This window comes from Phragmites australis, chromosome 7 (genome assembly GCF_958298935.1).
Source record: "Phragmites australis chromosome 7, lpPhrAust1.1, whole genome shotgun sequence".
In the NCBI taxonomy this organism is placed as follows: Eukaryota; Viridiplantae; Streptophyta; class Magnoliopsida; order Poales; family Poaceae; genus Phragmites; species Phragmites australis.
This window is the reverse complement of record NC_084927.1, coordinates 36,185,017-36,306,912: the sequence shown is the minus strand read 5'-3', so window position 1 is coordinate 36,306,912 and position 121,896 is coordinate 36,185,017. Positions and strand designations below refer to the sequence as shown.

The following is a 121,896-nucleotide window of genomic DNA, read 5'->3' as shown; positions in this document are numbered from 1 at the left end:
TTCTCAAAGCGTGACTCATCGTATTGCTTATACCTTAAGCAAGCGCTTCGATGTCGACGCGTGTACTCTGTCATGTGATCCTGATAGCCGGTAAGCTTCTCTCGCTCCCGATCCCTCAGGTCACATTGTCACTTGCACTGGCATCCCTTTCGTTTAACTTTGTCAACATGTCATTTTCATCTATCTTTCATGCTTTGCTTGATCTCCACGTTTATCGCTAGGATTACCCTTGACTATGTCTGACCTCTTTGATTGTCCGGCACCAAACACCCGCTTCACCCCGATCACCCACCGTCGACCGTCAAATTGCATCTATCACTTGCACACAATGAGACAAACAAACACATCTTCAACTCCATCTACAGTTAGTTTCATAATCAAATGCTCAATTGAAACCTAAACTCAAATCAATTCAGAGCACAATCTAATTAAAATCCAAATGCTGAAAATACCGTTCAAACTCCACAAATGCACGAACACTTCACAAATCCCAATTAACTTCAAAAACTGCAGACTATCTATAGAAAAGAGTGGACCTTTCGCATATCTACGGACTATCCGAAAAGAAATACGGACACTCAGCATTCTGGAAGCAATTCAAGGGAAACAAGCTCAAGCAATCCGAAATTTGATAAACCAAATCGACACCCTTATCAATTACTCATTACATATAAACCAAGCATATTTCAACTTGTTTATCATATTCATAGTTTCAACTTAAGAATTTTTGAAGCCAGTGATATCTAGGTTCAAAATTTGTTGAAGCTATAACTCTATCAAACATACCTTAAATTTGAAAATTCCAAAGAAACCCATAAGATGAGCGAATGGACAAGGGGTTGCTCACTGGCTCTCTGGCTTGATGCTACTGCATTTCCAGATTAGTCGACTATACTTTTTTACATAGAATCTAAACTTCTGAACAGCGACAAAGATGATAACATCACAAGCTTGGTATCTTCTTATGATAACGAAGCTAAGCCGGCCTTTAAACTAAATTAAATCTCGATAAACAGTGACATGAAATCCACTATGTAAATTAAACTGCTAGTCAAGCCCAAACGCCAACTCATTTCTGCTGCATTTTATATACGTATAGTTGTTACTTGAAAGGCACATTGGGCATAAATTGTAACTTTTGAGCAAAAATATAACATGATAAGCTCTATTTTAAAAAAAATTGGTCAGACTTTACTAATATTTTCTATCCACATTTCGATTTTGAAAATGTTTTCAAACACCCCAAAAAGACAAAAGGAAGAGTTTCACTGACGTCACGGGCCCACCCTCGCGTCCGTCCTCTTCCGCGCGCGGCCTGCCGCTGTTGTCGTCTTCGATTCACCCCTCCCCGTCGCTGCCCGCCCCCAACTCCCCGTCGCCGTCTCCGGAGCCTCTCGCCCTTTCGCTTTCGCCTTCCATTTTCCAATCACCAACCACCACCTCACTCCCCTTAGTTAATCCCGTCGTTTCGTCATGCCGCCCCGAGAGTCCCACTCGCCACTCCAAACCCTTTCCCCCCGCCTCGCCTCCCCACCCCGCCGTCACGATGCCGTCCCCATCTCCCCGCGTCCTCCCGCTCCTCCTGGTCGTAGTGATTGCCTGCGCGGCGTCGGAGGTCAGGTGTTCCGATGGGCGGTTCCCGCACCTCGAGCGCCTCCGCGAGCTCCACCGCCGGGGGAGCTCGCCACCGACCGAGCAGGAGGCCGCCGCGCGCGGGCTTCTCGAGCGCCTCCTCCCCTCACACTCTGCCAGCTTCGAGTTCAGGATCATCTCCAAGGTACGCGTGCTCCGCTACTCGGGGATTGTATGGTGCTTGCAGTTGTTGATTTTATTTATTTTTAGATAATCGAAATAACAGTTATTGAATGTGGTCAGGTGTTGCATAAGTAGAGTTTCCGCGAGACATGAATGCAGTGAGAAGTCGTCTAGAATCGGAAGCCAACGAAGTGTGTCACAATGCCATCATAGAGTAGTCGATCGATGTAGGAAGTAGTTTGTTTGGACTTCTGATCGTGTAAACATGTGGCAGCTACGTTTATAGATTATCTAAATCCATTTTAGGCTGGTTAATTTTGCAATTGGCATTTGGTGTTTTTTAGCTGTCAAAGTCGAGGCCTACCCACAAAACTTATGTCAACCGTTCATCCTTTTGGCAATGACCTGTTGATTTTTTATTCTAGCCAAATAGTAAGTTCATAATAGGTTTATTTTCTGACCCCCTGTTACTTACTGACGAGGATTCACAATCTCTTCCACTGCATTGATAGGAGCAATGTGGCAGGAAGGCATGCTTTATCATTAACAACCACCCGTTGTTTGATGGAGAAGGGAGTCCAGAAATATTGTATGTTTTCCCCTTTCTATTTTATCACTCATTGCAAATTATGTCTTCAGCTTGTTCGGCTTGGTCATTACATTTTTCCCCTAGCTGCAAGAGGACTGTCTCTTTTTTTGTGCAAGAGGACTGTATGCATGCATTGGCTTTATTTATTTGTTGTTGCTCACCGAAATTCGTTATTAGGTGAACCATGTTGTAAATATGTATATGAATATATGCAAACAATGAATTTATAACCGGATTTTCTTTTAGCTATCTGTGAGTCTATTACATTTACTCAGGAGCATATGTGACATGCACCAAACAGTGACTTAGTCAACTGCCACGTCTTGCAGTACTCTCTTGTGTTTCTTTATCAGCACTCTTCTGATTTTTGGATATTAGTGTATCCAAAATGCTGTTTATTACATAATTTTGGACCACAGCAGATTCTGCTAGAATCATGTGCTGATTCTGGCTTGCTTGTGCGAGTGGCTTATTCTTGGGCCTGCTGTGCTGTGCAGTGGTAAGTGGTAACATGCCATTCTGCTATATTAGTGGAGGCTTACAAAGTTTTACATGACACATCAAAACATTCTGGTTTTCATAAGTAATGCTTCTCAACAACGTGTGTGAGCATGCATGAGTTTTTGCATACTGAAATCAGATGACGCTTAACAACTTCGTACATTTGACATGACTTGTGGTCAGGATACTTGGAACAAGTGGGGTGGAAATTTCTGCTGGTTTTCATTGGTATTTGAAACACTATTGTGCAGCACATATATCTTGGTATAAAACTGGCGGTTCACAGTTATCATCCATTCCGCATTCTGGGTCACTACCTCGTGTTCCTGCTGGTGGTGTATCAATTCGAAGACCTGTTGACTGGAGCTACTACCAGAATGCAGTTACATCCAGTTGTAAGCTGATTACTTACTTCATGTAACTTTAGTAGTGCTTTCTTGTTTGCTGTTGGATAAGCATGTTTTCTATAGCTACACACACAAAAACACTCAAAGCATTTTTTGTGCTTAGAAATTCTAAAGCAGTGTAATTGAAGGAACTTTTTGAACCCCATGATGTGATACCTTGTTAAACTTGTGACTTCCCGCTACATTGTTGGAGATGCTCTGTGTACATTGTATTTCCTTTCTCTGTTAATACCATACACATTTTCAGGTCCTATTTGAGAATATCCAAGTCAGGAACAGTGTTGCCTTTCCTTCTCCCAAAACATTGCTCTGGTTTATTTCAGTTGTTGCCCCTGTGCACTTGTGTTGGCAATTTGGCATGAGTACTTTACTGATTGTATCTCCTTACCTCTTGTTTTGGTTTCTTGTTTAGTGCCATTTGGTTGCATATTTTGGGCTCTTGTGGTGCTGAACTTTTAGTTGTTTAATCTAGTATTGATGACATCAGTTTATCTCATATTAACTCAAAGCATATTTCTCTGTTTAAAGATTACTTTTCTTAAACTTTAGATTCTTTTGCTTGGTGGGATTGGGAACGTTGGGAGAAGGAAATTGACTGGATGGCTCTTCAAGGAATCAATTTGCCTCTTGCTTTCACTGGGCAAGAGGCTATATGGCAGAGGGTTTTTCAGGTATGTCCACTTTTTTTTAAGCGTTCTGTGCCCTGGATAAATTAAACTACGTGCTTTTTGTTAAGTCGTTGCAATAATGCACAAACGCACCCCTTAGATAGAGATTTTAGTGGATATGTTGATGCATAACAGTAAAAGTTAGTTTGTTTAATAGTGCTTATCGAGATGTAGGTAGTAAAGTAATATAGATAAGCAAGCAGAGAAGCACATCTTCACATTTCCAAGTGTGGTACCATGTTGCGATGTTTGCGTTAACAGAATGATTTAGGGTCAATAATTTTTCTTTTTGGTGGGGGGATGACTGGACTCCTTATAGAATAGATGTAACCTCCCTGGTTCCTCCTGTAGGCCCTGTCATATGTTGGTGCTCTTTTACTTAAGGCAAAATTAGACTCTGATAATTGCTTTACTCTTCTTATTATGTTGCAAATGGTTTTCTAGTAACTTATGCTTTATCCCTTAAATTCTTGAAGAGGTACAACATTAGTAAATCAGATTTGGATGATTTCTTTGGTGGGCCAGCCTTTCTTGCATGGTCTCGAATGGCTAATATGCATGGGTAAGTTACACTTGTGTTTTGTAGTTGGACCCTTGCATTTAAATATTTGATGTTATATTACTCTTAAATATTTGATGTTATATCACTCTTAGTTGATCAGATATTCTGTTGCAATAATAATGTTACACACTGTAAATTACTTTCATCTATTCCATAACTCCACAGCACGTTACAGTATAACTTAAATTTCAGATAGTTACTGGGATTACTTTGCTATAAAAGATAGAGCTGCAACTTGGACTGTTTGCATCTAGATATAAAATATGTTAGACTAAGACAGATATGGAGATCTGACTAATATGTGGAGATATGTGGAAGATATGCCTTAACTCCGCAGAACAGGATAGTATAACTTAAATTTCAGATTGTTACTGGGATTTCTTTGCTATAAAAGATAGAGCTGCAACTTGGACTGTTTGCATCTAGATATAAGATATGTTAGACTAAGACATATAGGGAGATCTGATTAATATGTGAAGATATGTGGAAGCTCAAGAATCTTTGCTTTGGGTTGTTCCCCTTTTGAGTCCTATGTTCTGATGTTTATCTCCAATCAAGTTTGTCTTAGCTGCCATCGCGACAGTGGTCTTATCTAGTTACTGCTGTGATTTAGTTTTGTCTTGGATACAGTTTTTTTATTGAACTCTTTTATTCTGAAAATATGCCAGAATATATTACTTAATTTTCAGTTTTGTTAGTTGGTGGAAACAGTTAGAGGTAGCAGGATGGATTTCTACAGCCCTTTTGCCTAAAAATAGCAATATAGGCTAGCGCGTCATGTCTGCTGATATTAATTAGATTGATAATTTACAATATGGATGCTGTTCTGTCAAATCATTGTTTATGCAATTGTATCTTGAGGGAACACATAATGATGAAATGACTTCTCAGATGGGGTGGGCCTCTTCCTCAGACTTGGCTTGATGATCAGCTAGCTCTTCAGAAGAAAATCCTTTCTAGGATGTCTGCTTTTGGCATGTTCCCAGGTGACACTTCAGTTCTAGCATTTCTGGATTTGTTTTGCAGTTACATGCACAAATCTTTACGGAAGGTTATTTGGAATACTCAATATTATGCAATCTCATGCAACTATATTCTTGTTGGTTTGCATTTCTGCCCGTTTCATGCAGAACAGGAGTTCTACATGATTCGGTCAATGTAAATGTTTAATTTACTCAGTTTGTTTTTTAATTATTTAACCGCTGCCCCCTTCACTTTTTTAGTTTTCTACCACCCTTGCAGTTCTTCCAGCCTTTTCTGGTAACATCCCAGCTGCATTAAAGTCAAAATTTCCTTCAGCTAAAGTCACTCACCTTGGAAACTGGTAAGGATGATTTTCTATATTCTAAACAAACTTTGCTACATATAATTTCGCCACAATGAAATACCTGAATATAAAATATGGAATCATGGTTGCAGTTCTGGGTTCATATCTCACTGCTGAGCTCCTTGCAGTTCTATGCCTCCACCATTGTTGTCTTTCAGTGATGCACCTTCCATTGGTCTTTGTGCATATCTTTAAAATCTTGGTGTTTTAGGCTGCTACAGTTGATCTGACTGGATCAGTCACTCTACATACCTGTAGTTTTTGACACCAGCTATGATTGGACTTCAGATTTGTAACAAGCTTATGTCCTTTTTTATTGCTCACATACATTATTCATTAATGAAACTGAATATTAAGATCCTAACTTACACCAGCCATTTTTGCCAACACTATTTGTCAACTAAGGCAAACAAATTTGTCAGATTTTCTTTCCGACATTCTTTTTTCGTTAGTGTCTAAGTTATATGTGCTTATTTAGTTCTCTTCTGTGATGTTAAGGTTTACCGTTGACAGCAATCCAAGGTGGTGTTGCACATATCTTCTTGATGCATCCGATCCTTTATTTGTAGAAATTGGGAAGTTGTTTATAGAAGAACAAATCAGAGGTAGGATCTCTTGTTTTAGTCAAACCGCATGATATTTTCATATCAGACCTGGAATAAAATGTTTGTTCTGAAACTAAATTTCTTGACTAAAAAAATCACAGCAGATAATCTAAGTTTGATAAATTATTTGTCCAGTTGTAAGTTGTTTAAGAACACTAACAGATTATTCATGTTTACGATGCGAGTATGAATTTATCATGCAATTAGAGAGGAAAAAACATATGTCCCTTTACCTGGTCTTCACAGTTCACCCATTGTCAAATAAAATGTTCTATTAGTTAGTGCCTCAGTGAGTTTTTTTTTTGTGTCATAACAAAACAGAAGTATAATAAAAGGTTTGCCTCACGATCCCCTGGTAGAACTTTTGCCTCTGGTGAACGGCATACTGTTGTAGCATTCACCGAGTGCATGGATAATGCCTGCCACTTAAGCAATACCGGATCTTTAAGTACTTTTGTGCTTTCTGACTGCATCTTTGGTGGATCTTGCAATTTGTGGAGATACATTTATTAAATCATGAATTAGAAGACATTGAGAACAGAAGAAACCAAGTAGGTCAAATGCCTTAATTTGGAGGGGATGTAGAAGAAAGATTGAGGTATTATTTATTTTTCTCGTTTGCCTTTTTGCTCCTAGAGCAATATCTTAGTTTTGAAGTCACATGAAACCTTGTCAGCACACTTCAAAGAAAGGAAAAACATACTACCACAGGGTGAATTACACGGTATTAATCAACATATGATTGACTGATGGCTAACTTTTATCTTGTCGCCTTCCTGTTTTGTATGGAATATTTTTTACACTTATCATAAGAAAAATGTAATCATTGATATATATTGAGTTTTCTTGTTCTTTGCAGAGTATGGTAGGACAAGTCACATATACAACTGGTATGATTTTTTATCATTTGCCTCATTGGAAGTTCCTGTTTGATGAACTCATCACTCATTTATTGATATCTTCAACCCGCGTAGTGATACTTTTGATGAGAACACCCCTCCGATAAATGATCCAAACTATATCTCTTCGTTGGGTGCTGCAACATTCAGGGGTATGCAAAGCGGTGACAATGATGCTACTTGGTTAATGCAAGTAAGTTCCTTATGTGTTAGTATTTTTCTTATTATTTACAAAGGTTTTTTTTGTCAAAGCAGTTATTTGGTATTTAGGCCATGGATGTCTTGGTTGGCGTATTCAACTTCTTCCTTTTGGAATGTCTTCAGATGCATAATTCTCTTTTCCTGTTGCCGAATTTTTTCTTGCTGTATGGACTTGGATATTTGGATATGCAATTCATTCTTGCATGTATTACCCTGCAGGGTTGGTTGTTTACATATGATCCTTTCTGGGAGCCCCCACAAATGAAGGTGAAACTGAATTGCCTAGTTTGATAAGATATGAACTGATGTTAGTGTTATTAACTCTTTGTTCATCTTGGTTCCTCATTTCTTCCAAATTGTCATTGGACTACTGAGATGAAAGTTCATGTAACCTGGATTTTAAATGATAAAAATATTTGACATTGCATATTGTGTAACTAGCAGTTACTCCAGAAAGTTAGGATGTTTGATATAATTATAACGAATACCGCAATGATGTGAAGTGATCCCATTCTTTTGTTACAGCACAACCCTTTTGTATCCAATACCATATTATCATTTTTGAACAGTGATGTTATCTGTAAGGTTGCCTTAGTGCTAGTTAAGACGTCCATGAATGCAGTTGGTAGCAAAATATGTTTGGGTTATACCCAGAAGCACAATTGATGTACTGTTGCCAAACCGTATCACGAACACTGTGGTTTCTGAATTCTAATCATTAAGCCATCCTTTTATACGCAATTTCTGCAAGCTTTCTGCTGAAAAAGGAATAAGTATTGTGAACTAAAGGTTGTTACTAGCTACTACATCATTATTATGCAGCTTTTACATAACAAGATTTCTATTTGTTGAACTTCAAATTTTCTGTGGTGGCTAGGCACTACTGCATTCTGTTCCAGTTGGTCGAATGATTGTTCTTGATCTATATGCTGAAGTGAAACCAGTTTGGATTAATTCTGATCAATTCTACGGTGTCCCCTACATCTGGAAAGTTCTCTTTTTTCTTCATGTCAACACACCATCTATTGTTTTCCCCTTTTCTCCATAAATGGAAATAGTGTGATCCTTTTTTTCAGGTGCATGCTTCACAATTTTGCTGCAGATTTTGAAATGTATGGTGTTTTGGATGCGGTGGCTTCTGGGCCTATTGATGCTCAACTAAGTGATAACTCCACTATGGTATGCAAAGTTAGCTTAACCAGTTGTTTCCGCTACTGAGCTAGCTTATAGAAATATTGTGGACGCCACTGACCTTTTAGTTATTACTTATTAACGACTTCTGTTTGAAGGTTGGAGTTGGTATGTCTATGGAAGGTATCGAGCAAAATCCTATTGTTTATGACCTTATGTCAGAAATGGCTTTTCATCACAGACGAGTGGATCTTCAGGTGAAATTAAAACAGAGCTCTATGTGCAATAGAGACAATCTTCTATTTTTGTAATAAGGCAGTTTCTGAATCATTTGATGCATTGTAAATACATCTCTGTGTGGTGTATGCTTTGGAATTAACCAGTTTGTCAGATTAGCTTGTTTTGTGTTTGCTTCGTTGCAAATGTGTCATGCTACTTGTGCAGTTCTTATTCAAGTTTCTCTGGAAGTTCAGGTAATGAATGCAACCAGTTTTTGGCTTGATCAGATATTCATCATTTCCAGGTGTGGGTTGAGACATATCCAACACGAAGATATGGAAAATCAGTTAAGGGATTGCAAGATGCTTGGTGGATTTTATACCAAACTCTATATAACTGCACAGATGGTAAAAATGTAAGTTGTGATTTTCTAAAGAATGCCATGTTTAGTCATCAGCCGTGTGTCCATTGTTCATCCAACATTAGAGAAGCATATACAAGGAATAGAAGGTTGTGTGTAGTAGCAAAAGTGCAAAACCATAAATATCTGATAGGCTATGCTACTGGCTGGTGCTTTTGTGTTTATTTACCACTACATCTTACTCCATATAATATAAGATCTTTGCTAGATAAAATGTTCTTTTTCCATACAGCTCTCATCAATGTTCTTTCTCCTTTTTGTAATTTTTGCCATATGCCAAATGCTAATTGAAATAAACATCAATTTACGCCCACTTTATCTATGCTTTGATTGTGTTCTTTCTGCTACTCATAAAGTTTATTTTGGTAATAGGACAAAAATCGGGACGTGATAGTGGCATTCCCAGATGTTGAACCTTTTGTTATTCAAACACCAGGGTCGTATACTAGTACTAGAAAAACATATTCTGCATGGTCATCAACGAATTACATTGTGGAGGATGCTTCCAGTGATGTATATGAACAGCCTCATCTATGGTATGATACCAGTGTCGTTATACATGCCCTAGAGCTTTTTCTTCAATATGGAGGTGAAGTATCTGACAGCAACACTTTCAGGTGAGAACACAGGCGCTCCAATTGTGTAATCCATACCACAAAATTATTGTTATTCTGGTTCATCTTTCAATGATAGGAAATTGTAGCTCTTGTTGCTACTAGCTGTATACCTGTTTTGCGGCTTTTGTCAATCAATCTTCAGTATGCTCAGATTTCTAGTAATGTTAGTTTGATTTTGTTCTGCCTTACGAGATGGGAGAGAAAAATGTAATTTGCAAGCTCAAAAAGTGCTCTTTTATTTGATAAACTTAGTGCTAATGCTGCGCTATTCTCGGAATGACAGAAGTTAAAAAGCTTCCAAAGCTCTGTTTTGTCTTGTTACCTTGTGCCATTCTACAACTCTTTGATGGTGTAACATTTCCTTTTTTTTTTTCCTTCTAGAATTACCATTTGCCTGAATTCTTACTGCAGAATTCAAACCAATACATATTTATATCACGATCATGATCCTTATTTTTGTTTTTTCAGCTAATCAAATTTGAATAGACAATAAAATACAATCTGCATAGGATATTGAGGCTTAGTTTACTGCACTATTATTTTTATAAATGAGGAAAGTCCCATACATGTTTGCAGCATAATTTCTTGGCATTAGGTAAGTCAATAAAATGTTATGTCGCATTAACAGGTATGACCTTGTGGATTTAACTCGTCAAGTTCTGGCCAAATATGCCAATGATGTCTTTGTAATGATCATCAAAAGCTACAAGTCAAACAGCATGAACCAAGTGACCACCCTGTGCCAGCACTTTCTTGACCTTGTGAATGACCTTGATACGCTGCTAGCCTCTCATGAGGGATTTCTGCTTGGGCCTTGGTTGGAAAATGCCAAGGGCCTTGCACGAGACCGAGAACAAGAGATACAGGTAATGGGCTAATGGCTTTTCTTTTGACGTTCTTCAACAAATCATGATATAGCATCTTTCCTTATGTATCCTAAATTCCATTAGTTGCTTCGCCGATGAAAGTAAGGATAGTTCCATTCCTGCCGTCCTGCTTGACCCATCATGGTCTTAGACCATTATGAGCACTAGGCCCATAACTTGTGTAACTACTCACAGGCAGCCAGTCTCACAGATTATACATGCGCTATGATCATGATCTTGTGATACTATGCTAACTTAGATAACAAGTACCCCTACTTAGTATTGCAAAGCTCGTGTATTATTCCTTGGATTGCTGACACACAACTGCTTTGAAATCGTTGCAGTATGAATGGAATGCTAGAACACAAATTACAATGTGGTTTGACAACACTGAAACAAAAGCAAGTTTATTGCGCGACTACGGTGAGGCACATGCTACATAGCCACATACTGATTTCTTTTGTTGTCATGGATTTCTTTCTAATCTAACAAACCTTGTTGCAGCAAACAAGTACTGGAGCGGCCTGCTGCGGGGCTACTATGGACCAAGGGCTGCCATCTACTTCAAGCACCTGCTATTGAGCATGGACAAGAACGAGCCTTTTGCACTGGAGGACTGGAGGAGGGAATGGATTAGCCTCACCAACAACTGGCAGAGCGATAGGAAGCTGTTTCCCACCACGCCCACAGGAGATGCTCTAAACATCTCACGGTCGCTTTACATGAAGTACCTGCGCAGTCCTAATCTTCTTGAGCTCGAAGTTACGGGCTCCTCTGGGAAGTCTGCAAGCTTATGAGCTCCTGGTTGTGCGTGCGGTGGTGAACTAGTGATAATGGATCCTGATGCACTCGAGTTCGGATTAGCAGCATTTCCCATGTATTTTCTGCAACCGTTAGCATCCACTCTAGCTATGTGGTGGGATCTACCACTCCATTATTCTAAAGTAAATAAATACCGATGGAACACCTAATTTGGCAGAATAGAAATGCTTGTTTGAATGCCCACCACAGCTCCGCCTAAATTTTTCGAATCTTACCAGAGCCCCAAGATAGGAAACTACTCCGTCGCAAGATGGTGGCCGACGTTGCCACGCCGTGGATTCCGCTCTCAAGAACCCACGCTCGCAAGATGATGGTATTTTGCAACTTAAGTGATATTTGTGATGTTTTCTAAATTTATTAGAAAAAAATAGGTGGATACTATTGCAAAGATGTTTATACTAAAAAATACCATCTACTGGGATCATATGTTAGAGACATCGATGATATTTTACAACTTAAGTGATCTTTGCAGTGATTTTTGTGATGTTATTTTCCAAATTCACCCCAAAACAAAAGGACAAATTTTGTTGTAAGACATTGTTACTTCGTGGTTTTAGCTGTGGCACTGGAAAAAAGTGATGTTTGTTGTAGTACAGTAGTGTGTTAGCCTTTCTGTCTCGTTTCCTTTTCTTTTTTTCATATCTCTTTCTACCTTTTACCTCCTTGTTTCTAGAAGGGAGCCGGGGAGGAGGATGGTGCAAGCAGCAAGTCAATTTGGAGGCTGGCGACGGTGCAGGTGGGGAGGCGATTTTTAGGCCGGTGATTGTACGGGCGACGATGCATGGTCACCTGAGGTGACTGCTAGGCTACCGTGGCAATGCTAGATGAATAGGATGGCATGAGTATCAGAGTGTGAAAGTAGGCACTAGCATAAGTGTTGAGTCCTTGTGTTGTATCAACGTGTTAGTAATAAAGAGTTGAGCTACTTTTTTGTGCAAGAGTTGGTCTATCTAAGTCATCAACTTAGTAGGTATTAAGGCTACCTCGATTCCCAATAGTTAGTATCAAAGCAAATAGTTCTAGACAGTCAACAGTGGAGGAGCTTGTGGTAAGTGTTGGGCACTTACATTGGTCGATGTGGACTTCAGAAGCGCAAGGTGTTTACATTGCTCGGTGTGGCACTGAGAGGCGCGTAGGGGTCACAGCCTGGGGTTATGACGAACGCTAGTTTGGACCAAGCGTAATTGACATTAAATGTCAATAGAGATGGAAGATCTCATGAGCTCAAGCAATGGCTTGAGGAGGCTCAATAGCCCCAACTATGGGTATTGGCAAGGTCAGGACTTATGGGAGGTTGTTACGGGCATTGAGACAACAACTTTGGACAACACAAAAGTCTTGTGGAAATAGTGCATCAAGACATGCAAGGCTATGTTTGTGCTGAAGACGATAATTGATGAGGATCTAGTGTAGCATATTAGAGATGCGGAGACACCAAAGGCGGCTTGGGAGACAATTGTGAAGCTGTTCTCGAAGAAGAATAAGGAGCAACTCCAATTTCTAGAAAATGAGCTTGTAGATCATTGTCACGAGAAAGAAGACGATAATCATCCATAACCTAAGACCCTAGTACAATGAGTTTATGGCCTCAATGAGAGAGGATGGCTGGTTGTACCATAAGAGATGAAAGGTGGTGCTCAAAGGAGAGCAGCTATTTAGGAGGGCTCAAAGAAGAAGGCCCAAAATGGTAGGGCGCAAAAAAATTCAAAGGGAGCGACAAACAATAGTCAAATCAAGTATGTATTGAAGATGAATGCTGAAAAAGTGCAATGCATACTTTGGAAACTTCTAAAGAAATTGTGAGCATATATGAGTCATGTTGCCATTTTTCATGGCAAAATAAGGAAAATTATAGAGCTAGATATTATTACATAATAGAAAACATTTAGTATCTAGATAATAATGTGGAAGAATGTGGGATGTGACTTTTGGTAAAATTTCAATGCTCATGAATAAGTATAAACAGAGGTGGCCTCCCTACCACTATGCCATAAGGGCCAAGTAGCCACAAGAACATATAGGAGCCATGGCATGGCATATGTACCTACAATGAAGAGTGATATGCATGGCATAGGTACTTACAATGAAGAATGATATGCATGGCATGAGTATTAGAGTGTAGGAGTAGCCATTGAGAAAAGGGTTGAGTACTTGTGTTGTATCAACATGTTAATAATAAAGAGTTGAGCTACCTTGTTGCCCAAGAGTTGGTATCCCTGGTCCTCATCTTAGTGGATATTAGGGTCACCTCGATTCCTAACACTGTCTAATGATGAATGGGTGCACATTGTCATTCCAAGAGAAGAGACGGTGACCATTCTCATCACATGGCTCCATATCTTGTAGATTTACCTTCGCCATAGCAAGATCATCACCCAAGAAGATGAAATTACAAACTTCACTTGCATTGTTTGCAACATGAATGCTTGCTTCATCTCTAAATTCTACTGATCTGACCCCACCATTGAATCTTGGATGTTCAAGCCAACCTTTACCTACTGCTTCATCTGCAATATACAATCTTGATCCTAGGGAAAAGATGTACTCTCGAGGTGTAGAAACCACCTGACGTCTTGTCATACGGTAAAAGGTCCAAACTCCTCCGTTTGCGATCGAGAAGATTGTAGAGGAAAAGATCATCACCATATTGTGCCATCCCCATGGCGAGAGCCCCTGAAGAGTTGCCCCCACATGACGTGAGCGGGGGTGGCGACCACACTTGAATGGCTTCAAGAGTCGCATTGTTTCACAAAATGACCCAAAAGGACATGCGATGATCACCGTACACCATGCTTGCTCATGACAGATGAACCATGGTTCACCCATAGCTAGGAGAGTCGTCATCCACGCTCTGCATATGTTTTGCGCATTACATACATCTTCCGGTGACAAGCGCCCACACATCGCAACAAGCTCCATGAGCTCCTTTGGCAAGTTGGACTAATCCATGGCCCTCTCATCTTCTTGATCTTGACACAATAGTGTGCCGACCAGAGTTGTCGAGTATGTTGAGGGTGACTGTCGGTGTATTTAGAACCAGGGGTCCCTAAGTCCCGAGGCCAGGCCGGCCATCCACCACATATCACCACCCTGCAAGGTAGGTAGAAGCGAAGTCCCGGGAGAAGGTGCTCGGGGCCGCCGCTTCTGGTTCCCGAGCACCCTAGTTCCCCGATGATCCGCAGAGCCCAAATACCAAGAAGGAAGTGCTCGGGAGAGAGTGCTCGGGGCTGCACGTGGCAGCCCCCGAGGACTCGGTGCCCCGAAGGTCCCACCGAAGTGCTCGGGAGAGAGTGCTCGGGGCTGCACGTGGCAGCCCCCGAGGACTCGGTTCCCCGAAGGTTCGCGCAAGATCATTCAACGACCCGAAGGGTCCCGTCGTCAGGGTGTCATCCAGTCAAAGGCCCAATGCCGCATTTAATAGGCACGCGCGGTCTGACATCCTGACATCTTGACATTCTCAGCTGCCCACGCCCCAGTGTCAGACCCTGCCATGCACGGGCAGGGGGCCGTGGGTCCATTAAATGCACGGGTCCCGTCCCGTTTCATCCAGGTGCCTCGGGATAACGTTGCCAGAATCGAAGCGCTCCGCCTGCCACCCTGCCCTGGCAGAAGAACAAGACAGGGTGGGCGCACTGGGCACCTCTGAGGCTGCCCGGTGGGCCCCTTTTAGGGCGCCCCGAGGCTTCCGCAGCGGCTGGTGGTCGAATGCGCGCCGCCTTTCTCCACCGCCCCTGTCACTTCGCCAAGATGAAATGATTACGCCCTTCTCCGTGGCACCTTGGCATTCGCGTCCCCTCTTTCCCATTCAGGATATGTTGATGTCGGCGCGCCTATAAAAGGAAATGATGGAGAACACTAAAAAGGGAGAGCAAAAAAAGAGCCCCGACCACAAGACGGCCAAGAGACCAGACAACCAACAATCTCCGACGAACCAGGCCAAAGATAGATCGACAGACACTCGAACCAGCTCAAGTTAAGCTAGAACAGAAGAGCCTCAAGCTCTTTGTAAACAGTTCTCCCCTTAGAACCAGATATCTCCTTGAAGAATCCCCTTCAAGGATAAATATAGCGCTCATACAGGAGTAGGGTGTTACGCCTCCGTGCGGCCCGAACCTGTCTAAAACCCGGCGTACCCACTTTTCCTTGCATTAGGGTGATCGTCTCCCACCAGCCATCGCATTTATTTCCGTTCCCGATTTTTTCCCACATAAGCTTTTCCAGGATCATCCCCCCGGCCGAATCTCTAAAAAGGGGGTCTCTCGGGATCCCTGCGACAGGAGTTCACTCTCCGACAGCTGGCGCGCCAGGTAGGGGGGAATATCCCTGGATTGTTTGTTTCACTTTTTTCTCCACAGGAAAAGATGGCCGGTGGGCACCGTCTCCAGCGTTCCGACTCCACTTCCAGTAACAGAACGCTGCCCCACGAAGAAAGCCCCGTCGCTGCTGCGTGCCCGCGGCAGCCGCCATCCACGCGTGCGGTTTTTCCCGCCCAAGGGGATCAAGGCGCTGGGCCCATCAGCGCCGCCACCGCTGCCGACGTACTTTCCAACCCCCAGCAGGTGGTCGGGACCCCGGCCGCCAGGTCTGCCTCTGGACCACGTCGGGTGCCGCCTAGGCGCAGGCTCGCTTTCAGTGAGGCCAGCCCAGGGAGCGCGTTGCTTGCGGCACAAGCTCTCCTCAGACACCCGCCCATTCAGGCCACACCAAACACTCCGGAAGGCCGGTGGATGCAAGATGTCGTCGCTTTGGTCGGCACCGCTCGTCGCCAGGTGCAGGCCGGGAGTCCTCACGCCACTTCTCAGCACGGTGCCGCCAGAGCCGGCTCCTCAGCGGGCAACACCCGCACGGGCCGAGGGGTCTCCAGGCGGAGTGCCGTCCCCCTGGCCATGTCCGGAGCCCGGGACCTTCGTTTGCACCTTGACGAGCGGAGGGGCCACGAAGATGCCCGAGTCACTCTCGAACGACAGCGGGAGACCCGGCAGGGGGTTGGGGCAGAGGACCAGGCTTCCTCTCTCCCGGCCCATGACCACCGGGGATCCCCGGCTCGCCGCTTCTCGCCACCTAGAACCCCCGCCCGTGCTGCGGGGTACGGCACCGGTTGCCGTGCCTTCACCACCGAGCTCCGCCGGGTGAGGTGGCCTTCCAAGTTCCGCCCCGAGCTGCCGGAGAAGTACGACGGGTCCATCGACCCCGTCGAGTTCCTCCAGATCTACACGACGGCCGTCCAAGCTGCCGGAGGCAGCGAAAAGGTGATGGTAAACTATTTTCATGTTGCCTTGAGGGGTTCCGCCCGCTCTTGGCTTATGAACTTACCCCCAGGATCCATCAGCTCCTGGGATGACCTGTGCCACCAATTCGTGGCCAACTTTCAGGGCACGTTCGCACGTCCCGGTTTGGAGTGCGACCTCCACGCCGTCCAACAGCAGGAAGGGGAGACGCTACGGCGATTTATACAGCGTTTTAGCCAGGTTCGCAACCCTATTCCGTGAGTGGCCCCCCATGCTGTTATTGTTGCTTTCCGGCAGGGCGTCCGTGATGAGCGGATGCTCGAGAAGCTAGGTACGCACGAGATCGAGACCCCTGCGGAACTTTTCGCACTGGCCGATAAGTGCGCCAAGGCTGCGGAGGCCAGGGCGTGGCATGCTCCTCGCCCCGCTCCCGATCCGCCAAGTTCTTCCCGCTTTGATAAGCGGGAAAAGAAAAAGAGAAGGAAGCGCGAGGCAGCTCCCGTCGAGCTAGCCCAAGTCCCCGCTCACAGGGTACCGCAAGAGCCCGATCACCGGCAAGAGCGTCAGCCGGGTGTCGATCGGCGCCCCGTCAAGGCCCCCGCTCGGGCTCCTCCTCGGGCCTCTGTGCCCGCGAGGGCCCCGGCACCGGCTAGGGCGCCAGCTCCAGCAAGAGCTCCGGCCCCTGGCCGAGCTCCTATTCCAGCAAGGGCCCCCGCTCCCGCGGGGCCCGAGCCAGGTAAATGGTGTCCCATACACCTGACCAGATGGCACGACCTCACGGAGTGTCGTACGGTCAAAGGACTCGTGGAGCAGCGCCAGAGGGAGCGCGACGAGTCCCGCGGAGGAGGCGATACCGAGGTCGTCCCCAACAACGCCGAGCTCGGCTTCCAGGAGCCCGAGCATGCGGTCGCCTTCATCGACGGGGGCGCTTACACACCCTGCTCACGCCGTGGCATCAAGGTCATGCGGCGCGAAGTGTGCTCGGCAACCCCGAGCAAGGAGGCCACAAGACCCCTGAGGTGGTCGGATGCTCCGATCACGTTCAGCATGGCTGATCACCCCGTCAGTACTGCAGCCGTGGGACGGCTACCTCTGGTAATATCTCCCACTATCTGCAATGTTAAGGTCGGCAGAGTGCTGATCGACGGTGGTGCCGGCCTCAACCTCCTTTCCAAAGAGGCTTTTGAGAAGCTGCAAGTATCTTCCCGACGCCTAAAGCCGTCCCTCCCCTTCTGTGGAGTAACTCCCGGGCACTCCCTGCCCCTCGGGCAGGTTGAGTTGCCTGTCACATTCGGGAGCCGGGACAACTTCCGCACGGAGTGTGTCCTCTTCGATGTTGCGGAGCTCCCTCTCCCCTACAACGCCATCCTCGGGCGCCCGGCGCTCGCCAAGTTTATGATGGCCGTGCATTATGCATACCTTACGGTTAAGATGCCCGGCCCCGCAGGCTCTATCTCCGTGATCGCCGACTCCGGCGGCGCTGTCTCCTGCGCCGAACAATCATACATGGCTCTGGTCTCAGCGCAGGCCGAGGTTGATGGCTCTTCAGGGGGCCCGGGACCCTCTTCATCTAGACCCCGACTCGCCGCCGACACCTCTGTTCCAACGAAGGAGGTCGAGGTGGGCGAAGATGCTACCCAGGTTGTCCGTATCAGCAGCAACCTGGGCAGCAAATAGGAAAGCGCGCTCGTCGCCTTCCTCCGGGCTAACGTGGACGTGTTTGCCTGGCAACCGTCCGACATGCCCGGGATCCCTAGGGAGGTGATCGAGCATCACTTGGCTGTGCGTCCGGACGCCCGCCCGGTGAAGCAGAAGGTCCGGCGGCAGGCGCCAGAGCGCCAGGAGTTTATCCGCGAGCAGGTCCGCAAGCTCCTCGACGCCGGATTCATCAGAGAAGTCCTCCACCCCGACTGGCTAGCAAACCCAGTCATCGTCCCGAAGGCCAACGGCAAGCTTCGCATGTGCGTGGACTACACCGACCTTAACAAGGCTTGTCCTAAAGATCCCTTCCCCTTACCTCGCATTGATCAAATCGTAGATTCAACTGCGGGATGTGATCTTTTGTGCTTCCTAGATGCAAACTCTGGGTATCACCAGATTCGCATGGCCGTAGGGGACGAGGAAAAAACTGCTTTTACTACCCCGGTGGGGACTTATTGCTACATGTCAATGCCTTTCGGCCTGCGCAACGCTGGATCATCCTTCCAGCGCGCCATTCGTATCACTCTTAACTCGCAGGTTGGCCGCAACATCGAGGCTTACATCGACGATCTCGTGGTCAAAACCCGAGATCGCGCCACCCTGCTCAAGGACCTTGCCGAGACTTTCAATAGTCTCCGCTCTACCCGTCTCAAGCTCAACCCGGAGAAATGTGTCTTCGGGGTGCCGGCGGGCAAGCTCCTTGGTTTCTTGGTCTCTGGCCGAGGAATCGAGGTCAATCCGGAGAAGATCCGGGCCATCGAGCAGATGCGACCCCCGGTTCGACTCAAGGAGGTCCAGCGCCTCGCCGGCTGCATGGCCGCCCTCGGGCGCTTCATCTCTAAGCTCGGGGAGCGAGGGCTCCCCCTCTTCAAGCTTTTGAAGAAATCCGGTCGTTTTGACTGGACGTCGGAAGCCGAGCAGGCCTTCCACGACTTAAAAAGGTACCTTACCTCGCCACCCGTTTTGGTGGCTCCCTCCCAAGGTGAGCCCCTACTACTTTATGTTTCGGCCACTCCTCAGGTCGTGAGCATAGTGCTGGTGGTGGAGCGTGACGAATGTTCGGGGCCGGGTGCTGGGTCCCAGCTCCCAGAGGCCCCCGACCGTTCACTTATCCTCGCGGCTCCCCCTGGGCAAGGGGTCGAGCCCGAACACACTGCTCTTCCTAGCCAAGGAATCGAGCCCGAGTGCCCAGCTAGCCCCGACCATACCACCGACCCTGGGGGCTGTGGCAGCCCCCCGGGTGGGGCCACCATCCGGGCCCGCCGGGTACAGCGACCGGTGTACTTCGTCAGCGAGGTCCTCCGGGAGGCCAAGACAAGGTATCCCCAGGCGCAGAAGCTACTCTATGCCGTGCTCGTCGCCTCCCGGAAGCTGCGCCACTACTTCCAGGCGCACAAGATCTCGGTGGTTACCACTTATCCACTGGGACCCATTCTCCGGAACCGGGAGGGCACCGGGCGCATTGTCAAATGGGCGGTTGAGTTGGCGGAGTTCGACCTACACTTCGTCTGTCGCCAGGCAATCAAAAGCCAGGCACTCTCCGACTTCTTGGCAGAATGGACGCCCGTCCCCTGCGTCATCCCAGAAGAGATCTCTGCCTATCCTGGGCACGACGCGCCCGGGTACTGGGTTATGCACTTCGATGGCTCCCTCTCGCTGAAAGGCGCAGGGGCCGGAGTGGTTCTCACCTCCCCAACAGGTGAAGAGCTCCGGTACGTCGTACAGTTGCAGTTCCGCGCATCCAACAACATGGCGGAGTATGAAGGTCTCATCGCTGGCCTCCGGGCTGCGGTGGGGCTCGGGATTCGTCGCCTCCTGGTCAAAGGGGACTCCCAGCTGGTCGTCAACCAGGTTTCCAAGGAGTACCAGTGCACGGATCCTCAAATGGCAGCGTACGTGGATGCAGTCAGAAAGCTCGAGAGACGCTTCGACGGCCTCGAATTGCGGCATATCCCTCGCCGCGACAATGCTCCGGCCGACGAGCTCTCTCGCCTGGCCTCCTCACGTGCGCGTGCCCCTGCCGGAGTCTTTGAAGAAAGACTCGCACGGCCTTCCGTCCTGCCTGCCGAATAGGATGAAGGGGAAACCTCGAACTCAATTCAGGGGACCCCGGCGGTACCCTCAGTGGGAAGCCCCGTCAAGGCGCCGCCGTCCGGCGAGTGCGCTGCGCTCGCCGAATGTCCTCAAGATGCCTCGTGGATGTCTGACATCCGAGGGTACTTGAAAGAAAAGTTCCTACCTGGGGATGAGGCGTCTGCCGAAAGGGTTGCTCGGCAGTCCAAACGCTATGCCATAGTAGATGGGGATCTCTACCGACGTAGCGCAGGAGGTGTCCTCCTGAAATGCATCTCTCGGGCAGAAGGCGGCGATCTTCTCGCTGAGGTCCACGAGGGCGAGTGCGGTGGCCATTCATCGTTCCGCACGCTGGTCGGGAAAGCCTTCCGGCAAGGTTTCTACTGGCCTACAGCTCTCCAGGATGCTTCCGAGCTGGTTCGGCGCTGCAGGGCATGCCAGTTCCATGCAAAGCAGATTCACCAGCCAGCTCAGGCTCTCCATACCATTCCCCTGTCATGGCCTTTCGCGGTCTGGGGTTTGGACATTCTGGGTCCGTTCCCCCGAGCAGTCGGGGGCTATGCATACCTATATGTCGCTATCGACAAATTCACTAAGTGGCCGGAGGCGGTCCCAGTCGTCAAGGTGACCAAAAACACGGCGCTCCAGTTTATCCGCTGCATCACCAGCCGCTTCGGTGTTCCCAATCGAATCATCACCGACAACGGCACCCAGTTCACTAGTGCCTTGTTCGGGGACTATTGCGAAGATCTCGGCATCAAGCTTTGCTTCGCTTCCGTCGCTCATCCCCGGAGTAACGGGCAGGTCGAGCGCGCCAATGCGGAGATACTGAAGGGCCTCAAAACCCGGACCTATACCGTACTCGCTAAGCACGGAAAGGGATGGGTAGACGAGCTGCCAGCCGTGCTATGGGCCAATCGGACTACGCCAAGCCGCGCCACCGGGGAGACTCCGTTCTTCCTCGTCTACGGCGCCGAAGCAGTCCTCCCCTCCGAGCTCACTCTGGGCTCCCCTCGAGTGCATGCATACTCTGAGGGTGAGCAGGAGCATCAAAGGCGCGACGACGTGGATTACCTGGAAGAGCGCCGACGGCTTGCTGCTGTCCGAGCGGCTCGGTACCAGCAGAGTCTGCGGCGTTATCATCTGCGCCATGTCCGGGCCCGGTCTCTCGAGGTGGGGGACCTAGTTCTCCGACGCATCCAGTCGCGCGAAGGAATGAATAAGTTGTCCCCTGTATGGGAAGGTCCCTTCACCGTGATCGCGGTCCCCCGGGCAGGTTCTTTCAGGTTGGCGACGGAAGAAGGACATCCACTCCCGAATCCGTGGAACATTGAGCATCTTCGACGCTTCTACCCGTAGATTGTCGTGTTCGCGGTTCAGGTTAGTAAGGCCGGGGGCTTCTCCCTGCCCGAGCAGTATGAAGGCTTCGCCCCGTGGGGTAAGTCGCTGTCGCCCAACCTTGTAAATATTGTACATTAAGTTTTTCAATAAGCAATCGCTATGTCAAAATACTTTTTCTGGATTCCGTATGTTTAATCTGTCTGGTGAGGAGCTCGGTTGTGCGAGAAAAAGTTCGCTCTCTTTTTTTTTTTTCCGGCTGACAAAAGAATCCCGATCGGTATGCATACGAGCAGTCGCCGCTGACTTACGTCCGCCATGGTAGGCTGTGGTGCTCGGTGCCATGACAGGCTCCCGGGCACTACCGAGTTTCGGGGTGCTCCGGGTAATCCCATCGCTCGAGCTGCTCGAGTAGTCCGGAGCTCGGGCCCCCGGAGCGAGCTGTCGGTGCTCGGTGCTCGGTCTGGTCTGTCATACCCGGGCGCCACCAAACCATAGGACCTCTGGGTTATGCCTCTGCCCGCTCTTGTCCGCCGGTTTGGGTGTTCGAGAGGTCTCGGGTCGAAAACGAGAGCAGTCTATAACAAGTACCGCACTGGCAGAGCGCACCAAACAAAGAAATCCTATTTTTTTCTCTTAAGTCACAGGCTGGCGATCGCAAGCAGCTCTGCCGCGAGGGCTTTAATGCCCCGGCCTTTGGTCGGCCCCAAGGGTCCTCGGGTGGTCCTACCACTTAGGCTCGGGTGGTCGAGATCACCCGACCCTAGGGGCCTCGTATGCCTCTGGGCACTCGGGCACTCCGTTGAAAGAATCGAGTCCCCGGGCACCCGAGCTCAGAAGCACATCCCTCCTGGATTGATGAGCTGGAAGGCCGACAGCTGTCCGGTGAGTGGTTATATTCAGACAAGTCTGCTTTAAGTAAATTTATGTCCTCGAGTCACTCTCGGGGGCTCTCGCAGTTTAATCTGTTCGGCGAGGTGGCCTCCTCGCACGCAAAACCCTGCCGCGTGACTATTTTTTCCCAGAACGACAGAACGGTTTGCAGAAAAGAGTAGCGTGCTCGCGATAACGTCTGACCGAAGCCCTTCGTGGTGGTCGTGGTGTTCGGTCCACTTTTAAGGACCCCGAGCACTACCGAGTCCTCGGGTGCCCTGGGTAATCCTATCGCTCGAGCTACTCGGGTAGTCCGGAGCTCAGGTCTCGGGGGCGGGCTGTCAGTGCTCGGCCTGGCCCATTTAAAGCCCGGGCACCACCGGACCGCGAGGGCTCTTGGTCACATTCTCGCCCGCACGCGTCTCCCTTCTACTAACTGAGTGGTCGCAAAGTGGAAAAGTGTTCATCAGGCACGGCGTGTTCCGCGCGGGATCAATCCATCTCCCGGACAAGGAAGTCTCTGTCTTTGTTCTTAACTTAGGCAATACGGATTCGTGAGAGCTTGAAGGCCGACTGTGCCAGTAGCAGCGATCAAAGACAACTTCATCCTCGGGGACGGGAAGGTCGGGAACGGCCCGACTGAGTACTCCCCGGGACTTCGAAGTAAAACATCGGAAGAAGCATCGAACACATAGAGAAACTGGAGTTGCGAGCCCAGGAAAAAACAGCCATTTAATATTCACAGGATACTCCCAAGGCATTTTCTAAGGGTTCACTCCTACATCTACAAACAAAAGGAAAGAGGCTACAAAAGATCTAGTCGGCGGCAGAAGCGTCGGATGAATCCTCTGAGTCATCCCCGGGGGCTGGCGGCGGCGGCACCTCTCGCCTGAAGCCGGCCGCCACCTCAGCGGCGGTGCTCCGGACCGCTGCCCGGGCGACCTCCCCCTCAGCCTCGACCACTCCCTCCCGTGCCGGCTCCAGTGGGAAGTTCGGGTCCCTGCTTCGGTAGCAGGCCAGGACGTGCTCGGCCACGGCACGTGCCAAGCCACGTCCCTCCCGGGCGGCAAGTTCCTGGACTGCCCAGGGCAGGGTCTCGAGGCGCTCGCAGACCTGCTGCAGCCCCAACACTTGTCGTGCGGGGCCGTCACCCTTCTTGTCGTCGACAAGCCGTCCAAGACCACCCTTCTCCACGGCCCGTCGCATCCGCCGGAGTATGTCCTCCAGCATATGCTCGAGGTTGACCCGCGAGACAAAGGCAGTCTCGATTTTCTCCTTGGCGGCCCGCAGCTGTGCCTCGAGTCCCTGGTCCCCGGCCGGACCGGGAGCACCGCCAGCCACGGTGGGGACGGCAGCCTGCTTCATCTTGGCCACCATCTCGGACAAGGCGCGTTCGCGCTCGGCCAGTTCCGCCTCGTGCTTCGCATTCTCCTCCGCCCTGGTAGCCGCGGCGACCGTCGCAGCAGCAGCTTCGCCCTCTCGGCGACTCAGCTCGCCTTCTCGGCAACTTAACTCATTCTCCCGCCGGGCCAACACATCCTCCTGCTGGGCCACCGAATCCTCCCGGGCACCAAGATCCGACGCCGATAGCTCGTTATCCACTTCCCGGACGGAGACGTCCTCCTCCCAGCGCTTGATTTCTTCTCTGATCTTCTGGAGATCGTCTTCCCAGCGCTGGAGATCGGCGCGCGTCTTCTCGGCCGCATCCTCCCGGCGGGCCAGCTCGGCTTGCCGCTCCTCCGCGGCCTGCTCCCGGGCTGCGACAGCCACCTCCCTCTCCTGCGCCTGCCCCATCCTGGCAAGGGCCTCGGCAGCTTGCTGCCTCGACGCCTCGGCCAAGCGGGCGGCGTCTTCCTGTTCCCGCGCGGCCTCTGCCCGCGCGGTCTTCAGAGTTTCTCGTTCCCGCACGGCTTCTGCGCGGATGTCTTCTAGGAGTTTCTGCTCCCGCGCGGCTGCCGCCCGGGCCTCCTCCTGGGCGCCCGCCAGCTGCGCCTTCTCCAGTGCCAGGCGGGCTCACTCGGCTTCGAGCTCCCCCTCCTTGGCCTTCACCACTGCCCCCAGCTGCCCGACTGCTACTTGGACGCCTTTCATGGCGGCCAGGAAGGGATCGGCAGGCTGGCCGGGCACTGGGGGGGCCCAGGCTTCTCCGCAGGATGCCTCCAGGGGGGCCGAGCTCTCCGCCGGGCTTTGCGCCGCCATCCGCCCCGGGCTCTGCCTGACCGGGGTAGGCTCCGCCGGAGCCAAGGTTTCGGACAGCGGCCGCATTCCCGCATCGGCCGCCCTGTCCGCCGGCCCCGGCAGAACGTCCACCTCCACCATTATCCGCCCCGGGCTCTCCGCGCCCGGGGTAGGTTCCGCCGGCGCCCTTCTCTCAGCCGCCGCCTCCGCCTCTCTCCCAGGGGCCGCCACGTCAATTGGCATCTCCGCCGTTCCTATGCCGGCCTCCGCCGTTGCAGCGGGCAGGCTCGGCTCTGGCCCCGGCGCCTGCTCTCTCTCCGTCACAGCAGTGCCTGCAGCCGGCCTACGGGAGACAAGTGAAAGTTGTCAAAACTCAGTTCGGGCCGGAAATGCCCATGGAAAAGCAAGCAAGAAGACTCACCGATACCGCCATTTGGCCGCTGGGAGCCTGATGTCCGGGTCCGGCGCTGTCGGTGTTGACTCCTCCCGCCGCCTCTTCCGTTGGGGGCTCGGCTGAGCCGCTGCGCGGGGTACGGGCGCCGTCGTGCGGGCCACGGGTGCCGCCGCACGGGTCTCGGTCTCCGCCGTGCGGGTCGCGGGCGCCGATGCGGGCCCCATCCGCACCAGGCGCGGCTCCAGCACCAGAAATGCCGCCGCTGCCGTCGGCGACGGCGGAGAATCCGGCACTAGGATCAAGGCCCGGGGACGCTTTCCCCGATCTCCCGGCGCCAACTCCGCAACAACTTCAGCGGCGCCCTCCTCTCTGGTACGACGGCTGCCGCTTGCGGCGACCCCTTCACCAGCCTGCGCCGAGCTACCAGCGACCTCATCGCCAAGTAGTTCCTCCAGCCCGGGGAGTTCGGAGGCCTCAGGACTCCGGCTTCTTGGCCGGTCCACGGGCCCCTGGGCATCGAACTCCGGCAGCCCCGCCATAATGGCCACCCGGCTGGGGTTGGCACAGAGCGCCATCTCCGGCCACGGGAGTTCCGCCCGGCTCATATCCTCCGTTTCGGTGATCACCCTTGTCATCCCCCGCAGTTCCGCCACCCCCAGATCCCAGCTCGCGCCAATTTGGGTCCTGGTGATGTCCTCCGGCCCGGTGTAGAACCAGCTCGGCCGGGCCCGTTCTCGCAGAGGCGCCAACCGACGACGCAGAAAATCCGCCACCACCATGACTGAGGTCAGCCCGCCCTCGCGCAGTTCCAGAATGCGCTCCAGCACCGGCTTCAGTCTCGCATCTTCTGGTGGCGGTGCCTCCCACGTTGATCGCCGAGGTTCCGCCGCCTTCTCTGGCAATTCGAGGCGCTCGTGGGGGTCGATGTCGACGAAGAACCAGTCCCGTCGCCATTCCTCCCATTTGCTGCGCATCACCTGGGGAATGTAATGGTCCCCCAGGCCTTCCCGGAGCCGAAGGTTGCAGCACCCCGCGACGTCCACCGTGGAGTGCCCCCTCTTCTTCCCCACCGGCCGAAGGACGAAGAAGTGGCGAAGCAGCGTCGCCGACAGCATCACCCCCACGAACATTTCGCAGAGATGTGCGAAGACCGCCAACGCCACGACGGAATTGGGGCTTAGATGCACCAGTTGAATGCCGTACGTCTCCAACACTTGCAGAAAGAAGGCGGAGAACGGCGGCACCAACCCCGCTGCCACGAAGGAGGTGAAGAGGACGGTCCGCCCAGGGACGGTCGTCGCCGGCATCAGAGTCGCCGGCCTCACCGCCACAGCACCCTCCTGACCCTCCGGCACCAGCAGCTTCCTAATCTTATCCGCCGCTTCCTCGTTCCTCAGACGAGACTCCGGCAAGATGCTGTCCGAAGTTTTGTCCCGTCGTCCTCCTCCAACCCTCGTCATCTCGGCAAAATGGGGGATGTTTTTTGGTGGTGAAAAGAGAGAGAAGGGAGAATGCTCCGGTCGCCTGGGAGTTTCCTGAGGGCTTCGGAGCACGAAGAAGGCAAGTGCAAGAGAGCGTAAAAAGGGGAACGGACCGATCCGTTCCCCCTTTTATATCTCAAAATTCGAAAACTGCCGCCCGAACGGTTCGCTCGGCGAAGCGTCGCCTCGATCGGCGCAACTGTCAGGCGAATCTCCCGCCGATCGCGCGATGTCAGCGATTGCCAGGCGTATTTTCCTCGATCTGCACGGCAACCGCGCGTGCCGCCCGTATGGTTATCATACCCTTCGGAAGTTGTGTGGACACGCGTCCACTCATTTTCCCGTTGGAACATACTTGAGGTCTAGGTCCGCAAGGGCCACCCCTCGAAAGCTTGCCACATGGCGTCCGCGCCAGCCTTGGCCTCGGTCGCGACGAAGGGCCCATTCGCAGTCACCGTCCCATCGGCTACCAACGGGCCCGGGGGCTACTGTCGGTGTATTTAGAACCAGGGGTCCCTAAGTCCCGAGGCCAGGCCGGCCATCCACCACATATCACCACCCTGCAAGGTAGGTAGAAGCGAAGTCCCGGGAGAAGGTGCTCGGGGCCGCCGCTTCTGGTTCCCGAGCACCCTAGTTCCCCGATGATCCGCAGAGCCCAAATACCAAGAAGGAAGTGCTCGGGAGAGCCCCCGAGGACTCGGTTCCCCGAAGGTTCGCGCAAGATCATTCAACGACCCGAAGGGTCCCGTCGTCAGGGTGTCATCCAGTCAAAGGCCCAATGCCGCATTTAATAGGCACGCGTGGTCTGACATCCTGACATCCTGACATTCTCAGCTGCCCACGCCCCAGTGTCAGACCCTGCCATGCACGGGCAGGGGGCCGTGGGTCCATTAAATGCACGGGTCCCGTCCCGTTTCATCCAGGTGCCTCGGGATAACGTTGCCAGAATCGAAGCGCTCCGCCTGCCACCCTGCCCTGGCAGAAGAACAAGACAGGGTGGGCGCACTGGGCACCTCTGAGGCTGCCCGGTGGGCCCCTTTTAGGGCGCCCCGAGGCTTCCGCAGCGGCTGGTGGTCGAATGCGCGCCGCCTTTCTCCACCGCCCCTGTCACTTCGCCAAGATGAAATGATTACGCCCTTCTCCGTGGCACCTTGGCATTCGCGTCCCCTCTTTCCCATTCAGGATATGTTGATGTCGGCGCGCCTATAAAAGGAAAGGATGGAGAACACTAAAAAGGGAGAGCAAAAAAAGAGCCCCCGACCACAAGACGGCCAAGAGACCAGACAACCAACAATCTCCGGCGAACCAGGCCAAAGATAGATCGACAGACACTCGAACCAGCTCAAGTTAAGCTAGAACAGAAGAGCCTCAAGCTCTTTGTAAACAGTTCTCCCCTTAGAACCAGATATCTCCTTGAAGAATCCCCTTCAAGGATAAATATAGCGCTCATACAGGAGTAGGGTGTTACGCCTCCGTGCGGCCCGAACCTGTCTAAAACCCGGCGTACCCACTTTTCCTTGCATTAGGGTGATCGTCTCCCACCAGCCATCGTATTTATTTCCATTCCCGATTTTTTCCCACATAAGCTTTTCCAGGATCATCCCCCCGGCCGAATCTCTAAAAAGGGGGTCTCTCGGGATCCCTGCGACAGGAGTTCACTCTCCGACAGTGGTGCAAGCTTAGCTTTCCATTTATAGGGCGTGGAGCTGGCAAATGGTTACGACACCGACAAATAACAGTGCGAGCAACCTCTGTGCAGCAAACTAAGATCTGTTAATTTATTTTACTTACTTTTCTTTTGCTATGAGGGGGACTGAAAATTGGAATGGAAATTGGTGGTACTATGAGTATGATGGTCTTAGAAACAACACGCATCTTAACTGCTTAACGCACCATGCAATTGCTCGTGATTTGATCTCAGGAGAAAGTGGTAACTCGTGTCGAGTCTAGAACTTAAACTCTGGTAGTCAGAATCCCAATCAATTAAATAATTAAACTACATTATTATTATTTTGCCCTGAGAAGGTGACGGAGCTTGACCAAAGGGTTAAGGTGGCTGATCTTGGCGAGCACTCGCTCTTTCTAGGGCGGTTCCCGGGGATCAAGAGGAGTCATGTGCTTGTAATATGACCAAAACTATTGGATTGCCATGTTCGATCTGTCAAAGAAGTTCCTTACCCGGAGGAGCAAAGACGAGCAGGATTTCAGTTCAAGAACTGTAAAACAGTGCAACAACTGAATTCAAGCTATACGGCGTCGAACACCGAAAGTTATACCAGACATATTTTCTAGTAGATACGATAATTTTCTTATGAGCTGATGGAAACACTAATAAAGGTGCAGTACTCGCTTTCTAATTCCCAATATCACATGTCAGCATGCAACCAAGCAAACAGACATGCTGTCACATGGAAAAAGACAGATTAACATCGCGTTAATGTTCGGCGTAAAGCAGCAAAGTATTTACAAGCTAGCTCATTATTAATAAACACCGCGTTCGAAAAGAAGACATTATCTGAATACTGCACCAAATTCAGGAGCACCAATACAAAAGTACCCCGAAAATACTTATTCCAACGAGACCATGGTTGCAGATCCAGATTAAACAGCTAGCAACATCAAAATTGCAGACCATGGTTGCAACTTCAAACACACATTCGCGCCTAGAGCTTGAGGAAAACAAACTCTTCGATGGCTGGAATCTCCCCAATCTTTGTCAGTGTGCTCTTCCTTGGTTCCTCATCAACACCAATCGCCATGACAGCATGCTTGCGAGGAGCAATTCTACCGACACTCATGAAACTGACATTAACATTCTCCTCGCCCAAGACACTTCCTACTGATCCAATCATACCAGGTTGATCGACCTGCCTGCAAAGGATCAGGCTTCCTTCCAAGCTCACATCCACCTGAAATGCTCCAACCTTCGTTAGATGAGGGACACCATCCTTCACCTTTCCCTCCACAGTGATCTCTCCACCCTGGGATATCGCACTGGGAAATTTGGACTCAACATTGGCGATCTGAACTTGTATGTATTCAATAGGCGTCTCAGGTGAGCCATCCAACAAGATTCTCTCCTCAGTGATGCGAACTCCCCTCTGCTTTGCGGTGAAGTCGGCATTCACTAGATTGACAAAAACACTGGAGATTGGTTCAATCAACCCCTTGGTGATCATTGCACGGAGCAGTCTAGTGTCAAGATCATCAGGAGCCCGTGCAGACGCATAGGTCACCTTCACAGACTTGATACCACCACCACCAGCCACTAGTTGCACAGCCAGGCGCCCAAGCTTTTCTGCAAGCACAACAAAAGGTGCAAGCTCTGACAGCACCTGCATGAAACATAAGATGTAGCGTATCAAATTTCAGGAGGAATTAGTAGGATTAAGCAGAGAACAGAAGATCCATACCTCAGCAGGAACCATTGGCGCGTTGACTGCGGATGCTGCAAGTTCCCCTTTCAGAGCTCCAATGACAGCTTCAGCTATTTCAATAGCCACTCCTTCCTATGAAACTTGAGATGTTCAGCAATTTGACAGCTAGGATACAACCTGGATGGACATTTCTGAGCTAATTCACCATACCTGTGCTTCCACTGTGCTGGCACCAAGGTGTGGTGTTACAGTAACATTCTCGTGCAGCACCAACTTGTCGTCAGGTGCTGGGGGCTCTTTAGTGAACACATCAAGAGCAGCCTAGTACATGACATTAAAAAATATAAACATGATTCTGGGAAAACAGTTTAGAAATATTTCACTAAATTTCATTAGAGTATGAAATGGGACGAGGATGTAAATGAAGATAACTAAACAAACCTGTGCAACTATTCCTGAATCAAGAGCCCTGACTAGAGCTTCTTCATCAATTACACCACCACGTGCAACATTTATAATCCGAACTCCCTTCTTCATCTTAGAGAATGCTTCATCGTTGAGCATCTTGTTTGTTGCAGGGGTAAGAGGCATGTGCAATGAGATAAAGTCTGCAGTTGTCATAGCCTCTTCCATGCTAACTAGCTCAACTCCAATTGCGCGAGCCCGATCAGCAGAAGCATATGGATCATGTGCAATGACATGCATTCCTAAACCCTTAACACGGCGTGCAACTTCTGACCCGACCTTTCCAAATCCAAGAATGGCAAGAGTTTTTCCAACTAGAGATACACCAACATACTTGTTGCGCTGCCATTTACCTATACAAGATTCAAGTCAGCAAATGAGCTTGACAAACAGTATTGCTGGATAAACATCAGGCACTGTACTTTCCCAAGCAATTCACAAAAACAGAATATATATATATATATATATATATATATATTTATTTCTGAAGTGAAAAGTAACAATTACAACTTCAGCAATGTGTTGCCTAAACCCTGAACATAGTACTGTTGCTACTATTAATTAATAGACACATATAATTGAAAGTGAAAAAATGGGTATCATCAAATCATCTCTGTACTAGTTCAACAGATAACCTTCTCTGTGCATCTGACTTGAAACACATAACTAAAATACTGGGATTTATAGTTATTCTAAAAGCCTCATGTCCACTTTGTCCAATAAGAAACATACTTAATATGCCTGCACGATACTAGCTAGTGAAGACTGAGGAGTCTAGCGTCCATGCGAGATTCGTTAATTCTATAGGTCACAGATTTCAAGATAATGACAGAATCATGTCGATAGAGGCATCATTTTGAGAGTCGACGGTGCACTCACCAGCCTTGAGGGAGGCGTCAGCCTGCGCGACGTTCCTGGCCATGGCGGTGAGCAGCGCGACGCCATGCTCTGCGGCGGCGACGGTGTTCGCCGTGGGCGCGTTCACGACGAGGCACCCGTGCTCGGTGGCGGCGGCGAGGTCGACGTTGTCGATCCCGACGCCCGCGCGTCCCACCACGCGGAGCCTCCCTCCGGAGGCCTCGAACACGTCGCGCCCGACCTTGGTGCCCGAGCGCACGATGAGGGCGTCGCAGAGCGAGATCTTGGCGCGGAGCTCCTCGGGGGAGAGGCCGTAGGAGCAGTCAACGTTGGCGAACTCCCGCAGCAGCGCGAGCCCCGCGGCGCCGAGCTTCTCGGCGACGAGGACGGTCGGCTTCCCCGCGCCGGCGCCGGTGGCGGGCGCGTCGGGGGAGGCGGTCGACGCCGCGGGGGCGGCGGCCGCCACCGGGACGGAGAGGCGCGCGCGCTGGGCGTGGGCCCGCGCGCGGAGCGGGAGGCGGAGGACGGAGGGCGCGAGGGCGCGGCGGTGCGCCGGGGTGGGGGACGGGAGGAGGAGGCGGTGGTGGGTGGTGGCGGTGGTCGCGGACGGCGCCGCCATGGCGAGTTGGCTTCTCGGGCTCGAGTCGAGAGGGGTTTGGGGTTTTGGTTTGGAAACGGAGGGTGAGCTGTCGAGTCGTCTTGGTGTGATTTGATTTTAGTGTGGCCAAGTACTAGTAGTAGTGTAGTACTACTTATCAAGGTGAGATTGCGGGGAAATGGTCTTATTGGTGCCTACCTACCTACCTACCTACCTCGACGAGTCCGATTTGGTGACTTGAGCTTTGGGCAAAGGGGCAATTCCGCCTGCATTGTCTGTCCGGATGGGCTTGATCTATAGGTCGATGTCTAGATCTACTTAATTAGTTAAAATTGATTAAATTAAATTAGAGTGGATCTACAAATCGCTTCACAATCACGTCCGTTCAGTATCTCCTTTATATCTAACATGCTATTTGCTCTTATTTTTTCAACTTTGTGTGGTTGCTCTGTTTTTTTACTGAGCGTGCCATTTGCCCTGCTTCGTGCTGCCGTTTGAGCCTCCCGCATTAAATGGATTAAAAAAGAAAAAAAGATGGGAAATGGAGTGAGCAGGGCAAAAGACTGAAATGCCCTCTTGACTGTCTTGAATCCTTCTCTCTGTTCTGTTGCCTCGTTCTTCTCTCCTCGTTCGTTCCTCTCCTCTCCAACCCCAAATCACCGAAGATTTGGAATCGGAAACTTGAATTGCAATGTTGACCATTCCCATGTTTGTGAGCTTTTCTTTTTCTGCTGCCCAAGCAGATCCACATGTTTTTGAGTATTTTGTTCTTTTTTCAACAAGTATACAACTACGTGTAAAGACACAATAATCTTTTGGGCCCTGACTTAACATCGCCAACCATACTTCACAAGATATGGGCAATGTCAGTGCTCAGTTTGAAAGAACAAGGGCAATGGTGCAGAGTTTAAAAAAGCAAGGGCAGATGAGCAATTAGGGATCGAACTTGGGTTGGGTCAAACACGCAAATCACCCTTGGGCAAAATGACAAGTTGTATTTGCATCAGGTAGGCTGCTGGGTTACTCCTTATTAGACGGATCCAGGTTTGAACGGCAGTTGTCAGGGGATTATCACCAGGTGGGGTGGCAAAAAATATCTTTGTCGTTCGACTGTTCTAATTTCTAAATATCACATCTTGTAAAGACACGTTAGGCAGTTATGAGACTTTTGGTTCGTAGTTTTCTTTAAACCGGTGAACGAGTTGCATTTGGTTTAGCCTGTCGGTTACCACTTCAGTCAGGCATTTCACTGGCTGGACTACACAGGTAGTGATTTGAGTTTGAACCGTAATACTCGAAGGACAAGAAGTAGTGAGCACCAGATTGATTCTAGAGATCTGCCGTTTGTGCACGGGTGTGTCACGCTGCCGAGATTCTGCCCTGTCTGCGTACAAAGGACTCGCAATTTGCCAGCCTTCTTTATGGCAAAGCAATGGCAGGTGGTCCCTCTGCAAGATGTCGCCAGTCTAGTCCCTCGGTTCAGTGTTCCCGTGGGCCTACAGTTCAAAAGAAAAGATGTGCCCGTGGGCGTAGCGCGAGGAACACGCGCAGGCGCGGAGGCGCCTCACGGCACGGCAGTGGCCACTGGCCAGTGGACTGACCTGTGCATAGTGATCAGGCGCGGTTGGTGGCAGACTCACAGCGGTGATGGCACTGCGGCAGCTGATGTGGGAGCGGGACTGCCGAAGCAAGTTGCCGAGGCCAAGGCGGACTTGAATTCGTTGCGAGTTGCGAGCGCCGTTGGAAGACGGAAATCCGACGGACTCTGGACTGAATCCAGCAGCGAGTGCTCCTGGTTGAGTGCACATGCTGGCATGCATGGAGAGCTGTACTGAACCAAAAGTATGAAGTGTGCTTGTTGTCTGCATTCGCTCGCCACCGAAGGGATGACGTCACTCTCGACCAACTTGCAGTTAACTTTTCATCTTGGTCCAACAGCAAAACGCTCGCTGAACTGAAGAGATCAAGAGAACACCAAAGTTGAATAGGCACTAGTGAAATTAGGCTTGCAGGTGGGGCGGGGTTCTTCTACGAGCCCACCTAGCCGCCCCGCGGACTCGTCGTTTGTAGCGATGCGGCTCACCGGCCGGCCTGCCAAGCCCACCGACGAGAGCACAAGCCCGCAACGACTCGCAGCTTCGTTTTCTCACCGTCCCTCGCAACCTAGCGCTACCTTCAGTTGATCCTCGTAGCAGCTGCGGCGCCAGCATGAAGGAGCGTTGTCGTCCAGGCGCAACACCCACGAAACTAGGACGATGTTGAGAATGAAAGAGAAGAGACATCCGCTTAGTTTCAGAAGCCATATAACTTTTCACAATATTATTTCCCAGGGCATTACCATCACAATCATCATCCTTATTAGTGAACAACTACTAACCCACCAACACCCATGGCCCTGACTAAGAAGAAATCAACCACATGGCCATCGCAGGATGGCCACAGGCGCCACACGCACTTAGCTCCGCTCACTCCCAGATGCCGACCTCCATGAACCCGTCCTCGGTGGCACATCCCCTGAACATGCCGGTGCAGTTGAACCCGTACGCCACCTCGCCGCCCTTGGACACGGCGATGAGGCCCGCGAACCCCTCGTCCAGGCGCTCCTTGACGCAGTAGTCCACGGCCTCCTGCAGGGCGAGGCCCTTGTACTCCATCACGGCCGCCACGTCCCGCGCCAGCGTGGACCGGATGATGGCCTCGCCCTCGCCCGTGCACGACACCGCGCACACGTCGCACGCGTACGTGCCCGACCCGATCAGCGGCGAGTCGCCGATGCGGCCCGTCATCTTGTTCATCAGCCCGCCCGTGGAGGTAGCCGCGGCGCAGAAGCCGTTGGAGTCCACCACCGCGCAGCCCACCGTCTCCGGCGCGTAGATGCTGATGGGCAGCCCGTTCATCACCATGCCGTTGTGGTTCTCCGCGCCCGCCAGCGCGCTGCAGGTGTCCGTCCCCGTCAACGGAATCCGGTAATCAAACTGCGCGAGGAAAAACCATGATGAGTTCACTGGAGCAGATCAGTAGTTATTTACGAACAAAAGAATAGTCAGGTGACCAGACGAATGAACGAACCAGGATGCTGTTGGCCTCCTTGGCGAGCTTGAGCATGCCGACGTTGTCCTCGGTGATGAAGTAGCTATTGTCCACAGTCTCAAGGCCCTGCAAAAACATCAAGTTTGAAATCAGAATCAGGCTAAGCTAAGGCATTCCAAAAACTGTTTAATCCCCACTAATTAATCCTTGAAACGTTTTAGTTATTTTCTAATGGCGCCGCACCGGCGGCCGCGGCCGTCGATGATGCTGGACTCCATCTGGACGGTGCCGCAGCGGGTGAGCACGCGGAGCAGCAGCCTGAGTTGACGAAGGGGTCGGTCCAGAGGACGAGCTGGGGCCCGGTTGGCTAGCGGCTCCAGATGTGAGCACTGCCACCCAGATTCGATCCATTGTAGCTCTCAGCCGTGTAGCCACATTAAGACTAATACGTCCTCATCATTTACGAAGTCTTGGATGATTTCATCTGTCTTCTTAAGAATGTTATTATCTCTGTGTGTAATCTGTAGATCTAAATATGTACGCATGTGTGAGGGCCAGATGTAAGTTTGTAGGTATGTTCGGACACTATAAGAAGATGGGAGGCAAAAAAGAAGAAGATGGGGTCAGTCCAGTACAGTACAGCAGCACAAGATCTGCAGGATACGGTACGAATGGGATCTTGTTGTTGCGCATGACCTCGTGGACCACGCCAGGGGGACGGATTCGAATTCAAGGGTGGGACGGACAGCGACAAGTGGCCTGGTCCCGGCAGCGCGCGATGCGCCCGCGCCCGCCTGGATTCTGTGGTGCGCCTCGGCGGCTACCCCACACAAACAACACCCGCCATGCACAGGCGATGCACATGATTTCCTAGCAGAAACAGAGGGCCGCACAGGCGAGCAGAGGCTGTGCACAGGAACCATCCCGGGTTCATGAATCCTGACAACTTGACAAGCCGCCACAACTGTTTGACGCCGGGGCACACTTGTTTTAAGTGACAAGAATGTGAGGCCAGAGAAAGAAAGAAAAAGCAAGGAGGCAGCAAAGTGTTATTTTCTACATGGGACGAGGTAGAATTCCTAGACTCTGCTTCGAGTGAGCTGCCTGTTTCTGACTCTTAAAAAAAGGCTTTGGAGAGTTGTAGTGCTCATTATGTATTGGAGTACAAGTTTAAGTTGGAATGGCATGTAAATATCGTAGCAATGCTTCCTACAAATCGTGTAAATCATTGAAAAAAAGGTATGGTTTGGTGGGTGCAAGGCGGCTATTGACATCACGCGCCCATTGTTTTATTGACTTTTTCCCCTATTGTCCTCGACTTTAGAGGGTCTGCTTCGCATGTTCCACTTTACAAAATAGAAAAGTTTTGACATAAAAAATTCACTATGTCCAATTAAAACAAAAGATGCACATGCTTTGTGCAATAGGATTTTTTTTAGAAACGAATAGCACAGAATCGTGCTTTTACCACGTATAATTAAGCAACAAATGACAAACAAATTACGCCACAGGGTCTTTCAACTGACGTGAAAAGAACTCATTTATGGTCCACAGCTTCCTCCAATAACTAGAAATATATTTTTTAATAAAAGAAAAAACATTTATAAAACAAGCGGTAAATGGTAAAACAGAACAACTAAAAAAATACCGTATGCAACTATTAGGTTATGATGAGAAATGTAGCGTAGGGCTGTGTGCATGCAGGCAGACTTATTGCTTACCATGTTGACTTAAACAAACATCTATGTATTTTTCTACGAGACCACGTAATGACGTAAAGCTTGATAAGCATCGTCCACGTATGTCATGTTTACCCAAAATTAGGCATACAGGACGCAGCATGTTCACAAGAAACAAAATCGAACGAAAGGACAGACAAATTCTAAGTATTTTTCATATACCCTTTCCTAAAACCAACAAAAGAAAAGACGCAACTTTTCTACTTCTCATATACAAACTACGGTGAGAGTTATTCAGATCAAAAGCATGAGCCGAGAGTTGCCTTGTTGCAATGGAATCTTGCTGGATTTAGATCGCCAGCGCGCGAAGATTCACCTTTGCACGACACGGTCCTCCGGCCGCAAGACTGTTGCTACTCTGTTACCGTTCTCACTCGAAAAGTTCTAGCTGGACACATGGTTCCAGCCGGCTGTACCGCACCCGCGTCATCACGTGTGGAGAAAGCAGACAATTTTTAATTACCCTTTTCACAAAGATTTCGTGTCCGTTTACTGATCCGTCATTCTCTCACGACGTTCCAACCATTATGACAGGTCCACAGATTTATTTTCCGATTATTACGTTGCCAGATGTTTATTTCGGTAATGGAAACCATGCACAATCATGCAGGGAGAATTAACGAGCATGCGAGATTAATTAGGGAGATGTTAACGACAATTAGTTAGGCGGTTACCTGCTCACGGGCGAACTCCTCGGCGCCGTCGAAGGCGAGGTACGAGTGCGGGGACTTGTCCATGACGAGGCGCGCCAGAGAGACAGGGTTCTTGACGGTGGAGACGCCGGAGACGGCGCCGCACCGGCGGCCGCGGCCGTCCATGATGCTGGCCTCCATCTCGACGGTGCCGCGGCGGGTGAGCGCGGAGCCGCGGCCCGAGTTGAAGAAGGGGTCGGTCTCGAGCTCGCGCACCACGGCCTCGACCACGTCGAGTGCGGGGGAGCCGGCGCGGAGCGCGTCCACGCCGACCTGCAGGCACCGCGCCAGCACGCGCTTCGCCTCCTCCTGGCGGTGCTCCGGCAGGTTCGGGTCCACGCCAGCGCCGCCGTGGATGGCAATGGCCCAGCGAGCCATCTCGAGCTTGCCTAGGTGATTGGTTCTTCTCTGAGTGCCGCTACTTGCAAATTGTTCTCTTCTTCTCAGCTCCCGTGCAATGCGTGCAGTGCGGTTGAGGATGTGGGGATGGAAATGGTCGAAGGGGGGGCGCGGGGTATTTATAGGGGTCGGGAGGGTGGCCTGGGATTCTCCGGACGCGAGAGGGGATTTCGCTGCGCGATTTTGGGAATCTCGAGTCCGGGAGCGGCCGCCGACTGGGCCGCGGGCTGCCTTGTGGTCCGCGCGCGGATTCTCTGCGTTACTATATACAGGGTGGGAAAGCATCGGGATCCACTGCGATTGTATATAACTACAGTAGAGTGCATCACGGCCCTCTGGAGCCGTTGATTTCGGGACTAACCGTCCAGATCTTTGGCTACACTACTCATACAGCAAGTATGCTGCAGTGGGAAGGATGCACAGTAAGTTTGATCACGGTTTCCACAGTGATCTGTACAGTGCTACTGTAGAGAAGTGTAGCCTAATGCACATATTACTGTGACCCTTGCTACAGTTCTCTGCATTAGCCTCCGCGTTGCAGAGGATTATTTTTAATAGGTTGTTTGGAAATAGTTCCACGAATGTAGAATTGAATGCAAATCACCATTTTAACTTTTAAGCAATGCATTTAATAAAGCAAATAATGGAATTAATAAGTAAAATATGCAATTAAGCAAATGTATTATCTATTATATTATTATTGAGTGTTAAAAAAAGCTTTCGTATTTGCTCTCAAGGTCACAAAATAATAATAATCAGAAAAAAGATCTAGATCACTCATTATTATGAATATTTAATGATATAGATTAAACCAAAGTATTCATATCAAATACGATTAATGAATAGCAAAATTCGAAATTAAAAAATAGTAGTTTGATTTTCATACAGGTTGAAAAGCAAAATATCTAATTAAAGAGTCCAAATAAAATAAAATAAATAATAATTGAAATTAGGGTTGGAATTAAAAAAAAGAATCCATATCAAATATAGTATTAAAAATCAAAACATTATAAAAAATCTAAATAAAGAGCATATGTAAAATACAATTAATCAAATGTTATCGTGATAGAATATTACAACGATGCTAGTCATGCTATCAGCGTGGACCAGCTTGCTAGTTAGCATGGTAGGTAGATTTAATATCATAAGTGGGAACATACTACTATATATTTTCTTGTACTTCCCTTCAAGCGTAACTTAAAATTTTCCCTAACTCACATACTGATTTAACATTTCTCTTAAGAGAGAGCTAGTGATATTTGAAGCAAAATATATTAGAAGTCATGATAGCGGCTCAGTGTTTGAGGTCTACCTGTGTTGCACATATGAATTTACCCTATTTCGATTGCTGTCCAAATATAAAACTAGTGAATACTAGGAAATAATTAAAAATGTTGACGTCAAATTATTTTTTACTAAATGGTCAATACAAATTAACTATATCTTCAATCCAATTCTTCACGATATGCTTTTAAAACACAGTACATAAACATCTTACCGAAGTCTACGTTCAAAATTGACTAATGCTAATAAGCCGCTCCAATTGGCACTTGGCAGTCAGTAGCTGCAACAGACCGGAAGCCAGAGCACTCTACCAACCTGTGCGAGCAAAAACTCTTTTGGACATTTGGATTTGGGGGCTTTATCGGCGCAGAAGATCCGGGGTGGTCGTGATTCTGAGGTGATCGAGCTGTTGAAATTGGAATCCAAGCCATACATGCCATCACACATGTTGGAATCTGCACGCACTGAGGTCACGAGCGGCACTGGAATCTTTGCACCCGGCTGTCGTTGTGGACTAAATTATGCGTCAATCTCCTCGGGATGCGGGCAGATTCCTCCGCTTGAATCTCCATTTTAATAAGGATTATGCTTTCTTTTACTAACACTATCCCGTAAACTAGGGCGGCGTTAAATTGGTACTACCATATCTAAACTTTAATCGGTCAGGAATAACTGTCGTATGTAAAATTTAAGCCGAGATCGCTCGAATTACCATACCTCGTCGTATCGTTCAGTACGTACTCATCTGTTGGATTTTTCAGTTTGATGTTAGAAAAAATGGAAAGATATATGTTGTTTATCCCTTGGGATAAATTGGTCCGAGGAAGTATATAGCAACTGGTGAACTAACCCTTGGATGGAACTATTGGATTCTACTATACAGCTATACAAGTATGCAAGCCCAAACAGGACGGATCCCTATTTATTTGCAGTTATTTTATTGAGAGATTCTTGCACTTACGAGAATGAACTTCCGTGATCCGCGTGTAATTTCAGATTCAGTTGTCATTAGGATCAAAATAATGGTGATGGATTCCATGCAAAGTATACTGCTAATTCTGTGCGAGGTTTACAGAATATCGACGGTAGGTTCCTTCAAGATCTGTAACATTCAGAACCTAATGTGAACTTCATCTACAGCTAGATCGGTAAGACCACGTCCAAGGAATTTCCGTCGCGGGTGAAAATCCTGTCGTGAAGTGATTTTTTTTCTCTTCAGCGTTCCAACAGTTTTCCTTCACGATTCCTGTTATGAAGGGATTTTCAGATCATTTTCTTCAGGATAGGATTTTCTCTTATTTTTCTTCGCGATTCAAACTGTTGGAGATGAACGAAAATAAACGGAATGAGAACGGAAAAAGAAATTGAGAAGTGAACGAAATGAAGAAAATATGATTGGGATGATCTAACATTCAAAACCTAATTTTGCCCCTCATTTTCAGCATCTACGATAATTTCAGACCAAAAAATCTCTGACGCACTTGCATCCCTTTCAGCCAATCAAAATTAACCCAGCACGTGGGCCTTTTTTCATCGTTGCAAGTAGCAAGTATAGTGCAGAGAATCAACAAGTTGGAGGCGAAGCACACTTTTGATAAGGCAATCTTTCACTATTTAATTCTTCTTTACAAATAAACTTGATTTTAGTGCAAGTTAGTCAGCAAAAAGCAGCGCCCTCTGAATATATAAAAAGGGTCGTTGAGCGGAACAAACGACCAAAAGGAAACTGCACGATGATGCCCGCTTCCTTTCCTCGAATGACGCAAGGATTAAGTTGGCAAGTTCCATTCGGAGTTGGGGATCAAGTGCTAAAATAGCCGGACATTCACATCAAGGTTAGGCACAAGACGGTTACTAGGGTCTAATTAGTTATACGTACGAGAGTAAGTTGGTCTGATAGATACATATAATTCAGAAGAGTATTTGTTTACACGTATGTATTATTTTAGATTGATTCGATAGATGCAAATGTACGTTTGTATTTTAGCTCAAGAGGGAAGGTGCATTCGTGCTTCTAGCCTAGCTCGATGAATACAGGCTTCAGCATCCGCTCATACAGTCAAATCCATATATTAGTGTCATAAAATCATCTGTATACAAACAACCAATCATAACCATAACTCTTACATTCATTAATACAATCTTAGATCCAGTAAAACAAATAGGAACTCAACTAAAACTATTCATATATATATATAATTAATCAAATAATCTTATTTTCAACGAATATAACTCCATCCAATCAATTCCCTCTCCACCTACCTATACAGTGTGTGTGAGCAAAATCTTTACGGCAACCAACCACACCCGCGTTGCTAGCCATCTGTCTGTCTATCTTTCGATCTCCGATGGAGGTGTCCCTTCGCGAGCGCCACCAAGGTTGCCGCGGTGTGAGTGCGTGGCTGGTCACATCAAAATGCTGCGACCTCGGTGAACCGACACGTGGCGCAGCTACACGAGAGCGAGACCTTGCCGCGACAAGAAGCTGGCGTAGTAGTGCCAGGCACTAACTACAGCTGCATGCTTTTGAATTGGGCGGTTGCTAGTTCATGCATGGCTTTACTATACAGGGTGACATGCCGTAGGCGCCGGCGGCCAGCGGCGGTTGCTGTTGCCAACTGCGAACACAAAGAGCGAGGTGGAGAATTATAGCGCGTCGAATAGAGGACACAGGAAAATCTTTCAAATTGATTTTTATGTGAGCCCTTATAGCGCGATTATCTTATTTTAATTATATAAAACCACTATGATAGTAAATATTATAGAGTTTTCTAGACGTGTCTCATTTTCACATGACAACGATTATGTCATGTAGTGACGTGCAACAACACTTTGTACTATTGTGTAAAAATATCTAGTGATTTTCATATGAGCCCTTATAATGAGTGATTATCCTATTTCCATTTCATAAAGCCACCATGATAGCAAACATTTAAGAGTTTTCTACATGTGTCTTATTTTCATCTGATAACGATTACGATTTGGTTGGACGAAGTTGAATGGAATGGAATTGTCCTGGATGAACAAGATAGTCCTTGATGAGGTGATACGAATATGTTGTTTGGTTATATGTATGAGATAATATATGAATATGTTTGGTTGGATGTATTATATGATATGAGAATGTGTTTAATTACTTAAAGGCTATGCATTATATTCATGTATAACTTAATTATTTTATAGAATTAATAATTATATATTTGTTATTATCAAAAAATTATGCTAATTAGTACCAATCATTATTAATTTCAGATAATCATAACTTAAGTTGCCAATAATTATCATTAAATACCAACAATAATAATTAGTTATGCTAAATAACATCTAATTGTAACTAATATTTAACTATAAATCTTTAATAAACACTTATAGTCATTATTCATCATTAACCACAAGTGATTAATGGAGTTAACAGAACATGTATGGGTCATTTAGTCAATTTTTCTTAATGAGGTGTTACATGATATTGAGATAATATTATCAGAATATATACCACTCAATTTTGAATGAATTGGTACAGTTCAAGCAAACAAACACATGGAACCAAACACTACCTTAGTATTGGAAATGATCTGTATTCCAGAAGCACCACATGTTGTGGCAACCTACAATTAGGGTTGTCTTGTGTCGTGTATTGCTAAATAATCATTTCCCTTTCAATACTACATACGCGGTCTTTAATCCTTGGTACTTCTCCACTACAAATGTTGGGTATTGTTTGTCTCTAAATAGATCAACTATTTGTTTTGAGGTTCTACCTAAAACACATAGTCGGAAAAACATCCGAAAAATCTACATCAAGCCCTGGACCATATGTCCATATTGCTCCGATCAAAAAAAGAAGAGTCCATATTGCTTATCCTGCCAAAATCCCTGTGTGTGGCATGTGTTGCGCCTGCTTGCAAAGAATGCATTACGAGAGTATCCACTTACCTAGTCACAGACAAGAGGGTACCTATCAGCCTACATGCATCTTGGACTCTAACGTTGAAACGAAGCATATAAGGGCTGGGAACGGGGTCGCCTCGTGGGCACGGAGAGATTCGAATCTTGGAATATTTCAGTGCCGTCCACGGACAAAATGCTGCAAAAATGCAAAATACTACTGTCTGCCGTTGTATCTTGTGCATCAACAAAGAGATTCGAGCAGCAGGGTGGGTTGGTTGGTAGTTGGTTGGTGCACGCACGTGAGACGGAGCAGGCAGCTTCCAGGTCGAGGCGCACGAGCCTGTAGACTCGTTTGCTGTCGAGCGTCGAGTGGAGCCGGAGACTGACGTGTGGGCGAGGCGAGTGCGTGGTTGGGGCTCACGTGCGGGGCCGAGACAACTGGCGCCGCCGGACGTACGGACGGACCGCCGCGCGCACAGGCCCGTGCCCCTAGATCAGTCCCCAGAGGGCAGCCCTTGAGCAACTCCAGGAGCCAGAGATTACGACCAAATTAACTGGATCAAACCTTGTTATCCCAGTAGCTTTCAGTACTTACATTGCAGTATTTACCAGCACCATCTGCACCTTTCTGGGTTAAGACATGGCTTGCAAATTGTAGGGATAGAGGTGAAGGGATTCGTAGGTATGCGTGGATTTATTTTAGTTCAGCTTAATTAATTATTGAGGAATTTTAATATAATTAAAATAAATATTTAGTTGATTGAGTTAAACTAAAGTAGTTCCATGCTTCGCTCCACACCCATCCCGAGCAAATTGTATTGCTGCCGAGAAATGGCAGCCAATTAATTTGCGAAATACGGCTAGCTGGTTTTCAATACAATTTTTTTCTTTTTGATTATTGTTGAAAACATAACCTGTGACCAGTGAAGACTACTAAATTTTTTTAAATGGTTTTTGCTAATGATGATATCACTTGTGAAGATATTACGCTACAAAAGTACGCACGCGGCACGAAAGATCATGCTTGGTGGATCCTACTTCACGGGAGGTGAATACTATAAGATCAGGAGATATGCCTTCTGTTCAAAAAAGAAAAAGAAAGAAAGAAAAAGATTAGAGGATGAGACAACAAATACACAGCCGTCTCAGACATGACAAATCTGAGCACAGGGACGGATCTAGGGGCAAAGGGCTCCAACCCTTTTTACTGAGTGTTAGTTCTTGATAATAATTTTGAGTGTATTAATTGATGGATGTATGAATAACGTTTGTGTTGTGTGTATTTGTGATGAACTTAAGAATATAGGGGTTATCCAGGTTCAGATCTTTTAAAAAATGACAATTCTATATCATGTGTATTTTTTTATCAGTATTTATGAACTGATTACAGATGAGTCCTCTTTTGCTAGATCCGTTCTCCTCTTTATATATAGAGAAGGAGAATTTATAAGTGGATCTTTTTCTACTGAAACATACCTAGCTAGATGTACTCTTCTCAGGCCATCATCATGCGGAGCGTGCGCGCCGTACCTTGCATCGGTGGTACTGCAGGGCCTGTCCCATCCTCTTGGACGCATTCACTCTTACCTTACTTCGGCCCCGCCTGTCCCCTCGTTGTGGTGAGCTCATCTGCCAAGCCGTTCCGTCCCACTTTCGTGAGTCCTCCTGCAAACTTGTCCTCTTGCCTGGTCGTTTTGCAAATCTTGTCCCATTCGTCACGTGGTGCTAAGTTGATCTGTAACATCTGCACCGGCCGTGACTTTGTTCGCTGGAGGAGCATCGAAAAGAAAAACACTTGAGTGTATATCAATAAATATGATTAGATAGGTTATGTATGGACGTCCCGCGATTAGCAAGGGGCTGATCGCAGGATCACATTAAATCACATTGAGGCTGGTCGCGCAAACCTCACGCTGGTCTTGGGAGCTAAGGGTTGGTCGCGTGATTAGGCTTGGATTCAGAAAATATCCTCATCAGACAATATATCTCTTGTAAGACCCGTTAGTCAGGATACCCCTTACATAATCTCCGACACCTCTCCTGCTTTGTAGTAGTTGGAAATCCTCTTAGCCTCTCAATATTTTTTTGTCATGGATGGGGAAAGAAGAAAAAAGAAAATGAGAACTAGAGAAAGAGAGAGAAAAAAGAGAGGTGGATGAGCATCTCTACATAACTCATCTGCATCCGCCACTGTCTAAGCAGTATTTAATCTAATCGGATCAAATAAAAATGGAGTGGCTGAGTTGGCTCCACTAAACCTGTGTTTTGAATGGTTGTACATGGTGCATTTCTTTTCTACTCGCTGAGCGAGGACCGTACTGGGTGCACTGAACACTGACTCTCATGCAGTCGTACTAAACTTTTGTTTTGTTTAGATTAGATTAAATAAACATCGTGGCCTATGGTCCTACGAAAAATAACAAACGCGGCTAGATCGCCGGAATTTTGTCTGATTGCTGGACTGGCCAGCAAGACGGCACGAGCTCAACCGATAGCCAACTTCTTGTTCACAAATTTTAAATTTCAATCTATCTTCTGTTGCAAGTACTGCCGACTTGCCGAGACGCAGTCCTTTAATTCATCCACGTCACACTGATCTGTTGCGTAAATTGTCTGTATTACGCCTGATGTCTCGTATACAAAAGATTCACCAACACCAAACAACGAAGTTGGTGATAACTTTGACAGGCCATGTTATGTGGTATTAACTCATGACCGTGTCGTGTAGACTGCATTTTGTACTAGCTGGAGCAATCAGCTACACTCCCTGGGCTGGGAATGGGATCCAGTTCATTTCACTGTCGTCGTCTCCTCCAAAAATGGAGCGGCAAAGCACCAAAGAGCCGCACTTTTCGGTGCATGCATGGCAGTATGGCACATGACGCGCACCGGCAGGGGAGAAGGAGAAGCAGTGGCCGTCCGTTTTCGCTAGGTGGCCGGGCCTAGTCGGCCGTCCGCCGGCGCAAGGGATGTCTTGTAACGGCAGGCAAGATTCTCGCTTTCCGCGTCGGCCGCTGAGCCTGTTGTCGCGCGCGCGATTCCCGAGGAAGGTGCAGTGCCCAGTGCAGGATCCTCCCGGATCCCCTCTTCAGTTTTGCTGGCCAACGCACGCTGGCTTGGCTGTGCACTGTGCCTGGTCCTGGTCCTGGCCCTGGCCCTGGCCCTGCCACTTGCCGTGATGGATCTATTCATCGCTTGCCGTGATGGATCTATTCATCTATTGGACCGCAGGGGTGTATGTATCGCATCCAAATCCTCTGATTCTGTATGGGTAAAGTCACCGTGGAATAATGTTTCGTGAAGAGATAACAGTACCGTCATGTCGAATACTGTAGCAATCCTCTGCAGAAATGAACGGTTGAAATACCGGCAGGTACTGTTCCAATTGTTACTGTAGTACACGATCTGCTTCACCCTGACTTCAATCCGCTCACTAAAACGGTAAATAATCTCTTGGCAACTGCAACGTGTGTCATGAATCTCCTGTCGTGAATGAACAAGAGATCTTTTTCCGGGATCAGTACACGAAAATATTAGTACGTACGAGTTTCGAGACCGTTTGCAGCGTGAGAATCTCAAGCCATAAGAGTTCTTTTTGTACATGAGAAACATAGAGTAGGCCACTGCAAGCCGGTCCTTTTCCACGGCAAAGGAAACGTATTCAACGTCGCACGGTTCAATAGGAAATATCCCGTCATGTTCTTAGACTATAGGTAGTCTCGTTCTTCAGCATTATCACGAAGGAAACGCGCGCGCGCTGCGGCTGTAAACAGGGCAGGATACGTCACGAAAAATAGCATCACGCGATGCAGGCTAGGCTTTCCATAGCTATCGATCGACCCGAGAAAATATGGAAGTAGGGGTTCGGTGTAGCGTTCTGTATTATTCCACGTTTCCTATATCTGAGACGTCCAAAATCTCCTATCATCTGAATACGAAGATTTGTCAGAATTGTAATGTTCTCTTTGAGTTTTAGGATTTTGGAACCGAGGGTTTTTAATAGTTGTCAGCTTTAGAGAAAAGGTCTTACATAGTAGGGCCGACCTGTGATGATGGATGCAGGGATAGAGCGGTAAGACGTTAGGTACACTATCAGATGGACGAGGAGAGATCAAGGTGAGAGGAAGCGCACCGACAGAGCCGATTTAGCGTGGTGGGTGCAGCGACGATGGCTCTAGCAGTGTTGCCCGCTATTGTAGATGCCGAAGGAGGGTGGGAGGTGGGGTGAGCGAGGCCAGTGAAAGCGCGTCGACACAAGACAGTCACAAGAAAGAAGAAATGTCAAAGGATAAAAAAGTATGTTCTGTCCTATGTAAATCATGTGGTTGTGGACATCACTGAAAAGTGATGTGTCTTAACAGTAGCATCACCCTTATTATTCTATCGTCATTTGATTGGCGCTAAACATGCTAGCTCATGCCATTTGACCAGTGACAAAGCAGGAGATAAGGCTAGCTAAATCCGAGATGACATTCCCCCAAGCGTGTTTTGATGACGTGGTGGTAACACACGCTGCGCTGCACGAAACGACCCCGATGAGGTTGGCAGTTTGGCTATGAGATGGCCGGATATGCATACAGGATTAATTGGCTTCTTCAGACTCGATCGCCACGCTAACAATGCCGTCAGATCGCTATCCCAGACCACGTCCTGCTTCCGCTCGTGCGTGCAACGCATCTGACGTGTAGATTATGACCATCTCAATGCGGTTTAGTGGCCATCTGGGCAGGCTCATTCGCGTTAAGAATTGCACGCGTCTGAGCTTAAGCAGGCAGGCAGTCAGGCACGCTAGCTGGTGTTCATACACCTCCCATCTGGTGCTGCCATCTGATCGCGTGATCGTGTCTGTGACATCAGAGATGATCGTAGGCTGGATTTTGGAGTACAGCTCGACCACCTACAGCCGTCCCGTCAGTGCTCTCCAGAACGCTGACTTGTCGATTTCAGCTGGATTTGGATGTGAAGCATCGTCACGGGAAAGGATGTAATCCGGAACGCGAACTCAGGTCGTACTAGATCACCGCATTAAAGGAATATTTTTTGATACTGCATAAAGAAATATTACACTAACAGCCTTCGGAAAAAAAAGGAGAGATTAAACTAACACCCTCTAATTTAGCTGGCCCTATGTAAAAGGACCTTTTTTAAAATTTGCAATTCTAATGCTCTCAAAATTCAAAACACTAATAAAATAGTTATGGAAAATTCTGAAAATAATTATGGTGTAGATGATACTAGCATTTAGCTCTTAAAAAATTTCAGACAAAAATATGATATGTAAAATGAGAAAAAAACAAATTTCAGGGATTTACAAGTAATTATTTGCATTGAATTTTTCTGAATCGCTAGATTATAGTATCCTCTACACCATAAAGTTTTTTTTAAAAAAAAATTACGATCGTTTCGATATTGTTTTAAATTTAAGAGTATTAGAATGCTGTATTTTTATTTTTATGAATTTGCCGCTTCCAACAGGCGACCGGAATATACATATATATTTGTAATCTTTGGTTTAAAAAAATATATAAATAAATAAATTCGTGTAAAATGACCCGAAAAAAGCTTTTACTAATCGAGCTCAAAGACTATTGGGCCCTTGAGCGTTTGTGCTTATGCATGCAAACACTCATTCCAAGTAACGAAAGCCCATGCTCTGAAAGCATTAAATGGGCTTTCTCTGGGCTGAGACCACAAAATATACATCTCCAATTCTGCCGGAAGACCAGACCTGGCCCACCTAATGCACGCGACTGTGTTAGTGTTACTCACTTGGCCCACGCGACCGCCGACCGTAGCAATCACCCGCCGATACTACCTTCTCTTCCCCTGCACCAGCCACCGCTTTTGGTTTCCGTGTAGTCGTCTAATGGCGAAGCGGCTCGCCGGCGCCGAGAAAGAGGTACAAGCACAGCATCAGCAGGCGAAACCGAGCACATTTCTAATTCTGCTTGACGTTTGATTTGCTGCCCTCTCCGTGCCAGGTACTCGTTGAGGTCGTAAGGTTCACTCAGAAGGACGGGTTGAAAGGCTCTGAGGGGGGATGGAAGGATTTCTTGTCTCGGAACGACAGGAAGTTTGGTGCTTCGGTAAGCGACCCCAGGAAGCGAACCAGGGATGTGCTACTTGCCTTCCTGCTAACCTTCTCCTGAGATTTCCAAAAGGTAATATCCTGATCCAGTTAAATAAGCGGCAGTTATGCTTGATTTCATTGGCTGTTAGTTTTTAGCATCTCGGTCCTGGTATTGATAATTTGAAGCTCTCATCTGTTGGTTCCAGTACTTTGGCAAATTGGTGAAGCGTCATAAGGAAAGAAGTGCTATACAGCAGCATATGAAGGATTTTCCTGAGGAGGTTTCTCCCGAGCAGGTAATGTCTATACCAGATCATGATTCTTGGACTTTCTGGGTTAGATTAAATAGAACTGATACCGTGGGTATCAAACATCACTTGGTCAAATGTTGTATTGATGTACATGCAAAATGCAGAAACTTGTTCAACTGACGGCAGAGCACCCAGAGTACAGGAAAAATTATAACTTCCCATCTTACCAAGAGGTACGAGCTTTACTTCTATTAATCAGCAAAGCATGTATTGCATCTCTGTGTTGTCACTTGTCAGACCACTTGGTTTCAGCAACTCGCCAATGTCCTTGGACCTCTACTGTTTGAGTGTAAGGGATGGTTTTGCAGACTTTGCTTCAGCGTCCACATGTACGCTTGATGAATGACACTTCGGACAAGGATGATGTGCTCACTTGAGATAAATAATAGCGAACAGAATCTCCATAAGCAATCCAGTGGTTAAGACTTTGACAATGTGGCGTCCAGCTTGTCTGCGATCATTGCAATCCATGCCTGCAGGGAAGATCAAGTGGATAATGGGTGACTCTGTAATGGGAAATTGAACTTTTACAGATGTGCAATCTACTATCTACAGTCAGCACAGTTCTCAATTTCTCGCCATAATGGAGAAACACTGCAGCATATTCATTTTTCCATTTAATCGAACTACACTCCAGTGTCCAAAGAATGCTCCTGCCAACATTTCAGAATACACTAATCTAAACAAAGCCTGCAGAGGGCATGTGCTTAAGAAAGGATGGAAAGCTGCTAAGATTTGCCTATGGCCAGTGTTAAATGTGTTCCTGTGGGTGACAAAATAGCACTACAAATTGCTTTACTTTTAAGCTAATTGAACTCCGATATTGAATACATGGTGCTTTTTTTTAACTTATAAATCTAAATTGCTGGTTCTACCAAAATATTCGTCTGTGGCACCACAGTCAAATCACAGGACTTGCATATTTTAGGAGAAACGTGAATTCGAGTATTTCACACAGAAACCCAAAATGCCGATATAACATTAAAAAAAATTACATACCTGATCAATATTAGTGAATCCTCTTATAGTGTCGCCACCAACAATTGCAATTCCATTATCACCAATTGGTTGTAATATTAGTGCCTATAGGATATAAAATATGTTAAAAATATTTGGTTCAGAACTTTCAGAAAGTCACTTCATCTGAATGTTGGTTCAAGCTTCTCTGGACATGGAAAGAAGTATTCCCAAATAAAAAGATTGTGGTTTCAGTTTTTCCATTCCAACAGAAAACAGCTATTGTGACATAGAACAAGTACCAATTGTGCGAACATATGCTTTTATGTAATAACTTCTCTTAAATAAAGTGAATCAGAACCTGTGTGTTACCAGGCAAGAACGGCAACTCTGACCTTCCAGGATACAAAGCAAGATTTGCTAGATAAGATTCTGCCAGAAGACTACGGTGAAGTTTCTGAAAACAAATAGAAAAACCTTCCAAGTAACAAGAGATACTCACGCTTCCTGGATTCCATGGCACTTTTGTAAAGAGAGCCTTGGATGAACATTTGTGCATCCACAGTAAGTGCATTACCATCTTCTTGAGTTCCAGCAGCAACCCCAATTTGAAGTATGCAATTACCTCCATACACAACAACCAATGATTTGCAACAAGTAGCAGTTGTGAGGGAATCCCATGTCCTATTTGTAAGAAAAATAAGGAATTGCTAGCTTCATGACTTAAAATATTTGTATAAACAAGTGCATATTATGAAACTGTGGATTCATACAAGTCTGTGGGTATCGGTTAATGGTTACTAGCATAGATTTAGTAAGCTCCAATATATTTCAACTACTACACCATCATAACTGATGAAGTTGTGGTCCTAGGCCGAGTACCACACGATCATCAATTACCCAAAAAGTATTGCTTTCGCGAAAAGACGTATGCAGTTATTCAGAGCCCAAACCTATACGGCAGTTGATTATTATTAGCACATGGATCATCACCTGGTAGTGACGCATCAGGTGATTTTTTCAGAGTTACTCAAAAGCATTGCTTTCACTAAAAGGATGTATGCAATTATTCAGAGTCCAAACTAAAACGGCACTTGAGGTAATAACCTGATAGTGGCGTATCAGGTGAAATTTTCAGAGTTACCCAGAAACAATGCTCTCACTAACAGTAACAGGATCAGATTGAATACAGGGGTAACTCTAAGAGTCTAAGGTAGGCAGCTTGCCTACCTGAACTTTTTATTAAAGCTCAAGGCCGCCAAATTAGTTTGAATACAGGAGAGGGGAATCCTGTGTATCAGTAGAACAGTTACCAAAGTAGTTCATGAAGAGCAGAACTTGACACACCCGGACCTACTCGTTTACATTCGACACCACGAGGAACCACCTAGCATCGAATTTAAAAATGAGGAGTTACTAAACGAAATTAGAACATGGGATTATGGAAAGAGGGATGTATGGTTCAAATCTTAATTCTGACCGGGGAAATGGATTTCGGCCGGATGGATAACCAAACGAGGCCGGCGAGAATGTCAGTCACGGAGAGCGCAAGAGTTAATATGTCAGCCCTCGACTGCGAACTGTTTGGAGGAGAGATGAAAGAAATGATTAGTGCACCAAAATCGCACAATTCGGGGTGTTTGCAAGTGCGACTGTGCGAGGAGAGGAGAAAAAGGAGCAATTTGGAGGCTCCGCAAGTGCAGGCAGACCTGGAGGCGTCGGCGACGGCAGCAATGCTGGAAACGGCGCGGTTGAGGAGGACAGCGACGAGGGAAGCGCCGCCGACGAGGATTGGAAGGCCGCGGACGAGTGTGTCGTTGCTCCGGACCCAGCCCTCCACCCACTCCTGCCGCGGCCGCAGCGCCCTGCTGCACCCGTGCTCCTGCTGGAGAAGAAGACGAGGAACCGAACGGACGAATCCATCACCATGCCGTACACCGTCGGTCTCATCCCAAGGCAAGAGGAGGACCAAAGGGAGGGATGTAAGCACCCACCACGCTTGAAGGCGGTTGAGGCTGTGAGAACGTCCCGAAGGGAAGCCGACGGCAGCCGCGGGGGGCATAGACCGGCCGGAGCGTTGACGACGGGAGTCGAGCTGAGATAAGGCCTCTGCTCAGCTCCATGCCGTCCGCTCAGCGCGGTCGAGTGGCGAGCGCGAAGCAGCGGAGGCCGCGACGGTAGTTGGAGATGAGCCGGAACCGGACGATTTTTTTATTTCTTATATATCAAAAAATTTAAAAATAGGCGTTCCCTTTGAAAAATACTATATTCTATTACTCTCAAAATTCAAAATATTATTGAAATTGTCATGAAAAAATCTAATTTTTTAGTGTATATGATACTATGATCTAATTGTTCAAAAAATTTCAGATAAATATGATGTGTACAATGAAAAACAAAAAAACAAATTTTATTGTAAGAAGTCCGTCAAATTTTTAAAGAATTTTCATAACTATTTTGATAATATTTTAAATTTTGATACTATTAGAATGTTATACTTTATTTTTAAAAAAAATTATCTTTGATATATTTATTTTTTAAAGCCAGATGTGCCATTTTCCAAAACGGACGCATGCTTTTTTTTTTGCAATTTTTCGATTGAAAAAATATATAAAAAAGTTCGAACCGGACGAACTTCCAAGTGGGCCCGGTGAATCGCGGATAGTATCTGCGGCCCATCTTCCACGCAGGCCGAGCGGATCGCGATTATAATCGCGATCCAACTTCCCTTCCAAGTTGGCTGGACGTGTCAAATTTATCTTCCAAATCGCGGAAATTTTCCCAAAAAAATCGCGAACATCTAAACCCACGCGCTCTCAAAGTGGCAGGCAAACTACCGACGCCACCGCCCTCAGCTCTCAGCCATGGAGATGGTATGTGGACCTTCCCCCGCGCCCCACGTGCTCGTCGTCCCCTTCACCGCGCAGGGCCACGCACTGCCACTCCTCGACCTCGCCGCTCTCCTCGCCGCGCGAGGCCTCCGCCTCACCGTCGTCACCACGCCCGCAAACATCCAGCTCCTCTCCCCTCTCCTATCCGCGCACCCCGCCGCCGTCCGCTCCCTCACCCTCCCGTTCCCCTCCCACCCGTCGCTTCCTCAGGGCATCGAGAGCACCAAGGACTGCTGCCCGGGGTACTTTCCCGCCTTCGTCCACGCGCTCGCCGCGCTCCGCGGTCCGATCCTCGCCTGGGCCAGGTCGCAGACCGACCCCGTCGTTGCCGTCATCGCCGACTTCTTCTGCGGATCGGCGTCGCGGGAATCGTTTTCTCGCCCTCCGGCGTCGTCGGTACCGCCGTCCCCCCCCCCCCCCCCCCCCTCGCTCTTTCGCCGCCTGGTGAGGCGACCTGCGGAGAGCGACGACGAGTTTAGCGTCACGTTCCCGGCTATTCCCGGCGAGCCGGCGTATCAATGGAGAGAGATTTCCATGATGTACAGGAACTACATGGAAGGCGGCCTAGAAGAACAGGTCGGCGACTTGGTGAGGCAAAACTTCCTCTGGAACTTGGAGAGCTGGGCGTTCGTGTCCAACACGCTCCGAGCGCTCGAGGGGAGGTACTGGACGCGCCTCTCGAGGACCTGGGGTTCAGGCACGTCTGGGCGGTGGGCCCTGTGGCGCCGGAGACGGACACCGCCGGCGCGCGCGGAAGGGAGGCGGCTGTTGCGGCCGCCAACCTCATCGCGTGGCTGGACGCCTTCCCGGACGGTTCGGTCGTGTATGTGTGCTTCGGGAGCCAGGCGGTGCTGACCCCGGCCGTGGCGGCCGCACTGGCCGATGCGCTGGAGCAGAGCGCCGTGCCGTTCGTGTGGGTCATGGGCGCCGGGAACGGCGGCGTGGTCCCGGAAGGGTTCGAGGCGCGCGCGGCGGCGGCGAGGCGTGGGATGGTGGTGCGCGGGTGGGCGCCGCAGGTGGCCGGGCTGCGGCACGCGGCAGTGGGGTGGTTCATGAGGCACTGCGGGTGGAACTCGGTGCTGGAGGCGGTGGCCGCGGGGGTGCCCATGCTGGCGTGGCCCATGACGGCCGACCAGTTCGTGAACGCGCGGCTGCTCGTGGACGAGGCGCGCGTCGCGGTGCGTGCGTGCGCGGGGGGCGTAGGCGTCGCCCCGGACTCGAGCGAGCTCGCGGCAGTGTTGGCCGACGCGGTCGGGGAGAAGGGGCACAGCCTGAGGGCGCACGCTGAGGAGCTCGCGGCAGAGGCCGCGCGCGCGGTGAAGGAAGGCGGCAGCTCGTACGATGACTTGGAGCGGTTGGTGCAAGAGATTCGGAAGCTTTGTTGAATTCATGCAGCTCGTCAGATTGTACGTATCAAATTGATACAAACTCATAAAAAGCTCATCCTCAGCCTTTGTACAACTAGAATGCACATGCACCCAGCTCAAAGTACATCAACAATATTCCAATTCGGAGAACACATGAATCACCCTATGAAAAGAGGGAAAAAAGAAAACAGGAAAACATTGGTAGTTGATTTGTGATCCGAATCATAAAGCCTCAATCATGTCGAGTAAAGAATTCTCTAATCACCCGCTCTAATAGCGTGCATGCCACTGCTACTATCTTTCAAGACCCGCTCCAATCGCGCGTACGTACTACTGGTTATGTAACAACAACCACATTGCAGGGCAAATAATTGTCTTTCACACATAGTTTTGCTGTATGTTTGCAAAGCTGAACAACTGATGGGCACATGCTTAACTACCAGCTACCACTCATCCTACACCCTACAGAACAGCATAATTAGCTCATTTAGCTGGGCAAGCTATTCCGATCAACAGCAGATGTCTGCTGAACCAAACAGCTTGAACGTTCCAGATGCCTACTGGCTTTGTGAAGTCGTGAAGGAGAAGCCGCCATCTCAGGAAGAGGAGAAACATGCGGTGTCCGATTCCCATACGCCGACGTTTGACCCGACCTACCCGGCTACCTGGACCATGTTCCATGTCATCTACTCATCTGACCGATCATTTCATTAGAAAAATTAACGAGGCAGCAACCCATGTGCCGGCTTTCTAGGGCGAGGAATCTTCAATTCCCCAGCTTTGAGCGTCTTGCGTATCAGCATCGATCAGGGCATTCTAATGACCTAGTTCTGTACCCTTTTCTTTTCCCTGGAACACGTTTTGCAGCTGGAGTTGAGTTGTGAACCATGTGGGAGAATTGCATGAGTCATTTGGTCATCAGGGAGCTGGCACCTAAAAATCTCACTTACCTAGCAGTAAAATTAATTTGTTCTCTTCAGTATGAAGTTTTTGTTAGAATTATAGGGGCGGAGTCTATATAATAATTTTTAATAAATCTTAAAGGGTCATATTACGAATACGCGGCTTATGATGATGTCTATCCTCTATTAGTACCATATTGCTAATGAAGATGAAGGTAGAGGTTTTCTCGCTATATTCAAATTAGTACCATATTTACGTTGCATCCCTCTTAATAGGGTGATATACCTATACTCAAATTCAAATGTAAAATTTATTTGAACCAATTTGAGTCTTTGAATGCTTTTAAGTACCGCTTCTTTCTTTCAAATCTTGAGGGTTGCCAACTTTTATATAATTTTCACTCCATCTATTCTTGATTCTTCATATGATTGATGCGAGTCACTCATAGCTTCCCATGGTCTCACACGGTCTATTGGCGCAAAGCCTTCATTCGCTCTTAACCATCGCATTGGTCCTTTGGCGGCATGCCATTTGCAAGACCCGGTTGCAATGGACCATCCGATGATCAAAGTAAATAGTTCTAAGAGTAATGGCAAGTCCACAAGGCACGTAAAGATATGATTGAAGTCTATCAGAAAATTAAGAAACTTCGAAGTGATAACTTTGGATTATATCCAAATAGCTAATAACCTGGCAGATCCCTTTACAAAGAGACTATCACGGAATGTAATAGCTAATGCATCAAAAGAGATGTGTTTGAGACTCATGTGAGTTATATCATAGCGGTAACCTAACCTATGTGATCGAAGATCTCGTGAATTAGGATCTGAGAAGAATAAGCTATTGGTCTAACCGGAGCAAAGTACTTTTTTTTATCCACTCGAGTAAAGATGCAATGCTCTTAGAGATATATAAGGCAGGTTGGATATTGCCTTAATGTATTCTGTTAGCTTTAAGTAGCGAAGATGCTAACCTACAAGATATTCTTGAAAGAGCACACCTATATGAGTCTGTTGTTGGTCGCAGTCTATGAGACTTGGGTGATCTCTAGTAAACTCATGAAGAGACCATGGAGGACGACTTATATGCTCTAACCGTGTGGTAGCCTACTGGTAGCCAAGTACTAGTTATGATTTTAAGTGAAACTTGTTTGCACAAAATTTACAATTCAAGGCGTAGTCTATTATTCAAGTTGTGAATGAGTATAGCTTGATATTTTAGGTGGATGTTCAACTTAGCAGTCTCAACTGAAACACTGGTATATCAAACAACAGTGGGAAATTAGTAATTCTCTATGAGACTTTGAGATCTTATGAGAGGTTGTTAGAATTACAGGGGCGGAGCCCATATAATAATTCTCAATAAATCTAAAAAGCTCATATTGTGAAGAGGCGGCCCATGATGAGGTCCATCCTCTATTAGTATCATATTGCTAATGAAGGTGGAGGTGAGGAGTTCTCCCTATATATATGCAAGGACCAACATCTCATTGGATGAAAAATAGACTACTAATTGTGAGTACCCCTTAAATTGGGAATACTTTCATTACGTGAGTCTGGATAAGTGTTAGGATTATGCATCTTTCTCTTTCTGTTGCGATGCCGTTGTAGTCTACTCCATCCTGGTGTCGACGTGCACCGGCAATCTGGAGAGCAGGTCTCTAAAATCCTCGCTCTTAAGATCCTGCACCGGGGGAGGATGAATAAGATTTTGGGCAAGCACTCTGCACGACTGCTTAAGTTTTTTTTACCACGGCTCGTCTTTCTAGTTGCTTGGATCGATTGTGCCGTAAACATGGTGCAACTAGCATCTTCAGCAACCTCTACAGCGCAGGATCAGTACATAAAAACCATATTACTCGTACTTTATTTTCTTCTATTCCTAATTTCGAGTATAGTAGATCTAGTTATTTATAGTGTTATATTACATATGTGTAGATTATGCTCTGATGATATAAACATATTAATTTATCAGTTTACGCTCATGAATTATCTATGGATTAAATTAAACCTAAAAGTGTCATATATTCCAATATGTTACATGACTGTAAATGTAAACTGCATTTTATCTGGTACTACTCATGTTACTCCTACTAGTTTTACCACTATTTCATGACCGACAAAATCTATTTTTCAAACTTAATTCTGATTTGCCTCTGCAAGTCAAGCTATTTATTGTGGAATGGTCCAAAACTATGTAACATCAGCTGAATGGAAATGAAATGTCTGTTAGGATAAATGCCCTATTCGTAGATACTATAGGGAGTCGCCATCAAAAACTTCTCTGGAGGCTGGAGCCCTAGGGCCCTGGACCCCAGCGGCAACCAAGGCCTCTGGAGCCTGTGAGCCTCTTTCATGGTTCATCGACTCTCAGAGCTTGGGGGAGCTAATTGACCCTCGACACTCCGGCTCATGACCCCTCTGGATCCCTGGCTTCAGAGCGGTCCTGAAGATCAAAGGTTGGGAGTCCCCTGGAGGCTGGAGGAAGGAGGCGGAGTCCCCAATAAAGATCTGTGGAAGTAGACCCGTCGTCCATGTGATGTCTGCCATAAGATGATCGATATTTAATACCAGCCATGTGGTGGCCACCATGACACACTAGGAGCAAGTGGTAACAGATCTGACACGCTAGACAGTGTGGTGCCGTAATAGAGGACTAAGCTTGCCACTACTTATTGTCACGATTAGAAAATATCCTCTAGATAGGGTTATAATATTTTACATAGGCCTGAGCCATGTTACCCGGCTGGTCCTAGTCCCTACTGCATAGGAAAAACATGTATCTTTATCTTGGTAGGGACATGATTATATACTCACACCCTGAATGACACTATAAATACAAACCTATAGTCATCAGGTCAGGGGACATATTTATACCATCACCGCACTGTACATTCTTTTTCTCTCTACCTTTTCTTTAAGCTTGAGACACTTATGTGAGTGAGCAATCACCACACTTTATTGTGTAAGATATTTTCTTCCTCCAACAATATAAAAAAAAGTAACGTCAACTGAAAGTATAGGTCTCCATTAGCCAAATGTTAGGGGGCATGTTTGTGCATAGCTGGAGGTTTGGCAGGAGCTGCCCATAAGTCAAACAAGTTGGTTATGGTCTCTAAGGGTGTACCACTACTTTATATGATCGGTGTCCTCTAGTGTTATGCAGGTGGATTGTCCAAACAAACACGAACAGAAACAAATTAAGTGTTTGGCGTAATACTGGAGATAAAGTTTGATTTGTCCTATGACTGGACTAAATTTAGATTAGTAGTTAGCTAGCTCTAATTGTGCTATACTTACTGAAACGGTTGGATCGGAAGTTTACACAACTTAAGTTAGTTTTTTAGTCCAGGATATCCTTCTTACTTTTAAATGTTTTTGCTTCAATTGATGGATACTATTTTACAATGTTAGCACCCCCAAAATTACAGTAAGTATATCAGTACATGTGCTTCATGAGAATCTCTACAGCCGGTGGGTCATTGGAGAAAGCCACAGGAAATCTATCAAAATTCAGAAGCACTAATAATACGAGCTGTTTCTTGCAATCAACTGATATTACCATCGCCAATGTCGCTATAGGCTATACTTACAAGCAAAACATATTATCATTATATTCTATTGAGCCCCATCGATATTGCTTGAAAATGTAGCTACCGAAGGTTTCCTATTTTTGGGTAAATCTGATCAATCTATCAGTTTCTATTTTTGGTCCAACCGCATGAAATGGAAACATACCAATATGGAGGATTGAAGCTTAAGCATTGATCATCCCAACCTTTTTCAATAATAAAGCCTATAGCAAAAACATATAGCAAAAGCTAAAGATTATATGATGATTGAACAAGATACCTGAAAATTTGCTAGTTACTCATGGTATGTAGACCCATAAGACAGAAGTCATTTTTTTAACGAACCCAGAAGTCTTTTGTTACCAATGTACTAACATGCACAACTATGCATCTAGACAGATATACATCGCTCCATGTCTTCTTCCCAAGTGTCAATGTAGTCTTCTGCACAATGCACACCGCCACAGTTTCAGACATGTGCCGAGCTGCCGGCTCAATCAGATCATGTGAAGAAGCATAGCACAGAGCAATAGTTAATACTAGTAGTTAGAAACACAACAACAACTCATTTTTTGAGGCAAAGACCGGCAAAAAGGAGGAACAAAGAACACGCTCCCTGCTCGCTGCTTCTCTGTCGGCTCCTACCTGCAGCTGGTATTTTTTACCTGCCTTTGCTTTGCTTATTTGCAGCTCCTTGGATGTCCTCGCAGCAAGTGTAACTGCAGTACTGCACAACAAAGAACTGCATATTTGCACTGCCCATAGCCACCTGAAGCTTTGTTCCCTTGAGCTCAAAGCATTGCGTTCTTCTGGGTTCTGGCTCGGCACGGACGGCTTGTAGTTGTAGCGTAAGCGACAACGCTCCAACTACTACTCCAACCAGTGGCGCCTAAAGAAGGAAAAGGAGATTTGTTAATACTCAAAAGCTGGAAGATCATCAGCAGCAGCAGCGGAGGGAAAGGGAAGAAAGACTCCACCTAATTGCAACCCAAACGTCGCTTTTTGTCGGTTTTGCGTCAGGAAACTAATGATTAATCCCATGAGCTAGCACTGTACATATGGCATCTTCAACAATGAAAAAAAATAGGAAAGGGGAAGAAAAAAAATAGGAAAGGGGAAGAAAAAAAAATAGCGATTCATGCCATTTCTTACACTGAATTATATGCAACTGATGTTTATGTTCACGTTTCACCGAACGGTCAGTAGGTCACACTAAGCAGAACAAATGTTCAGACTTCCACGCTGAAAAGAACTGTTCAAACGTCGAAATTTATATATACTCCATTTCAAAATTATCTTGAGAAAAAAAAATAATGCTCAGTCTGCTGGTCTACTTCTACCATGAATTGTGTCTGGTGCGTCCTAGTAGTTCGGATGCAGTATTCACCGACGAAAGCCTTGGCCGGGCCGGTGAGCGTCACATCAAGCTGCGTAGGTGTTGCAGGGAGAAGGTATCTGAAAGACTGAAACCTGCTTATGTCAGTCATGTGCATTTCACTAGGTGATGCCTGTTCTTGATTCAGCTCTGCCGTTTCTTGTCCAATTGTATTGCAAGGTTATTTGCACTCCATACCCTGATGCAGCTAGAGTGCTAGATCGTCGTCGACTATCAATCAGATCGGACGCGTGTGCAAACAGTCATTGTTTTCAAAAAAAAAAGAAGAAGAAGAAAAACTGTCCTTGATGACTGTGGCGGGGTCAGAAGATCGAGTTTTCGTTTCTTCAAGTAAGCTCGGAGGTCGTTTGCACAGTGGTTTCGCCCATTTTTCAGCTGGTGACATACTGTCCTGCACCGCACCGCCCAATTTCCAGCTGTTTCTTGCAGGAGATTAATCCACTGGACCACTCGTACTAGTTCTGAAATGAATGAAACGGCAATTTTCTGCCCGGTTCCTTTCTCCGGCAAAGAAGATCTGAATCTAGTTTGCAACTTGCTTCTTTCAGTTTCAGACAAGGAATCTGGCAGACAGCCTGGTCCGGGCTTCCAACCAGCATTGAAGCCTGAAACAGTATAAACTATAGCTAACCGGATCCTTGTTGAACTCGAATCGGGATAATTGAAATGAGGAAATTAGCAATGCATGGTAAATGACATGCAGATCGCGGTACAGGTGCCGCATCAGAAATCCAGAATTAGAATGCATGCATCCGCCAACTATACACTGGCATGGGCTTCAGGGCTTGCACGTGAATGCCATCAGCTGTAAAGGCCAAGGCAAGCGATAAGGAAATTCTGTGGCAGTTTAAAAAAGGGTATGCTAGCAGGAACCCAAAAATGTCGGTACCAGTACTAGATTAGTAATACTGACCAGCCAACTCGTTCTGCGAGACTGTAAAATACTACTGTAAACACGTAAAAAAAACAAGGAATGCTCTCGCCGCCTTTCGAGGATGGAGTATGTTTGCGCGCCCGTGTCTGGTGCGTCCTATACTGTCCTTTTGTCTTTTGTGTTACTCTATTGTATAATTCATCGAGATAGAGTCTGACGTACAAAGATGCTAAATTTTATTTTTCTCTTCAATATATAGCACCTTTTCTCTCTCAAGATGACCTCACAACGTACTATAAAAATTCATCCAACAACTCTCCTCTCTTTGCTCTCAATTATTTATTTAATGTTAGCAATTAGTACCTAAACAAACACATTTGTAAGATGTTACTTGCTAGCACCCTATGGTCTACGTAGTCCGCCGCGAAAGATGGTGTGGCTTCAGCCACGGAGCGCAGGACAACAAATAGCAGAGAAGACATCAGCGACTTATTGCAAGCACCGTTCGTTCGCGCGTCGCTCCACAGGAATTCGGTAGCTGCCACCGCATAACGTGCACATTCATCACAGTACCGACGAACGTGCGATTTTCACCCGATCTTAGATCAGCTCGATTTTTCTGCCGCTGCTCCACCAACCAAAGGAAGTAACAGTAAGTCGCCCAACTATCGCAGTAACCAGTTTTAGACTTAAAAAAAGATAATTCTTTATGTGTCACCTAATATTAAGGTCCTGTTTGTTTCAGCTGTAGATTGTGAAAAACAGCTTATAGATTGTGGATGGTAAGAAGCTGGATTGTAAAATCTGGATTGTGAAAAGCTGGATTGTGGATTGTTACAATCTGGTGGAAAACAGATTACTGGATTGTTACAATCTGTGTGCTAGATTGTAACAATCCAGTTTTTCCAACCAGCTGTTTGTTTCAGCTTTTAGATTGTGATCAGAATCCAGCTTTTACAATACAGCTGTTTATTTCAGCTTTTGGATTTTGATCATAATACAGCTTTTATAATCTGAAACAAACAGGACCTAAAAAAATTTAATTTGCTGCTAAAAAATCATAATTCTTTCCATGCCATTATTTTATTATTTAATTTTCTTACGTGTCATTGTGGTCATAAAGAATGTGACGGCAGTGGCATATGAGAGATAAAAAAACTTAGTGACATATAAGCGATCATGTTTTTCAGTAACAAATCCATAATTTCGTTACACACGGGAATTATTTCTCAGAAAAACGTTTGCGAAGCAGGGTATCTTTCTCCGACACGGCGCATTGCCTAAAGTAAATGGCCTTTTCTGGGCCTACCTGTGCGCACTGCCTAACGGCCAAAATATTCCGACCCTTCCTTTTACACAATTCCACCCGCGTCGTGTCCTTTTCCCTCCCTCCCTCCCCGCGCCGCGCGGCTCGCTTCGCTTCTCTCGTCCCCTGCGACGCGGTGCGCTGCCAATTGCCAAATTCTGGGGGATCCACACCTCACCATCCGCCACCAGCCGCTGCCTGCCCCTGCCCCTGCCGCTGCCGCTGCCGCTGCCGCGCGCCTGCATTGCCTGCCTGGTTAGTAGTACTACTAGTAGCAGTAGTATTCGCGACGAGTGAACAGAGCCGCGCTTATATTACCCACCGCCGACTGCTGCTGGTGCCCGGAGCTTAGCGCGTAAGCTGTGAGAGCATCGGAGGCGAACGCGCCTTGCGGGGAGCGGCGGGGTGAGGGGGAGACAGGGGGCTCGCGGGGCGGGAGCGAGATCTTGTTGCGTGCGTCAGGCGGCATGAAGCCCCCGCTGTGGCCGGGGCTAGCGCCCGCGGCGGGGTCTCCCGACGCCGCGCCCGAGCCGGCCAAGCCCTCGCTGCCCGCCGCGTGGCTTCTGCTGCACGCGCTCTTCTGCGCCACCTCCATGGCCGTCGGATTCCGCTTCTCCCGTCTCATCGTCTACCTCCTCTTCCTCCCGACCCCGCCCATCAACCCCGCCGCGCATCTCGTCTCCCTCGTTTCCCCGCCCGTCATGCTCGCCGGCAGTAACGCCACCGCGACGATCACCACCACCACCACCACAACCACCACCACCGTCACCACCACCACCACCGTGGCCGCTGAGATCGGGACCCACGCGCACGTCCACCACGGCCCGGTGTTCGTGGGGCGGCATTCGATCCGCGTCCGCCCATGGCCCCACCCGGACCCCAACGAGCTCCTCAAGGCCCACCGCATCCTCGCCGCCGTCCAGAACGCACAGCGCAGCAGCAGGCACCGCGGCGCCGGGCCGGCGAGACCCGTCATTGCCGTCACCCCGACCACCACCTCGGCGCTCCAGGTCCCCTCCCTGACCTCCCTGGCGCACACGCTCCGCCTCGTCGACGCCCAGCTCATTTGGATCGTCGTCGAACCTGGCCACCGCACCGACGCCGTCGCCGCCGTGCTCTCCCGCTCCAACCTCGACTTCCTCCACATCACCGGCCCCGGTGACTCCACCGCGCAACTGCGAATGCACGCCCTCAGGTACGCATGCTCGAACCATGAGATCTCACCTCTCGCTAATTAATTAACGCGAGTCAGCGCCCCATAATTTAGATCTCTCTGACCATCTCTCCAAATGCGCAGGGAGATTCGGAACAAGCGAATGGACGGCGTCGTGGTGTTCGCCGACGAGAACAGCATCCTCCGGACGGAGCTGTTCGACGAGGCGCAGAAGGTGAATTCCGTGGGCGCGGTGCCCGTCGGCATCCTGGGCGTGGACGACGGGACCAGCGAGTCGTTCCTCCAAGCGCCGTCGTGCGACGCGGCGGGGAAGCTGGTGGGCTACCACGTGTCGGAGGAGACCGTGCTGCCGGCGAACCGGAGCGACATGCTGCTGTCGAGCAGGCTGGAGTGGGCCGGGTTCGTGCTGAACGCGCGGGCGCTATGGGAGGGCGCCATGGAGCGGCCCGAGTGGGTACGCGATCTCGACGCCATCGACGACGCCGACGAGCGCGTCACCAGCCCGCTCTCGCTGGTCACCAACGCCGGCCGCGTCGAGCCACTCGCCAGCTGTGCACAGTCGGCGCTCGTGTGGTCGCTCCGGTCGGACAGTCTACACGAGGTCAAATTCCCACACGAGTAAGTTCGCCGGAGTTCTGCCAGTTACTCTGGAACTTGAATTTTATTACTACCGCTTGCAATTAGACATTACCGCGTGATAATTACCCGCGCTAGTTTTTTTTTCCAACACGGGTAACTTCAGGTGTGAGCGGCAACGTCACGTGTGCAGGGCTCCGTTTGTTTTTCCCTGGATCTATTCTTTATTATGGATAGTAGGTTGTGTCATAATTTAATCATATATTTACAAATCTACTTTCAAAATCTAACCGTTTATTTATAAAATACACAATCCAAAATCTAACATCCAAAAGTAAACAAACCTAACTAAAAGGAACCGCGTCCATAATGGAATGAAGTTTTACAAACAGGGCTTACCCCAACAGAGAATAAAAGAGTTCAGGTAGCAGAACGGAACGATGAGACGGATCAACAACGAAATAAATTACCCGCGCTAGTTGCATGATCAGATCTAAGATTTTGTTTCGTGGTGCGACACGAGGTACGTTTCGTTGCGCAAATTATGGTTGGCGGTGATGGTCGTGGTGTCCCTAATAGGTTTGGTGGTGTGGGGGCGATCCCTTGAAAGCAATTCGTGTAGGCCTTGATCACATGTCGGCAGGGTACTATTAACAGGGACTTTTTTAGAACACTGTCACCGAGTACTATTAGCACTCTCACAGAATACTCTCTGTGTACAGATTGTGATTTGTGACCTGTCTATCTCAGCCTCCGCTACCTGAAAGTGATTGCCGTTTTCATGAAAGAGCTTGTGTCGGTCCCCGTTGCTCGCGTCTTCGTGTCTTTTTATCATAGCAAGGCACTAGCACTGTCTTAGCATTCCCTGAACCCTGCCACTATATTAGGATTCTTTCATTATAAGTGGAACGATGTATCATAAACATGAAACCTTTTTTTTAATGTATATTTTCCTCAAATCATATCATCATCTCCATCTTCGTGGTGTAACTTGTTCAATTTGCTCAAATCATGTCACGAAGACACCTTACTTTCTCCAAAAGCTTCTTTGATTTGCTCCACTTGCTCACCTAATCTAGCTGTCCTATGCGTTGTGTGAAAAAAACTAAGCCAGGTCATTCTAAATATTCATACCTAGCCCTTGATTTAATATATCCTTTCTATCAATGATGAAACTTCTTTAGAGCATCTCTAAGAGATACCTAAAACCCCACTCTTAATATCATCATATAGGGAGCATTCCTAATAAAATTCACTCCTTAAATCTTCTTCATCTCTAACAGACTCTCAATACCCCATTTTCTATATTTCAACAAATTAGAGTCTCTTCCCTCTCTTTTGTCACCAACGGGTGAACCCCAGATGTTATATCTCTCTCCTCTCTCTCCCTTTCTTTTTGTATCGCCATATGGGGACATCTCTTCTCTTCTCTCTGCCACTCGGTAGCCTTCTCTCTCTCTGCCGCCTAGAGCATGTCAAGGGAGGAGGGGAGCTCGACGGCCTCGAGCTCGCCGGTGGGGTCGGAGACGAGGCGCGTGCGACTGGCGGCCCTTCGCGTGCGGGGCGGATGCGGTGGCTCCGATGCGGCTCCCGGTGGCTAGATCCACGATGGCGGTATGAAGGAGCACGAGCGGCGGTGGCGCTTCAGATCTGCGATGGGGCTGATGTGGCGCGCAATTTGCAGGTCGGCGGCGTGGTTGGGGAGGGGCAACTGCAGCTCGGCAGCGGGGCTTCTAGCCAAACGTGGGAACGGGAGGTGGGTTAAGCCGGCGTTGGGATGGCACCAAGCATCGAGGCAGATGGCGTGGGGCCAGGGCACGCGCGTGGGGCCTGAGCGGATAGCGAGTGAGGCGGGTTCACCAGAAGTAGCGAGCGGATGCAGCGATTTGAGGGCTCGATAAAGATACAGAGCCACATAGGGAGTCTGTTGGAGCTGATTTTTTAATTTAATTCCCTACTTTTGGCTATAGGGAGCAGATAGCAACTCTCATGGAGATGCTCTTAGACCCAAGAAGTACTTATTGCTTTCTTGCATTTGCAGAACCTTTTGTGTACTAATTTCGATATGAATTGCGCATGCTTGTCACTTTAGCCTCTGGGTTTTTAAGCTGTTTTGAGGTGCACAAAAGTTCAGGCTGAAGATTTGGAATCTCTGTGAAGACTAAAGAGTGTTGTTGATACCTCGAATTGCCATATGCATGCCTAAAAACTGATTCAAATTTAAATAGGGCAATCTAAAAGCTCACGATTTCAACCTTTCTGCTGTTGTACTATTATTAGAGTTACTACTATTACATCTACCATTATGAATTTGACTGAGTGATATACCCAGCTCTGTTCAATTACCACTGTTTCCCATAAACTAAAGAGTTATTTAATAATGTGACATTTTTTTGTGCAGGTGGAAAATCGATCCTCCTCTGCTGAATACTGGTGCACGGCAACAAACTGTTCAACCAGAAACATCACTGAAGCGAACTACTCTAGCAAGCACTGAACATCAGCACTAGAGGTCATTTTTTTCTGTGGACAATAGAAATCTCCCAAGGTTTGTCAAACGTCTCAACTGATGCGTCTATGCCTCGTCGAGTAGTCAGTGGCAAGCGCTGTCAAGCAACATAAGCCAGCTCAGCTCAGCCCAGCTCATTTCTTTGGACCCTTCTTTGTCTAAACCACTTTGTATCGCCGTGTACAATAGCTAAAAGTTTAATTATCTGTACCGCCCATCACTTCTCAGTAGATAGTATTTTAGGCATATTGTTTTCGTGTAAAATAGATCAGAGCAGAGAGTTGCAAAATTGATGTGGTCTGGGAGTTAAAAACATTGGTTGTACACCTGGATGAAAATAATAACTACCCAGTTTTCACTTTTTCGTTCTGTACACTATGTATGTGCAGAGGTTAAGTTATAGCTCCTCAAGAAGATGTGAAATTTTTATGGCTGCTGGTGGTCAATTGGTCGTGGTGTTCCTAAATTTGAAAATAGGTCGTCGGTTACATTCTATGGCAGCTTGTCTGAAACTGTTTTTAGTTTCTTTTCTCACTGTTGTGGAATGTCACCTAGATATGGGTTGATGTCTATTTCACACAGCCTGAAACGTTCTCTCCATGGAGACTGCCTGAACTTTTATTGCATAGATTACAATTTCTTTGAGGGAAAGCATAGATTACAATTTACATAGGAAATAATTACAGGACGGGGGAGAGAAGGAATTGAGAAAGCCTAAACTAAATCAAACACCTATGGATTCATTCAGAAAGGAGAGCTCCATCTGCAGACTTGCTACACCATATGGGCCCAAATAATCATATTCATGACTGATGGCTCGAACTATATGCTCTAAACAGGTCCCTTTGGTAGCAGTCATAAACTTACTTTCTCGCTATCTGCTGATTTGGGCTCCCCGATAATTGTTTTTCAGATGGAGCCATCTATTATATTATTATTTGAGGGGGAAAATGAGTCATCACGTTCGATCTCAAGGTTACGAAATTACCATATTAATTAAAAAAAATCTAGACAACTCATTATTATGAACATCTAATGATCTAGATTAAACTAAAGAGTCCATATCAATACAATTAATAAATACCTAGATTCGGAAACCAAAGAGTCCATATCAAATACGATTAATAAATACCTAAATTTAGAATTAAAGTTATGAAAAATTAGCAGTTTGATTTCCATACGATTTGGAAAGCAAAATATCTAAATAAAAAGTCCAAATAAAATAAAATTAAGAATAATTAAAATTAGGTTAGAATAGAAAAAATAAGAATCCATATCAAATATAGTCGGGTAAAAAATCAAATACCTAAATAAAGAGTTTATGTAAAATATAATTATTCAATAGCTAAAATTCATAATAAAAAATAAAAAACTCTTACTAAAATAATAGATTAAAAAGCACTGTATAGCTCAAGATCATCACATAAAGCAAGTAGCAGGTAAGGCACAATATACAGACAAGCCAAACCTATTCTAATTTTGGTTGAGCTGCCTACACCTAACACATAATTTTGATAGTTGATCAAAATGTATATGAATTAAACCAATACATATAGACGATTCAGATATAAGTTTGAAACATAAATAATTTTTTTCACTAACATAATTTTTATTTGTTCTTTTAGTTTTATGTGTTTTCTAACCAAATGGCACTAACCTTATAAAAAACTAAAAAGACTAATTTTTAATTAAAAATTATTATGATAAAATATTATAGCAAGACTAGTCATACAATTAGTATGGATCACCTTGCTAGTAAGATTATAACTGATGGCATTTTCCCCAAATGGAACCATGGTAATGCTGATGACCGGGCCATAATCATTTGAGGATGACTTGGGAGTTAGGACCTTTAGTTGAGACTTGTAAGGACCTCAGCTCTCTTTTTTTTAAAAACCTCAACACTAGGTACAAACTATAGTATCATGTCTAAGCGTACATACACCCTATACACTTACACCACACACACGTCTGCTGAAGAGAATCACAAAATCTCTGACTCATAAACGACGGGCATGTGACACTGTCATTATGTTTTACAGGCACTTTAAGGCTGTCTGAAAGAAATCTATTTACGAGGCAAGCCCCGGTGTTAGTCCGCTTGAAGCAGAAACAGATTAATAGGCCGCTGGAAAGTACAACTGGCCAGCCCGGCCCAGATGCTAGATGGCAAACTACAAAACGAATAGATGGGCCAGCTTTTTTTTAGAAAATACACGTCTAGCGCATCCTTAAAGCCCTAAACATCTTGGTCCATATCAACCCGTGCGCTCAAGATGAATTTGACCCATCATGGGCTGTTCGCTGGATGGGCGAGATATGGAATCCAGTTCATCACACTTTTCTTTTTTTCCCGATCATTCCGTCAACGTCTAACAAAATACCAGCAAGCGAAAAAACATGTTAGCATTCTGAGCGTAGTAAATACTAGTAAGTGAACTGAGTATAGCTTAGTTGATTAAAATTATTAAGGTGGAACCGGTTAATCTAGATTCAAGTTCTAAATTTAGCACAGATACTTGAATTCTCTTAGAATAAATTCCGCGATAAATAATATATACACACATATTGGTCTGACCATAAGGAAAAACACTAATAAATGAATTAATAATACAATAAAGTAACATGAAAAGTGTTGTTTAATTATTCTCTACTATATAAAATATGAGTAGGTTCTCATATCAATTTTTCCCCTGTTCTCTTCTTATCTAATAAAAACTCCTAAAATTTGAATAATTTACTCACTTTTATCATTCACTCTCGTCCTCTAACCTTCCCGTCTTATTACTTGATATGGATATGAAACTTATTTTACTATAAAAAAATAGCAAAATGATCCATGCTAATAGCGTGGCTAGCAACGATGCAATATTTTATCAGATAATCTTTGATTAAAAATTAGTCTCTTTAGTTTTTTATGAGCTTAGTGTCATTTAATTACAAAACGCTTAGAAGAAAAAAATAAAAATTATGTTAGTGGAAAATAAAATTATTTATACTTCAAACTTGTATCCGAGTTATATACATATATTGGTTAGATTCATATACGTTTTGATCAACTGTTAAAATCATTCGTCAGGTGTAGGCAGCCTAACCAAAATCAAAATAGTTTTGCCTTATCAGCTGACTGTTTGATGTGACGATCTTGAGCTACATGATGCTTTTTAATATATTATCTTATTAAGATTTTTTTAAAAAAATCATTATTATTAATTATGAATTTTAGCTATTGATTAATTATATTTTTACATGGACTCTTTATTTAGGTATTTGATTATTATAATAATTTAATTTTTTATATGACTATATTTGATATGGATCCTTATTTTTTCCATTCTGACCCTAAATTTAATTATTATTTATTTTATTTTATTTGGAATCTTTGTTTAGATATTTTGCTTCTCAAACCGTATGAAAATCGAACTGTTAATTTTTATAATTTTTAATTTTGAATTTAGGTGTTTATTAATTGTATTTAATATGGATTTTTTGGCTTCTGAAATTAGCTATTTAATAATCATATTTGATATGGATTATTTAGTCTAATTTAGACCGTTAGGAAATAAGTGGTCTAGATCTTTTTTTTCCGATTAACGTGGTAATTTTATGATCTTGAGAGCTAATGTGGTGGCTCATTTCCCCTCAAATAATTATATAATAGATAAATGAAGAAATTAGGAGGAAAATTGGTAGACTATGTCCTCTTTTTTCGAATCCTATCTGAAATCAAACTATGATATCATTTTCGACGTATTCGTTGGACGATACTCTCGTAAAATATCCATATCTCTATATATTAAAGTTTATAGTTTATATTATCATATCTAATATTTATATTTTTATTATAATACACGAACACTTAGCTATTGTCAAGTTATGTGTTGCACAAAGGTGAAAGGACGCCGATGTTTCAGGGTTCACACTTAACGCCCTTGATTGGCTTTCCTTTTGACCTTTTCTTTCAGGGTTCACACTACCGCACGGACGCCTATGTTTGTACGCTACCGTTTAAGGCTTGATCGACCATGTTAGAGCAGAGTAGACTGAAGCTCGTAACACATTGATCACTCGCTGGATTAACCAAAGGAAATGGCGTAAAGCTCGGCTAACCGTTGATTTGCTCGGAAGTCCGAAGCAGAAATATTCAGAAACTGACCGTATCTGAAATCTGACTTTAGGCATCCAGCCAATCTCGGTCTGAACATTGCCCTTTATTGAATCGATTTGATTTTTTTGGGGCACGTTGAATGGTTAAATTTTTGTATTCTGTTTCGTCCTGTTGATTCTGTCTCGCGTTAGGAATTTGACGGAGGACAGATCCCTGCGTGCACGCTCATCATCTTCGCCCCCATCAATCAGCATCCAAAACCCCAAATCCCTCGTCATCTGGCTAGCATCTCACCGAAATATCCGGCGTCCATGGGTCTCGAATCGATCGGGTCCACGTCGAACTACAGCATCACCAATTCACAGACGCAACGGAACTCAAGAATTACAGAGAAGCCCGTGAATCGGTCTGTGCCGTGCCGTGCCCGACTGCCGGTTGTGCTGTGCGAGCCGTCCGAAGCACTAACCAGAGTAACTCCGTTGTTTTTTTACCAGAGTAACTATCGTAACGAAATTACAAACTGACACATACTATTCGGTCTATCTTCTTATATGAACTAGAACTAAAAAAACACAAAAGAAACACCCAGCATCAGAGGACTGGCCCTAACGCGAGCCTGCCAAACCAACCAACTTAGAATTTGTCCAAAACAAACGCGTCGTGAGAAAGCTGATCCGGAGGAACGTCGATGGGTTCCTATCGTCTTCCGTGTCCCTGATCGTACATGGCTACGTTGCGTGCCGGACAGTTCCATCGACATGGCTTTGAGCAGCGCGGTGCGTTGCGGTAGCATCGGCGGCGATTCTTACACATGATTTCCGTGCTAGATTACGGCTCTGCTCTGCCTCGCATCACATGTGTGCTTTGCCCTGCATGATTGATGCAGCATGGCTAACTCTCTTGAACAAATCTATTGTCTACATGTGCCTGCAGTCTGCCGGGGCAGATGGCCGTGGCCGCAAGTTCCATCGCCTTTCCTCGATCGCCGTCTCCCAAATGTATTAACCGGATCGGATCGGACAGAAGCCTAGTGGGCAAGCACAAACAATTGAAGCTTTCTTCTTGGTACCTGTTGGCACCACGCCAATAGATAAGCAGCTGCATGGCGAGTGAGTCACCGAGAGAGACTGCGACATGTGCAGGCCCCACACCCGAGGGGAGAGCTGCTGCCGTGACAGGCATTTCTTCTCACAGCAGCAGCAGAAGTAGTGCTGTCTTGTTTCTCAAGTGGGACAGGGACATCTACATATTGTATTGCAACCAAATATCTAAAAAAGAAAACAGCTGCTGGTTGTTCGATGATAAGTTGTGCAGGATGCAGCAGCCGCGATCGACTTATCACAAAATGAATCCAAACCAAGTTGCGCTGCTAACCGTGTGAGATAAATTAAGCTTGATTTCTGAGCAGAACTAAGGGCAACTACTGTTGATACTGGATCAACAAAAAGAAACAGTACTCTTTTTTATGCCGAACCATTCATGATACAAAATCATTCATTCACTGGCATGGGTAGTGGGGTGGCGTGTTTTGTTGCCTCGCTGACTCGTGCTTGTCGCCTTTCCCCGGGGAGAATTTCTAATTTCTTACGGTTCCGGTGTCTCCACGCCTCAGCCAACCCAACCGATGCCCGCCGCCGCTGCCGCCGCCGGGACGTTTTGCTGAGATCCCGACGCGCTCATATCCCTTTTCTTTTGTCCACCCATGCGGCCGCGCCATGCCTTTGTTTAAAGATCTTAAGCTGTGCTTTGTTGCGGCACTGCATCGTGCGGTCGCAGTTGGTGCAAATATTGTACGCTGCAGATTAGTTTTAGGGTTTCTCGTTCTTATATTATTATTTGAGAAAAAAATAAGACGTTACTTTCACTTTTAAGATTATGAAATTACCACGTCAATCAAAATACAGGGAGCAACAAGCTCGGACGACAGCAACAGAGTACGACACGACACAGCGCCAGCAACAGAGCATGATAGGGCGGCAGAGAGCAGCAAGGCTTCGGCCAACTCACCCATCAAACGACACATCGTGTAGATGAGGGGTTCCGCCCAAAGAACTTGATGGCCGGCGACACTTGGTTGCTCACAGCGACAGGGCTCCGGCGGCTCTGGCGAATTTGTTACTATTTGAAGGATTTGGGCAGGACTCTATCTCGTTGGATTTGGGACAAAATCGGATTCGATTTGGTTTGAGATGGATGCCGGATTCTATCTCCAAAAAATCTTGTGTGCTAGCTTTCTAGATGAACTACGTCTCGTAGTCGAGTTGGACTCTCAGGGGATTTGACTGCTCGGCTGGAGACAGAGGCATGCAACTACTTCTAGCGCTGGAGCCTGGAGGTCGAAGTTGAAGCTGGCGTGGCTGTTCTGTGCAATCGAGAAGAAAAGGGCATCCGGACTGAGCCGCTTTTGTGTATTCGTATCATATATTGCAGCCATATTATATATCTTTTGATAGTTATACGAAAATGATATAATATTAAAAGTTTGTTGGAAAAGAAAATAAGAAGAGAATGTTATTGGAATGCAGAAAATTAAAGGGAACGAGTTTAGGAAGAAAATACATATAGAAAAGGATTTTAAACTAGTAAGTGAACCAAATGAGAAGAAATTATTAATGATGGTCCAAATTGGTACCTACCCATCCATTCTTTTCATCAAATGCTTATCTATATATTGATTTTTTATCTACTTTATAATTTTTTAATTACATATACGATATAAATTTTAATATAAATAAATGATCTTAATAAGTCTTTTATGCGCAAGGTCATGTGGAAATTTACCTAAACATCTCCACGGTTGTCAGCACGTCGCGTTCCGAGCTGCATTGCATTGCTTGGCTTACTTGGCTCTCCTCCGTCCACTTAGACGACTTCTCCTCCATTCCATTGGCCTCCCTCGTCATCCACCGCAAGCAACCGTAGGACCATACCGGAGCGGTGTCAGTGCCTCACCTTGCGGCAAGCAGTCGAAGCCGGCAAGCTACTACCACTAATACGTCGAGCTCGAAAACGAAGATGTCGCAGTCGTGAAAATCGACTTTCTACTCCACTTTGCAGCCCGTGACCTGCTCGCTTGACAAAGTATGCTCCGATACGTAATTGTAACCTTCGTGATTAGAGAAGACGCGCAGCTAATCCACTCGATAATCGTCTCACTTTCTCCTTGTTCTCTCCGCCCGGTGACTAATCAAACTAAGCCAGCCTAAACTACAACGGATTAAACAGCAGTAAAAACAAATAATCTCAGTCAAAATCATCCACCTCCACGTTACCACCTCTTCTCCATGTCTGTTTTCACACGATACCCCCCCCCCACCGGGGTCTCTAAATTAATTACTCATTTAGACTAAGCTGCTAAACACATTTCACGACAACACGTCAAGAAAAAAATATTACCCGCTACAAAAAAAGAGAGGAAAACATATTGCTCACCTCCAATCCAATCCAACCCATCCACGTCAAGAAAAAAATATTACCCGCTACAAAAAAGAGAGGAATATATATATATTCTTTTGGTGTTAATTTTCCTTGTTTTAGTCATCTTTGGTTGTTTTTTATTTAGTAGTTGCTCCTTGTCTATTTCACTTAACAATTATTATGTTAATATAAAAACATCTGTTCTTCTTTAATGGATGGTTGTTTTGAACACTTCTTACCCTCTGCAAAGGAGAAGGACATCTTCGAACAAAAAATAAAATAGCCAAAGGGATCGCGGAATCTGAGCCCACCACTCCCATGCCCCCATTTGTATAAAGCGACACCCCGCCATGGAAGAAAAGGGAAGACGAAAGCCTCGACCTCTACCGGTCTACCTGCTCCACTCCCTTCACCTCTTCTCTTCTTCCTTGCCCTCTCGTTGCAGTCGTAGCTGCAGAGATGAGTAGTCCCTCCACGTCGCTCGTGGCGGCGGCGCTGCTGCTGCTCCTGTCGCTGGCCGCGGCGGCGGACATGTCGATCGTGTCCTACGGGGAGAGAAGCGAGGAGGAGACGCTGCGGATGTACGTCGAGTGGATGGCGCGCCACGGCAAGGCGTACAACGCCATCGGCGAGGAGGAGCGCAGGTACCAGGTGTTCAAGGACAACCTCCGGTACATCGACGCCCACAACGCCGCCGCCGACGCCGGGGTCCACTCCTTCCGCCTCGGCCTCAACCGCTTCGCCGACCTCACTAACGAGGAGTACCGCGCAACCTACCTCGGCGTCAGGACCAAGCCGCAGAGGGAGAGGAAGGTCAGCGCAAGGTACCAGGCTGACGACAACGAGGAGCTGCCGGACTCCGTCGACTGGAGGACCAAGGGGGCCGTCGCCGAGGTCAAGGACCAGGGCAGCTGCGGTAAGCACCCATTATTTACACCTTTCTTTCTGCCTTGCTGCTGCTAAATCGAAGATATCCTTCTTACATCTTGTAGCTGATGGATGATCCGTTTCTAGAACTCCATCCGCCCATCGATGCAAGGCATATTTTTATTTGAAAAAAAAACAAAATTTATAAAATCTGATTAACAATTAGTCAAATTATATATTTATATTTAGTTTATAAAAGTTATATAAGTATGTTCATATTTCACACTGCTCTTAATATGATATTAATTTTGTAGCAATTAACAATATATCTAAGATAAATTAAATGTCAAAATCTATTTTTTGAAGACTTTTTTCATTTTAAAATACGCCTTGGACGGAGGGAGTACAAAGGAGGCTTCTTTTTTCTTTGTTTATTTGTCCTCGATAGGTGAAAAACAGTGACATATATTCGTCAATTTGCAGTAGTTTCAGTATCCGCATGAACAGAGAGTAGGGGATTAACATGTTCTACCTGAAGGTCAACAGCAAGCTAATGCCGTTAGTCATGCACAAAAATGGATGGAGAATGCAAAGATGGTATATACGTATAGATTAGTATGCTTCAAAATTCTAACTATAGAGATAAGCCCAATAAAATCCTTTAAAATCAAAATTGTTTATTTCGGATACTACCTTGTGTCAACTCAAAGCTAATCTATGCGATGATTCTTTGTAACCTACAGAGATTTTCTACAAATTTCATTCTTTTTTTTTACCTATTTTTCTTGGCTGTTTTACCATAGTATGACTGAAAGATGTACCAATACGGAAAGAGGCTCTTGGAAACTACTTTCATCACGACTCTTGTGTCCGTTAGCATGTGACGTTCCTATTGGTCACCTGTATCCCTCTGCACTCTCATTCATCACCAGCCGAAATCATTATTTGTCTGAATTTGGGAAATTTTCCCTTAATTTTATTCCTTTTTTATCACCACTTGCCTGCATTTTTAATGGATAAGTCGTATAAATCAATGATATTGATGGCAACATGGTATCGAAATCTGATCTTTGTTTATCGCTTCTAGGGAGTTGCTGGGCTTTCTCAGCAATAGCTGCTGTGGAAGGCATCAACCATATTGTTACGGGCGACATGATCTCGTTGTCTGAGCAGGAGCTTGTCGACTGTGACACTTCATACAACCAGGGGTGCAATGGAGGTCTGATGGACTACGCGTTCGAGTTCATCATTAACAATGGTGGAATCGACACGGAGGAGGACTATCCTTACAAGGGTTCGGACAACCGTTGCGATGTCAACAGGGTATTTTTCTCGCCTTCTTAGTTCCCTCCTTCCCTTGGATTTTTAAGAACCATCGCCGTTTTTGTTTACCGTTGCCTTTGTGTGTTTGGTTAATCGCAGAAAAATGCAAAGGTTGTTACGATTGACAGCTATGAAGATGTAACACCGAACAGTGAGAAGAGTCTGCAGAAGGCGGTTGCGAACCAGCCCGTCAGTGTTGCGATTGAGGCCGGTGGCAGAGCGTTTCAGCTCTATAGCTCGGTAATTGTCACTAGCCTGCTCTTGAAATCCATTTGCTGACTATGTGGTTAAGTTTAGAAATTAAGTTATGAAACTGTCTCGTCCATTTGTCAGTAGGGGCAGTAAGTTACTGGTATCTCCCTGATGGATTAGGAGCACCTGCCTTAGACAAAATATGGTCATGTTAGAACGGGCCACCTGATCGCTTTAAAATTGTCTCCTTCACGTCGCTTTAGTCAGGATTATTTCACTAGAAGGAGTGATTCTGCTGTCACACAGTTGCAAGTTGCAACTATTATAACAATTATGATACCCCCTGACTTTGTTTGTACAATCCAGACAAGCAACTTTTGCAATACAATAGTTTTTCAGTGCCTCCGCCACTTTGAATAAATCATGTTCCTTTGTTGCTTAATGTCCTCTCTTTGTGAAACATTTTTTAATGGAACGGGCAAGTGTGATGTGCTATTGTAAGTACCATAGCGGATGAAGTGGTGTGAGCTATCATCCACTTCTGCTGGAAATCAGCAGAGTTGAACGGAAGATTCTGAAAATGCTTTTCCTTTTCATAAAGTGAACCTGGCATTTTCAAACCATTGCATTGGCCTCAAAGACCTTTTTTTCCATCTCATGCTTTATTGTTGTTAATGATAGTGCTAATTCCATGAAGCATCTGCCATGTACTGATCATCATTTCCTGATCTCGCAGGGTATCTTCACTGGAACCTGTGGAACAGCGCTGGACCACGGTGTCACGGCCATTGGCTACGGCACAGAGAACGGCAAGGACTACTGGATCGTGAAGAACTCGTGGGGCGGCAGCTGGGGTGAGTCCGGCTACGTCCGGATGGAGCGCAACATCAAGGCGTCCAGCGGAAAATGCGGCATCGCCGTCGAGCCGTCCTACCCCCTCAAGAAGGGCGAGAACCCCCCGAACCCCGGCCCGACGCCGCCGTCCCCGACCCCGCCGCCCACCGTCTGCGACAACTACTATACCTGCCCCGAGAGCACCACCTGCTGCTGCATCTACGAGTACGGCAAGTCCTGCTTCGCCTGGGGCTGCTGCCCGCTCGAGGGGGCCACCTGTTGCGACGATCACTACAGCTGCTGCCCTCATGACTACCCCATCTGCAATGTCCAGCAGGGAACCTGCCTCATGGTAAATGCTCGGACCATTCCATTTACATTTTCCTCAACGTGATTATGAAACCACGTACACGTTAATCACTGTAAATTTCCTCTGATTGTAACGGGTTAATTTGCTGCTTGATGATCAGGGCAAGGACAGCCCACTCTCAGTGAAGGCTCTGAAGCGTACTCTGGCCAAGCCACACTGGGCTTTCTTTGGTAACAATGCAGCTGGTGGCAGGAAGAGCAGCGCGTGAACAATCGCAGCATGATGTTAGGCCGTCAACAGCAATGGTGATTAGCTCCTGCAAATGATCACATGGCCGTGAAGCGCGGCGCGGCGGCCGCTGTTTAAGTATAACCGTACAATAGGTGCTCCTGTACATAAGCCTGGAAGAATGGGTTCGGTTGTTTACAGAACTGCCAAATTTGCTTTTGCATATATATGCAGAATTCAGATAGCTTTGCTAAGCTCCTCACCGAGCAGTTCGACAGAACTGCGATTGATGTTATATATGGAAATTGATAATGGAACAAGATGCAATCATGTGCTTTATTTGATGTTTGCGCCATTCTGTCACTCCGATACCTTTATCTGATGAATAGGTCTTTGGCATGTTCTCTCACTTCTCTGCTAATCATGTGCTTTTGGTTCTGTGGCCATGGCGTTGGTACGATGATGGGTTTGATTACCTGTGCGGGCCATCGGTCCCTCTCTTGTTCTTCAAAGCAGCAGCTGCTACTTGTCGAGCTCTGAACGGAGAGAGTGCGCTGCGTATCATTTTTTAGAAGGGGTGATTTTATTCGATCAGTAGCACAAACATATTTCAAATAGGAATTTGGGATAAAGAAAAACACAGAGATAACATAGGTCCTGCCATCGGCACCTCGAGCTTCATCTCTCATCTATCGTCACCGAACATGTGCACCGACGAGGAGGGGCCATTGAAGTCCATAAGATTTTGCAGTCACCAACAGTAACATCACATAGCTAGAATGCATTGAAGACGATGAATGCTTCGGGCAAGCTCGCCAGCCAGAAAGGAACCCGACGCCGCCGAACACGTCAACGACTCAGAAAGGAGACCTGGTGTCTCCGACGAGCGCATCGTCGACCCGAACTGGAAGCTCGCATCCCATCATAGATTTGGGGAATTAAAATTTCAATACCATCTCGGTCCCCACCATCCCCACCAGTAGCATTGACCGGACGCATCGTGAGCGGAGCGAAGCTATCACGTACCCACTTAATCCCTCAACCAATTTGATCATAGAACACTCAATCCACTCAACTGAATGCTATGTTGCAAACTCACAAGTCCACGAGCACAGAGATACACTTGGGAGAGAAATAGAGTATAGAGGGAGCAACAAGCTAGACTGGGTACAGAGAAGGAATAGAGACTGGAAAAAGAGGGCAGCATCAGGGGGAAGAAGAATCGGAACAGAGAGAGGAAGATAATCGTCTGAGGAGGAAGAAGGCAAGCTTCAATTCTATTCTTTGATGCATGTGCTGATCCTTGTTAGCTTCCTTTTGTAGACCCTCACTAAGTGCTCGGCCCCACTTGACAACTATAGAGTGCCGGCTGGCCTACTTGGCAGTTGGTAAGCCTCAAGTCCGTGACAATCTCCTCCCACTAAGAATTAGCTTATCCCCAAGTCGACACCATGAACGGCGACTAATTGAACTCATATCGTCGAGCTTCATTCCACCAGGGTCCTATGTTACATTCTGCCATTCAGTTTGCCACACCTGAATGTCCATGTAGCAAATGTAGCACTTCACATCAGCAGGGTTGGTGTCTTGCCCCATTCTCACCTTTAGTTGAGTCCTCTCCATATGCATCTAGAGAAGCTACAAATATCACCAGATGCTTTCAATGGTTGCCCCCTAACAAAGCACACTTGACAACAAGTAGTTTGCTACTGGTATATCAGCAACAAAAAAACCCTACGAAACCACAAGGTTGTGCTTGCACTGAGATCAGCAAATGTGTTGAATCCATTCCAAGTCCATCATTACGAGGTGCATTAGTTGCTAAATCTTCATCACGCTTCAGCTACCGCATCGTGCAAGTCCCTCCACCCAAAATCAGCACGACCCATAATCTGAATTTTGTATTTGTTGCAGTACCCAGTGTAGCACAGCAACCACACATCCCACAACTCTATAATGCCAACAATTACCAATTGTCTCACATAACTATATAGTGTAGTGAGACGACTCTTTTTACTAGTAACTGCCGCTAAGAATTTTGTGCCTCGTAAGTTTAACATGCGTAACCATGGCACCAAGTTGAGAGGCAAAACTTCCTTGAACTGCCTAAGCAATTCCTCCTTAATCTTAATGAATATCAAAACCTCATACAAATGTGGTTCACTTGCAAGCACCATATGACCCCCCACCCCCCTCAAAAAAACAAACCTGATGCAAATTGACATTACCAAATTGGCACCTTTCTCCGTCATGATTCTTGCAAGCCCAAACATAGACTCCTTCACTCTTAAGTGCATGGGCAACCTGGTCATCAATAAGACAGTGTACATACCATATTCCAGCAGCCTCAATTTGGGATTGCTAGTCTACTACACAGTCGGTTACATACAAAGCAGAATTTGCAACATCAGGGGCCTTAGCACGAGCTGGTCTCTGAAGTTTGATCATTGACTCAGGCTCTTGAGTAGCAAAAACAACAGGCATGCCAACGATGTTGTACCTATAGATCATCATCTTTTGCTCTAGGAAAATCTTATCAACTGGAATCTCCATTCTTAGATCACATCTAGTAACCCTAAGGGCATTAGTCTCCTCCAAGATGTCATCAAGGTTCACTGCACCCTCTTGGTTTTCAATCTTTGGCATCCACTTAACGCGCTTGGCATGTTGCCCAAGAACCTGTTTGACAGTCACCATAGCCAATCCTTTACTGACCAAGAATAGAGTAATAATAATATCAATATCAATTGTAATGCCCCATCCTAAATGTCGTCTCCATCTTTTTTAGTCAGCGCAGGGAGATCCACAATGATTCCTAGCAAATTGCAATTCTTCTCTCTCGGAGCATTGCAGTGTTCTCCCACCTACACCTCATAATTCCAGCATCAGGATCGCAAGACCAAACCGTCAAAGGGGTATTACCATCTACGCATAGAACAATATCTCTAGGCTTCAAATCTACAAGTAATTCCTTGTAACTCATAGCAATCATACTCTCTTTGCCCTTGATATCATGATTAGTGATAACAGTGATTTTACGACCCTTGGTTAGCTTGATTGGTTTACCATCCATCAAACACCCTGAACCAATTTTAGGACCCAGTGATAGCCGCAACATCACATTGTAATTATTGAAAGTGCATCTAGACCCCCTAAGTGGGTTTTGACTTATTGATGATAAAACGATTAAGGAACTAATATGTTTATCGAAGCTATGAACATGTTTTAGTCTCAATTGTGAAGACTCACGACGATTGACGCCCCTCGAAAAGAAAAGAAAAGTACTGTGTAGTACTCAATAGGATTTAAAATGTTTTATCTTTGAAATTGAGTCTAGGTTAGCCGTACTATTAAGAGGGTTACAACTGTTAGCTTTCATGGTGTCTCAATGCTCAAAATAACCTATTAGAACCAATAGTTGAGAGACACATTCACCCACAAACACCGAAAAAAATAGACAGTGTGTACTGAATCCGGAGTCTCCAGTGTTCACCGGATACTCCGGTACTCATTGTTTAGGCCGGAGTCTCCGAGAAAGACTCCGCTAGAAGAGCCTCAGTTTCGAATACTTTTAATTGTCTGGAGTCTCCGGTGTTCACCGGATACTCCGGTAGTTGGTGAATTTTTGGCCGGAGTCTCCGAGAGAGACTCCGCCAGAGGTGCCTCGATTAAGCTTTTATTTTTAATAGAAAAAGATCGGAGTCTCCGGTGTTCACCGGATACTCCAGGAAGAAAATGGTTTTGGCCGGAGTCTCCGAGAGAGACTCCGCCAGGGGTGCCTCGGTTAGCATTTAATTTAAATGACCGGAGTCTCCGGTGTTCACCGGATACTCCAGTACCTGGAGAGACCGGAGAGTCCGGCAAGTCTCCGGACTTTTTCTCCGTGGTGACTAAGTCTGGTCTGGAGACTCCGGTGTTCACCGGAGACTTCGGGCAGATCAACAGAACCGTAACGGCTAGTTCTGACACTGTACTGACCCCGTTTTGGATTTCAGGCCGGAGACTTCCGTGTTCACCGGATACTCTGGGATAGGTATATCAGAACAGTAACGGTTAGTTTTTGAGGGTGAGCTATATATACCCCACACACCCCTATCATTTATTGCTTGCTGTTGCTGCTGAGCTTCACTTTCACAAAGCTTCCCAAGAGCATTTAAAAGCCCTCCAAACATCTCTAGTGCTTAGTTTTGCGTCAAATTTGAGAGATTGTGTTTGGGAGTGAAGTTGAGTCAATTGAGCATTGAGTTCATCATCGAGCATACATTGTGATCATTTCTCTTGGAGCCTTGTGCTCCTAGACAGCAAGATATCGCCCGTAGAGCACTCAATCATTGTGGAGTGCCACGGGAAGTTTATAATTGACATCAACTTGAGTAAGAAAATCTAGCTTGATCTTTGTAGTCGCTAGAAGAGGATAGGGTTGGAAAAGACCCGGTTCTTTGTGAGCTCCTCAACGGAGACGTAGGCACTTCTTTGTGAGATGGCTGAACTCCGGGATAATTTCTTGTCTCATCACTTGTGCAAGTTTTACTAGTTGTGTAGTTTTGGAATTTTTCCCATATAATTAGTTTTTGTGATCATCTTGCTATTAACTCTTGTTGTTTAAGCATTGTGCTGATAATAGAACTATTGCTATCTTTTAATCCTTAGTTATACTTGCTTAGCTTCAGTTGTTCTCGAGATTCTGTATAGACCGGATAATCTGTATAGACCAGATACTCCGAACAGACTGGAGTATCCAACCTTCACCAGAGTATCCGGCATCTGTTTAATCCGCTATTTAGTTTTAATTTTCAGAAAAGCCTATTCACCCCCCTCTAGGCAACTTTAAGTACATTCAATTACGCCCAAAAGATGGCCAAGGCATTGGTTGTAGTTAGATGATGTCGCTGATGGACCCCGTCTTCTGCCTAGCCGTGCAACGCGGGTGCAAGAAGTTCCTTGGCTAGCCCCTAGCCAACTTGTCCAAGCGGCGGATGCGAAAAGGCCGAGGTCGAGTGGTTGAGGGTGGGTGGTGGTTGTTCCACATTTGGCTCGAAATGGTCCTGGTGCACGGTCTTCGACAGGGACCGATGGAGTTTCACGTCATCGATGGCTGTTGTGGTGGATGCAAACACCATGGCGGATGCCGATGCATTAGAGTACACTGAGATAGATGCCATGGTGGACTTGGGCGCAGCGACGGGCACGTGAATGGTGGGTGTTGGTGTCAGGGTCGCTAATGACGTAGGAGTAGTGGGTGTGGCCGATGTTGGTGCAGTGGTGAACGCCGACACAACAGTGGTGGACATCGACGTAGGAACTGGCGCTGAGGTAGGAGATTGCATGTGTTCGACACTCAACTAGTAGCATCCATCCCATATGTTGTGGCCATGTAGCGCTTCACGAGCATGCACGACGTCTCAGCACCATTGAAACACGATGAATGCCACTACCTCACTTCCGCCGTGCCTTGTGGTCACTCTGATGTTCTCTACGCCGAATAGATAGAGCACTTGCCGAAGCACCTCCGTGGTTACGGGGTAGAGCACGTGGCTCATTGTGACACGAAAAACGAATCCGTGGAAACCTTGGTCGAAAGCAGATGCGATGCTTGAAGCTGACGCCGATGTTGCCACGGTTGAAGTTGATGCTGATGTTGATGTCTCACCGCAGTGGTTATCAACACTGGGAAGGAGAGGAACACCACTTACGTCCAACATGCAATATTCGTCGTAGACGTTGTGCCCGTGGGTAGCTCGCTAGGCTTGCTCCACGTTTCAGCTCATCCAGAACTCACGAACGCCTCAACGCGAGCACTCACACCGCGGTCGACCCGTGGATGTCGAAGACTTCGTGCAACACCCCCTCGGTCACCGGGTACCGCACGAAGCTCACGATGACACGAAGAAGACAACTCGATGTCGTGTCGAGCCGATTTGGCATTTCACCGAACAGGTGGTGTGCACCGCCACCACAAACTCCTTCGACTAAATTCATAGCCATTGCTCCACCACTTAAAGTATCGATATCTCTGATACCAATTGTCACGTACCCACTTAATCTCTCAACCAATTTGATCATAGAATACTAAATCCACTTAACTGAATGTTATGTTGTAAACTCATAAGTACACAAGTACAAAGATATACTTGTGAGAAAAATAGTGTAGAGGAAACATCAAACTAGATTAGGTATAAAGAAAAAATAGAGACTACGAAGAGAGGACATGAAAGAAGAATCGAAACAGAGAGAGAATGACAGTCTGTTTGTTTGAGTTTCTACTTTTGAACTTTTCTAAAAAATTGTACTTTTAACTTGTATGAAAATATACTTTTGGAAATAGATAGTTGATTTATACAATAAATTTTTGGCTTCTCAGTACACAGCTTCTTAGAAAAGTGTCTCTCAGCAAGTTTCTCATCTTTAATTTATTTTACTCAGAAACAGTTTTCTAACTTCTCCGAAAACCATTTATTCAAAACCTAATTTATTTTAACTTCTAACTTTTAACAACAGTAAAAATAAAATCAGAACCAAGAAACAAACAGAGCCTTGTTGGCTTCCTTTCGTAGACCCTCACAGCTACAGAGTGCCGGCTGGCCCACTTGACAGCCGGTAAGCCCCAGGTCCGTGACAGAAGCACCCATGGCGTCGAAGCAGACGGAGGAGATCCAGCGGAAGCTCTCCGTGCTCGCCTACCCGCCCGCCAAGGCCCCCGCGCAGTCCCTCCTCTTCGCCGGCGTCGAGCGCTACCGCCTCCTCGAGTGGCTCTTCTTCCGGTACGCGCCCACCCTTCCGTGCCACATTTCCTCTCCACCCCTCCTCCTGTCTGGGAGTCGCCATCTATCTGCTAGATTCGTCCTGCGGTTTTGGAGTTCGGGTTCGAAACTGAGAGTTTTGCTTGCTTGATGTGTGTTCCGGAGGCTCCTAGGCGACAGATCGCCGTTCACGCAGCAGAACTGGCAGGGCGATAGCCTCGACCGCGACGAGGAGAACAGCAGAATCCAACGTAAGTTTTCTGATTTGCCCCGCATCTAAAATGTTTGCTATTCCTGGGATCACGCGTGGTGCTGACGGTGGAAAGCTTGGGGTTCTGCAGACCTGGCGGAGGTAGCGAATTTCCTTGGCATCACGCCTTCGGTCGACACCGAAGCCATTCAAGTGAGAGAAATGGGTGGCCCTGTCGGTGTTATGCGGTTACGTTCGCTGAATTATGGCTGCTGCTATCACGCGAGATGTCTAGCATGAGAGAATTGCGAACTGAAATGTATGGTGTGTCATCTTTTGTGGGTTGATAACTGTCGTGATTGCAGGGTAGAGGCAGCTATGAAGAGCGGGTAGAGCTGCTCCGTCTCATCGTGGATCTAGTGGAAGCTAGTTGCTATGCTGACAATCCAGAATGGAGGTTGAGTTTATACTTGACTATTTTTTTATCAGAAATTAAATATACCTACAATGTTGATTTTGATTATACAGGAAAGAGTATACATAAACTTAGGTCAGCTTGTGGTAATTCTGTAGTTGTTTTTCATTTAACTTTTCCAGTATTTTGAGAATAAAAGGGACATTTGATGCAAAATGAACTTCACTATATAGAAAATAATATGTTAATTGCAATATAAGATCATTTATTAAGTGCTAACAAATTGCACTTTGGTAGTGTTGATGAGCAGTTGGCAAAGGATGTGCAACTCTTAGATTCAATTGCGGAGAAACAAGCCCAAATTTTTTCAGAGGAGTGCAAGCTTTTTCCTGCAGATGTTCAAATACATTCAGTTTACCCCTTGTAAGTACTTCCAATTTGATATTCTTCTCAACTGCATTGTTTATGTGGTTCAAACACCCACAGAATTGCTTCGGTGATCTGGATCCTTTTTGCCACCCCTGACACCCAATTGACGAAAAAAATGTCAATAACCACCTTGATATTTTCTAAATCTGAGTTAAATTCTCATTTTGCAGGCCAGATATATCAGAACTAGAGTTGAAGCTCTCTGAATATACCAAAAAGATGTCAAATTTGCAACAGATGGTTCAGGAGTTGGCATCTAAGGTACTGCAAGATATAAAGTTGAATAAAAGTTTGAATTCAGCGCCACTTGCTATTGGTTGGTTCCTATTTGACCAGAACCTGAGACATTTTAACTATATTTCACTAGCTTTACCTCTTCGTACTTCCAAAGCTTTATATTTCATAAACATTGTGTCCTACTTATCTCAGCCAGCCTTAGAAAACTGTTAGGGATATCATCCAGTACCTTCTGATCTTGTCTTAGTTCATGTCTTTTCCATCCCAATCTGCATCTTGAAAGCATCCAACCACCATTTAGCTTAATTTTGTTGATAAATAGAACTTCTTATTACACTATGATCTGAAACTTCTATGCCGTAGACACAGTAGTAATCTGTAGCATGATATTTATAACACTAACAATATAATTGCTGGTGCTCAGTATGACTATAATCCAAATGAAGACTACGCTGAGACAGAGTTGAAGTTGAGGGAACATTTGCAGTCGTTTCTGGAAACGGTTAAATCCTTCAATACAATATATACTAAGGTGAACATCGGTGTGACACTTCCTACGTTTTCTCCTCATATATTCTGTATATGTTCCAGAGGAATATCCTTAACATATCATTTTCTGCTAGTGATTGATATTTTTATGTTTTTTCAGTTGTTAGATAATAAAGGTGCTATTGTCAATGCAGGAGATTCATCCTTGGACGCACATGATGGAGGTGCCACAATTACATGGCTTTGGTCCAGCTGCTAATCGCCTGTTGGAGGCATATAACACACTATTAAAGGTACTATTGGAATGTTTGACTCATTTGTTGGCCATTTGTTTGCTCATTTCAATTTTCTTCTCCATCGCTGCTCTACATGTCGTGATCTGGTTGTTTGAAGGAATGAAAACAGTGTGCCCAACAGGAATTAAACATTCTGCATTTCTGCTGGAAAATTAAAACTAACCTGCCAGCTTTAAATAGCTATAACTTCTCTTCATTTCTTCATTTACTGAGCATTCTTTGTATTCTACGCTGTTAAATATCTTGAAATAAGGTGGTAGGATCTCATGTAGACGGTATAGTTATGCTCTATCTTGAGTTCTTGACAATAGCACTCTCTGTTCGATTAATGGGAAACTTCTTCAGCTCTTTTTTCATGTTCTTTACGACTAGGCTAGATAGCGCAGGCAATCTGGTGTTAAGCCATCTGGCTTTGGGCTAGTCGTTGCTAGCCTACAAAGCATGCCTCGACATGAGTGTGAGTTCTTGACAATAGCACTCTCTGTTCGATTAATGGGAAACTTCTTCAGCTCTTTTTTCATGTTCTTTGCGACTAGGCTAGATAGCGCAGGTAATCTGGTGTTAAGCCATCTGGCTTTGGGCTAGTCGTTGCTAGCCTACAAAGCATGCCTCGACATGAGTGCTTTATTTGTGGTTTTGCAGTTCCTAGGGAATTTGAGGAGCCTGCGAGATTCATATACTGCAATGGCTGCTGGGTCTCTGTCGGCGTCTAATGAGCCTTCATCTGTAACCAAAATTATTTCAGATTGTGAATCTGCACTGACATTCTTGAATCACAGTCTTTCCATCCTCTCAACTTCCGTGGCACGGGAGCAGGGAGAAACACTATAATTTTACAGCTCTAGGATATCAAGATACAACTCCATGGAATTTATGGAAGCTTGTAGTGATTCGATTGTTTGCATTTTAGTGTCAGTTGTGGTATGTAGTAAAGCTTGTCCCATTCGTTGTTGTGCACTTGTGTCTGTAGTTGGTAATTCAGTAGATTGAAATAACTTACTAAAACATCATCTCTAGAGTTCTTTCGAGTTTGTGCCGTACTTGTATATGTATGCCCTTTTATCCTATTGATCAGATATTCACTCTTCAAATACACTTTGTCACAGCTTGCGTTATTGTGTCTTTGAATCATGCGCTCCTCTCTCTCTCTCTCTCTCTCTCTCTCTCTCAGGGGGTACCATGCGATCCCCTTTTTTTTTCGAGTTACCATGCGCTCCTTTAGTGTCTAGTGTCCGGAAGATCACCAATAGAGCTGTTGTCCTGTATACTTTCACTGAAGTTGCCACTTGCCAGAGGAGGATCTTCAGATATGTTGTCAGGGAATACTCGAAAGATAACGTAGTAGTTGTTCGATGATATTATATGGCTCACGCAAATACAGTACGGCGTTACATCTCCCGCCTACCCGGTTGTATAAGACTTGCACTTGTGTGCTATGTTTATTCTTCCGTAAGAACTAGCGTCCCCAGTTACGGGCGAGAGGGACATCCAAAACGCGCACAGCTTGTCCCTCGACAAAGCAGCATGGCTCACATAAGCACCCTTCGATCCGGCGGCGCCAGCCTTCACCGGAGCCGATACCCGTGCGAGATACAACTCGTGAGTGTGCAGTGATATTTGGCTGCAAGACGCACAGGTTTCAGGGATCGCGCTTACCTCCCGGAGGCGGAGCCTGACGCCTTCCGGTAAGAGCCGACACATCTTAAGGCTCCCGCCGTGGCCGGCGCCGTTCTCACCTCTGCCACCTGAGACTGTCCCTTGCCTGCGAGCCTGACACAAGTTTGAATCCGAACTCTTCCAGAGACCAGAGTGGTATCTCACTGATAGCTCGGGTCCTAAGCTATTCCAGAGGGGCTCTTCTTTATTTTCCACCTAAGCCGAGTAGAAAAGGCACAAAGCAAACCTCACGAAACAATAAAGCTTCATAGGGTCATATCTAGTTCACCGAGCTTCTCTCTGAGACCGTGCCTAAATTGTTACGCCATTCGTACGGATCGAAACTTCACTGATGAGGAATTCGCTACTTAGAGCATCTCCAATCAACCTCTCATCCGATCTCTACCATATTTATAAGGAAAAAAGCATCAAAAATAGTCTCTAACCGACCTCTCTCCAGCCTCCTATCTTTGCCGGCCGGTGCAGCTCACCGGCCCCGGCCCAAAGCTCCGTCAGCGCCGCCGAGTCGTGGTCACGGGTCACCTTACCAAGATGCCGCCCATTTCGATCGTGTCTCCGCTCGTACCTGTGGTCGCCTCGAGTGTACAAAAGTTCCGCGTCCGCGGAAGCATCCGATCTTCCGGGGTCCGGGGGGGTCCTGGCTCGAGCCGGTTTTGGGGGGCACCGGCACATCACGACAGGTCACAGGTGCGTGGTTTTCACACTCTCAGCGCTCGATCTGTCTGTTATTCAGTTCCACGTTCGTTCCGCCTGGTGTAAACATGCGTCGGTTTTGCTGGCCAGCGAATTTCTCAAAGATCGCATGCACTAACTTTTAGATCATCTCTAATATTTTTTCTTTGTGAGTCTCCTTTCCTTTGCAAAAGGATTCTCGTTCTTTTCAATATTTTAACGATTTTTTTTTTCATAAAGAGATTCTCTATCTCATTCCTTTCAACTGAAATTCTCTTCTTGTTCTCTTCAATATTACAACGGTTTTCTTTACGGTTTACTTTACAAAAAGATTTTCTCTCATTCCCTCCACTCCAAAATTATCTCTATATTACCTTTACGATTCACTTCAAAGAGAAACTGTTAAAGATAAAACAAATTAAAAAAAATAAGAATGAGAAGAGAAATCAGAAAGGAAATGAAATAAAAGAAATATGATTAGAGATGTTTTTATAGACTGAACGGTAGTTGTCTTTTGTTCTAACCAAAAGACACCCCAGTTTGCAAAGCTTGTCATGTGTAATGGTACAAGTTTTTTTAATAATGGAAAAAGTTTCGGGCATCTGCAACATATAGTACACACAATATAATACTCGATTTGCTACAAGTGGAACGAAACCAAGTGAAATGGGATCACTTTGCTGCCAATAGAGCGTTTACACACGATATAGAAATTAGGACTTGTCGGTGTCACATCGAATTCAGTCGGTCCGCGCGTAAACTGTTGGAGCTTCTGCAACTATCATTGGTATTGTCAGTTAGAGTTCAAGCTCGGTATTGTACTGAACTATAACTTGCAAGATTGTTTATCGAATTCAGTCGGTATTGTCATTACATGTGCTTCTCACAAGTATTAGCTAGCTCTTGGGTTTTCAATCTCCCTCTCGCCAAAAAGAAGAAGGAAAGAAACAGAGAAGTACGACGGATTTAGCACCCATTCAATAGGATACGTGTCGTAGCAGTACGCATGGTCAAGATATGGTACTTCCTGACCAAAACAAAGCTGAATTTTTGGGTAGGTACGCGTACTGAACAGGGGTGAGCCGACTGACAAAGAATGACAAACTGAATGCACTGTTGTATTTTTATGGAAATTTTAATGTGAGAAATCTCCTTTTAGGCCTCAAGTTCTGCTGCTTGGCCCAGCCCTTTCTCGTTTTCGGCCCAGGCCCGTATGCTCTCTGTATTTATATCGGCTGCTAGGGTTTCGGAAAATTAAGAGGAAAAAGGAAAGGGGAAGGGATAAGGGAGCTCGAGCGATGGGGCTGGTGGCGGCTGGTGCTCTCTCCGAGTCCTGCGGGATTTGCTCGGCTGGAGTTGCGCCTGCTGCCGTTGGAGGCCAGATCCGATTGGAATCGCTTGGTCCATGGGGGCGCGGCTGGATCGGAGGGGTTCTGATCCCTGTGATGTTCGTGCTCCTTCGACCCTTATATCTATCTCCTCATTTCTTCTATGGGGTTGCAGAGAAGAGATTGACTCACATATTTTGTTTTCCCTTCCTTATTTTGCTTCTCGGCTGTGCACTGGTGTTGAGCTCGAGCTGCTGTTGGGCTGTGGCCGGTGCGGCTGTTGCTGGGAAGTGAGAATTTGGTGGTATTCAGAGCTGCAGTGCCGAGATTTGCCCACACGTACCGTCGCAGTGTGGTAGGGCTTTGTATCTCCGATCTCCACTCCCTCCGGCAACGGCGGGTGATAGGTTTTCTGGGACAGCGGCTGAAGAGCCGTGCCTAGCCTCTGTTATTCATGCTTTTGATTGCATCTCTCTGTGAGTATACATTTTCTTCTTCTTTGATCTGATCAGAGGCTTGGGTTTTAGTTCAATGATGATTATTTGCATTGAAAATTGTAGAGTAGTCTAAGTAAAGTAGCTTCAGACGTGTATATGATGTTTTAGATCAGTGCTGCTGCTTACTCAGACCATTATTGTTGCTATATCTGGTATATGGTCTATGATATGTTGATTCAGATCATTCTTATGGCTATATTTGGTCCCTGGTCCCTCTGAAATGCTAGTTCAGTATATTGGTGGAGTTGGTACTGTTATGTAGATGGTATGATCTGATTAAATATCTTCTGGAGGTCTGATTTTGATTCTTTCAGCAGCACTGTTTGTATCTGTACATACTTTGATTTTACTGATATACATGTTCTGAAGCTAGTTGAGGCTTAGATTAAACTCAATTTGGTGATATGCAATTTTGCAATGTTTAGGGAGCAGGTTCTTTGAGACCTGGAGCCAAGTGTTGCAAAATTAAATCTGAGAACAATGTTATACTTTAATTCCTGTCCTCCCTGTTCAGTTTCAGCAGCTAAAGTTCACATGATTAGTACTTGTTTATCTGTTATATTGCAGTACTACTTTGTGCTATCATGTGTATTGGAGTCCTGTTGTTTATCTATAGCTCTTTCCTTTATGAAATATTGATATATATGCTCATATATTCGCACTATACTCAACATGCACTAAAACATGCTGGTACGATGTCCGTATAGATCGAACACCTCAATGTCTTGCTGAGTTATACCAAAAAAAAGAAAGAAATTCTTTAAATTCCAACGCTGGTTACTAATGGTCTCACGTTGCCATCATCAGTAAGTCAGTAACAATCAACATCATACTCTAAATGACAGGAATCTCGCAGCAAAACTGAGAGTGAAACCACCCTGATATGTGATATCCGAATACGATGTAGCATTACAGCCCCTTGTCCAATTTCACTCGAGATGACCGGCGTGATAGTACTCCCTGAGTTAAAAATATTTAAAGTTTTGAACATAGCACAATTTTCAATGTGTATCTTTGATAACTATGTTTAACTAGGATATACTTATACATTCAATAAGTTTATGATATTATGAAATATTTTTGAAGACAACTCCACACATATAATATATATGTTTTGAAATTAAATATATCAAAAGTTATTGACAGTAAATTTTTTAAAAGTTTGACTAGTTCTTATCTAAAATATCATGTATTTGCGACAGGAGGAAATATATTATAAGCAACTAAGCATTTGGCTCTCCTAACTCTGTTTTGAATGGTAGGTTGCCACGGATATGTCACTAACTGAAATTCCCAATTCCATCTCTGGATTCTCTAGCCAGAAAACTGATCGTGATAGGCGTTTGGAGGGGGGTGGTTGGCATGTCACCCGGTTTGCCTAAAAAAGTCACCAAATGGGTTGCGGCTGGGGCAGCCTGTAACGTCGATCGCCCGTACCGACCCAAATCCAATTTATATTTGTCCTATGAGTTGTTCGATTCTAGTATTGGGAAAGCCCCCGGAGACAAGCAGCACATCTGATCTGACGGCAAACAGCAGGGCGAGAGCGGCTATGTTATTTGAGGGAACAATCTCTGTTTGTTTGTGTTAGATTGTTGTTTTCAGTTTTTATATTTCGAAGCTGAAATAAATAGGTAGTTTTTTTTTATAGTTTTTTAAAATCTGTTAGTTAAATTGTGGGAATCTGAGAAGCTGATTTTTCTCGGTTTTTGATAGATTGTGAAAGTCTATTTTACTAAATTATTCATCAAAAAATTTTAAATCTACAATTTAAAAGCTTTTCATAATCCAGCTTCTATAACCTGCTTTTCAGAATCTACAACAAAAATAAACAGACCTTAAATAGTGGAGCGCACAACGTGGTCAGTCAATCATCATCAGTTCCTAAAAGATCATCATCATCAAGCTCGAAAAGATTGTGTTTGCTGAGAGAAAAAACCTGCTCGTTAACGTTCAATCCCAATTTGCCCAACCTGCCGGTGTCCCGTCTCAATCAGTGTTCAGACTTCAGAGTCCAGAAGGCAGTTTTGGACAAAAAATCTGGCGCAGCCTTTCGACGAGTCCAAACCGAAAAGCCACAAACCGCGGTCAATTCTGCTGCGTGCTTACACGTTGCGTGCGCGTGCTCTTGCTTACGCGGTCAGGATAGTTAGTACTCCTACAGCACTATAGAGAGGCAGGGACATGGTTTTGCAGCGATGTACAATGCTTCGGTCAATGCGTACAGGAGCGAGGAGGAGGAGGAAGCAGCTTGAGAGGAGCGAGCTGATGAGAGTCGGTGTCTGCTCGTTGCCACTTCGGCGACACATGTTCTCCATTTTCATGGAGTCGTTGAGCGGTCGGATCGGACGTTGCTGCAAAAGACGCTTAACTTTAGCCAAACAACGGGGCTCGCACGGATACAAGCGCGCATCCGCTCAACTCTCTCTCTCGATCTGATGACTCCATGGCGCTGATCCAAACGAATGGACACATGCACATCAGATGAGGCTAGTAGGACGAACTGATCCGCTTTACCGCCTGGCACGCATCCGAGAGGGAAGGAGTGAAAAAGAAAACCCGTCGGATGGATCCAAAGTGGCGAACCCAGGAAACTTGGGTTGGACATTTAAACTTTGACGGTAGCATAAAGTATTAAATGAAAAAGATAAAATTCATAATATTAAACTCTATGTTATAATACAAATTATTCATATCAGAGACAAACTCCAAGAGTTAATAATAACTAGTATAATTTAACTCCACGCTCCTTTATGGATTGGATGTATAATATCTGCTACCGTATTAAATGAAAAAGATAAAATTCATAATATTAAACTCTATGTTATAATACAAATTATTCATATCAGAGACAACCTCCCAAAGTTAATAATAACTAGTATAATTTAACTACACGCTCCTTTATAGATTGGATGTATGATATCATGATCTCGTTCATAACTTACTAAAAACTGACGTTTAATGAATGTAATCAGACAGTCATTCAATAAATAGTCTTCTATTCTATTTCTTAATTTATTCTTTGAATAATTCATTACCGAAATATTCTCTCACCGCTAGTAGTTGCTAGAAAAAAACTAACACCAACTTAAGAAGCTTATAAACAATTGGATACATGATACCCTTATCTCTTTAAATAAGCATGGTTGAAAACTCTCAAGACTTTTCACCTTTTAAACATTTTATATATCTTTAATAAAGAGTTTGAGTTATTAAATAAGAGTCATCAAATACTTGTTTAAGAAGTTCATAGGATAAAACTAAAAAAAATTTAAACAAATGATCCTAACCATAAGCTTCAAATTAATTACATACCCATTCATATACCAAATATATATGTACACTTAATTATTTGCTAAAAATTCTGGGCATTCAGAGGTCCGCCCCTGATCCAACCACCGCACCGTTCATCCCGATCCTGCCAGCTGCCGTCGGCCTCTCCCCACCAGCTACCAAATCGCCTCCTCATCAGATTTATTTACCATTACATGATCACATCTTTTTTTGCGTTAATGTGAACTGTGAAGTGTAAAGCCCTTATATTTATTATCGTTTCTATTTTTTGCCCTCTTCTTTTGTGATCGAGGCAATCATATCATTAGGGTTGTTACAACTATCGCCCCGAAAACAACCAACATATTTGCAGCAAAATAAATAGAAATAAAAGGTGAGGAGAGGAGAAGTGGTGGAAATTAGCCAAGAAGAAAGGGGAGAGAGGCTAATGATTCCGTGGAAAGATTGACTAATTACTTGCGCGTCTTCTCTTTCGATGTCGAGCTCTGCTGGCCGGAGCAGAAGGCGTCGCGCGGGCCGCCCGGGTGGATCACGAAGTGGCCGAGCGATGGGGTGCCGCTGCCGGCGACGCGGTTCTCGTCGCAGAGGAACTCCTTGCTGAGCACCTGCTCCACCTCGAACTGGAAGTCGTGTAGCAGCACGTCGGTGGGGCCCTTGGCCGCCGTGGCGCCGGAGCGGGCCAACACGGCGGTGGTGAAGATTGACGGCATCCGGCCCGGCGAGGTCGGGTTCCACCCGGACGGCCCGTCGATGAGGACGACGTCCCAGGCGACGTCGTAGAGGTCGTTGGGCAGGTCGTTGATGGCGAGGCGGCACTCGGAGAAGAGGAGGTTCTGCACGGGGCGGCACTCCTTGGCGCGCGATGCCCTCGCCGCCTGGAGGAGGTCCCGGAAGTCGCGCACCTTGGTGGTGTAGGAGATGTCGTAGGCCTCGAGCCCCGGGTGGCGCGGCTCGAGGTACTTGACGTAGAACTCGTTCTCGTCGAGGAAGACGGTGCGGCCGCCGTGGTTGAGCGCGAGCCAGAGCGGGGACTCGGCGCCGAGGCCGAAGACGAGGAAGTTGCAGGGCGCGCGCGCGCGGAGCACGGCGGCGATGGCGCGGATGTCCGTGTCCGACATGCGGTGCGTGGCGTTGGAGATGGAGGCGTAGTGGACCAGCGCCTCGAACACCGGGACAGGGAGCGCGGACTCCGACCCGCCGCCGCCGGAAGCAGAGGAGCCCGAGCCCGCGCCGGACGCGGATGTGAAGTGGGAGGTGGTGTAGAGGAAGGTGAGGAAGGTCGCGAAGGCGAAGCAGGAGGCGAAGACGAGGACGAGGACGCGGCGGTGGCTCGACGCCGCGGCGGCCGCCGAGAGCTTGTCGCGGCTGCCCATAGACTTCATCATTTTCTTTCTGCGTGTTTTTGCTCGATTTCACAGTGATTCCGCGGACCAGAAGCGGGGAAGGCGGGGGGGGGGGGGGGGTGGACTTGGCGCTGGGCTGCCGGCGAGGGAGGGGAGGGGAGGGGAAAGAGGTCGTCGGGGACTTCGTCCCAGCTGCGAGTCGGTCAGCTGGATTAAGGAGCTAGTGGAGACCAATACCTTTGTAAGCTGTTGGTCCTTGCTTTGGTACCAAATCCACCGCGTAAGGCGGGGGCACGTTGTTCGTGCGGATATAAGTTATCCCTGCTCATCTTACGACCTGTAAGGCAATCTCTAACTATTTTTTTTTCATTTTGTTACTTTCTTAATTTTTTTTGTTTTTATTCTTTTTATTTTTTATCTTCAATAAAAATTTTCAAGGGATTTGTAAAAGAAAATAAGAGAATATCAAGTGAAGGGAATAAGTTTAGATATCATTTCGTGAAAAAAAAACTGTTAAAATACTAAAGAAAAAAAAAACTCTTCACAAAGAAAATATAACTCGTGAGATAATTTATTTGAGATGTTCTAATGCATATGGCGATAGCATAGGTCTAGAACCACTTCACTTGAGAGACACTACAATAATTTGTAGTCAGCTGCTGTAGCATCAAATCTTAATCATACATTTAAGATTTAACATGACTTTTGTTTTTTAAGTTAGAGGATCCCAATTCATAGCATGGGACCCTGGACACGGCAAAAATGAAAAATAGGTAACAAATATCACTATATTTATCAAAATAGATAATATATTGACGTATTTGCAAATCTAACATATGCACTCAATACCTCAAACACCGAAAAATCAATTCCGGTACTTGCGACACCGAAAACGATGGGCACAGCTTGCATTTGGCACCTGATGTACTGAATACAGATGGGACGTGGTGCTCACGTCGCGTGGTGTCCATACTTTCGATGCGCCCAGTTACATCATATCACGTCGTTTCATTTTTGTCGGTTTTTTAACCCACGCGTGGTTGTCCCACTATTAATTAGTTAGCCCCCCGTGCTGTCGTATGAGGTTATAAGATGAGAGAGCGCGAGTAAGAAGACACAGTGAGAGAGGAGAGGAGAAGCTCTGGCAAAGGAGTAGATGAGAGGAAAAGCAGCAGCTCAGCACGTGGAGAGGAGAAGCAACGCGAGGTGAGGAATAGCAGCAGCTCGATGAGAGGAGAATCAACCCGAAGCAAGGAGGAGCAATATCGCGAGTTACAATGAGCACTTAAATTATGTATTTAATCAATACTTGCAACAATAATAGTAATCAGGGTAAGTAAATTATTTAATCCATTCAATTACATTTGTTTAATTATTTACTTAGTTTTATTATATGAATTTTATTATTTGCTTAGTCAATGTAATAGTAATTAACATGAATATGTATAATAGTAATTAGCGTGAATTTGTATAATAGTAATTTTTTCTTAGTCAAAGTAGATTGTATAATAGTAATTAGCATGAATTTGATTAGTTAGTATAATTATATTATTTAATTAGTTTAATAATATAATGGTCTAATGGTGGCACTTTGTGCTATTGGTGGTTTATGGTGATGGTCTAGTGCATGCATGCTCTCTATATGTATAAGTAGGGTGTCGGTGTAATGAGAGAATAGAGAGAAAAATGAAGAAAAAAAGAATGGAAAAAGGAAAAAAATAAATTTAGAACGAGTAAAAAACTTGGATTGGACAAAAAGATTTGATTAAAATCATAATGCACCAAAAAATTGACAAATTAAATTTTTATAATTATGGTGCACGTCTATTTAATTAGTATTTTAGTTCAATATATTAAAATAGTGATGCGCATGAGAACTTCTGCCCTTGGTTAAGAAAATAGGCAGTTATGAAGTCAAATAGAACAATATTTTTAGTGTCTTCTATTTATCATAGACTAGTTCATTACTCCATTCAGCTTACTCAGCATAAAAAAATCTATGAATAGATTAATAGTGATTGTCAAATATGAGCACTGAAATTATACTAGGAACTATAGCTATAGTAGTATTTACCCTAAAACAAAGATGATCAACTAGATTGAGAGCAACATGCTAATGCTTCTGACTTTCGAAAGAGTAAATATGGTGTAAAAAAACTTAGTAAAACTAGCTTCCAAAATAGTTTTAAAGTCAGTTTATAATGAGATTGAATATTTTCTCAATATAACTTTCATATTAGTTTATTAATATTTTAATTCAATATTAAATATTAATTATTTTATTTGAATCCAATATTGATGATTTAATTAGCATTGTTAATTACTTAAATATTTACTGTTTTTAAGTATTGTACTATTTAATTTGTATTGCTAACTTATTTGTTATTTATGAATGAGCATAATTAATTATGTATCGTATATATATCTAGGAAGTTATTTTATTAGATGTAACTTTGTTTAACAGATATGATATAACTTTTCATATTTATTATGGAAAAATCTCATATTGTTATGAGCCTAGATGGTCTGAAATCACATGTTATGAGCATTTTACGTATGAATCGATAATCTTATATTGTTGTCCTGGAGGGTGTGTGGTCACGACTTGTTCCAAACAACTCGGTCGTTGTTCATATATTGTTTGAGATGAGAATGAACAACGCATGGGCTTTGAATTCATGCAAGGTATTGGAGGAGAACTTTGATATTTGGGTGTACGTAAATATAGTGTCACGACTGGTGCAAGGTGATGCAGTGACTCCTCTTATAGCTATGGAGCTAGGAATACCTCTCGGTTTGTCGGCCTTGAGTGCTCAAGAGCTACTATTTAGTCTCCATCTCTGATGGTATTGCATTTGATATGAGGTCTGAGGTATCGGTGGATACATACCAGGCTGAGATGGAGTCAGCAGCAATACCATGTTAGCTACTCCCGGGTGATTACCGATTTGGATGTCTTTAGCGTTGATCTCGTGTTTTGGTATCCATAGCGTATGACACGAGTGGCCAAATTTACGACTGAATGGCTCATCATATCATGTTGTTAGCGTGACTCAGACTTATGGATGACTATATATTTTTTGTTGTACATTAACAACATGAAAATATATTATTCTGAGTGTATACAGAGGCAGTTTGGGTACCGACAGGTGGTGCCAGTACCTACCCCACGAGACACCGGTCGGGCGCACGAGTAAGTATATTATTGTAGGTAACATTAATATCTTAAGTGATCCATATTAATAAATTATAATTATTTATGTTACGTATAGGAGGAGTGTACAGGGGGTGGATGCATACGGGACTAGGCATCCGTGAATGCCAAGCACCTACAGAGGTGGACGGAGTTAGCCGCGATAGATGTCATCATTTCTGTTGGAAAATATGACGACATCATGTATTGGGAGTATCTTTCGTGATACCATCTATGCACGCGTGCCACCTTACTCAGCAGACTTGTAGAGCTGGTCCCCCAGACCCGTCCCCAAGGATCGTGTCGCCTTTTTCATGTTGTGGTAAGTGATGTGATACTTATAATAATTTTTATTGGTTAAACCTCTGTATTACTGATATATCCCTCATCTTATACAGACCAAAGAGACTTACGAGATGCATATACAGGTGGAGCAAGCTTATGGGGAAGCAAACATGTCATCAATACGGAAGGATCGGTACCCTCTTCGGGACTATATAAGAACGAGAGGGTCCTGCTTCTTGTCCACTATACGTGGTCTAGGTGGTTGTACCTCGCGTTGGAGGGGATATGACTTACCAGCCATGTTTATCAGAATTTGTATCCTCCCAACAGAGTACCCTGATAAAATAAAGTTGTGCTACTGTACTCTATTCAGTCCCACTATCACTAGTAAGTATTGCACTATATGCAGAAAGATGACACGAAATGACGCACACTCGCTTATCAAGTTCCTTTCTTTATTTATTCGCCCGTGCCCTAATGAAACAAAGTTATGCTATTATATTCAACCCTAAAATGACATACAACAAGACGTGACGAAATATCAGAATCGATTTTTCGATATTTAAGATATTAAATATAGATACTACATTTATAAATACATCCATATATTATATATTTTAATAAATACGATGATACCAGCCGAACGCAGATCGGCTTGTGCCCGCCCCAAGCAACAAGACTGCGCGCTGAGGGCGGCACATGATCTGAACCGTCCATGTTTTAGATCAGACGGTTCAGGTTGTCTGCGACAGCACCTTTTGCACAGTACTATCCCTGCAGTTCTCGAGCTATAGTGCTATAAGAAACGACTCTGCTTTCTATCCAACTCGCCGGAGATGTTACGAAGTCTTCTGTCCAAAAATCACAGATATATAACTACACTACATGACCTCTAGATTTGCTTTGGAATTCTTTCGTATCAAATTGCCCCGATCTAAATATGGAAATCGCGTACCGTTCGCTACCAATTGATACTCCCAAACCTTGAAATGACGGTGAGGGAAAAGACAGGTCTATTTTCCAGGTTCACCAGTCCATCAACAAAACCAGCCGAGCAGCCATGTCGCCTGAGCTTTTTTATTTTTATATTTCTTAAATCAAAATATTGTAAAAATATGTGTCTATATTAAAAAATCACACATCCCGACTCCTAAAATTCAAAACTAGCAATACTCTCAAAATTTAAAACACTATTAAAATAGCCAAAAAAATTATATATATATATATATATATATATATATATATATATATATATATATATATATATGGTGTATAGTATGATATAATCTAGCTCACCAAAAATTTCAAATCAAACGAACAATTGTACAATAAAAAACAAAAAGGCAAATTTTATTATACAGAGTTTGTGTACAGAGTTTAACATACTTTGTACAATTTTTTTTTTCTCATTGTACATATTATATATTTTTTGTCTGAATTTTTTTAAAAAGTTAGATCATAGTATCCTCTATACTATTATTTATTTTAGAATTTTTCATGGCTATTTTGATAGTGTTTTGAATTTTGAGAACAATAAAATGTAGCATTCTTTTATTTGCCGCCTTTCCAACAGCTGACAAAGGTCTAGATTCGTGATTTTTCAAAATAGATACTTTTTTCTACCATTTGTTGATTTAAGAAATATAAAAATAAAAGAATCCATGTTGCCTAGTGTGAAAGACCAGTGATGTCTTAAGAGGGGAGAATAGGATACTTAAAAATCTAATCAACTTAAAAAAAAACTTCACAAGCTAAAGCTATCTTAATTTTTATTTAAATATGTTCTACATTTATCTAGTGTGTCTACTCTATCATTCAAGATGATTGTAACATACTCTAGCAAGTTAAATCGTTAGAATGTAAATGGAGAAACGTAAATAAGGTAAAGAGATAAACTTGGCATAAGGGATTTTTATCACATGTTATCGATGGTATGAATATCACATTTAGTTCACGTTAGAGCTCCGCCAATGATATGCTTCTGATCGGCACCCGGTCACAGCTCTTGAGACACCAAACCACCAAGACAGGGTCTCAAACCGGATGAGCCGCAAAACCACCAAGATAAGGTATCACCACTAGCATCTCTTCCTATCAGTTGTCGCCATGATCACTTCAGAGTTTGAGCCGCCAAGGCAAGAGTCTCTACGTCTCCGTACATGTGTCTTGCCATTGCTCCACACCAAGTCAAAGAGTCAACAAACTTAAGCAACTCCGACTCAAGTTGCCTGCGAGTCACAAAGACTTTAAGGCACCGACATACCATTTGGTACAAGCTAGAATAATTCTTTAATCCATTATTCAAATTGTAGTACCTAGCTATAACCCGCTCTGAGCCTATAAGCACTAAACACTATCTAATTTTGTGCTTAATCACTTTGGATAATCACTTTAAGAACTTTGATGGTTTAGATGTCTTCTCAAGTGTATATGAGTTTCTCTGGACTGCCACACATTCAAATGACTAAGTGGAAGGGTACTTATTGCCTCAAACTCGCGCACTAGCCGTCAACTCAATGTTTCAGAAAAGCTATTAACACCGGATGATCCGGTAAGAACAATAGTACTAACACCGGATTATTTGGTGAGTACATCTTCAGAAACTAGTCATTAGAACACACTCAAAGTCATCCTGAATACAGGACACTCTTGTGTATACATCATCTCCATCACCGGACTATCCGGTGAATACATTTAAGCTATCCGAGCCTATGTAGTCTCTCTGTATAAATTGCTCCGGTGTAAGCCTTCGGTGTACACAACACCTATCACCGGAACATCTGGTGTGGTATTCTTTGATGTTTAACTCTTGGAAATGTTTCTGCAGGAAATACTCCGGTGTGAAGCATTCGGTGTGTACAGCATAGACACTGAATGTTCTGTTGAGTTAATCTTCGTTCTTTTATGCTTGGATTCTTTTCTGCAAGAATTAGTCCGATGTGATACTCCGGTGGTCACCGGATCATCCGGTGAAGCTATCTGCATTCCCCCTTTGTCAACAATGCTTCGCTGCTTCTGTCTATTTGACACCGAACCATCCAGTGAGGTAAAGTTGTCACTAGACACAAAGATCTGGTGCGTACAATTCTTCTAGCATCAGACCATCTGATGAGTATATTTTCCTGATACCTTTTTAATTCAACCAAACTTTATTTTGGGTACGATTGTTTCTTATGTATTGCATCTATAAAACATACTAATATATATTCTTAATAAATATATTAATTTTAATAACTATATTATCATTAATAACTAAAATCATAATTATAATTAATAAGATAATTTTCGCTACACCTAACCCAAGTCTGGACCGCAAGCCCAAAAGGCCCAGCATCACTAACTGGGCCCCTGTATGCTTGACTAACTCATCCGGTCTAGTCGTTTCTTGACCTGCAATTCTGCTGCTTCTGCACGCAACAGAAGACCATATCGAGCAGGTGCCCAATCACATCAGGATGCAGGCCGCACTATTCCGTCGCATGCATTAAAAATAGCGAGGACTCACCAGTGCCGAGATGTGAAGCACATGTTTGCCATACAATTAAGCAACTGATGACGGGGAATGGGGAATGAGTTATCTTCAATTCTTAGGAGCTGAAAGTTAGTTGCATCATCGCTTTCGTTTTGTTTCCAACGACTCGAGATTTAGTTTCTGACGGACAGGATGTTCTGTAGTTCTGACTTCTGCGTTCAACAGAGCGGAGGAAAAAAAAAGGAGCGAAATTCAGTGAGGTCACGAACGCTCAGAAACCGACCAGCCGATGAACACGAGCAACAGCAAAAGTAGGAACTGGTTTCGCAAGAACAGAGAAATAGGGAACAGAGTGCGGCAAGATCCTGGGCTCTCTCAACTCAAGGCAGGGTACCAAGAAAAGCAATTGATCTCGTCGGCCGAGGCATCGTGCTCCCGGATATGACCAGGCAAGAAGTGAAGTACGTTCTCAGAGACCAATCAATCGCGGCATCGGCTAGTGTTTGGTTGGTTCAGGATGAGCTAGTGGTTGGTTCGCTCGCATCCAGACAGGGGATGCAAACTGCATGAGTACAATATCAATATGATCTGGTTGTCAATCTCATATCATAAGTTCATATATTCGTTCATATAAATAACTAAATATCTTCATAAGTTTATTGTATCCGTTATTACATCCACTTATACAGCCAATCAAATATTTTTCTTAAAAGTTATATGACTTCCACAGCCTATTTTCACTTAAACAAGCTATATGATACAACCCTTCTTTTACAACCGAACACACCCTAAATGAACCGATATATATATATATATATATATATATATACGAGTTAGTGCAGTATTTGAGTATGTCTTAGGTGTTTGGTCCGTTAAATCGCATCATTCTATTTAGAATGAGATGATTTAGATTATTAGAATATTTCAAGAAGATGTTATACAAGTCGTGTAGTAAAATCGATCAAACAAGCCTGTACAAGTTATTAAGGATGTTTAGTTAAACATTAGTTACAATTAGATATTATAATCATAACTAGTTATTATTATGGGTATGATTATTGACAACTTAAGTTATGATTAATTGAAATTAGTAATGATTAGTACTAATTAGCATAGTTTATTGATAATAATAAATATCAAAATTATTATTTATGTAAAATAATTAAATTATACATAGATATAACACATAATTTTTAAGCAACTAAACATATTATCGTACCATCTAATATATTATATTCTCCTACTATCTCATACCTATAGTCAAACAACTTATTTTGTTGACAATAATAAATATCAAAATTATTATTTATGTAAAATAATTAAGTTATATATAAATATAATATATGACTTGTAAATAATTAAATACGTTCTCGAATCACCCAATACATCTAAACTAATACATTCTTGTACTATCTCATATATGTAATCAAATAACTCATTTATAATATCTCGTCGGGGACCATTCCATCTATTCCAAATAATTTTATATAATTTAACTAATTTAACCAACCAAATACTTTCTATGAGTGTAATGTCTCAGGTGCCAAAACCATCCGCAGCATGACTGCATGAGCCGTCAGAGGTTCAGAGTCGTCGTGGCTTCAGACTCCATACTCGCTCACAGTTCTTGACGCCAACACATGATGACCTTGACATGTAAGGTATGAGGTCTCTTGCCCTGCTGCCGGGTCTGACACTGTATTAACGATCTCAATTTACGTACGTGCAGGACGATACGCACGCAGCTATCAATCCATCGCAGGTTTTGAAATGCTAATCATTAGACAGCGTGACAGAGATATATTCCACTCTATTCAGGACCCATCAACTGACAGGATGGGACCAAAACGTCACTCTATTCCACTCCGTGGACCCGGACGCATGACTACAAACGAACTCGAAATTCACGTACCAGGAGTGCAGACACTGACTATTGGCACATTTTTTAATAAATTTTAAAAACTACAACTATTTTAACATAAATATTATAAAATTACAATTTTTCAAACGCATATAGTATAAGTACAACTATTTTAACAATGTGTATCATTTTCACTAAATTTTAAAAAATTATAACTGTTTTAACATAAATATCATAAAACTACAATTTTTCAGACACATATCACATTAGTATAACTATTTTGACAATATATACTACAAAACTATAATTTTCTTATAGAACTACAAAATCTGGTAAAAAATAATATCATAGAACTATATAACTTGGTGCAAAATAGTTATAGTTATGTGAGGAAGTTATAGTTTTATAGCATACATTGTCAAAATGGTTATATTTTCAAAAGTTGTAATTTCATAATACTTATGTTAAAACAGTTGCAGTTTCTTGATTTTTTCCCCCTCGTAGCAGCTCTCATCGTCGCATTGCGGTACGAACAATCCTGCCCGCGCACGTGAAGCAGCGCCTCTTTCCATGGATCCCTGCCTTTATCTCTGTCACGCCCGTACCATCCAGACATGGGCAGACATGGGCTGGGTCGTTCTTGACGTATGGACACCATGGATCTGTGGGCGCCATGAATCTGTAGGCTCCATCGCCACGCTCAGCACCGGTCGTCACATCTGGTTAGTATGTATATTATTTATGGTTCAGAGCTCGGGCTAGTGCATATCTTGGCGTGTCACCTCCTCGTTGCCTGGATCCGGGTGGCCGGAACGCCATTTCTGGGCCTGGGGGAACCTGCAGTCCAGTCCAGAGCGCATGGGGTGGGCCTTCTGGGAGAACATGCTGCCGATACCAAACGGCTCTGATTCAGCTTAGCCTCGGGCTTTGGTGATTATGCTTTTTTTAAGCACCGGATTCACTTTCCGGACCTTCATTTGAGGTCTTTTAATGAAGACGTAAGCTTGAGGTTTGAACCGGATCAGTAAAAATGCACCCTTAAGCACGCGCTCTCGCTTGTACTGGTGATTATGCTTTGCGTTGTTGGTGTGTCATGTGTGTTACTACTTCCTCCGTATTTACTACCTCCGTTTCGAAATAGATATCATTCAAGAATATGTATAGTTAAATTTTAAAAACTTCAACTACTAATATACATAAAATTATTAGAATTTGACATATGAAAATAATAACAATTAATTTATCATAAAAAATACTTTAACATCATAGTTTTTTTTATCAATTTTTATTAAAAAATAGTTATAAAAAATAATAATTAAATATACTTGTTAAATACCGTGTGGATATTCTAAATAATAAATAAAAGAGAACAGAAATAATATTATAACTGCAGAGGAAACGAAACACCACCCTCTCTCTGTCTCTCAAAAAAAACCCAGCAGCTCGCAGGGGAAAGACCGAAAGAGCATGCCCCGTCTGCCGACAAAAGTGTACAGATTGTTTTACCGCAAAGGTACTAGCCACGTGGGTCCCGAAACCTGCCTGATTGATTTTCAGTGGGCCCCAGTCGCTACTGCACGCACCCTGGGCCCTCTGTTCCACTGGCCCGCACAGTAAATTTTGGATCAATGCAGGAGCACGTCGGTCTTGAAGAAAAGGGTACGGGAGTACATCCGCTTCGGTGCGTCCTGTTACCGCGCAAGACCAGCATCAACGGGCAACGGCTCCTTTTCAAAACCTATTTCAGCGGGTTTATACTAGTGCCAAGCGACTGGAATGTTTGTCTAACGAAGAGTACGAAGTGTGGAAGGCATCTCTCGCAACACGTCTCTTCGGTTCGTTGCAACTCCTGCGCTGCGCAGGTTTCATCTGGTACGCTGTATGTTAACCACGGCTAGCGATCTGTGTTTAGGGTGTGTTTGTTTTTTTATAAAATTTTATAGGGTTATATTATATAAGTAGTTTAAAGAAAAATAAGTTAAATGGAGTTATATTTGTTGAAAAGAAAATTATTTAGTTAGCTGTGTATATCTAGATAGACTAGGTCAACTTTCTAATTGATTGATTGAATCTTAAGTTCATAATTGGATGTAAAAATTTAGATTGTAATTGGTTTCTCGTACGAAAATGATTTTACGATACTGACAAGTAAATTTATCTTTACGAGAGATATAAAACATGTATTTATCGAGCTAAGGTGAAACACTAAGATAAAACTATATAATTATAGATAGAACAATAAATAGAACAATAAATACTATATAGATCCACCGAACCGGAGTGAAATAGATTCTGTAACATACACACCCAAGCTGCGTCCTAATCCGTACGCCCTGCGAAAAGGCACGCTAAACTCCACGGACCACCACCCACGTGCCGCGGCGACCACCCTCTGACGCCTCCGCTTCCTCCCCAACTCGACCCCTTCCCACCCTTCGTCACCCTACCGCACAACCAACTCCTCTCCACTGAAATCCACCACCTCCCAAATCCCAACCCCAAACCCCCCAAACACACCACGCCGCAATGCCGCACCGCCACCGCCTCCTCCTCCTCCTCCTCGTCACCACCGCCTCCGCTGCCCCCGCCGCTGGAGTTGCTCCCGGCGCCGCATCGCACTCGCAGCCCACGCTACCGCAGCCGGTCCAAGCCGTGGCCCCGTCCGCGGCGCTGGCCTCGAGACCGCCGAACCCCGCCGTGCTCCTCTCCGCTTTCCTCGCCAAGGCCGACCCGTCCTCCCACCTGCGAGCCCCCCCGGCCGCCTCCCTCTGCTCCCGCCCAGGGGTCTCCTGCAGCGCGGTCGGCCAGGTCACCCGTCTCGTCCTCGAGTCGGTGGGCCTCAACGGGACGTTCCCACCAGCCACGCTCTCCCGCCTCGCCGAGCTCCGCGTGCTCAGCCTCAAGTCCAACGCGCTCCACGGCCCCGTCCCCGATCTTTCCCCGCTCGCAAACCTCAAGGCGCTCTTCCTCGCGGCCAACCGCTTCTCGGGGCCCTTCCCGGCCTCGCTCGCCTCGCTGCGACGGCTCCGATCCATGGACCTCTCCGGGAACAGGTTCTCCGGCGTGCTGCCGCCCGGCATTGAGGCCGCGTTCCCGCATCTCACGTTCCTCCGCCTCGACGTCAACCACTTCAATGGCTCCCTCCCGGCGTGGAACCAGTCGTCGCTCAAGGTGCTGAACGTGTCGTTCAACAACTTCTCCGGGCCCGTGCCGGTTACGCCCGTCATGGTGCAGATGGGCGCCGCCGCGTTCGCTGGCAATCCCGGGCTCTGCGGCGAGGTCCTCCGCCGCGAGTGCCGCGGGTCCCACCTCCTCTTCTTCCACGGAGGTGGCAACAACGGTTCGGTTGCTCCCCCTGTTCAGAGCGCTGCCGCGACCGCGAGTGATAGTGGTAGTGGTCCGCAGCAAGAGGGCTTGAGCATGCCGGATTCGTCCGCGCCACGCGCGAAGAAAGTGAGGAGGAGGACCACGATGGCTGTCGCATTTTCCGTAGGGGCGTTCCTGGCCGTGCTGCTTGTTTGCGCCATGATTGCGATGAAGAGGAGCAAAAAGCGGAGGCGGCCGACCTCGGCGGCGTACCCAAGCCTCAAGAAGAGCGCAACCGCGTCAGATGTGAGCAGGGACAATGCTGACATTGGCTACGTGGAGTGCGTGCCCGATGAGGAGACAGCGGCGATTATGGTGCCGGAGGAGAAGGCGCGAAGGCTGGGGCGGAGTGGGTGCCTTACGTTCTGCGCGGGCGAGGCGGCGAGTTACAGCCTCGAGCAGCTGATGCGCGCTTCGGCAGAGGTGCTCGGTCGGGGGAGCGTGGGGACGACGTACAAGGCGGTGCTTGATGGCCGGCTCGTGGTGATTGTGAAGAGACTGGACGCGGCCAAGATTGGCCCGGCGGCGCTGGAAGCAGAGACGTTCGAGCAGAACATGGACGCGGTTGGGCGCCTGCGGCATCCAAACCTTGTGCCGTTACGAGCATTCTTCCAGGCTAAGGAGGAGAGGCTGCTGGTGTACGACTACCAGCCCAATGGCAGCCTCTACTCTCTCATCCATGGTACGTCCGTGTTCTTTGCTTAGGATCTGAATGGAGATCTCTTGGTAAAGTATTTTATCAGCTGTTAGTTTTGTTTGATAGACTGAACTGATTTGTGGTTGGAGCAATTCTGGTATTTGCCTTTTACATCACCTACACTAGTAGATTATTTGTGATCGAGGCTAGCATTGCCTTTTCAAAGTAGACATTCTTCATTCCAACAGGCAACGAATTGAAATTGAGAAGACTTGGCCACGTGAAAGTCTGGCAGCAGAATGTGGACGCCTCTAGTAGAATTTTATGTTAGAGTATAGGATACACAAGGTAGGTTAGGATTAGATTCCATTCTATCTCTATAGTTGTTTGATATCTAAGCTATCTGTACTCTATATATTCAGCTCTTGAGGCTCAATGCAATACACACAACATCAAGCAATCTTAGAGATATGATGAAATCTAATCCTAACCTACCATAACAATACACACAACATCAAGCAATCTTAGAGATATGATGAAATCTAATCCTAACCTACCATAACAAATGGATCCTCATGTATCTTATACCAACACTTTATATATATTATATGTGATGCTTTATGGGTTGTTTGGACTTTTTTCTTTGTGAAGCGTACGCTTACAAGTGGCCCTTGGTCACCTGTAGTGGTTATCTAGTATAATGGATGATATTGCTTATTCACTGGATGTTGGGATGATAAATCATGTAACACTATTAGGAAATAGCAGAGGTATAATTGAATTTGGTGGACAATGAAAAACATCAATTGAACCTCTACATTGGACTGGCCGCTGGTTATATGGTTCATTATTTCTCCTTCTTATTTTCCTTTTCTTTTGAAGCATCAGAAAATTACGGGTAGCTCCACTAATACTGCATCTGCATTTAGCAAGGTCAGCTTGTAGTTTCTTTTGTGACAGTGGTATTCTCATACTAGTTGAGATGTGAGATGGTATTGGTGAGTGCTTCGGAATGTGTAGATGAGATAAACATTGTGGTAACATAAGGTTTTATTCATTTCCTACGTTGATTTGGCTATGAGCATGGTATCGTAATGCAATTTTCTATTCACACTCCAATAAACAACACACTTGTTTTATAGCCAAGCTAAACAAAATTCTCCACAGGTGAAAACATATCAAGATATCAATACATTTTTATGCATTCATAGGATATTTGGACCATAATTAGTACGAGGAGATATTTTATCTATTGTGCTTAACCCATTAACACTGATGAACTGCAGGTTCAAGGTCATCGCAGGCTAAACCACTTCACTGGACTTCATGCCTGAAGATAGCAGAAGATGTGACACAGGGTCTTGCTTACATTCATCAAGCGTCTCGACTTGTCCACGGAAACATCAAGTCGTCTAATGTTCTGCTTGGTTCGGACTTTGAGGCTTGCCTTACTGACAATTGCTTGTCATTCCTCCTGGAATCATCAGAAGTTAAAGACGATGCTGCTTATAGAGCACCAGAAAACATGAAGTCCAACAGAATGCTAACTCCAAAATCAGACATATATGCTTTTGGTGTCCTCCTCCTTGAGCTTCTTGGCGGAAAGCCACCACTTCAGCACTCAGTCTTGGTCGCAACTAATCTTCAAACCTACATCCAGTCGGCGAGAGAGGATGAAGGAGTGGACAGCGACCGCATCTCAATGATTGTCGACATAGCCGCTGCTTGCGTTTGGTCCTCACCAGAAAGTCGGCCTACCGCCTGGCAAGTCCTTAAGATGATTCAAGAAGTGAAGGAAGCAGATACAACTGGCGACAATGACAGTGATCTTACCAGCAATTCCTAGTTGCCTGGATGGGCCCATGTGAAGTTGGATAATTCGAAGTGACCAATCAATGCTAGTGTAGGAGCTTGGCTACAGGTTCTTGCTGGATGAATCCGCGTAGACTGGGATAATTCGAAGTGAAGATCAACTATAGTGTAGGAGAATGGCAATAGGATCACGGTCTCTCTGATTAGTATCGTTTTGAGCTACGGATGGTGTAACATATTTTAGGATTTCTGTAGTGCCAGCATATTCTGGTCAATTGCTACCATTAGCAATTTTAGCTCCAGTCTGTTATGCTATAGTAGTCAAGTGACCAAAGCAGTGTGTTGAGTTAAATATCTGGCTCCAAATTCTATTACTATCAAGTAGTATGATATCATTGTGCAATGTTTAGATTGAAGAATGGGATGGTGAATGGACCGTTTTGTTCAACTCTGAATCTAATCAACTTACCCAATGTGTTAAGTGCCCCAAACGCACCATGTTTTATCAAGTGGTAAGAACAATGGGCTCCAGTACCATATATGTTGTCTTGCAGTTATGTCGAAGGTATTCAAATCCCGTGTTTTGGTTTTGTTGTTTAGCGGTTGCTCTTTTTGTTAAGTTAAAAATATGACCAATGCATTAGAAAACGTTAAATCTCACACAACTACAATTTACAATTATCTATGAACTACGGACTTAGAAAGTCATTCTAAAATACTAGAAATTTCCTCTAAAATACTATTAGAGACACAGGTTATTGCTTGCACCAGCCGAAGTTCCAGCACCACATGCAACATACGTGTAAGAGAGGCTGAAAAGTGGACCCAGGCTGCGTTGCATGATTTCACAGGCTAGATCAGACTTCAGACGTGCAGCTCAAATTAACAAGTTTGTGAATTTCCAGAATTTAAGCTGTGCTTTTTTGACAACTGAATTTACCCTGAGATAAAAATAAGTCAGTCTTATTAAATGAACAGACAACCTTCCTATTCCCCTTCTTTCAAACTTGCTTTGGACATTTTTAGTAGCAGCCTATGCCTCGTTGCCTTTCTCTCTCTCAGGCTTTTAATACAAGGTGAGCATATGTATGCACTCACACACACCTATGAACATGCTCCTACCACACACCAACAGATAATATTGTTAAAAATACTTACATGTGTAAATAGTGACTCTAGAATTCAAACCTTGATAAGTGAAATTGTACCCTCACGTCTCTATGGCACCATCACCACACCAAACAGGGGAACTCGAGCCCCTATCGCTTGAGCCTCTCTACCTGACTGTTCTGCATCCACTACTGACACGAAGTGTGTTTGCTCCTTGCACATCGTTACATGACAATAGTCTTTACTCTCCATGTCTGGAGCGCTGATGGGGTGGAGACATAAGACATTTATGTTTTTTTTTAATCTTAATAACGAAATGGACACAATTATGTTGGGCAATTTTTTTTAGCGAAATTATGTTGGGCAGTTGGGTTGTACCTTACTGATCAAGACAGTCAGTAGCACTCCGACCCATACACTTACACTGGGCCATCTGAAGCCCATAACATGCTATGTTGTGGCATTTTTTATTTTTATTTTCTAATATTTACAAAATACACGGTTATTTTAAAAATTACACATCTTGACTAACATCGTATAGGCAACATACATCCAATAGGTGACACCTTGTAGAACCCACCACATAACGGTTAGAAATTAAAACGCCGACCGATATATCATCTACGTGTCGCTCAACCAATAAACCATATATTTACTATCACTCGTTAAAAGAGCAATAGGACTATGCCAGATCCATAAAAAAAGATGTCGTGAGTTGAACGAGTACACATACGCTGTTGTGCTATTGTATGCACGTGCATGCATGCATATCTCAAAAAGCTAGCCGGGCCGATTTGCATGCATGCCTCAAAAGGCTAGCTGGTCTGATAGTTAATCTCAAGGGCCTGCGGTGTTGTTGTGCCGTGCATATACGTTTATTAGAGGACACCTTTTCTAGGAGATTTATAGTAAAGGTATCGTCCAACAAACAACTGCCATATTAAAGTAGACACCACATCGATGAGAGTATTTAATTTCTGACCCCTTATGGCGTGAGTTTTTTAAGATGTTATTTGTTGGATGTGTGACACCTTGTTGTCGCCTCCTTAATTGACGATGGTAACATAGATATACAATATTTTGAAATATATATGTGTTTTTGCAAATATAAAAATATAAAAATAAAAATTCCTGTGTTATGAGTAAAGCCGCGGTGTCAACAAGCCCATAGAATAGAGCCCATAAACATGGCTTTCTAGAATCACGGTGAGACTCTGGAGTCGGGCAGGACTGCAGGAGACATGGCACGACAGGTTCAGAGCTTGCGTGTTTTTTCTGTTGCCTGGGCCGTTACCAAGCTAGGATAAGGAGTCACCGCCATCAAAAGGTGAAATCTCAAGGTGAAATTTTCGGTTGTCCACCCTCAAATTGAAACTTTCTGACCTCTCCAAATCAGGGGGTCCTATAACACGTCCACAATTCCACACTCGAGTGTTTTAGGCCCTTAATACAGCCGTTGGATCGAGATCCAATTGCCCATCGTTGTGAGAAAATTAGGATTTGGAGAGGGCGAGAAACGCTCAAGTACTAATATAGAAGTCTTGTATTTGTAATTTTCAAATTTGGAATTGATAGTGTCAAATATCTAACTATAAGGTATATATGTATATAGAGTATATTATATATAAATATGACATCTTGTTTGTATATTTAACGATTTCAGATATTGTAGATCCGAATCTGCGAGACTTAGTATACTTAGAGATCACGAATGCCATATTAGAAGGTCTCGATCTGGTTAATTGACTCGAGTATGATTAGTATCCAAGCTGGATTCGGCTGCCTTGCCTTGATCACCAAGAAAGAGGACTCCTTATTGATCACGACATAATTTGGAGCAGTGTCAGGGCCTATATAAGATGGGGACCCAAACCCTTGAAAGGACAACTTTGTCGAAACCCCATAACTTCGACGACCTAGAGCGGTTCAACACAACTCAACTTGACGTAAGTACCAAGACCATAAGAGACTTGACGACTTTAACTCTAGTTTAGTTTAGATTCGATCCACTCCTTTTAATAGGTCTAATTACCTTGCTTATACTCGAGAGAATACATATACATCAACATCCATACATGACGTAAGGTATTACTTCAGTCGAGGGTCCGAACCTATCTACATCGTGTGTCTTATTTTGTGCTCGATCCCTGATCTCAAAGGTACCACAGTCTAATTATGAACACATTGTCAGGAACAAATCTTCAATAGTTGGTGCGCCAGGTAGAGGTCTTCTTCTGTTTTTGAGGATCGGTCATGTCTCAAGTGCGCATCCGAGTTGTATTCTTCGACACTAGTTTCTATGACCACTTTGAGTCGGCAGCAGTCATATTTGAATCACCTTTCACTGGCTTTGAGATCACCTTCGGAACTATGGTTTATTGCTAGGATAATTAGGTTGGACCGATCCACATCGGTATTCTCGAGTCCAACCAATTGGATGCATACCACGATGTGGGGCACATCGATTGGGATCCTAAGGAGCCTAACGTTCTCCAATTCATGGACACTGATAGCGACGGTGAAAGTCAGGAAAGTGACAATGGCAGCTCCATCATCGAATAGATCGACTCATGTTTATGACCAGAGCCAACGAAGAACCCATCGAGCAGAACGCTAGAGATCGGATACTATGATGAACAATGATGTGGAAATCCTTGAAGACCCAATGGTGGCAATCGTTGCTGCAGGAATTGATGCTATGAAGGTGCCACCGTCGGGTAGTGTCCCTGATACAAACTCTTCATCGACGGACCGCGGGAGGTCAAATTCATCCTAGTCTTCAACGATGACTTGCTATGGATACGCCTCCACCAGTAGCGCTCCAGAGATCAAGGAATGAACTCCCTCAGAATAGCAATCACGGGGCGACATCAGCCAGACCATAGATAATCCTGGGTAGCGGTGTTTTTAGTATCCCAGAGACTAATGTTCAGGGCGCCCACATGATTCTAAGATCTTTCCCTGAGTTGGATCCGACAAATTCGTTGACCCTGATGGTCAACCAACTTAAGACCCTGCTCGATGCAGCTTAAGTCCAGGCGGCTCGAGCAAATAACCCTAGTGGCTCTAGGCACCCTAGTCGGTAAGGTGCCAGTTCGAGGAGCAACGGATGCGGACATCTCCGAGTCGAGGGATCATATACGAAAAGCTCGGGTGGTTGAACTCGAGCATAGCCCTGTGGGCGGAATTGTAGCAGCCTTATCCATAGGCATGAAAATCAGGAAGACTTAAGGAACCATATTCCTCACGATCAACATGATCTACGAAGAGTGATAGACAACGTCACAAGGAACACCGTGAGGATGATCATCGGTACAACGACTATAGATCTCTGAGACGAGATGGTCAACGTAGCTCCTCTATTCGAAGGAACATGCGTGATAGTCCTCCGCCATCTCCTCCCAATGAATTTGATGGAGGCTGCGAATCTTCCATACAAGGGTTTCAGTCGATATGATGGCTCGAGAAGTTCATAGCGGGTTTAATTCAGAAGTACGACAGCAAGCTCAACCATATCAAGTGGTTGGAGATCTATATGACTGTTATTCGAGCAACTGATGGTGATAACAGGGTATGGACGATTATTTATTAACCATCCTTGATGGATCTATGAGGTCCTGGTTACTAAACTTGTTGCCTAACTCGATTCGATCATGGGATGAGCTGAAGGCTTAGTTCATCGCAAACTTCTAAGGTACGTTCGAGTGCTCGGGGACGGAAGACAATATTCATTAGTTTATTAAGGGTAAGGAAGAATCCCTTCGAGATTTCATTCCCTGGTTTAGTGACAAGCATAATACGATCCCAAACATCTCCGATAAGTCATTACTCATCGTCTTCAAGTGAGGCATCAAGAACATGGATCTGGTCAGCAAGTTGACTACCCAAAAAATTCATTCGGTTAAGGAGCTCTTCAAGTTGGTCGAAAAGTACGTAAAGTGTGCCGAAGCTCAGGTACATACCAAGAATCCTTAGTCTGATAATGAGAAGCCCGAGTCCTCGCAGAATGAGGGGAAGAAGAACAAATCTGGTGACAAGCGCAAGGGTCCATACACGATTGTAGCCGCAGATGCTAGGAACAAGTCACGCAACACCAGATATAACAAATTCTTGAGCCGAGGTGGAAGAAAGTGGTGTCTCATCTATCGGACTAACCAACATGACTTTAACGAATGCCATGTCATTAAAAAGAAGGTCGTTGATAAGCTCAAGGGTGCCATTGCTGAGCATCACAGTTGTAGCATCTAGACCCCTAGGTAGGTGGTAAGTGTTTCAGTGATTATTGACAACCGTATTATTGTAATTAACAATTTATTTTGAAGGGAATACAAAATTTAGTTCACAATGATGATTGAACATTCTGGTTCTAAAGCTGTTTGAAAAATGAAGGTTAATGGATCGGATGGTCTGGTGCTAAAGGTATGCTCACCGGATGCATACACTGGACTATCCTCAGCAGTAACAGCTAATGACAGCTGGCACAGTAGGGCTCTGAAGTTTGTACTCACTAGATTTTACGGTAATTGTGAGGAGATATTCACCAGACTGTCCGGTGTTAATAGAAGAAATGACTTTTTAGGCACCGGCTAAATTTGGATCTCTAGCCTATAAATACTCCCTGGTTTCAGTTGGCACTCTTGTGACCCCAGAAGAGCTCATACACTGTGTATGTTATCAAGAAGCAAGATAGTACACTTGAGTGAATTATAAAGTTCTTAATTGAAGGTTAAGGACATATTTAGTGCTTGGAGAGTAGTAAGTATACATCTAGCTGTAGTCTAGGCTTGATCTTGATCAAGTGAAGTTATTGGTTTGTTACTCTCGGTGGTTGATAACACCTAGACGGTCTTTAGTGATTGGAGGTGTCTCAGTGATCTTTTGGAGTTATTTTGAGAGCCATGGGAAGAGCTATGTGTTTGGTTTGATGCCTACCAATCTGGAAATGGAGAAGTGATAGTCATGAGTGAGCACTTAAGACTTCATGACTCAAGGGGAGCAATATTCTTTGTGGATGCTCCAGCGAGGACTAGGGGGAGTGCTAACTCCTCGATACCTCAGAAAAAAATCCGGTGTTCTCTTGTCCATCTATTTACTATTCCGCATTTTAATTTGAGCATTTACTTTTTTTTTGCAAGCTTTACTTTCCGCTTTTTCTTAGTGTCTTTGCTTGCTTGTTTTTGTTGCCTTCTCCTAGCTTATTCGTGTAGTCGCATTTTCTTTCTTGTAGGCTAAGGTTATTATTTTTTCTAGATTTCGATAGAAGTTTTTAATAGCCCAATTCACCTCCCTCTTGGGTCATTCAATTCTTTCAATTGGCATCAGAGTTTCGTGCTCTCGATAGACTTAAAATCCTAGAGTAATGACCCCTATGAATGGAAATGGCGTGCCAAGGTTCGAGGGAAAGAACTTCTCCTATTAGAAAGTTCGCATGACGAGCTATGTTAAGACTATTTCCCCTAAAGTTTGGCTAGTCACTTTCATTAGGTTTGATCGATCATTTACCGAACAACGAATTAGATGGAATGCTAATGCTAAAAATGTTATTTTTGAGGAAATTAGTGAAGAGGTGTTTTCTATAGTAAGGAGAAAGAAATTAGCAAATGATATTTGGATCGGTATTTATGAAATTCATGAGGGTTCTATAAAAATCCGGGAGGAAAGATATCATGTGCTAGTGAACAAACTTAATCAATTTAAGTTGCTTTCCAATGAGCAATGCAATGATATGTATTCTCACATAAATAGGCTTGTTAAAGAAATCAATTTTGTTTAACTCACTCAAGTGTCTCAAGGAGACATCATTCGTAGGATCTTGATGGTGCTTCGCAGGCCGCAATACAATATTATCATATCTCTTCTTTATGAGAAAGACATAAATGACATGACCGTCACCGATGCCATGTGCAAGATTCGTACTCATGAAATGCTCTTGTTTCAAGATCAAGAAGAATTCTCCTCCAAGAAGAATCTTGCTCTCAAGGCAAAGATGATTGACAAGAAGAAGAAGAAGAAGAGAAAGGTGAAGATTTCATCAAGTGAAAGCGATGAAGATGATGATGATGACTCTGGCACTAAGCTTGTCCTCCTCATGAGAAGAACTACAAGGATGATATCCAAGTTGAGCAAGAAGGGCTACAACTATGATCCCAATAAGAACGGCTTTCGCTCCAAAAAATTTGATAAGTTCGATGACGAAGACAAGAAAAAGTGCTACAATTATGGTGAATATGGCCACATGTCATATAATTGCCCTTATCCCGATAAGAGAAACAAAAATAAGAGTAAGAAGATTGATGCAAATAAGGATGAGGATAAGCACAAGAAAAAGGGTCTAGACAAGAAGAAGAAGTTTTTCAATAAGAAGGGTGGAAGCCATAAGGCTTATATTGTTAGTGAATGGGTCTACGAAAGCTTAAGTGAAGATTTAAGTGATGATAAAGATAAGGATTTCGTGGGTCTCACCATCACCAATGATGATTCACTGCTACCTCTACCACTTATGTGCCTCGTCTCAAAAGGTAACAATAAGGTGAGTAGTGAGGATGATGATAATAATGATGATTATAGCCTTTCTCCTAATGATCTATCTGAGCTCATGAATGACTATGCTACCATCATCAAGAGGCAAAAAGCTAAAATTAAGTCCTTGAAAATGATATTGCTATGCTTAGCTCTAGTCATGATGAGTTACTTGCTAAATATAATGATGTGCTTAAAAAACATGATGAAGTATCTGTATCTAGCAAGTCTCTCGAAGAGAGCAACAAGAAGCTAAAACTTGAGCATGGTAACTTAAAACGAAAATATCAAGAACTTGAGTTAGCTTATGATGCTATTGATCCTAGAATGAATGAATTACATACTATCGATGGTGTTAAGGTCAATGCATCTACTTTTTGTGATGATCTTCTTGATATCCAATGCTCTTCTTCACGTGATACTATATCATTATCTGAGACTAACCATGCAAGGGAGCAAGAGCTCATGAATGGGATTGCAAATCTCAATTTGCGTGTGGCCCGGTTGACTAAGGGGGAGTAAAAGCATAAGGAAATCCTCATGAAAAATACCATATACTACAACAAGAGAGGCCTTAGATGTTTCCCCAACTTGGTGTAGAACATCACCAAGTCACCGGAGATCACGAAATGCTTCATCAAGGAAGTTGTTTCATATTACCAATATTGTAAGGTTGCTGGCCAGCACATAAGGGAGTATCCAATTCCTACTAAACTCCTTCCTACTTTGCCTCTTAAATAAAAGTCCACTTTCAATGATCATTATTTCCTATTGTATAAGCTTAAAAGTGAAAAAATCATAGCTAAATTCATTGGAACTTAAGCTAAAGGCAATCTTCCTAGGCAACTTCAGGTGCCTAAAGCTCTTGTCTCACATGAAAGGTACCAAACTTTGTTGGATACCTAAACAAAAGGCTTTATCCCATGTGTGTAGGTGAACTACAAAGCCGGTGAAAAGTATTGAGTGCTTGATAGTGGATACACACAATATATAACCAGCAAAATAAAGATGTTAAGAAAACACCGGAGGTGGCAGGTGAAAGGTCGATGACCTCCAATGGATATTATGTTCCCTCTTCTCTTAGGTTTTTCACTCAATTCCTCGTCAGAGGACATGTTGATGACGTCAGGTGGAACCATGACGAGAGGCCTCGGACGAGAGGTGCAAGTCCTCTAATTTTGGACATGGCTTGGGAGATGAAAGTGGAGTGGAGGTCATGGTTTTAAGCTCTACAAGTTTCTACTGAGCAGTGTCCAGGGAGAAAGGAAGGAAATGAGGTGAGAATAGATGACCTCGATTTTCCTTATTTATAGCTATGGAAATGGGCCATACTGTGGAAATGATGCCGTCAAGATCCTATAGCACCAGGCGTGATAACGAGGTCGCCTCGGTCGCACGACACATTTGGCGGAAGTTGAGGCATTGCTGAGGCGTTATGACTTGTCTAATCCCTGCAAAGAGGGTTGAGGTGCCATTATGGTGTGTCAAATCAAAGGTTGCGGTGAAAACAAGCACAAACATGAGTGAGTTTTTAATACTCACCTATCCGATTGATCGTATTTATTCGATGAGTACGATAAATTTGCAGCCATATGCTCAGGGGTTGACGCCTTTGAGCATGTGGTCGAGAAGAAGGAGTCGATGCTTATGCTCTACTCTCTGTTCGATTCAGTCATCGAGCGAAGAGTCGGGGGCTACGTTGTAGATTTTATGCTTATACTTCACTCTCTATTTAACTATCATGTTAACCAGAGAGCAGGGAGTTACAATGTTTAATGCCAGTGCTATGCTCTACTTTCTACTCGAACTTAGCTATTGAGCGAAGAGTCAAGGGCCACATCGGGTATCTTTTGAAACTACAGCTCTACTCTTTGTCTTGATTATCACATCAAATAGAGAGTCGAGGGCTAAATCGCATACTTTTGATCCTACAGTTTTACTCTCCACTCAATTCAGTCATCAAATAGAGAGTCAGGAGCTACGCCATATCCTTTTTATGGTATAGGTATGTTATTTCTTACTCCCCGATCGAGCATTTTCCTCTTGGACCAAAGAGTTGGGGGCTACACAGTACTACCATATTCTGTAAATACATGTTTTTCTGCAAAAGTTTATCTGGCTTTGTGTTAACTGCTTTGGATAGAGCCAAAGGAGGCATGTGTTGGGTCAATAACGAACAGCTACACCTGATAAGGCATAACGACATAAGAGACTGTCATGCATCTCACGCCTAACGACCCACAAGGTTCCGAAGTTCTGGTTGATCCCATATGTGTTTCTTATTGAGTTCATGTTTGTATGTTAGTCAAATACACAAGTCGGTGATAGTTCACAAAAAATTATCATAATGCTATTTCTTTTTCTACTTCTGTACCAATCGAGTGTATACTCGAGGACCAATGCATCTAACGATTTGTCTAGTTGAGTTTTCAAGCATCAATAGATACTCATTCAGCAAATCTCGAGGATAGACATGGCATATGGTAATCAGTTTTTGCATCTATTCATGTTAACTTTATTTCACCGATAAGAAAAAAAGGGTAAAAGCATAGTGGATAAGCAAAGTAACATCTAAGTTTTCATCACAACCATCAAGCAAAAACCTACTATACAATTTAATACGTTTCTAAGGGGAAAAGCTTGGGCGAAAACCATATACAAGAATGCCACTTAAAATTTCCCACCAGAGATTTGATTGTTCTGGAGGCCCTACAATGGTATGGAGTTTCGAGCATCGTACACCCTAGTCATGAGCCAGTTTTACTCAGCGGAAGCTGAGAATTTGGCTCTGCGTGGTGATTCCAGGAATTAGTGGCATTAAAGTGCATTTGTCCGATCTTCTGAAGGTAATATGATATGTCAATTGGTATAGTTTCAACGTTGATGATCCAAATGCTCCGACCAAAATAGATCGAGAACCCTCGTAACCACTACACCACTACTCTGTGTTATCAACTGTACCAAGACGCGGTTGACCTCGCCAAGAAGGCATTTCTTGCAAGAAAATCGAGAACACAAGCAAGAACAGGTAGATGCAATATGAATATCGCTAATTACCAATGAAGTACTCGAGTTGGGGTTCAACAAAGCGACAAACGGTGAAACTGTCTAAAACAGAATAATCTAAGCTAAACTCAAACCTAAACTATGACAGCTATTGTGTATATATAGGGGGACATGAGGATGATGACCTAGGTTTGTGCAGCCGTGGAAAGAGACGTATATAATCTAGACTCTGACCCTGACATGAGTACAAGACCCCACTAGGTTCAAAACGGTGGCACATCATCTTATTCTTTGACTTTGACTAAAATATAAGGAATATTTGGTCGAGCTCATATCCATTGGAAATGGCTCGTCATAGGCTTTCAGAATATCCAAGATTGCCTAAAATGGACTTCGTATGAGGGAGTTATGCCCGTTTTACTAACACGTTGTCCTGAGACTCAACCACGAACACGACTTTGACCACGATCACGTCTTCGACCATGACCACGACTAGAGCTCACCCTCGAGTCCTAGTAGACTTGGCCTTTGAGGGGTGACGTCCGAGTAAGGTTGTGGTGCTTCTCACACGTTCCTAAGCAATAAACTATCACAAGAATTTAGTATTAATCCATTCAAGGAAGCATGGACAGCGAGAAACGAGCTCACATGGTGGTCT

The 121,896-nt window shown here is 45.3% G+C and overlaps 9 protein-coding genes, 1 long non-coding RNA gene and 2 pseudogenes across 13 annotated transcripts; 7 read left to right on the top strand and 5 right to left on the bottom strand.

The window, feature by feature from the left end:
* Positions 1 to 1,327: 1,327 nt before the first annotated feature.
* Positions 1,328 to 11,773, top strand: LOC133925123 (alpha-N-acetylglucosaminidase-like). The gene is made up of 19 exons (XM_062370970.1): positions 1,328 to 1,777; positions 2,268 to 2,344; positions 3,029 to 3,240; positions 3,802 to 3,923; positions 4,397 to 4,482; positions 5,374 to 5,468; positions 5,725 to 5,806; positions 6,308 to 6,414; positions 7,274 to 7,304; positions 7,389 to 7,506; positions 7,734 to 7,781; positions 8,392 to 8,502; positions 8,592 to 8,693; positions 8,804 to 8,902; positions 9,169 to 9,279; positions 9,658 to 9,902; positions 10,531 to 10,768; positions 11,113 to 11,191; positions 11,273 to 11,773. Exons 1-19 carry the CDS (start codon positions 1,547 to 1,549, stop codon positions 11,563 to 11,565), a joined length of 2,487 nt encoding a protein of 828 aa, XP_062226954.1. The 5' UTR covers positions 1,328 to 1,546; the 3' UTR covers positions 11,566 to 11,773.
* Positions 11,774 to 29,265: 17,492 nt separating this feature from the next.
* On the bottom strand, positions 29,266 to 32,309 carry LOC133925122 (D-3-phosphoglycerate dehydrogenase 3, chloroplastic-like). Its single transcript, XM_062370969.1, has 5 exons — positions 31,578 to 32,309; positions 30,675 to 31,051; positions 30,444 to 30,554; positions 30,270 to 30,365; positions 29,266 to 30,191 (listed from the first exon to the last, which is right to left on the bottom strand). The coding sequence occupies exons 1-5, from the start codon at positions 32,173 to 32,175 to the stop codon at positions 29,520 to 29,522; spliced, it is 1,854 nt and encodes a 617-aa protein (XP_062226953.1). The 5' UTR covers positions 32,176 to 32,309; the 3' UTR covers positions 29,266 to 29,519.
* Positions 32,310 to 34,440: 2,131 nt separating this feature from the next.
* LOC133925121 (probable isoaspartyl peptidase/L-asparaginase 2) lies at positions 34,441 to 38,118 on the bottom strand. Its single transcript, XM_062370968.1, has 3 exons — positions 37,598 to 38,118; positions 35,224 to 35,310; positions 34,441 to 35,129 (listed from the first exon to the last, which is right to left on the bottom strand). The coding sequence occupies exons 1-3, from the start codon at positions 37,991 to 37,993 to the stop codon at positions 34,620 to 34,622; spliced, it is 993 nt and encodes a 330-aa protein (XP_062226952.1). The 5' UTR covers positions 37,994 to 38,118; the 3' UTR covers positions 34,441 to 34,619.
* Positions 38,119 to 48,960: 10,842 nt separating this feature from the next.
* LOC133925120 (uncharacterized) lies at positions 48,961 to 49,547 on the top strand. The gene is made up of 3 exons (XR_009910902.1): positions 48,961 to 49,085; positions 49,168 to 49,347; positions 49,463 to 49,547. It is a non-coding gene; the product is annotated as an uncharacterized LOC133925120 (long non-coding RNA).
* A 25-nt stretch (positions 49,548 to 49,572) lies between these two features.
* LOC133925119 (protein COFACTOR ASSEMBLY OF COMPLEX C SUBUNIT B CCB4, chloroplastic) lies at positions 49,573 to 52,721 on the bottom strand. 3 transcript variants are annotated; one of them, XR_009910901.1, is made up of 8 exons: positions 52,519 to 52,721; positions 52,234 to 52,409; positions 52,005 to 52,104; positions 51,838 to 51,911; positions 51,027 to 51,208; positions 50,897 to 50,956; positions 50,567 to 50,650; positions 49,573 to 50,040 (listed from the first exon to the last, which is right to left on the bottom strand). XR_009910901.1 is itself a non-coding variant. In XM_062370967.1 (8 exons), exons 1-8 carry the CDS (start codon positions 52,645 to 52,647, stop codon positions 49,987 to 49,989), a joined length of 867 nt encoding a protein of 288 aa, XP_062226951.1. In that variant the 5' UTR covers positions 52,648 to 52,721; the 3' UTR covers positions 49,573 to 49,986. The 3 variants fall into 3 exon arrangements, 2 of the variants coding, with proteins under 2 accessions (XP_062226951.1, XP_062226950.1); XM_062370967.1 differs by having other exon boundaries at positions 50,886 to 50,956; positions 52,234 to 52,406; XM_062370966.1 differs by having other exon boundaries at positions 50,886 to 50,956; positions 52,519 to 52,720.
* Positions 52,722 to 53,278: 557 nt separating this feature from the next.
* On the top strand, positions 53,279 to 54,835 carry LOC133923688 (flavonol 3-O-glucosyltransferase UGT89B1-like; annotated as a pseudogene).
* An 8,102-nt stretch (positions 54,836 to 62,937) lies between these two features.
* Positions 62,938 to 67,455, top strand: LOC133925118 (probable glucuronosyltransferase Os04g0650300). 2 transcript variants are annotated; one of them, XR_009910900.1, is made up of 4 exons: positions 62,938 to 64,027; positions 64,130 to 64,624; positions 66,984 to 67,163; positions 67,256 to 67,455. XR_009910900.1 is itself a non-coding variant. In XM_062370964.1 (3 exons), the coding sequence occupies exons 1-3, from the start codon at positions 63,300 to 63,302 to the stop codon at positions 67,090 to 67,092; spliced, it is 1,332 nt and encodes a 443-aa protein (XP_062226948.1). In that variant the 5' UTR covers positions 62,938 to 63,299; the 3' UTR covers positions 67,093 to 67,455. The 2 variants fall into 2 exon arrangements, 1 of the variants encoding a protein (XP_062226948.1); XM_062370964.1 differs by having other exon boundaries at positions 66,984 to 67,455.
* A 7,516-nt stretch (positions 67,456 to 74,971) lies between these two features.
* LOC133925117 (oryzain alpha chain) lies at positions 74,972 to 78,714 on the top strand. The gene is made up of 5 exons (XM_062370963.1): positions 74,972 to 75,532; positions 76,571 to 76,806; positions 76,906 to 77,046; positions 77,735 to 78,184; positions 78,303 to 78,714. The coding sequence occupies exons 1-5, from the start codon at positions 75,076 to 75,078 to the stop codon at positions 78,408 to 78,410; spliced, it is 1,392 nt and encodes a 463-aa protein (XP_062226947.1). The 5' UTR covers positions 74,972 to 75,075; the 3' UTR covers positions 78,411 to 78,714.
* A 2,017-nt stretch (positions 78,715 to 80,731) lies between these two features.
* Positions 80,732 to 81,488, bottom strand: LOC133925637 (pyruvate kinase, cytosolic isozyme-like; annotated as a pseudogene).
* Positions 81,489 to 84,909: 3,421 nt separating this feature from the next.
* LOC133925116 (AUGMIN subunit 7-like) lies at positions 84,910 to 88,184 on the top strand. The gene is made up of 9 exons (XM_062370962.1): positions 84,910 to 85,131; positions 85,276 to 85,361; positions 85,452 to 85,513; positions 85,666 to 85,757; positions 86,013 to 86,138; positions 86,315 to 86,405; positions 86,806 to 86,913; positions 87,065 to 87,163; positions 87,809 to 88,184. Exons 1-9 carry the CDS (start codon positions 84,998 to 85,000, stop codon positions 87,995 to 87,997), a joined length of 987 nt encoding a protein of 328 aa, XP_062226946.1. The 5' UTR covers positions 84,910 to 84,997; the 3' UTR covers positions 87,998 to 88,184.
* Positions 88,185 to 94,855: 6,671 nt separating this feature from the next.
* Positions 94,856 to 96,264, bottom strand: LOC133925114 (protein IRX15-LIKE-like). The gene has a single exon (XM_062370961.1). It carries the CDS (start codon positions 96,017 to 96,019, stop codon positions 95,087 to 95,089), a length of 933 nt encoding a protein of 310 aa, XP_062226945.1. The 5' UTR covers positions 96,020 to 96,264; the 3' UTR covers positions 94,856 to 95,086.
* Positions 96,265 to 107,183: 10,919 nt separating this feature from the next.
* Positions 107,184 to 111,058, top strand: LOC133925113 (probable inactive receptor kinase At5g67200). The gene is made up of 2 exons (XM_062370960.1): positions 107,184 to 108,836; positions 110,078 to 111,058. The coding sequence occupies exons 1-2, from the start codon at positions 107,315 to 107,317 to the stop codon at positions 110,635 to 110,637; spliced, it is 2,082 nt and encodes a 693-aa protein (XP_062226944.1). The 5' UTR covers positions 107,184 to 107,314; the 3' UTR covers positions 110,638 to 111,058.
* Positions 111,059 to 121,896: the final 10,838 nt, after the last annotated feature.

What these genes read in the sequence shown, in the direction of transcription:
- LOC133925123 (XM_062370970.1), top strand. Translation starts at nt 1,547, where the DNA reads ATGCCGTCCCCATCTCCCCGCGTCCTCCCGCTCCTCCTGGTCGTAGTG. An exon ending in AGTTCAGGATCATCTCCAAG is followed by an intron (nt 1,778 to 2,267) that starts GTACGCGTGCTC and finishes CTGCATTGATAG; the next exon opens with GAGCAATGTGGCAGGAAGGC. An exon ending in TAAGTGATAACTCCACTATG is followed by an intron (nt 8,694 to 8,803) that starts GTATGCAAAGTT and finishes TTCTGTTTGAAG; the next exon opens with GTTGGAGTTGGTATGTCTAT.
- LOC133925122 (XM_062370969.1), bottom strand. Translation starts at nt 32,175, where the DNA reads ATGGCGGCGCCGTCCGCGACCACCGCCACCACCCACCACCGCCTCCTC. An exon ending in ATTCAGGAATAGTTGCACAG is followed by an intron (nt 30,555 to 30,674) that starts GTTTGTTTAGTT and finishes GTCATGTACTAG; the next exon opens with GCTGCTCTTGATGTGTTCAC. An exon ending in CGCCAATGGTTCCTGCTGAG is followed by an intron (nt 30,192 to 30,269) that starts GTATGGATCTTC and finishes TGTTTCATGCAG; the next exon opens with GTGCTGTCAGAGCTTGCACC.
- LOC133925121 (XM_062370968.1), bottom strand. Translation starts at nt 37,993, where the DNA reads ATGGCTCGCTGGGCCATTGCCATCCACGGCGGCGCTGGCGTGGACCCG. An exon ending in AGGAGTTCGCCCGTGAGCAG is followed by an intron (nt 35,311 to 37,597) that starts GTAACCGCCTAA and finishes ATGTTTTTGCAG; the next exon opens with GGCCTTGAGACTGTGGACAA. An exon ending in AGGAGGCCAACAGCATCCTG is followed by an intron (nt 35,130 to 35,223) that starts GTTCGTTCATTC and finishes TTCCTCGCGCAG; the next exon opens with TTTGATTACCGGATTCCGTT.
- LOC133925119 (XM_062370966.1), bottom strand. Translation starts at nt 52,647, where the DNA reads ATGGAGCTGAGCAGAGGCCTTATCTCAGCTCGACTCCCGTCGTCAACG. An exon ending in TGCCATGGAATCCAGGAAGC is followed by an intron (nt 50,957 to 51,026) that starts GTGAGTATCTCT and finishes GTCTTCTGGCAG; the next exon opens with AATCTTATCTAGCAAATCTT. An exon ending in GATTCACTAATATTGATCAG is followed by an intron (nt 50,041 to 50,566) that starts GTATGTAATTTT and finishes TCTTCCCTGCAG; the next exon opens with GCATGGATTGCAATGATCGC.
- LOC133925118 (XM_062370964.1), top strand. Translation starts at nt 63,300, where the DNA reads ATGAAGCCCCCGCTGTGGCCGGGGCTAGCGCCCGCGGCGGGGTCTCCC. An exon ending in CTGCGAATGCACGCCCTCAG is followed by an intron (nt 64,028 to 64,129) that starts GTACGCATGCTC and finishes CCAAATGCGCAG; the next exon opens with GGAGATTCGGAACAAGCGAA. An exon ending in GAGGTCAAATTCCCACACGA is followed by an intron (nt 64,625 to 66,983) that starts GTAAGTTCGCCG and finishes TTTTTTGTGCAG; the next exon opens with GTGGAAAATCGATCCTCCTC.
- LOC133925117 (XM_062370963.1), top strand. Translation starts at nt 75,076, where the DNA reads ATGAGTAGTCCCTCCACGTCGCTCGTGGCGGCGGCGCTGCTGCTGCTC. An exon ending in ACCGTTGCGATGTCAACAGG is followed by an intron (nt 76,807 to 76,905) that starts GTATTTTTCTCG and finishes GGTTAATCGCAG; the next exon opens with AAAAATGCAAAGGTTGTTAC. An exon ending in CGTTTCAGCTCTATAGCTCG is followed by an intron (nt 77,047 to 77,734) that starts GTAATTGTCACT and finishes CTGATCTCGCAG; the next exon opens with GGTATCTTCACTGGAACCTG.
- LOC133925116 (XM_062370962.1), top strand. Translation starts at nt 84,998, where the DNA reads ATGGCGTCGAAGCAGACGGAGGAGATCCAGCGGAAGCTCTCCGTGCTC. An exon ending in TCGACACCGAAGCCATTCAA is followed by an intron (nt 85,514 to 85,665) that starts GTGAGAGAAATG and finishes TCGTGATTGCAG; the next exon opens with GGTAGAGGCAGCTATGAAGA. An exon ending in CATATAACACACTATTAAAG is followed by an intron (nt 87,164 to 87,808) that starts GTACTATTGGAA and finishes GTGGTTTTGCAG; the next exon opens with TTCCTAGGGAATTTGAGGAG.
- LOC133925114 (XM_062370961.1), bottom strand. Translation starts at nt 96,019, where the DNA reads ATGATGAAGTCTATGGGCAGCCGCGACAAGCTCTCGGCGGCCGCCGCG.
- LOC133925113 (XM_062370960.1), top strand. Translation starts at nt 107,315, where the DNA reads ATGCCGCACCGCCACCGCCTCCTCCTCCTCCTCCTCGTCACCACCGCC. An exon ending in CCTCTACTCTCTCATCCATG is followed by an intron (nt 108,837 to 110,077) that starts GTACGTCCGTGT and finishes GATGAACTGCAG; the next exon opens with GTTCAAGGTCATCGCAGGCT.